The 137153-nt window shown below is 53.1% G+C and overlaps 6 protein-coding genes, 1 long non-coding RNA gene, 1 other non-coding gene and 1 pseudogene across 19 annotated transcripts in view; 4 read left to right on the top strand and 5 right to left on the bottom strand.

Moving 5' to 3' along the window:
- The first annotated feature begins 10796 nt into the window (after positions 1-10796).
- Positions 10797-11232, top strand: LOC132004313 (small ribosomal subunit protein eS19-like; annotated as a pseudogene).
- Positions 11233-43549: 32317 nt separating this feature from the next.
- EPOP (elongin BC and polycomb repressive complex 2 associated protein) lies at positions 43550-46797 on the bottom strand. Its single transcript, XM_059379355.1, has one exon. It carries the CDS (start codon positions 46343-46345, stop codon positions 45206-45208), a length of 1140 nt encoding a protein of 379 aa, XP_059235338.1. The 5' UTR covers positions 46346-46797; the 3' UTR covers positions 43550-45205.
- A 7026-nt stretch (positions 46798-53823) lies between these two features.
- Positions 53824-62756, bottom strand: LOC132003665 (uncharacterized). The gene is made up of 3 exons (XR_009400264.1): positions 62626-62756; positions 57408-60207; positions 53824-55316 (listed from the first exon to the last, which is right to left on the bottom strand). It is a non-coding gene; the product is annotated as an uncharacterized LOC132003665 (long non-coding RNA).
- A 5868-nt stretch (positions 62757-68624) lies between these two features.
- Positions 68625-88982, top strand: MLLT6 (MLLT6, PHD finger containing). Of its 5 annotated transcripts, none has more exons than XM_059379873.1 (20): positions 68625-68947; positions 70151-70230; positions 70693-70747; positions 70981-71090; positions 71971-72074; positions 72295-72388; positions 74850-75008; positions 75973-76071; positions 78417-78645; positions 79159-79773; positions 80216-80403; positions 80638-80746; positions 81944-82010; positions 82209-82354; positions 82867-83064; positions 83170-83258; positions 84372-84721; positions 85158-85248; positions 86439-86786; positions 87339-88982. In XM_059379873.1, the coding sequence occupies exons 1-20, from the start codon at positions 68839-68841 to the stop codon at positions 87378-87380; spliced, it is 3282 nt and encodes a 1093-aa protein (XP_059235856.1). In that variant the 5' UTR covers positions 68625-68838; the 3' UTR covers positions 87381-88982. The 5 variants fall into 5 exon arrangements, with proteins under 5 accessions (XP_059235856.1, XP_059235858.1, XP_059235855.1 ...); XM_059379875.1 differs by having other exon boundaries at positions 74847-75008; positions 78417-78555; XM_059379872.1 differs by having other exon boundaries at positions 74847-75008.
- Positions 88983-91563: 2581 nt separating this feature from the next.
- Positions 91564-94813, top strand: CISD3 (CDGSH iron sulfur domain 3). 5 transcript variants are annotated; one of them, XM_059380964.1, is made up of 6 exons: positions 91564-91663; positions 92247-92282; positions 92830-92949; positions 93303-93328; positions 93768-93858; positions 94423-94813. In XM_059380964.1, exons 1-6 carry the CDS (start codon positions 91592-91594, stop codon positions 94600-94602), a joined length of 525 nt encoding a protein of 174 aa, XP_059236947.1. In that variant the 5' UTR covers positions 91564-91591; the 3' UTR covers positions 94603-94813. The 5 variants fall into 5 exon arrangements, 4 of the variants coding, with proteins under 4 accessions (XP_059236947.1, XP_059236950.1, XP_059236949.1 ...); XM_059380966.1 differs by lacking the exon at positions 91564-91663 and adding an exon at positions 91710-91922; XM_059380965.1 differs by lacking the exon at positions 91564-91663 and adding an exon at positions 91795-91922 and having other exon boundaries at positions 92226-92282.
- Positions 94814-95041: 228 nt separating this feature from the next.
- PCGF2 (polycomb group ring finger 2) lies at positions 95042-106769 on the bottom strand. Its single transcript, XM_059380298.1, has 10 exons — positions 106631-106769; positions 100149-100298; positions 99524-99620; positions 99177-99232; positions 99042-99092; positions 98715-98823; positions 98516-98570; positions 98324-98419; positions 97236-97316; positions 95042-96719 (listed from the first exon to the last, which is right to left on the bottom strand). The coding sequence occupies exons 2-10, from the start codon at positions 100258-100260 to the stop codon at positions 96342-96344; spliced, it is 1035 nt and encodes a 344-aa protein (XP_059236281.1). The 5' UTR covers positions 100261-100298; positions 106631-106769; the 3' UTR covers positions 95042-96341.
- Positions 106770-110236: 3467 nt separating this feature from the next.
- TRNAN-GUU (transfer RNA asparagine (anticodon GUU)) lies at positions 110237-110310 on the bottom strand. Its single transcript has one exon. It is a non-coding gene; the product is annotated as a tRNA-Asn (tRNA).
- An 847-nt stretch (positions 110311-111157) lies between these two features.
- On the top strand, positions 111158-121542 carry PSMB3 (proteasome 20S subunit beta 3). The gene is made up of 6 exons (XM_059380299.1): positions 111158-111269; positions 111586-111770; positions 115073-115180; positions 118677-118854; positions 120432-120526; positions 121453-121542. The coding sequence occupies exons 1-6, from the start codon at positions 111267-111269 to the stop codon at positions 121499-121501; spliced, it is 618 nt and encodes a 205-aa protein (XP_059236282.1). The 5' UTR covers positions 111158-111266; the 3' UTR covers positions 121502-121542.
- Positions 121543-122590: 1048 nt separating this feature from the next.
- PIP4K2B (phosphatidylinositol-5-phosphate 4-kinase type 2 beta) overlaps positions 122591-137153 on the bottom strand; it is a 27482-nt gene continuing 12919 nt past the window's right edge. For all 4 annotated transcript variants that reach the window (XM_059379550.1, XM_059379553.1, XM_059379552.1 and 1 more), the window contains 8 exons: positions 136269-136365; positions 133795-133947; positions 132863-133009; positions 131863-131901; positions 131260-131373; positions 127738-127996; positions 127172-127275; positions 122591-126646 (listed from right to left, as the gene is read on the bottom strand). In XM_059379550.1, the coding sequence (XP_059235533.1) occupies positions 126566-126646; positions 127172-127275; positions 127738-127996; positions 131260-131373; positions 131863-131901; positions 132863-133009; positions 133795-133947; positions 136269-136365 (994 nt within the window). In that variant the 3' untranslated portion in view covers positions 122591-126565. The remainder of the gene's footprint in view (positions 126647-127171; positions 127276-127737; positions 127997-131259; positions 131374-131862; positions 131902-132862; positions 133010-133794; positions 133948-136268; positions 136366-137153) is intronic.

Raw genomic sequence — 137153 nt, 5'->3', positions numbered from 1 at the left:
AGGAGGGGGCGCTGCGCCTCGCGCCCTCCAGCTGCACGGCGGGATCCCGCGGCGCGCGGCCGGGCCAGGGGTGCGGGGCGCGCTCACGCTCCCCTCCACTCCACCTGCTTCTCCCACCCCAAGCCATCCTCGCACCACCACCACGGAGACAAATGCCTCAGGCCGGGGACCAGCCTCGGAGGAGAGGGGTGCACCTCGAGGGTGGGGGACTTCTCGGTCTCCGAGCCCTGGCTCGCCAGGGGATTAGGAGGCATTCGGGGAGGAACAGGGCAGGGAGGCAAGCGGAGCTGAGGGACCGGGTAACCACTTTTCAGCCAAGGTGACCTCCGAAGGCCACAGCCGCCCTTTGCAGGGAGAGGCTGGACCCTCTTCGGCCTCTGCCGGGGTCGCCCCCCTCCACCCCACTGCTTAGACTCCGCTCAGCCTCAGGGATCCCGTCCCCCGGCGCCCCCTGCTGGGCTGTGTCCTTGCCCCAGCTCCGGTTGCGGCCCCTCCTGCAGGCGTCTGCTGGAACTGCAGAGGCCAGTGCTAGGATTGAGGGGAGCCAGCTCCTCTGTCAAGCAGCACCCCAAAGGAGCGCGCTCCAGACCCTTCTCACACCTCGCTCGGCTCTGCCACGGCCACCTCCAAGGCAGCATGCGGAGCGCTAGCTCTGCCCCGCCCCCGCTTTATTCCCACCCCTCCCTGTCCCACCTTGGCCTACCTGTTGGCTCAGCAGACTCCGGCTCTGACCGGCACTGACCCTGACCTGCCCTCCAGAGCTGGTTGCTTGCTTCCTCTCTCCCGCCCGCTCTCTGTCCTGTCCCTCCTCTCGCAAACTGCTCTTGGAGAGGAGAAAGTGGACTGAGTCCCCTGCCCCTTTTCGTTACCTTCCCAAAGCCACTTTAGATGGAGCAAGAAAGGGGCACAGGAACTCTCTTCAATATAGGGCGCCAGGCAGGCAGCAAGACAGGAGAGAAGACCCCACCCCAAGTGGTGCAAATGACAAACCGGTTTCCCCACTTCCTGGTCTACCCAGGTTGCAAGCTTAATCTAGGCTCTCCCATTTTCCTGCCCACTCCCAGGCCTGCCCCTGGACCAGCCACATGCCTGGCTAGGGGCAAGTCCCAGATGCCCCTCAAGATTAATCTCCAGGTGCAGTAGCTTAGCCGGCAGGGCCAGGGCCGGACAGGGAAGGGGCCCTTCCCAGCTCCAGCAGAGCTAGCTCGGGAGGACAGCCAAGAGCCGTGTCTCAGACACACCGTCTGGGCACACGACCCCAGCAGTCGGCACCCTGACTTCTCCCATTCCCGGCCAGCTGCTCTCCCTCTGCCAACTGGACAGTGCCCATCTTTTGGCCTCAACGCACAGCGGGCACTCTTCCAGCTCCCTGCCTGGCTGTCTGCCCAGGATGGGCATGGGAGGCAGCGGGCCCTGTGTAGGGGAGGGGGTGATGTAGGGAGGGGTGGCTTTCCCCCCGACTGCTCGGACACCACCTCCCACGCCTCTCAGAGCCTCCAGGCTGGGGACTCAAGCTTCTGTGCCTCCATTCAGAAGTCTGACTCAACTGCCCAGACTCCATCCCTTCCTCTCCCTTCAGGTTTCCCCTAAGATGGGGTCTCTTCCCTCCCTCACTTTGTGCACAGCTAAGGAGAAAGGAATCAGCAAGTGCTTTACTCAGATTCTCTCATTTAACCCCCTCAACAATCCTGCAGAATGGGCACCTTTGGCCCCATTTCAGAGATAAAGAGTTGAGGCTCAGACAGGAATAGCCATGTGTGTCCACTCTAAGAGTAGCACAGCTGAAATTCAAACCCAGATCTGCCTGACTTCAAAGCTCTCAGCATCTTTCCCATCACCAGCAGCACCTTCTGTGTGCACTGCCAAAAGCCGGGGCCAGCCTCGGTGGATGGAAGAGAGCTGGGCTCAGGAACGTTCAGTTATGTCAAGGTTAAGGAACTGAGCATTAGCCCTGGATGATGACAGGAAAGACGCTTGCCCAGTCCCATGGAGATTTTTCTGCCCTTAGGATAAATGCCAAGAAGCCACTGGTTTGGAGACTGGATGGAGAGGCTCTATGAATCAGCCCCCAGAAACTGGGAAGAGTTCCAAAGGTGTCAGCAGGACAGTGCATCCATCTTTCCCCACCCTGACGTGACCTCCTGCATCAGGAGGGCTCCAGGATCCTGACGTGAGCCCAAGGCGGACACTTAGCCACTGAGCTAAGGAGCTCCAGGCACACAGGAGCTCACTTAAAAAGGAACACTTAACGTTTTTTTTTAAAGATTTTATTTATTTATTTGACAGACAGAGATCAAAGTATGCAGAGAGCCAGGCAGAGGCAGGCAGAGAGGAGGAAGCAGACCCCCTGCTGAGCTCGATGCAGGACTCTATCCCAGGACCCTGAGATCACGACCTGAGCCAAAGGCAGGGGCTTAACCCCTGAGCCACCCAGGCTCCCTGACCCTTAACATTTCTCATCGTCTGCTTAGCCTTGATTTCATTTGACCCCCTATTCCCCTGAACTACTTCATCCACACCCACACAACCCAGGACAGCTGGGTCCCATAGAGGGGTGAGAGGAGATACAGCTTCAGAACCGAAACAAAGGCCCTGAGACCCCACAGTGAGACAGAGGATGGGTGGATGGCATTGACCCTCACCCCCCCCAGGTCCTCTGGCCCAGCCCCCCAGGGAAGATCAGTTCCTGGCCCCCATCATATCTCCAAAGCAGAGTCTCCTGGGGTAGGGAAAAGGTTGGGAAGCCATTGCCACTGATCAACAGTAGAGCAACTCAGGTAGTATTTCTCCAGCCCAGAGATGAGAGAATTGCTCCTGGAAGCTGGCTTGGTGCCCGGGCACAACCCGTGTGCCAGCTGCCTCCACCTGAGATGCCGCAGGTGCCACCCCACCCCCACTCGCAGTCCTCAACAGGTAACTTCCCTCTTGCCCTCCTCCCAGCCGGTGTCTCTGGGCACTGCTCTTGGTCGGGAGGAGGCAGCTGGCTCATATGAGGGATCACTAGGGCCAAGTTTAATGGAGCTTCTTACACTGTCCCTGCCCCCTCCCTGGCCTGTTCCTGGGAACCTGTGGGAGGGAGGTTATGGGGGAGCATGCTAGAGGTGAGAATTTTCGGCCACTCCTTCCCCAAGTTACAGTGAGAACAGGGAGCACACCTGGACAAACATCTGGGCAGGAAGAGAGACATGGGACCAGGGGTGGGCAGAGAGAGGCACTGGGGCCTCTGGGGAAAGGCACAGGGAAAAGGATGATGTGGAAATGGTGGCTGGGATATGCTGAACTGCTCACTCTGCCATGGTGGGAACCCCCTCCTCCCCCCGCCCCCCCCAGATCCTAGAGAAAGCCCCCTGCCAGTCCCCTGCATTTCATGAGCCCCTTGGACCATCCACCCTCCAACAAGAGTGGCCCGCAGGCAGTGAGGGGACTGCGCTATGGCCCTGTACCTGAGAGAAAGTGACCAGGGGGGTGACCTGGCATTTGGAGCAGAAAATGGCAGGGGTGGGGGAGGTGAGGAGGAGGAGGAGGGTTTTAGCTCTGCCCCAAGCCTTCAAACCGTAGACTAGTGCCCCAGAGCCCCTTCCAGGTCTCTTCTTGCATTCCTGGCCCTCCCATTCCCCCTCCCACCCTACAGGAGAGGAGTGAATAGCAGTAAGTTTCAAAGGACCGTCCCTTATTCCCTGCGGTCCTCCCTCTCCAGCTTCTTATTGTAATGAATGCTAACGATGCTCCATAATTGATGCTCTCATTAGCACATCAAACCCACTTTCTGAAGAATGGAGAGAGAATGTGGGATGGGGGTTTCTCTGGGCTCCTGACTCTAGCCACCTCCAGCCAGAGAAATTCATCTTGGTGTTTCTAGCAGAGAGGGAGCCCGGGCTAAAGGACTTTCGGCGAGAAGCCTAGATGTCCCTCTGATGGGCAGTTTTCTGAGCCCAAGTCTCTGTCTTCCTGTCAGATGGCAGGCAAGGGTCCTACCTCCACCATCACACTGGGAGTGCCGAGTCTCCCTCATTAACTAAGGCTCCCCCTCAGGGTCGTGCAATGGTTCTTACACTAGAGTGAGGATCAGAATCACTGGAGGGCCTGTCAAAACAGGAGTTGCTGGGGCCCACTCCTGAACTTGCTGATTTAGTAAGTTTGAAGAAGGGCCTGGGAATTTGCATTTCTAACAAGCTTCCAAATACTGCTGCTGCTCTGGGCCCCACTTTGAGAACCAATGTGGGCCAGAGGGGACTTCTTGTTTTCCCAGTCCGCTGATGCAGCTTGCCTGGCAGCTCGACACAGGGCCTGACCCAGGGGGAGTGTCCAGGAGAACTTTGTGGCATGGATGATGGCTCTTCCCCTCCCAAAGCACCTCCCTGCAAACCAAGGCCAATTCCTGCCCCGATAGCTCCCCTGGAGACTCCTTTCTTCCCAGACTTTGACCTTTGATACTGAGGGGCAGAGACAACCGGAACTGGATCTCTTGATCCCCAGCTGCGGGCCACCATGCTCTGTGCCACTGATGTCAGTGCGTCTCCTGGGAGAAAGAAGGAATAAAGATGAAAGAGAGGCTTCTCAGCACCCCATCTCGCTTTGGGGAGACTTACTAGGGCCTCAATGGGGAGAAGGGCTCATGGATATAGTCCGTGAACATGAACGTGCATGCCGCTCCCCACCCCCTTCCTTCCCACTCAGTCCCTGAGGCATAAGAACGGCAGGCTAGGGTGGAGGGGAGTGGACATTAGAGCAGGAATGTAACAATGAAAGAGGAAGGCAGATGGAAGCAGGGTGAAGAGAAAATGATAGACAAAAAACAGAGGGGAGGAGGGGCGTGAGCAGAAGGGGGAGGTAGAAGAGAGAGAGTGAGGGAGGTGAGAAGCTCAGGAAAGGCAAAGGGAAGAGAGAAGAAAGATGTGGAGGGACCAGAGTAGGGAGAAGGAGGAACAGAGTCTGTATCTATCCCTGAGAGGACATATTTTGAGCCACAGGGTCCAAGTGGACCACAAGCCCAACTCCTGAAAGACCACACCTACCTTGGCTTTGAGGCTTTAGATTTCACCACCTTGACCTACATGCCTTGGTGAAAAAGGGAAAGGCAACCTCCCACACCCACATGCCAGCCAGCAGCCTCCCAGTCCTTCCAAGTAGCCTAGAAGCCTATGGTGGGCAGTAGGGCAAAAGAGCAGGGATCATCCTGACCTATTTTCCCCATGCTAGCTCCTGATAACCATTGCCTTGCCTTCCCAGGTGACAACAATCACCTGTTGAATAAAGAAAGCAGGTGGAACCCTCTCACACTTTGCTGGTGGGAATGAAAAATGGCTCAGCAACTTTGGAAGACAGTTTGGCAATGCCTCAAAAAGCTAAACATGGAAATAGCACGTGACCCAACAGCCTAAATGTTCTTCAGCGGATGAACGTGATCTATGCTTATAATGCAACATGATCTGTCCCTAGAAAGGACCCAAGTACTAATACTCGCTCCAACTCGGATGAATCTTGAAACACGTGCTAAGTGAAAGAAGCCAGACACAGAAGGTCACACACTGTACGACTCCGTGTATGTGACATATTCAGAAGAGGCAAATCTGTCGAGATCTGCCTTGGAGGAGGAGGAAGAAAATGGAGACCAACCCCTTCAGGAGTATGAGGTTTCCTTCCGGGGTGACAACGTGTTTCGGCACTTCGTGGAGGTGGGGATTTGCACAATATGGGGAGTGCCGAAATGCTACCGAGTTGTTTATTTTAATTTTATGTTACATGAATCTCACCCCCAAAAAAGAAAAAGTAGTCATGAAAGCAGGTGTTTTCTAGGGAGTTCAAGAAATCCATCCAACTGCAGAGCCTACCTGCGTGAGCCTTTCTGGAGTCACAGCCTTTCTGGGGCCCTGGCGCCCCAGGCATCTGCTTGAAAGACTCAGAAAATGCTTGTGGGACCCCCAGGATGCTGTTTTCTGGCCCCATGCTGCATCCCTGAAGCCTCCGCCCTGCCTGGCTTGCACCCCAAGAGAAGCTCCCTTTCCCCTTCTCACTTCCCCAGCAGGCAGCAAGCACAGAATAGCTGGGTTGGGGCCAAGGCGCCCCTTTGAGGCTCCTGACAAAGGTTCTGCATCCTCTCCCTAGATAAATGGGCATCCATGCCCACCACACACACACACACACACAAAAACACAAACAAAGAAACAAACACAAAAACAAAAACCTGTGGCCCTCCCTGACCTCTGCAGCCCCTCCAAGGACCCCTGGGGCAGGGGTACTCAAAGCATGGTCCCCACACAAGTGTGGCCACTGGTTCACGAGATGAGTACAGAAATAGAGAGAAAGCGTTAGGCAACCTTTCCGGGGATGTGACATTGCCACAGTGTCCAAGCACGTGATAGTTTTTAAAAAGTAGGTTCATAGTCAATTGGAAATTTAACAACAACAATAAAAATGTGTCTCACCCAGAGAGTTTGAGAAGGTACGCCCCTAAGCATCCATTCACTTCCCATTCATTCTCTGCCTGAGAATTTCAATACATTTCTTAGCATTTCTTAGCATGGAGGGCATTCAAGGCCCTCCATGATCTGTCCGCTAAATCTTTCCTGCCTTATCTCTGGCTACCTCCTGCAGTATCACACACTACACACACGCACACACACACACCCCTACTTGTGTGCATGCGTGCCCTGTATCTCCCTCTCGCACTTTCGCCTTTGTCCATACCGTTTCCCCACCATAGGGATATTCTTTCCTTCTGCCCCTGTTGACACCTGACTCCCAATTCTAGGCGCAGCTCAAATAAATAAATAAAGCCTTCCCAAACTCTACCCCCCACCCCCGCCCTCCTCACATGCAAACAATCTAGCTGCAATTCCCTCTCCCCTGGGCTTTCCTAACACCCACTTAGCTTTATTTGCGGCTGTCCATCTCCCCCTCACAGGGCAGAGCTCTGGTCCCCCTGGTCCTCTCTGTCTTCTCCACCTTCCCGAGTGTCCACGCTGTGTGGATTCTGGAAAGTCTGCTGTCCTGATTCTCCCCGGTCTCTCCCGTGGCTGCTCTTGGCTGTCCGCTTGTTCCATGAGCAGCCTTCTGAGCCTCAAGCTCCTTCCCAAGATAGGACCCAGGACTCCATTCCACTCCCTGCCCCACCCCTGGCTTCACTCTCCTCCCCGCCGGGGTCGGCCCACAGCAATAACCACTAGTATATGATGGGGGCCAAAAATCAGTGGCCTCCAAGATTTCCAGGACTGGAAAAAAGTTAATTTGACTTATTTTTTGAATAGGAAATCCTATTTGCAAGTGATACAAAATTCAAAAGGGGCAAAAGGGAAGTACAGTGGAAAGTCAGTTCCCCCACCACTGCCTCTGCCCAGGGCCTCTGGGGTCCAGCACCAGAAGCAAACACCATCCCCAGTTTCTTTGGCCTTTCGGGACTTTAGCCCAGGTGTTCACAAGCATCTCCTCTGCGTTCTCTTACCCAAACGGCAGCCTAGGTTACACACTCAACAATTATAAACTGGACATTGTTCTACACCAGCACATATAAAGCTACCCTGTTGGGGCACCTGGCTGGCTCGGTCAGTAGAATGTGCACTCTTGACCTCGGGGCTGTAAGTTCAAGCCCTGTGTTGGGTGCAGAGATCATTTAAAAATAAAGTGTTTTAGGGGCGCCTGGGTGGCTCAGTGGGTTGAGGCCTCTGCCTTCGGCTCAGGTCATGGTCCCAGGGTCCTGGGATCGAGCCCCACATGGGGCTCTCTGCTCAGCGGGGAGCCTGCTTCCTCCTCTCTCTGACTGCCTCTCTGCCTACTTGTGGTCTCTGTCTGTCAAATAAATAAATAAAAATTTAAAAAAAAAGTCTTTAAAAAAAATAATATAAAATAAAGGTGTCCTGTGGATGACTATTTAGGCCATGTCTAGGGCAAAAGATATCCTGGTAATGACTTCAGTTCACAAAATGCAAGCTTATCTGTAGAATAAATTCCTAGAAGTGGAATAGCTAGATAAAGGGGATGGGTATAATAAGAATTTTAGATACGAACCATTATTTCTTCTTTGGCCCTGATGTATGAATCCATACATAGCAGTCCATCTTTCCCAATTTGGCCACTTACTTGTGTGCCTGCTGGGGAAACTGAGGCAGCTACTCTCCCATACACACACCCATAGAACCCCAAGTTGGACTAGAACCTGAAAGCAGAAGGAAATCCAGCTTCATCAGAGTTAGGAGATGTCCCAAGGGTCCTGGGCACCTTGAGAAGCAGAGGGAAGAAGGACGTGTCTTGCTTGAAAAGGGAGAAACTAGATAATGATCACTTTCTGGGTGAGGGAGGAGCTAAGTCAAAACACTGAAGGGGCTCCATGTCAGCAAGAGAGACTGAGATCAGCTCCCAGGGTAAACTTCCCGCCAGTGCAGGAGGGGTGCTGAGGGCCAGACACCAGCAAGAAGTGCAGTGTCTCCTTCCTCAAGAGAGCCTTATGCCAGGATGAAAGGGGTGGTGGCCCAGCCAGGTCTGCTGGGAGGGAGAGGGCTGGAGCAGGGGATCATTTAAGCTGCCGTGCAAGGGCACGGCCTGGCCAAGGTGAAGAGCGTGGGAACTGGATTAGTACCACAGGGCCCAGAGCTTGACAGTTTTCACAGCAATCCTGCGGTGGGCAAGCAAGTGTGATGAGGGGCCCCCCTTTGTTGATGAGACAACCAAAGCCCAGAGAGGTTAAGACACTTGCTCAAGGCTTCACAGCTGCACCAGAACTTAAACCCAAGCCCCCACATGCAAGGATATGGCCTCCACTGCCTTGGCCCCCACTGCCTTCTGGGGCTGGAAGCTTCCCAAGATAGGTCCCAGGTCTCCAACCTGGGTCCCCGCACCAACTTCTCCAGGCCCTTTACACCCTCATTCCTCCCTGCCCCCCTCCCCACCAACCCCAACCATGCAGCAGAACAGCAGAACAGGGTGGGGACTGCTGGGCCAGGCTTGCAAATCCCTCTCCTGCCCAACAACAACAATACAGCAGGAGAGGAAGACAGAGGTGGGAACAGGTCCCAGACTCCCCTCTCACGTGTCCTCGCCCGTCTCAGTCCCAGACTCTCTCGTGATAGGAAAGTAGGCCAGTTTGGAATATGTCACAGATATTTTCGACATCCCCATCTGTACTATTGCTTTGCATACAGCCAAGTGGGGCAGAGCCAGAATCTCCGTGCTGGATGAGGGGTACGCCTGCTACCTCTGGGGCCCGGAACCCAAACACGGGGCTGCAAACATGCACAGGGAACCCTGAAGGGCATTGGGCACTGGGCACTTGTCCAGCTGCCTGAACAGGGTGGGACAAAAGACTAGTCGTATCTGCCTTCTTCCCAGAGGAACAGAAGCAGAACAGCTGTGCGATTTATGGAAAGGATCCCTCTGCCCTGTGAGCCTGGGGATGGAGCACTGAGGAGGGAGCAATTAGTCCTGCAGGGAAAAGGGGTCTGGGAAAGCTTTAGGGCAGATGTGACTGATACTTGAGCTGGGCCTTGAAAGGGGAGCAGAACTTTGCTGAGGGAAGATGTGGGGGGCTGGGGCACGCGGGTGGCTCCGTGGGTTAAGTGTCTGTCTTTGGCTCAGGTCATGATCTCAGCGTCCTGAGATCCAGCCCACATCCAGCCCTGCATCATCGAACCCCTCATCAAGCCTGCTATTCCCTCTCCTTTTGTCCCTCCCCCCATGCTTTCTCTTGCTCTGCAATAAATAAATAAAATCTTAAAAAAAAAAAAAAGAAGGCTACCTTAGCACAAATGTTTACCACTCCATCCTCCAAAATCCCTTTAAAATGACAGAGAAAAAAAAAATACACTGGAGTTTTAAAGCAGATTAGATTAGAATAATGGCAAAACCAAACAGAGAATAGGAATGCATGATCCCATAAAGGAACTCACTAAAAGTGTGAATCTTCCGTAAAAGAACCATAGATTTCCTGCTGATGTCAGGAACGAGGCAAGTATATCACTCTCATCATCCTTGTTCAATATTGTGCTGAGGCTCTAACTAGTGTTCTAAGGCAAGGGCCCAAGGGCATCCAGAATTGAAAGGAAGAAGTAAAATTGCCCAAGATGGCATGGATTTCTAAGTGGAAAATCTGGTGGAATCTAAAACATAGCTATTAGAACTAATTATGTGTGTTTAGCAAGATTGTAAGTATAAAGTCAACATATAAAATCAATTGTTTTTCTATATAGCAATGAACAACTGGAAATTGAAATTTAAGAAATAATACCATGTACAATAACATCAAAAAATATTAAGTACTTAGGAAAAAGACTGGTAAAAATATTCAAAACCTATACACTTGAAACTACAAAACTTTGCTCAGAGACCTCAGTAGATGAGGAGGTATACTATGCTCATGGATCAGAAGACTTATACTGTCAAGATGTCAGTTCTCCCCAAACTGATGTATAAATTTAACACAATCCCAGTCAAATTCATAGCAGTCTTTTTTTGTAGAAATTGAAAAGTTGATTCTAAAATTCTTATGGAGGGGTGCCTGGGTGGCTCGGTGGGTTAAAGCCTCTGCCTTCAGCTTGGGTCATGATCCTGGGGTCCCAGGATGGAGCCCTGTCTCGGGCTTTCTGCTCTGCAGGGAGCCTGCTTCCTCCTCTCTCTCTCTCTCTCTCTCTGCCTGCCTCTCTGCCTACTTGTGATCTCTGTCTGCCAGATAAATAAATAAAATCTTCAAAAAAAATTCTTATGGAAATGCAATGGACTTAGGATAGCCAAAACAATCTCAAAAAAGAAGGTGGGGGTGGGGGGAGTTGAAGGACACTTTCCCCTGGCTGGCGGCACAGAGGCCTCCCATGGCTGGAGTTACTGTAAGAGACCTGAACCTGCAGGAGTTCATCAGAGCTCTGGCAGCCTTCCTCAAAAAGTTTGGAAAGCTGAAGTTTCCTAAATGGGTGGACTTGGTCAAGCTGCCTGAGTGTATAGATCTTGTTCTCTGTGATGAGAACTGGTTCCACAGATAAGCCACTTCCACAGAGCAATGCCTGTATCTCTCGGGCTGCACCAGGTTGGCTCCATGACCAAGATCTATGGGGGACATCAGAGAAACAGCATCGCACCCAGCTCCTCAGTCGATGCTCCAAGAATGTGGCCCACAGGGTCCTCCAAGCCCTGGAGGGGCTGAAAGTTACAGACAAGAACCAAGATAGGGGCCACAAACTGACACCTCAGGGACAGAGAGTTCTGGACAGAATCTCTGGACAGATGGTGACTGCCAACAAGAAGCATTAGAACAAACGCTGGGTGGGGGTGCCTGGGTGGCTCAGTCGTTAAGCGTCTGCCTTTGGCTCTGATCATGATCCCAGGGTCTTGGGACTGACCCCCACATCCAGCTCCCTGCTCAGCAGGAAGCCTCCCTCTCCCACTCCCCCTGCTTGTGTTCCCTCTCTCAATCTCTCTCTCGATCTCTGTCAAATAAATAAATAAAAACCTTAAAAAAAAAAAAAAAAAAAAAAGAACAGGGGCGCCTGGGTGGCTCAGTGGTTAAGCCTCTGCCTTCAGCTTAGGTCATGATCTCAGGGTCCTGGGATCTAGCCCCGCATTGGGCTCTGCTCAGCGGGGAGCCTGCTTCCCCCTCTCTCTGCCTGCCTCTCTGCCTACTTGTGATCTCTCTCTCTCTGGCAAATAAATAAGTAAATAATGAATGGATGAATGGATAGGAGCACTAGGCTGGCTCAGTTGGAAGAATGTGACTTTTGATCTAGGTGTCATGAGTTCCAGCCCCAGGTTGGGCGTAGAGATTATAAATAAATAGATAGATAGATAGATGAGTTTTATTTTTTTAAGAGAATGAATAAACAAATCAGAACATGTTCATACAAAGGAACAGTACCCAGCAATAAAAGCAATGAACAATTGAGTCACATAATAACAGAGAATTCCAAAATGATTATGCTAAGTCAAAGGAGGGAGAGAAAATAGAGTACATTTATAGCGTTTGATTCCATAGAGATACCGAATCTAGAAAATACAAACTAATTAATCTGTAGTGACAGATAAACACATCAGTGGTTGCCTAGAGATGAGGGGAGAGGTTGGGGAAGGGCGGGAGTAATAGATTAAAAAGGGACAAAGGGAAATTTGGGGGGGTGATGGGTATGTTCATTATCAAGATTTAGTGATGGTTTCACAGGTGTCCTCATATGTGAAAACTTAAACAGTACATTCTAAATATGCATAGTTTACTTTATTATCAATTGTTCTTCAATAGAGCTACAGAAAGGTAAATAAAAAGAAGCCATAATCAGATAAAACAAAAGAGTTAATCTGGGGGGGAAAAGTGAAATTAGATATAGATTTTGGGAAAAAGCAAAATCATCTCTACATGAAGATTATATTATTATCTACTTAGAAAAGTCAAAGATTCCACTGAAACCTTATAAATCTTATCAGCAAGTTCGGTAAAATGGCCAGTTAAAAGAAAAATACAGAAAGATCAATTGTTTTCTTTTTAACCATGAAAAACCAATTTAAAAATGTTTAAAAATGATTTTATTCATAACAGCAATTACAACTATGAAATACATAGGAATACATTTTACCAGAGACATAGCAGAAGACTTGAGTAAATAGAGAGAGACATGTCATTTTCTCACAACAGAACACTTTGGTAAGGCTGTCAATTTCCTCAAAATTACTCTATACGTCCAATGCAACTTGAGTTTGAAATTCCAATCGAATTTTTTAACTGAAACTAGAAAAGATAATTCTAAAATTCATCTAGAAGGGTAAATGAGTACCAAGAGAAAAAACAATGACAAATAAGGAAAATGGGCTGAGTTGGAATTGCTTGCATTATCACTAATACATAATCACTAATACCACAAAAAAGAGGGTATTATAGTAAGACTAGGACTTGTCTTCACACAAAGTAGGTGCTTCACAAACATTTGTAAAATGATCAAGAAAATCAATAAGCTAACAGATAACAAATATCCCAGAAACAGTATAAAACCCTTTTTCATATAGTTAATGTTGTAATAAAAATGTTTATCATATATCTCTATTAAATATGTCCTTGATGTCCAGGAACTCCTCAAAGTCAACATGCCCTAGACTGACCTACCCCTACTTCCTCCCTCTCCAAGCTCCCCATCCCTATTCCTGCTCCTCCTCCTGCTTCACAGTTCTGCCAAACCGCTCAAACAGAAAAAGTGGTCACCCTGGATCCCCTTCTCCCCCTCACGCTCTCATTCAGTTTTACTTTCTAAGATATCGGTCTCCACCTCCCACCACAGAGGAATTTAGCACACGATAAAAACAGCAAGGAAGGGACACAGTGCTGGAACAAGTGGCTATCTATGGAAAAGAAATACTTAAGTTAAATCCATATATAAAAGTGAATTCGAGATGGGTTAAATATCTTGGTACAAAGAGTTAAACTATAAAACACATGAAAGAAAGGGGTGCCTGGCTGGTTCAGTTGGTGGAGCCTGAGACTCTGGACCTCAGGGTTGTGAGTTCAAGCTCCACGTTGTGTGTAGAGTTTACTTAAAAAGAAAAAGAAAAGGAGCCACTGGCTCAGTCAGTTAAGCGTCTGCCTTCGGCTCGGGTCATGATCCTGGGGTCCTGGGATCGAGCCCTGCATCGGGCTCTCTGCTCAGTGAGGAGCCTGCTTCCCCCTCTCTCCCTCCGCCTGCCACTCTGCCTGCTTGTGATCTCTCTCTCTGTCAAGTAAATTTAAAAAAAAGAAAAAAGAAAAGAAACCATTCGAAAGAAATATACAAGGACACTCTTTATAATTTAGGGATGGGAAGGACTTTTTATAAGACATGAAAGTCATAAACCACAAGGAAAAAATAGCAACAGATTTGGTTATAGTGAAAGCACCACAGAGTTAAAAACTGAATGCAAGATGGGGAGTATTTGCAAAATTGAAGACATAGCTGAGGTTAATTGCTATCCCCGTTATCCATTATCCTTTCTTCTAGCAACCATTGTCCCCCAACCCATATCCCCTGGAGAACCACTCCTCGCCTACTTCTAGGGCATGTGGTTTGATGGGTCTGGTCTGCCTCCCAGTTCCAGGATGAGGCACGAGACCTAAGCTTGACCATTCGGGGTATTCTATCCTCCCTCAAGCAAACGGATTTGTTTAAGGCAGGGTGTGTGATCTAAATGAGGGTCAAATTAGAGACCACACTGTGACTTTTCCAGTCCCTAGGAAGAGTTTGTGGAGAGTTCTGGAATTACTATGGCTATCTTGACTTCACATGGATGAGCTGATCTGAGAATAAAGCCAAAACAAAGGAAATCAAAGTCATGTACTGGTGAAAGATTTATGAAGACAAAGTCTGGACACTGGGACCTAGCTAGGCCTAAGGTCAACTGCCTCTAGGAATTTAGTTATGTGAGACAATAAAGACGTCCTGCCTTTTTTCTTCACTAAAGCTGGTTTGAGTTTTATTTCTGTCCTTTGCAAACCAGAGCAACTGTAATATTTAATCTATCCTTAAAAATATTTACTCAACTGTTGTTGAAGTGAAAAAAATTTCAGAACTATATATAAATGTTAGTTTGTTTTGTTTTGTTTTTAATTTTAAGTAGGGCCAATGTGGGTTTTGAACTCACGACCCTGAGGTTAAGAGTCCTATATTCTACCAACTGAACCAGCCAGGTGCCCCTTTTCTATTTTGAATTTTAAAATATATGTCTCCCTAGACATAGGGAGACATATATTTTATCTGTGGGGCATATATTTTATATGCCTGGGTGGCTCAGTGGGTTAAAGCCTCTGCCTTCGGCTCAGGTCATGATCCCATGATCCCAGGCGCTGGGATCAAGCCCCACATTGGGTTTTCTGCTCAGCAGGGAGCCTGCTTCCCTTCCTCTCTCTCTGCCCCTCTCTGCCTACTTGTGATCTCTGTCTGTCAAATAAATAAATAAAAATCTTTAAAAAAAATATATATGTCTGTGCACATAAATAGGTTTGGAAGGACACATATGCACATACTATTAGTCTTAATCCCTAAGGGAGTAACGATGGAGGCCAAGGGAATGCAATTTTAAAATTATCGTCGGTTTTTTTTTTTAACACTTTTTTTTTAAAGATTTTATTTATTTATTTGACAGAGAGAGATCACAAGCAGGCAGAGAGGCAGGCAGAGAGGAGGAAGCAGGCTCCCCGCAGAGCAGAGAGCCCCATGCGGGACTCGATCCCAGGACCCTGAGATCACGACCCCAGCCGAAGGCAGCGGCCCAACCCACTGAGCCACCCAGGCGCCCCAATCGTTGGTTTTTTGTTTTTTTTTTTTAAGATTTCATTTATTTATTTGACAGAGAGAGAGTGAGAATAGGCAGGGGGAGCGGCAGAGGGAGAGAGAAAAGCAGGCCTCCCTCTGAACAAGGAGCCAGACGTGGGGTTCCATCCCAAGACTCTGAGATCATGATTTGAACCGAAGGCAGATGCTTAACGACTAAGCCACCTAGGGGCCCTAGGAATGCAATTTTTACCCTACACATGAGCTTTATGATTTGAATTTTTCCAAAGAGCATTGAATCATTCAATCAACAAATATTTATTAAGTTCCTATCCTGACTAATCACTGTTCTAGGCTGGGGGCATAGCATTAAATAAAACAAAATGAAACCTTTGCTTTTGTGGTAAGGAGAGGTATTGTTATATTTTTTAAGATTTTATTTATTTATTTGACAGAGAGAGAGCACAGCAGGGGGAGCAGCAGAGGGAGAGGGAGAAACAGAGTCCCTGCTGAGCAGGGAGTCTGGTGTTGGACTCAATCCCAGGACCCTTGGATCATGACCTGAGCAGATGCTTAACTGACTGAGTCAGCCAGGCACCCAAGGCATAATTATTTTTTAAATAATATCTTAAAAATTAATTAATCCACGAGTGCCTGGGTGGTTCAGTTGGTTAAGCATCTGCCTTTCAGTTCAAGTCCTGATCTCTGGGTCCTGGGATGGAGCACCTCATACAGCTCCTGCTTATCAGGGAGTCTATTTCTCTTTCTCCCTCTGCTCGTCCTCCTGTTCATCCTCTTTCTCTCTACCTCTCAAATAAATAAATAAATAAAATCTTTTAAAAAATTAATTAATCCAACTCTTTCAGTGTGCCTGCATCCAGGCTTCTGAGTGTCACTAGACAAAAGCACACAACTGAGAAGATGAGGACCAAAGATGTTCAATAAATGTTCAACAACAAATGTTCAACAAATGTTCAATAAAATCCACAAAGCCAAAAATTGGTTCTTTGCAAAGACCACTAAAATTGATTTAAAAATGTAGCAAGAGGGGCACCTGGGTGGCTCAGTGGGTTAGGCCTCTGCCTTCGACTCAGGTCATGGTCTCGGGGTCATGGTCTCGGGGTCCTGGGATCGAACCCCATATCGGGCTCTCTGCTTGGCAGGCAGCCTGCTTCCCTCTCTCTCTCTGCCTGCCTCTCTGCCTACTTGTGATCTCTGTCAAATAAATAAATAAAATCTTTTTTTAAAAAATGTAGCAAGAAAGATGAGAGAGAGAAAACATATAACTACTATTAGGAATACAAATGGAAGCATTACTACAGATCCTATAGATGCTAAAAAAGATAATAAGAGTGTATTACAAAGAACTTCATGTCAACATTTGAAGATTTAGATAACAAGAAATTCCTCTAAAAAACACAACTCACCAAAAATGTCACAGGAACATCCAAAAATGCCATAAAAATATTCTGATTTTTTGAGATCACAATAGGCCTACATATCTGTTAAAAGAAATTGAATCTTTAAAATCTTCTACAAAGAAAACTCCAGGCCCAGACGGCTTCATTGGGGAATTCTTCCAAACGTTTAAGGAAGAAATAATACCATCTTACACAAATTCAGCAAATAGAGAAAAAAAAAGAACATTTTCCAACTCATTTTATGAGACTTGACTAACCTTGATACCAAAACCTGGCAAGGATATCACAAGAAAGGAGAATTACAGCCAGTATCTCTCATGAACATAGATGCAAAATCCAACAAAAAAATGCCAAATCATATTTAGTAATTTTTTAAAAGGCAATTCATAGTAAAGACCAGATGCAGTTTTGTCCAGCAATGAAGGTTGACTTAATGTTCCAAAATCAACCAATGTAACTATGCACATTAACAAAATTAAGTAGACAAACTATCTGACCATTTTAATAGATACAGGAAAAGCTTTTGATAAGATTAAATACCTACTCATGATTTTTAAGACAGAAAACTAGAATAAAAAGGAATTTCCTCAATTTGATAAAGGACCTCTCAAAGAAACTTTACAGTTGGGATGCCTGGATGGCTCAGTCGGTTAATTGTTGGACTCTTTATTTCAGCTCAGGTCATGATTTCGGGGTCATGAGATCCAGTCCCACACTGGGCTCCATGCCCAGCATAAGATTCTCTCTCTCCCTCTGTCCCTTCCCCCCATCTCTCTCTCTTAAAAAATAAAAACTTGTAAGTTGACCTCATATTTAGCACTGCAATATCAAGTGTTTTCCCCCTATATTAGGCACAAATATCCTTGCAGCCTTGGGGTAGGCAAAAATATCTTAGGATAAAAAAAGTACTAGCCATAAAAGAAAAAAAAATTATAAAGTGGGCCTAATTAAAATAAAAAAAATTCTGCACATCAAATAATACCCTTACAAAATGAAAAAGTAAACTACCAAATGAGAGAAAATAATCGTAATACATGTACCTGATACAGAACTTATATAAAGAATGAGTAAATAACTTATAATCCAGTAATAGAACCACAAGCAATCCAATTTTTTTAAAAGGCAAAAGACTTGAAGAGGGTCGCCTGGGTGGCTCAGTGGGTTAAAGCCTCTACTTTCAACTCAGGTCATGATCCCAGAGTCCTGGGATCGAGCCCCGCATGGGGCTCTCTGCTCAGCGAGGAACCTGCTTCCTCCTCTCTCTCTGCCTGCCTCTCTGCCTACTTGTGATATCTGTCTGTCAAATAAATAAATAAAATCTTAAAAAAAAAAAAAAAGACTTGAAGAGACACAAAAGATATAGGAATGAAGGGGCCCCGGGTGGTTCTGTGGGTTAAGCCTCTGCCCCTGCATCCCATCTCTGCTCCGTGGGGAGCCTGTCTCTCCTCTGCCTGCTGCTCCCCATGTTTGTGTGCACTTGCTCTTATCTCAAATATACCTCCAAAATCCATTTGACATGGATCGTAGACTTAAGTGGGAAAAATAAAAGCAATAAAGCTTACAGAAAAAAAAAATCATGGGTATTTTCATGGCCTTGGAGTAGACGAAGATGTCTTTTTTTTTTTTTTTTTTAAAGATTTTATTTATTTATTTGACAGAGAGAAATCACAAGCAGATGGAGAGGCAGGCAGAGAGAGAGGGAAGCAGGCTCCCTGCTGAGCAGAGAGCCCGATGTGGGACTCGATCCCAGGACCCTGAGATCATGACCTGAGCCGAAGGCAGCGGCCTAACCCACTGAGCCACCCAGGCGCCCGTAGATGTCTTAATCAGGATACAGTAAGCGCTAAACATAAAAGATTAATGTATCTGACTTATCAAAATTATGAAACTCTGTTCATCCAAAGACACTATAAAGTTGATAAAGGGGCACCTGGGTGGCTCAGTGGGTTAAGCCTCTGGCTCCGGCTCAGGTCATGATCTCAGGGTCCTGGGATCGAGTCCTGTATCAGGGTCTCTGCTCGGCAGAGAACCTGCTTCCCCCCTCCTCTCTCTGCCTGCTGCTCTGCCTACTTGTGATCTCTCTCTCTCTGTCCAATAAATAAATAAAATCTTTTTAAAAAGAGAAACAAAACTATAGAGAACAAACTGAAGGTTACCGGAGGGGAGAGGAATGGGGGATGATAAAACAGATGAGGATTAAGGAATACATTTGTCAACGATGAGTACGGGTGGTGTATGGAAGTGTTGAATCACTCACTGTATTGCACACCTGAAACTAATATAACACGGTGCATTAACTAACAGGAATTAAAATTTGAAAACTTAACTAAAAAAAAAGAAAGTTGAAAAAGCAAACCACAGAATACATTAAAAAAAAACTCCTACTTATTAATTTTAAAAAATCATGCAACCCAAGTTTTTTAAAATAAGCAAAACATTGGAAACGACTTCCCAAAAGAGGATTCCAAACATCCAGCAATTACAAATGGGTGAATACAAAGGAATACACTTACGAGAAAGTGTTTGAATCACTAAGCATCAGGACGATGAAAATTATAACCACAAAGAGATACCACGGCGCATCTACAAGTATGGCTTACATTTTAAAAACGGAGAATTTATGAAGTGTGTAAATCGGCATAATCGCTCTGGAGAACTATTCAGCAGTGTCTATGCAAGATAGACAGTCTATCTTATGATCTAGCACAACTCTTAGGTACCTAGACAAGAAATATGAATGTTTATTCTCAGCAAAAAAAAAAAAAAAAAAAAGTACAGTCAAAAACAGGAACAACCATCAATAGTGGAAGAGCTAAATTGTGTTAGAGTCATACAATGGCATTCTATGCATAAAAATGAATGAATTACTGCTACTATGACAATGTGGTTGCATCTCACAGAGATAACGTTGAGTGAAACCAGACACAAAAGAGTATGGACCAGGGGTGCCTGGCTGGCTCAGTGGGAAAAGCATGCACCTCTTGATCTCAGGGTTGTGAGTTCGAGCCCCACGTTGGGTAGAGAGATTACCAAAACACCACCACTACCACCACCGCCATCACCACCACCACCACCACCTACTGACCATATAATTCCATTAATATGAAGTTTAATAATAGGCCCCCCCAAAAGAGACGAATCTATAGTAATAAAAATCAGAAACATGGTTGGGGCTTCTGGGTGGCTCAGTGAGTTAAAGCCTCTGCCTTCGGCTCCAGTCATGATCCCAGGGTCCTGGGATCGAGTTCCGCATCAGGCTCTCTCCTCTGCGGGAAGCCTGCTTTCTCTTCTCTCTCTCTGCCTGCCTCTCTGCCTACTTGCGATCTCTGTCTGTCCAATAAATAAATAAATCTTTTTTAAAAAATCAGAAACATGGCTATACGTGAAGAGGGCCCCTGGGGATTTGAAATGTTTTCTATCTGGGTATAGGAGTGGTTACACCACATATCTATGGAAAAAAAAACATCAATTACTGATTAAATTATTGTCTCCACTTCACTTTGTGCATGTTATACCTCCATTTAAAAGTTTTTAGGGACACCTGGGTGGCTCAGCCCATTAAGGTTAAGCGTCTGCCTTTGGCTCAGGTCATGATCCCAGGGTCCTGGGATCGAGCCCCTCATCGGGCTCTCTACTCAGAGGGAGCCTGCTTCCTCCTCTCTCTGTCTGCTTCTCTGCCTACTTGTGATCTCTGTCTGTCAAATAAATAAATAAATAAATGCTTTTAAAAATTAATTAATTAATTAAAAAAGAAGTTTTTATTTATTTTTATTTTTTTAAAGATTTTATTTATTTATTTGACAGAGAGACACAGCAAGAAAGGGAACACAAGCAGGGGGAGTGGGAGAGGAAGAAGCAGGCTTCCAGCTGAGCAGAGAGCTCAATGAGGGCTTGATCCCAGGACCCCAGGATCATGACCTGAGCCAAAGGCAGAAGCCCAAGCAACTAAGCCACCCAAGCATCCCTAAATAAAAGTTTCTGAAAGATAATAGTAAGGGCTGTCTCTCTCTTAAATCAATAAATAAAATCTTTTTTAAAAAGTAATAGTAGGACGCCTGGGTGGCTCAGTTGGTTAGGCAGCTGCCTTCAGCTCAGGTCATCATCCCAGCGTCATGGGATCGAGTCCCACATCGGGCTCCTTGCTCTGCAGGGAGCCTGCTTCTCCCTCTGACTCTGCCTGCCACTCTGTCTGCCTGTGCTTGCTCTCACTCTCTCTCTCTCGGACAAATAAATAAATAAAATCTTTAAAAAAAATAAAAATAAAAAAAATAAAGTAATAGTAAAATGTTATTAATTACTATATGCTACTAATTTTGAAAATTTAGAAGTGGGTAACTTTTTTAAAAAGCACAGCTTATGGGGCGCCTGGGTGGCTCAGTGGGTTAAGCCGCTGCCTTCGGCTCAGGTCATGATCTCAGGGTCCTGGGATCGAGTCCCACATCGGGCTCTCTGCTCAGCAGGGAGCCTGTTTCCTCCTCTCTCTCTCTCTGCCTGCCTCTCTGCCTACTTGTGATCTCTCTCTGTCAAATAAATAAATAAAATCTTTAAAAAAAAAAAAAAAAAATAACAAAAAAAAAAAGCACAGCTTATGAAAACTGAAACAAGAACAAATAAAAAATCCGACTAGTCCCATAGCCATTAAGAAAATTTAATCAGTAATTGAAAGCCTAGTCACAAATTAAGCTCCAGGCCCAGATGGCTTCGCCAGCGAATTCTTCTAAATGTTTAAGGAAGCGAAATAAAACTTACAACTACAAACTCTTCCACGATTAGAAAGAGAAGAAGAACTTCTCAATTCACCTACAAGGGCAGTGTAACCTTGACTTTGTTTTCTTTGTTGGTTTTTTTTTTAATATTTTATTTATTTGACAGCACAAGCAGAGGGAGAAGCAGGCAGAGGGAGAGGGAGAAGCAGACTCCCCGTTGAGCAAGGGAGCCCAATGTGGGGTTCGATCCCAGGACCCCAGGACCATGACCTGAGCCAAAGGCAGATACCTAACGACTGAGCCACCCAGGTGCCCCTGTAACCTTGACTTTGACATGTCATACGGAGGGGTACCTGGTGGCTCAGTCGTTAAGCGTCTGCCTTCAGCTCAGGTCCTGGGATCAAGCCCTGCATCAGGCTCCCTGCTCAGTAGAAAGCCTGCTTCTCCCTCTCCCACGCCCCCTGCTTGTGTTCCTTCTCTTGCTGAGTCTCTCTCTGTCAAATAAATAAATAAAATACTTAAAAAAAAAAAAAAAAAGGAAATGTCATAGAGATATTACAAAGAAAAGAAAATTCTAGGTCCGTCTTTCTCATGAGCAGAAATGGGAAAAAATCTAAACAAAATATTAGCACATCTAATACAGTAAAATATAAAAAGAATAATACGTAACTACCAGTTGGGTTTATTCTAGGAATGCAAGATTGATTTATTATTAGAAACCAATGTTGTTCATCTCCTTACCAGAATAACATGCAAAACCCATATGATTATCTCAACAGAGGCAGAAGAAGAATTTGAAAAAATTCAACACCCAGTCATGATTTTTTTAAAAAAGAAAACTCTTAGCAAAGTAAGAAGAGAAGAAAATTTCCTTAATCTGATAAATGCCAAAATATCAGAAGCATTCCTCTGAGATAGGAAACAAGACAAGGATGTCTCTATCCCCCTTTTGTAACATTGTACTAGAAAATTCTACAAGAATTAAAAAGGAAGGTATTATCACTGCTATTCACACAATATACCAATGTATGTGGAAAAATACATATAATACAAATATGAATTCTAAATCAGGGCACCTGGGTGGCTCAGTGGGTTAAGCCGCTGCCTTCGGCTCAGGTCATGATCTCAGGGTCCTAGGATCGAGTCCCACATTAGGCTCTCTGCTCAGCATGGGGCCTGCTTCCCTTCCTCTCTCTCTGCCTGCTTCTCTGCCTACTTGTGATCTCTATCTGTCAAATAAATAAATAAAATATATTTTTAAAATATTCTAAATCAGTTAATAGTATTGGTGAAATCTTCTATATTCTTACTGATTTTCTGTCTGCTTATTTTATCAGTTATTGGGGGGAGCATTAAAATCTCTGACTATACTTGAGAAAATGTCTATTTCTCCTTACAGTTTTATCTGTTTTACGTAGTTTGAAGCTTTGTTGCTAGATGAATAAACCTTTAGAATTATGGCCTCTTGTGGAAATGACCCTCTTATAATGAAATGGCCCTCTTCATCCTTTGGTTGCAATCTTCGCTCTATCACCAATTTTGTCGAATATTATCATAGATTTTACTTACTGTTTTTCAAAGATTTTATTTATTCAAGAGAGACAGCACGAGTGGGAGGGAGGGGCAGAGGGAGAAGGGGAGGGAGGAGCAGGCTCCCTACTGAGCACAGAGCCCAGAACTCCGAGATCATGACCTGAGCTGAAGGCAGACACTTAACCCACTGAGCCACCCTGGCACGGCCCAACATAGACTTTTCTATTAGCGTCCGTGGGGCATATCTTGTGTTAATGTAGCCACTCCAGCTTCCTTTTGATTAGTGTTAGCACAGTGTATTTTTTACTTTCACCTACTTGTATCTTTGTTCTTGCAGTGGGTTCCCAGGTGGGCGGGGGATGGGCATCAAGGAGGGCACATGATATGGTGAGCACTGGATGTTATGGGCACTGATAAATTATTGAACACTACATCTGAAACTAAGCATGCACTATACATTGGCTAATTGCGTTTAAATTAAATAAATAAGTAAATAATAAAGTGGGCTTCCTGTAAACAGTATATAGTTGGGTCATCCTTTTTTATCTGCCTTTTTTTTTTTTAAGATTATTTATTTATTTATTTGACAAAGAGAGATCACAAGTAGGCAGAGAGGCAGGCAGAGAGAGAGGAGGAAGCAGGCTTCCTGCTGAGCAGAGAGCCCAATGTGGGGCTCGATCCCACGATCCTGAGATCATAACCTGAGCCGAAGGCAGAGGCTTAATCCACTGATCAGGCCACCCAGGCGCCCATTTATCTACCTTTTAATTGAGTTGTCTAGACCATGTAGATGGATTGTGATTATTGATGGTGTTGGGTTTAAGTCTACCATCTTGGTTGTACAACTGTATAAATTCCCTAAAACTCCAGTTGAAACACCAGACTCTGCTGAATTATAGCTCCTTGTACAATGGCCTGGAAACTCTTTCCAGGCAGTAGGCGGGGACAACTGTAGAATTTTCAGCTGTGTTTCTCTTCTCTCAGGGATCGGAGTCCTTGGCAGCCTGATTGCCGAAGTCCAAACCTCACTGCTGCCTGTTTGGTTTGTCAGTTGTCTCAGGTAGGAGGGTAAATCCATTCCCCATTACTCCATCTTGGGCCGAAGTTCAGATAATTTATTTTGGAGATGCGTGCCCCTCAACCCAGTAAAATTTCTTGTATTAATTTTTTGTCAATTTTCTGTCCTTTCGTTGCTGTCTTGTCTTTCTGGAGCTCCTTTTAGTCAAATGTTGTGCCTCCCAGACTGGTCCACCCACATATTTCTCTTCTTGGGAAACCCTTAAGAGCGAGGGCTTTGTCAATTTTGTCTGAAGCTTTTCATCAGAATTAGAACAATGTATAATCGGTGCTCAACAAATTTCATCTTTTTGTCTTTTTGTGCTACTCTCTGAATGACTATTTTTGTTTTACCTTTCCCACGCTCTACTATATATTTAATTTCCAAGAAGACTTTCTTATTTTCTATGGCTTTTTTTAAACTGCATTCTATTCTTTTCTTTTCTTTTCTTTTATTTATTTATTTGACACAGAGACAGAAACTGCAAGAGAGGGAACACAAGCAGAGGGAGTGGGAGAGGGAGAAGCAGGCTTCCCTGCCGAGCAGGGAGCCCGATGTGGGGCTTAATCCCAGGACCCTGGAATCATGACTAGAGCCAAAGGCAGACACTTAATGACTGAGCCACCCTGGCATCTCCTATTCTTTTTTTTTTTTTAAGATTTTATTTATTTATTTGACAGACAGAGATCACAAGTAGGCAGAGAGGCAGGCAGAGAGAGAGAGAGGGAAGCAGGCTCCCTGCAGAGCAGAGAGCCCGATGCGGGGCTCGATCCCAGGACCCTGAGATCATGACCTGAGCCGAAGGCAGCGGCTTAACCCACTGAGCCACCCAGGCGCCCCTCCTATTCTTTTTTTTAATAACTACTAGAAGATATTAATTATTGGGGGGTATGTTTAAACTGGTTTGGGTTTTCTTTTCAATGTTTTTTTAAACTTACTTAAGTAATCTCTATACCCAATGTGGGGCTTGAACTCACAACCTTAAGATCAAGAGTCACATGCTCTTCTCACTGAGCCAGCCAGGAGCCCCTTGGTTGATTGGTTGGTTGGTTGGTTGGTTTCATTTTTTTCTTTCTTCAGCTTTCCTTTTTCTTTTTCACTTTGTCTTTCTCTTTCATGGCGGAGAGGAGCACCATGGAAACGCACCCCACTGCTCTCACTCCAAGGGAGCATCTGCCACGAGGAGTGCTGTCAACTGACGAACTTTGGCTGCAAAGACTTCAGGATGAAATGCAGCGTTGAACTGAAGTGAGGACCCACTTTCCTCAGGCAACTCCAGCCAATTACTGAGCACGATGGAGGGATGAGCCCCGAGGGGGCTCTGCCCAGCAGGCTCCTCCAGTGGGCAGTCTCCGTTCTGAAGCTCTGGCTGGGACGCCTCCGTACCACGTGCTGAAACCCCCTCGCCCCAGTCCTCCTTCCTTCCCTCTCTTCTTTCTGCATGCCAGTCCCGCATGGCCATCTGAGAACTTTCCCTGTTGACTCCTGCTCCCTCTTCTGTGTGTTCTCCACAAGCACTGTGTCCGGAAAATCTGGGGAAATCTCATGCACTTTCTAAACACTTGGTGTCTGCTTCCCGGAGGAGTTTTCTTCATTTGCCAGATGACCCTTGCTCAGCCATGTGTATTTAAGGCCAAGAGCACTAAAAAACAAACTGGAAATTGCATCGGCACGAGTGAGACCCCTTTTTTTTTTTTTTTTAAACTGGTTATTTTGCTTTTTAGCGATTGGGCAAAGAACCAGCTGTTTCCCCAGGAACACTCCAAATGTTAGTATAGGGAATTTTTCTTTGAAGCCTAGTGTTTCTCCAGATAAGAAACTTCTGGTGTTCTGTGTGGATGTGGGAACCTTGTTTCTGCCTTTCTGTGCAGGGCAGAGGTGGAGGGAGCCAACGGTTCTTCCACCTCTGCCCTTCTGTGCAACCTGGGGCCTCCGGATTCCCTTTCCCCTCTCATCTTCTGTCTCCTTCTGTCCTGGTCGCTACATCTGTGACTCTTCCTCAACCCTTTTCAAAGCAACCATGATTTTGCTGAAATTCTCTGTCAGCTAAGATATCCTTTACCCTGTCCTTGTGGATTTATGCCTTCCCTCCTTCACTACCGTTTGAGTGAGCCCTGAAAAGGGAAAGGGGATACAATTCGTCCCCGTTAACAAGGGACCCCCACATCTGACTTACACTGTCCCACTGCCCACCTGGCTGCTTTGCGGAGAAGGGACTGTGGATGGGCCGGGAGCAAGAGCGTCAGTCAGGAGGCCATTGCCACAGCAGAGGCGGGCGATGAGTGTGAGTAGGCCTGGGATGGGGTCCTGTGGAGATGAAGAGAAGTAGATAATTCAAGACATATTTCAATGGTGGTTTTAAAAGACATCCATAAATTCTTAGGCTGGCCTTAGTGACTCATTCTAACAAAGAGACTACAGCGGAATTAACAGTGTGTGACTTTGGACACAAGATCAGAAAAGACATTGTGGCTTCCTCTTTGCTCTCTCTCTCTCTCTCAGATCACTCACTCCAGAGGAAGCCAGCCGCCATGTTATAAGGACACTCAGGAGCTCTATAACATCCACATGACAAGGAACGTGGGCTTCCTGCCAACCGTCAGCACGAACTCCACAGCCTTGTGAATGAGCCCCTCTGGAAGCAGATCTTCCAGCTCAGGCAAGCCTTCTAAATGTCTACACCCCCACTGGCATCTTGACGGCAGCCTCATGAGAGACTCGGAAGCCCTGCTAAGTCACTTCCGGATCCCTGGCCCCAAAAAAGCATATATTGTATGAGATAATTAAATGCTTATTATTTTAAGCCTCTACGTTTTGGGAAGTCATCTGTTACACAGCAGTACATAACTAACCAACACAGGGGTTGAGGGAGGGAGAAATCAAAGGCTTATTTTGGGTTTGGGGCTTGAGCAATTCGGTAGAAGACAATACCATTGACTGGAAGTAGGGAAGCCTGGGAGAGGAGAAGGACGAGAAATCACGATGTGGATCTTGGAATGCCTTTTAGACATTGGGAGGTATCAGGTAGATGTTGACTATTAGTCTCCAGGCTAAAGAGATCACTGAGGGTCCCTGGCGTGGGGCTTATGGGTAAAACCAGGGACACTCAGGGAGAAAAGTTGAGGGGTCCTGGACCAGGCTCTGGGGCCCTCTGAACTTTAGAGGTAGGACGGAAGAGAAGGAATCAGACAAAGGAGAGGCCAGCAGGGTGGAAATCTGGAAGCCAGTGGCAACTCAAAGCCAAGAGAAGAGAGAGTTGCAAGAAGGCAAGAGATCAGAGAGGGGACTGGCTGCAGAGCCAGAAGTTCAGAGGAGAAACTCCTCCTTGATGACAGCGACTTCAAAGAAACCAGACTTTGCCAGATCTGAGTGTCTACCAAATGCCTGGCACTTTGATGGGTTTTCCTGTTGAATCGTTACCATGAATCTATGAGGTGAATATTATTGGCCCCATTTCACAGATGGAGGAATGGAGGGGCAGAGAGATTAAATAATCTTGCTCAAGATCACACAGTTTGTGAAATGGCAGCAGCCAGGTTGAAATCCAAGCACGGGGAACACCAAAGGCCACAACCTTGACCATAAGGTTGGGGCAGAATGCAAGGGGCCTGACCTTTTTTTTTTTTTTTTTTTTTTTTTGCATCTCACATTGCAAATTTCCTAAGTTTTTTTGTGCTGGGCCCCAGAGGGAACCTAAGCCAATGTGCGCCCAACAGGTAGCTGTTCCCCAGAGAGTGTGCAAAGAAAGTGAGGCGGGGCAGACAGAGGCCTCTGCGAAGCTGGAAAGGCAGGACAGGGCGGGAGATCTGTGCCTTTTTGACTTTAAAGGAGCAACATGCAAATGATATTCAAAGTGATATGCAAATGATATGCAAATTTCATTTTCGAATGAGCATCTGTTCTTTTTGAGTCAACAGCTCAAGCACTTTTGGGTGAGCCCTCCCCAGCTTTCTCCCAGGGTTGCCCAGGGTCAGGATCCCTTGCAGGGTCTATGAACTAAACTGAAGAAGTAGCAGGCACCTTCTGCAGGACAAACTGGGCTCTGGACTCAAAGGATAGGGCTGCCCACCCCATCCAGGTGAGCTGTTCATTCATGCATTCATCTGACAAACACCTGTAAAGTACCTACTGGGTGCAGAGGCAGATGCTGTAGGCATGTAGAAGACTCATTATTTCTAACTTACGGGAACATATTCTAGTGGGGAAATGAATAGACCCAGCAAAGACCTCGGCATCAACTAACATCTAGACCAAGACTTCTCAATGCAGCATCTGGACATTTGGAGCTGGACTTCCTTGTTGAAGGGGATTTTCCTGTGCCTCCCAAGATGTTCAGCAGCATTCCTGGTCACTCTCAATCTGTTAGAAGCCAGAACCACCCCTACCCCCAGTTGACAATCAAAAGTGTCTCCAGACATTGCCAAATGTCCCCTGGGGTGGGTGGGGGTGACCAAAATCACCCCAGCAGCTGAGAACCACTGCTCAAAACCCTGAGGTCTTGCACCCCTTGGGTGAGTTTACGCATTCAAGGGAGCTTAGAGTTCACCTTCCAGGCCCCAGCTTGTTCCATGTTTTTGTACTTGAACCATCATAGAGGGCAGTCTTTCTCCAATTTTGCATCTCATTCCTTTCCGCCAAACAGGACTCTCCCTTGACACCCCAAGCCCCCACGCTGAGCCAGTGCTGTTACTCAGTCCAGCTCCCTGAGATTCTTGAGGAGCATTCAAGGTCACCCCCAAACTAAATGGCCCTGGCCTTGAGCCCTTCAGGTTTGCATGTCTGCTTTTTAGCATCATTCTGCCTCTTCTCCCCTTGTCATCAAGTTGTCACCTGTGGGACTGTCACACTCCTATCTCTGCCGGCCCCCATGCCTTTTGATTGGCAGCTTCCAAGAGTTAAGCAACTGAGATTTTGCAGATGAGTGTTTTTCTAGCTGTGCTTTGCCAAGCACTGGGAGTCCTACGGGGCCTTTCAGAAGCCCCTAGGGGGCGGCGGGAGGGGCAGGAGAAGCTTCCAAGAGGTAGGAGGTGCAGAGCAGACCGGCCTCCCCAGCTCCCCATGGGTGGTTCCATCACAGCAGTCGGACTCTCCCTGGTTTTGTTTCTCTCTGCTTCTGCATGATATGCTTTGGACAAAAAGTCCCCAGGTATAAAGGGCTTTTGCAAACCACTGACCTGGATTGGGGGCACTGTGAGGAGCAGAGCGCCCCCCAGCATGTACTATGTCTGCGCTTTGATGCATGGCTTCGTAGAGTCCGTTGTGGCTGTTTGGAGGCCCTGAAAGCTTCGTCTCCAGCTCCTTCCTCTCAGGCAGATGGTGGGGTATCACTTGACAGAGAGGCCAAGCCCTCTATGTGTTTGTGTGGGCAGAGCAATGGACCAGAGAAGCAGACCAGGCTTCCAGGCTTCCATATCAAACCATGATGCCTTTTCTTGGGTGGTGGACGCAGCAAACCCCAGGACACAAGGGGCCCTCATTTCCCAAGGTGGCAGAACAGAGAGTCTTTGCACTGAAGCGGCAACAGAAGGAACTGAGGCAAGACACCCAGAAGAACTTCCCAATTTGGTACCTGGGGGCAGAGTAACGGCAACAGTGTGGGGCAGGCAGCTCTAGGGCAGGAGGTTGGCCCAGGGGTAGGCTGAGAGCTCATCACACACACACACCCTCCCCCTCCCACCCCTTCCTGGCCCCTACCAGGGCTAAGTCCTTCATGCACTGATAAACCTCCAGGGCTTTAGAGGAGGGGGATGGGGAGCAGAGCCAGGGCCAGACCCCATCCTGCCCTCTCTAAGAAGGCCTTTCTGTAGGAGCCTTGCCAGACTACAGCAGAATGTGTGGGGATCTTGTTCCCAAGAGTTGGGGGATGGAGCAGGTTCTCCCTTCTCCTCCCGACCTCCAGGCCCCACAGAACTTCTGGACACAGGCACAATCAGGCATTTCATGCCTCTCAAGGGTCAGAATGAAAGGCCTGTGTCTGTCTGTGCTCCCCTCCCCCTGCCTTCCATCTTCAGATTTTTCCATCTGCCCCTGGGGCACAGCCTCATCTTTCCCTGCCTCTCTCCCTTCCTGCCCTCTAAATCCTTTACAAATATCTGGGAACAGGAAAGATTGCCCTCAATACCCTCTACTGCTTTCCACTAACTCAGGTCTCTGACGTGCCCGAGAGCGAGTGAAGATGCTGATGGGCCTCCCCTGTCACTCATAAGAGCCCAGAGAGCTCAATGACGCCAGAAGGTCGCACAGCACTGGCCGGACTCACTGGTGTCCTGCCTGTCTCCTCCCATCCACTCTGTCCACCTCCACAGTTCGCCCTGGCTCTGGGCTGACTCGCCACTTCTCCATGGAACCAAACGACTTCTTCCCACTGGAAAAACCCCAGACGCTGAAATGACCTGGATGAGCCGTGGAACCTAAAACAGCAGGTTCACATCGGAGTTCACCCTTCCAATGGCCGGCTGAGTGCCCCAAGGAAGGAAGGCTCCTGGTGCAGGTGGAGAGGGGGCGCTGATCTCTGAGATGTTCTCCCCACCCCCACCCCCATGCCAAAGCCAGACAAGCAGCCAGGAACTGGCGTCACCATTCTCTAGTCCCCCAGACACTCGTCCCACCACCACCACCCGTGAGCCATCGTTCCGGGGCCTGACATTCTGTCGGCTTCACACCACCTCCCAGGGCCCCAGCCAGGAGCGCTTCCTGGATAAAATATTAAACATGCAAATCTGAGACAGTGCCTTAACGAGCGACAGACTGCACGACCACAGCCTGGCAAACGAGACGCATGCCGTCCGGGGGTGGGGGAGTGAGAAGTATATATAGATAGAGACTTTAGATCTATCTGTGCAACGTGTGTATGAGGCAGAGAACAGCAGGCGTGGAAAACTACCACAGCAGCCTCCAGCTGGGGTGGCCTGAGGTCGGCAGGCGGCTGGTGGGGAGGGAGGGTCGGGAGGGGACCCAAAGCCAAGCTCAGAGTGGGGATGACAAAAGCCCTTTGTGCTTGGGCTCCCCTGGTGCTGAGGGGACCAGAGATGCATGCAGGGCAGGGATGCAGGCATTTCATTTTGGAGAAGGGAACTGGTTAGAGGCGAGGCCTCGGGAAGGAAGAAGAGAAAGGTGGGAGACACAGGAGGCAGAAGTTTCTGGAGTCCCAGGAAGAGCACTTCAATCCTCTGGGGGCCCCTGGGGGCTCTTTAATATGGCAGCCATATTGGTTTGGGCGTCTCAGAGCTCCCATGACATTGGGTCAGTGTGATTCTGCCTTGATCTAAACCAGCCAGAGGCTGACATGCTGCCAGTCAGCACTGGCTCTGCAAATCCTAGTGGTCCGGTGATGCCCAAAGCTTCCCCGTCAGAAGGTCTGGATGGGACCTAAAATGCTGCATTTCCAGCAAGTTCCAGGTGATGCCAAGCCTGCTGGCCCTCAAACCTCCATTGAGCAGCAAGGGTCTGCAAGGAATTAGAATACCATAAAGGTCACTTGGCTGAGAAGGACACAGAACCTGCAGGGGTCCCTAGGGGTCCGGGCTGCTGATGGAGATGGTGTCTATCCACGGTGTCCAGCCGTATACACGGAATTGCAACCATACAGGGCTGACCTGGACCTAAGCTGACATGGGTCTCCCAGCCCAGAGTGTCAGGTTGCCCACGGCAGGCCACACTAAGAAGGACTCCACCGGGCCAAGGGGGACACGGCATCTACAGGCGCTTGAACTAACGAATACAGAGCCCACATGGCTTTGGAGTATCCCGGAGCCCCATGAGGAACTAGACTGAGGTGCAGCCCCCCATGGCTACCCGGGTCTGAACCTACTTAGAGCCCACAAAGGATGAAGCTGACACCGGGATGGGTGCAGAGTAACCCGTAGCGCCTAAGTGTTTGGACTGATGGGGTGCCTGAAACAGAGCCCCTGACTTAAAGGGCCTCAGCGTGGGCCACAGACAGGGCAGGGGCTCTTGGTGGACTCCTGGGATGCAGAAGCCAGAAAGGGAGCCGGAGGGATGCTGTGGAGAGGAGGGGAGGGAAAGGGAGGGAAGGGGAGGGGAGAGGAGGGGGGAGGAGCCAAGGAGCCAGCTCTGGTGCTGCTGTGAGCCTGCTGGCCTCGGGCTGAGTGGTACTTGGCTGGGCCCCAGGGGGAAGGTGTTGAGAGAGAAGGTGCTGCTGCCGCCCCAACAGCTCAGATGGAGGAGGAAGCAGGAAGAAGCAGGAAGGTGGAGGCAGGGCCCAGGCGGCGGCAGGGGGCCCTGGGAAGGGGAGAACATGTCCTACCCAGAAAGACTCGGGCATTGGGGAGGGCCCCCTGCTCTATCCGGGGCCCCTGTCATTCTGATTCCCCACTCCCAGTACACACGGGGACATGCAGGGTTGTGGAGTGAGGGCTTAGAGACGTGGGTTGAAGGGTGTCCAGCACTGAGGGGGAGAAACAAACTCCCTGTCTCCCTGATTGGGGGACTTAGAGCCCAGAGGAGCAAGGATTCTCTCTCGATGGGATAGGAGACACTCTCCCTGCATCAGGGTTCCTGGGCAGAAGGCCCTGACCCTCCTGAGGGAGGTTGTACCCTCCCCCAGGGACAAGAAAAAAAAATAATAGAGGTTTCCCCTCCCTAGATCCCTAGCAAAGACCCCCCCCCCCATCAGTATCTGGACACAGACGCTCTCCATCTTTTTCTTAGTTAAATCTAGCCCTCACTCCCCCCATCTGACCAGACAGCCCCCCAACCTCTTCCCCACCCAGGCAAGACGCTATTCAGGGCCTACTTGCAGCTTCTCTTCGCCCCCAGGTGAAGGAAGAGAAGGGAGGGCTGTCGCCACGGAGTCTTGCTGTGGAAGGTCTGGTGGTATCAGGCAAGAGGGACACCAGCCTTTTCTCCAAGGGATAAAGAGATATTTTTCTTGACCAAAGACCCAGATGTCTGGCTCTCCCATCCCACAAGCCCCAGGCCAGGACACCTGCAACATGTCGGCTTCTGCCTTTCTCCACCCATTCCCAGTCCCTGTGTGGTAAGGCTCTCCCTTACTTCCACTTCATCCTTCGCATCGCCCCCCCCGCCCCCTCCCCCCGCCTTTGCCCAGTGCAGCTGTCAGGAAAAGGCTGCAGGCTCCCAGGATCCCAAGGATAGCTTTCCCTGTGTCCTCTCCCTCCTCGCTGCCTGCCATCTTTCCCCATTCCGCCTGTTACTGCTGGAGAATCGATCCCTAACTTCCCTCCCGCCCACACGCTGACCTAGTTTCTGCCTCCATGCGGAGGGGACACGTCCTCACACGCTCCTCGACACAGAGCCCTGCACAGCCAAGGGACAGATGCACACTCAGTGTGCTTGGGACCAACAGATGCAGGCGTGCCTCCCCAGACACACTCGGGCTCATGCACACGTGTGTGCAGGGCGGGAAACATCTCTCCGATTCAGGAACATGTCAGGGACCACTTCACGGACACATTCACAAGGCTCCCTTGGCCACAGGATCAAGGGACACAAGTGAACAGACTTACAGGCCCTCACAAGCCACAGACACAACTCCCCACAGGGCCTCCCCCGCTCCCTCTCCAGCTCCAGCTTGTAGAACCTCTTCCTCTAGGCCAGTAAAACACCAAAGGAGGCACATGGCTCCCCACGCTGGTCCTGTTGCTCTGCTGTCTCAGCCACCGGATCGGGAATCACCCCAAACCCAGGAGTGGATCCCCAGGATCCCCTCTTCCCTGCAGGTCCCTTACTTCCCCATGACAAGTCCCTGTATCTCCATGAAAGGGGTCAAGGGTCAGGGATACTTCCTTCCTTTTCTATGGCAACAAAATCAAGGTCAAGAGAGACGTGGTCTACAGACATCACAGGATGCGATGTGGGACAAAGCAACCCCCCCCCCCCATGAAGATAGATCCTTGAGCATCTGAATCCCTCATTTGTTCCTCTGCTAAAACAAAAACTAGATTACACAGATAGGGGAAGTGAAAGCCTTTGTAAATGGCGAAGCTTTGCCATACAAACGTGAGAGATCATTATTTATTCTGCCTGTCAGTGTTTGTTTGGGGGCACAAGGGATCTCCCTCATCAGCCTCCCAACAGCCCCGTCCTGTGCTACAGGAAGTCACTCAGCCCAGGAGGAAATGGGGACTGAGGCCCAGGGAAGACAGGCGAGGTGCGGAGGGAAGGCTCCTGCCACCATCTGCCCCGCCCACACCCCACTCTGGCTCTTAACTCCCAGCATGCCTCTCCAGCCCAAGTCCTGCTGTCATCCAGCGTGGCCTTGGGGGTCCTCTGCAAATCTGGAAAAGTAAGCAGCCTCTACTAGCCAACCCCCTTACCCCGGTTCCAAGCCCCCCTCCCTCCACGCAGTGGTCTGCGTCCTCCCCGCCACCTTCCATGCTTCTCCATTTTCTGCTGAATTCTTTACCCCCTCCCCTGGCTCCACTTCCTTTCCTGTCCAGCCCCTGGATCCATCCCTTCAGTCTCTCATTCCCATGCCTAAAATGGGAAAAATTCCCACCCTGAGCCTATCCCCCTGCCTGCTGCACCCTCTAGACACCAGAGGCTAAGGTCAGCTGGAAACAGCCCCCAGCCCCCCAAAATTCGGTGACTTTACCAGCTCTGGGTTTCCAACTGTCTCTGCCTTGTTAGCAGATTCCTTCTCTCAACTGAGCTCTGCCCAAGTCTCTCCCCTCCCTCACAGCACCCCTCAACCTAATCTCCTACTTCTCAGAGAAAATGGAAGCTCTCTAGAAAGTTCTTTTGCCTTCCTGCTCCCACAGCTGTCAACTTGCCAGTTTTCACGCTCATCTGCTCTTCTGTCTCTTGCGTGTGCGCGTGTGTCTGTGTGCATATGTGCATGAGTCAGAACTCGTCTGGGAGCACACATTTCCCTCCCATCCACCTGAGCTCATGGTCTCAGCCCCTGCCCTTCCAGAGAGGCCTCACTCCTGAGTGAGCTCATTCTTTTTCCAGAGTCTTCAACCCCCCAAACTCCCCCGGCTCCTCCGTAACCATGCTTGATATGAGTCCCCTTCTAGAATCTTCTCCATCTCTAGCCTTCACATCCAAGTTCCTCAAGGAGATGGCTGCACTTGCTGTATCTACTCCTTTACCTTCCATTTCACACCAGCATGCCCCTGAAAGGGCTCACTAGTCATCAGTGACCTCCTCATTGCCAAGGCTAGTGGACCTTCCTCATTCCCTATTATCTGATCTTTGTGCAACATTCAACACTGTTCCCCTCTTTTTCTTGATGCACTGTCCTCCCTTGGTTCTTGTATTAGGATAAGTTACACAATATAAAATTAAAATGAAATAAAATATGGGATGCCTCGGTGGTTCAGTTGGTTAAGCGTCTGCCTTTGGCTCAGATCATGATCCCAGGGTCATGGGATCACGTCTGGCATCAGGCTCCTTGCTCAGTGGGGAGCCTGCTTCTCCCTCTGCCTGCCTTTGCTCCCCCTGCTTGTGCTCTCATGTTCTCTCTCTCTGGCAAATAAATAAAATCTTTTAAAAAATAAAATAAGGGACACCTGGGTGGCTCAGTGGATTAAGCTGCTGCCTTCAGCTCAGGTCATGATCTCAGTGTCCTGGGATCGAGCCCCCCATTGGGCTCTCTGCTCTGCGGGGAACCTGCTTCCTCTCTCTCTCTGCCTGCCTCTCTGCCTACTTGTGATCTCTGTCTGTCAAATAAATAAATAAAATCTTAAAAAAATAATAAAATAAATTGAAATATAATAAAACAGTAGCCTAGCTAATTTTTTATTAAGCTAATTAATGATATTAGTTGGGTTATGCTAAATTGTATTAGTTTGGTTAGGCTAAGTCATATTAGTTCAGCTAAACTCCTATAACAAAGAGAACAGTGGCTTAGGGGCACCTGGGTGGCTCAGTTAAGGCTCTGCCTTCCATTCAGGTCATGATCTGAGGGTCCTGGGTTCGAGCCCCACATCAGGTTCCCTGCTCGGCGAGAAGCCTGCTTCTCCTTCTCCTGTTCCCTCTGCTTGTGTTGCCTCTCTTGCTGTGTTTCTGTCAAATAAAAAAAATCTTAAAAAATAAAAAACAGTGGCTTAAAAGTGTAAAGTTTCTACCTTCTCATGTTCAGAGGGAACATCCCAGGGCAGTGGGGAACCGCTGGGCGGGCATTCTGAAACCCAGGCTCCTTCTATGGTGTTGCTGCACTGCCCCCTAGGGTGTCATTGTCATCCTCGGTGACACAAGACTGGAGCGGGGTGGCCACCATGCTGGGCTCCCGGCAGGAAGGGGAAGGGAGTGTAGAAAAGCTATATCCAGGGTCTTCAAGCCCAGGTGGAGAAGCGCCCATGCCACCTCCCCCTGAAACCCCACTGGAGGGAATGAAATCACATGGCCAAGGTCCACATGGCAGACCTTGAGGGAAGCTGGGAGGCGAGTCAGCTGGGCAGCCATTGAGCACAGATTCTGGTGGCCAACCAACCGTGATCCCAGAGCCTCCTTGGCCTCTGTCCTACCTCCCCATCATCCTTCTCACCTTCATTCATGTCCCTCAGGGTTCTCTTCTCTTGACCCACAGTGCCTGGTCCTTCTTGATTCCCAATCAATACGCAGACGACTCCAGATATTTCCATCTCCGGTCCATGTTTCCCTCTTGAGCAGCAGAACCCCCTGGGCACCAAGGCCAAAATCTGGGACCCAACCCAGACTCCCACACTCCTCCCTCTCCCTCACCGCACACTCAGTGCTGGCAATTCTACTCTATAAAGGCCTCTCCACGAGGACTCTGCTCTCCGCCTCCAGCATTTCTCACAGCTTCCAAGCTGGTCTCCCTGCCTCCACCCGCTCCCCCCATACTTCGCACCATCCTCCAGTGAAACGTGGGCATTTGTCAAGGCCCTAAGCCCTCTTTTCTTCTCCCTTTTCGCTCCTTCCCTGAGCCCCACATCCAGCCTCCCAGCTTCCATTCCCACGGACACACACAAGTGTATCTCTAGCCCTCCCCTCTTCCCTGAGCATCAGACCCAAACACCCGCTTGGATGTCTCAAAGGCATCTTGGACTCCACGTGTTCAAACCTCAGCTCAGGATGTGTCCCCAGCCCCCACTCCAGCACAGTGTCCCCTGCCTCATTGTCAACCCAGTGTCTAAGGCCGGAGTCCTGAGACTTGCTATTGTCACTGCCATCTCCCCGACCCCCCACCTGACCTGCCCCACATGTGGTCAATGGTCTGTTCATCTGCTCCACTCTATGCCTGCGTCCCCACCCCTACTACCCTGCCCCCCGCCCTTGCCTGGACTGAGATAGCAGTATCCTCATCAACCTGCCACATTTACCTCTGTTGCCATCGTCCGCTCTGAGGACGTGGTGATCCTCTCCAAACACAAAGTTGATTGCCAAAGCCCTGCTTAGACCCATCTCTGGCTCCCCAGTGCTCCGAGAACAAGCCAAAATCCTTACCTTGGCCCACAAGGCCCTGCAAGATCTGGCCCTTCCCCTGCACAGAGAGGCCTCAGTGCAGCCTCTCCCCCTACTCTAGGCCCTGGCCACACTCCGTTCTTGGATGCACTTAGCTCACCTAGACCTTGATCCAGCTGTCCCAGCCACCTGGAACACCTCCCTCCCCTCTCCCTGCCATGAACTCCTAGTCATCTTTCCAAGTTCATCAGGAGCACTGCTTCCCCAGAGATGTCTCTGCTCTCCCTGACTAGGGCACAGCCCGCAGAACCCACGCACATATCTTTCCCAGCAATTGTCTCAGCTGTGTGATTGTTGACTACGGTCTGTCTGTCTGCCACTTGCCAAGCTCCAGAAACCCAGGACCCGGCCTGTTTTGCTCACACTGTCTCTCAATGCCCGGCACAATGCCCCACACATAGTAGGAGCTTGATTACTATTTGTGGAACAAAACAGTAAATAAAGGAGAGTTTATGGCCACCACAGTCTGATTGGGACATCCTTTAGGGGCTCTTTGTTGCCTTCAGAATAAACTCCTCACCCTGAGACACAGGACCCTTTGTGATCTGACCTCTGTCTACTTCATCTCCTGTCAACTTGCATCCCATTCTGCGGGTAATATGATCTATTTTTAGAGTCCCATTCACTCAAGCTGCCCAGTCTGTGCTCTGACCTCAGCACTTCCCTGGCCTTCCTCATTTCACGAATTCCTATCTACCTTTGAGACACAACTCAGATTTCTCCTCCTCCGGGAAGTCCTCCCTGATCCCCCAGGGCTCCTACAAGCTCCATTGTTCCTCCAGCCTCACTAATCTCTATCTTGTCCTGCTGCACTGTGGCCCTTTGCTCCCTTGGCTCTCTCCCTTACTAAGCTGCGAGCTTTGGGGAAAGAAGTACAGGGTTTTAGAGATTTCTTATCTTATCTCCAACCCTTGGCCCATTGTCCAGTTAAGGCTTGAGTGGCGTTAGTGCCCTTTGCTTCTTTGACGCCCTGCGTCAAAATTCCTTTAAAATTGGGCCACACAGCTTTATACACAAAGCTGAAAACTGGACATGACCCAAAGACCCATGAACAGAATACAGAAATGGTAGACTCTTCACACAATAGAAATCCTACATGGCAATGAAAAGAATAAATGACTGCCACATGAAACAGCAGGACGAATCCCGAACGTTATATAAGAGAAGTTAGGACCCAAACCTTTCACTTTGATGAAGGTTAAAACCATTCCCAGTGAATCTGATAGAGGCCACCAAAGGGGTCATGTCCAGGTCAGGGGAGTGACTGGGAGTGAGCCTAACAGAGTGTCCCAAAGGGCAAGACTAGAAATGGCTGGTGACCATATAAACGTTCATCAGGCCGGATTTTCATGCATTTTAAAGGAGATAACGGTCCCTCTCCTTTTTTAAAAGTGCTATAATTTTGTAATCAATCATGATGGCTAACAAGCCTCCTGTGTCTGAGTCACTTCTCACTGCAGAGTCCCCAGTTTTAGGTGGTGATATGACACACCCCGCTCCTGCAGCCCAGAAAGGGTAAACCCTCAGCTGGAGTAGACAGCATGTGTGTGGAGAGCCCACACCCCAAGGAGGAAGCTGCATGTCCTCCTTTCTCCATGCAGCTTTAGGCTCCTCAGGGTCAAGTTCTGTGTCTTTGTGTCTCTGGCACGGAGCTCTGTGACTTCCAGATGTTGGTGGGAGGCTACTTCTGGTCTGAAGCTGGTTGCAGTGGAGGCGATGAAACCTGGCAGCAGTGTGGTCTTTAAGAGCACAAACTCGGGGGTGCCTGGGTGGCTCAGTCAGTTAAGCGTCCAGCTCTTGTTTTCGACTCAGGTCATGGTCTTGGGGTAGTGAGATCAGGCCCTGCATTGGGCTCCCAGCTCAGGGTGGAGTCTGCTTGAGATTCTCTCTCTCTCACCTTTCTTATGCCCCTCCCCTCACTCACATGTATACTCTCTCTCTCTAAATAAAAATAAATAAAATCTTTAAAAAAAAAAAAAAAAAGAGGGGCTCCTGGGTGGCTCAGAGGGTTAAAGCCTCTGCCTTCGGCTCAGGTCATGATCCCGGAGTCCTGGGATCGAGCCCCATGTCAGGCTCTCTCCTTGGTGGGGAGCCTGCTTCCTCCTCTCTCTGTCTGCCTCTCTGCCTACTTGTGATCTCTCTCTGTTGAATAAATAAATAAAATCTTTAAAAAAAAAAAAAGAAAGAAAGAAAAGAGCACAGGCGTGTCTGGGTGGCTCAGTCAGTTAAATGTCTGCCTTTGGCTCAGGTTGTGATCCCAGAGTCATGGGATCAAAGCCCCTCATTGGATTCCCTGCTCCACGGGGAACCTGCTTCTCCCTCTGCCTCTCTTTCTCTCTTTGTCTCTCATTAATAAATGAATAAAAACCTTTTTAAAATTAATTAATTAATTAAATTTAAAGAAAAAATAGCACAAATTCTAATGGCACAATTCTGTGTCAGCTGAAATGCTCTATACCTCAGTTTCCCCAGCTGCAAAATGGGTATAATAATAGTACGTACCTGTTAGTGTTGTTCTGCAGATTAGAGGAGTGACTAGGCATAAGGCACTTAGAACAGTGCCTGGCTCCAAGCAAGTGCCATGTAAGTGTTTGCTATGACAATTGCCATTAGAGGAAAACCCAGTCAGACGAGAATTAAATGGTTCCTCCACCGGCTGTGTGATCACAGGAAAATTAATTAACCTCTCTGAGCCTCCATTTCCTCACCCACTAAACAGAGAAAATAATACCCATCTATTGTTATGAAAGCAAGATAATGTATGCAAAGCACCTGACTTAGTCCCATGTACGCACATCCCTCTCCCCAGGCCCCAGCCCTGGGAGGCGCTCAGTTGCATGGAAAATTTATTTCCTTCCCCCACCCACCTTTCTCCAGCCTGGCATCACCCTCTGGCGCGAGCAGACAGCAGCATCTAGTGGACGGCTCTAGAACTGCATCCTTGCCAAGTGCCACTCCCACGCTGCTGTACAATCCTTTAAATAAGCCCTTTAAAATACACACTCTGCATTAGGCAAGAACTCATTAGGTGCCTGGAATACAGGACACAGATCCAGGACCTAAAGAAAAATGAAGCGAAAGATACAAGATGACGCTAGCAAGATGAAGGAAAAAAATCACAACTACAACCTTATCATCAACCACCTTAATTTTTTATCCTTAATTAAAGAAATTCCTTGGCACACTGGAGAGTGTCTTCTTGGGAAGTTTCTATGACTACAGGAGTGATTTTGAAGTGTCCGTTTTGTGTTAATAACTCAATTAAGGTCAAAGCAACAAAATGAAAGCTTAAGTCGGAAAGGTGATTCCCCCCTCCCCCTGGTGGCCTGACTTAGCTTCCCAGCCTCTCTGTGGAGAAGGGGAGCAGGAGTGTTTGGCTCCGAAGAAGCCCCTATTCTTCCGCCACACTCCACTATCCCTGTCCCAGACGTAAAAGAGTAACAAGGGTCTAAAGGTGACATGGATGACATCCAGCGGGAGGGATCAAAAAAGGCTTTGTGGGGCGCCTGGGTGGCTCAGTGGGTTAAAGCCTCTGCTTTCGGCTCAGGTCATGATCCCAGGGTCCTGGGATCGAGGCCCGCATCAGGCTCTCTGCTCAGCAGATAGCCTGTTTCCCTTGCTCTCTCTCTCTGCCTACCTCTCTGCCTATTTGTGATCTCTGTCTGTCAAATAAATAAATAAAGTATTTTAAAAATAAAAAAGGCTTTGTGGAGGAGACACCATTTCAAATGGGCTTTGGAGAAGGAAGGCAGAGAAAGAGGTGGGTGGCTGGGGAAGGAAGGCAATCCAATATGATGGGCCACATGGTGTATAAAGTGAAGAAAGAGGGCCATGAGAGTTAGGGTTAAATCCTAGAAGGCCCCAAATGATAAGTCAAGGAGGCTGCATTTAATAAAATCTGGGGACCTGCTGAATAAGGAGGTAATTGGATGTAAGGGGATCAGAGGAAAACCGGAGATACAGAAACTAGTTAGGTGGCTACCGCAACAACCAGACTTGACATGGTGCCCACTGCACCCTGATGGAGAGGAGAAAAGAGGTACTGCAGAAGCCAGTAGGAGGTGGAGGTTCAGAAATAGACAGCAGTGAGTCAAATGAGAGGACCCGGTGAGGGATTCAAGGGGCTGAAGCTTGGGGAGAAAGGCAGAGCTGTATCCAGAACGTGGGCTTGACCAGAGGGGGCTGATGTGGGCCGGGGGTGGAGGCACTGAGCTGGGTTTTCAATAAGGAAAGTATGAGTTGCCAGCAAGCACTCTGAGATCAGCTCAGGAAATGGGGCTGAGCTGGAGGGAGAGGAGGCTGGGACAGAAATTTCGACTCACTTAGATGTGCAAATGCCAAATGAAGCCTTGAGAGGGAGAGATGAAGGGAATCACATGGGGAGATGCGGGGGGCGGAGGGTGGACACCACCCAGACATCACGGGGCTCCCTGTATCTCAAAGCTTCCTGAGGTCAGGGAAAGAAGAGAAGGCACAGAAGACAGAGCAGGCACTTGTTACGGGAGGGAACTGGGAGACTCTGGCAAACATGCAGCCGAGGTCATGGAGGATCCAGAGGTCAGGATGGCCAGGAGGCAACCACTGGATTTGTGGTTGGGGGTCACCATGAGTGACCCTGGAAAAAGCCACTTCAGGGAGCAGAAGTCAAGCTGCAAAGATTTAAGAGGCAAGAAGCAGAGGGTATGGGGGTGGCTCCCAGGAGGAAAGAGGTGATGGTGAGCAGGGCTGGCCTTGGGTGAGGCAGGCATCTGGGGAACAAAATTTAAGGAGGCCCTCTCTCTCAGGGTCCTGCAGGCGGTCCTGATGAGGAAGGGCAGACGACCAGCCCCAGAGCTGTCGGGAGGTAGGGGCCCACAGAGACCAAAGGAAAAGAGGTCAGCTTCTCCCAGGCAGAAGCTAAGAAAACTCCCCATGTTGCCAGAGGGTGACCACTGGGAGAGCCTCAGAGGACGCGAAGTCTGTGTAGGGAAAGGTACAAGGGAAAACACAAGGGACAATCTGAGAGCAGAGGCTGGAGACACCTGAGGAGGCTGAAGGGCAGGCCCGAAGGGTGAGGAAACAGGACAGGGAGGAAGGAAGAGCCTTCCCGGTAGGGGGCTGAATGGTGGCACCCAAGAAGATCTGTCTGTGTCCTAACTCCCCTCCCTCTGGAACCTGTGAATGTGACCTTCTTTGGAACAAGGGTCTTTGCAGGTGTAACTACACTACACTAAGGTTGTCAAGAGGAAATCTTGCCAGATTATCTGAGTGGGCCCTAAATCCTGTAAGCGTCCTTATAAGAGACAGAAGAGGGGAGGGCCACATGTAGACATGCAGATGGGAGTGATGCGACCACAACCAAGGGGGGCAGAGGCAGGGAAGGGAGTCTCCCCTAGAGCCTTCTGAGAGAGCCTGGCCCTCCTGACACCTTAGTTTTGGACTTCTGGCCTCCAGGAGGGTGAGAGGAAAGATTTTTGTTGTTTTCTGGCGCCAAGTGTGTGGCAAATTGTTAGGGCAGCCGCAAGACAACTAATACAGTCCCCTGTTGTGCAGAATGACTGGAAAGCTTCTAGAGCAGCTTCCAGCCTTGAGTTTCTCCAAATTTAAACCATTCAGCAAGCAAGGGCAGTTGCAGGTCTGGCCAAAAGGTGTATTTTTTAACTCACCGCCCAGACTCCTTCCAGACTCAGGTTTAATGCTTCATGCTTTCCTTTCAAGGAGGAAGGAGGGAGGGCGAGCGAACAGCATCACATCCCACCACTCCCAGAAGTAGAGTCTGCCGAGGGTGTTCTGCGACCCACATTCCTCCTCCTTCCAGAGCTCGCACCATCCCAGGCTGGTGCAAAGGGCCAAAGCTGACCCGCACCACATTACGAAAAGCAGGGGGCTTTTTAAAAACAGGAGCCTGCCTTTCCGAATTTTTCCTTGCAAACAAGACCCCCTCTTCACAGCGAGTCTCTTCCCACCCCTCACCTCTGCCTTCTTCCTCTGCCTTCCCCATTCTTGCGGGGGCGGAGGGGGGCAAAATAAGATAGATACCCCTGAAGCACGGGATTGGGAGGCACTCTCCCCCCCTCCCCCCTCCTTCCCGCAACACAGCTGGAGGGGGGAGGGGAGGTCAGCAGGGTTCATAAAGGCCAGATGTTGAGGAGAAAGAGAGCAAAGCCCAACCCACGCCAGCCCACCCCGCCCCCACCCTCGCCCCCCACGCAGAAAAAAAATTAAAAGAGACGGTTTTTAAAACAAACAAAACTTTTGTGGCGCAAAACAGTTTTTCTCAAGAATCTGCTCTATGCAAACAATAACAACTTTTTACAAAGCATTTTCACAGAAAAGGAGACAAGTCCTTCCCCAGTATCATACGTGGGAACTGTTCCTCCCTCACCCCGTTTGGGGGGGGTGGGGGTGCTATTCACTAGTGTGGGCAGAGGGGCTCACTGGGTCCCTCATTTGTCGGGCAGACCTACCACCTCCCAGGTTCCCCTCACACCTCAGCTTGGAGTCTCTCTCAGCGCTAACCTCCCCTGACCTCACCTGGGTGGAGGGGAAAGCGATTCTACCCCTCTCGGACTCTAGGGGATCCTCCCAGCTGCCAGTTGTGGTCCAGGCCTACCTCTCCCCTCCCCCCCCCAAAAAACAGAACCTCTGACCTCAAAACTAATCCCCTGGCCCTGCCCCCATCGGATCCATCAGGTCCTTGACAACTCCCGAAATGCCTGAAGTTAGGGGAGGAAGCTGAAGATGCTACAGCCCAGCTTCCATTCAAACCCAAATGTTGCCCCTTCAAGCCCCACCAGGCCCTGGAGGTTGGGGCAAGAACCCTTTCATTGACCCCCTCTATAAGGAGCAGCTAGCCTCCTCTCTAGCCTTTGAGGGGGCTGTTTGGGTATCCAAAGAATGGACCCAGGCCTGCCCTCTACCTCCACCCCCTCCCATCCATAAATCGGTGGAGAGGACCTCGAAAGGCAACTTGTTTGGTCTGATTTTATTGATTTCTTCCACCTTCCATTACTTTCCCTGGGACAGTCTCTGGCCCTTTCCCCAGGCAAAGACTGCGCTTTGGGAGGCGAGGAGGTCCTTCAGGCTTGCCCGTCCTATAGGAGAAGCAAGCTGGGGAGGGGGGCTGATGGATCCAGGGGGGGGGGGGTCCTCTTTCACCCGTCAGACCTTATAAACTGAAAGCAAACAGGAAAAATTGAAGAGAGAAACTCCAAAACTGGACAAAAGGGAAAGGCTAGTGGCTGAGGCTGAAGATCTGGCCAATTAGGGGTCACCTGCCTTGGTCAGAGGAGAGGGCTTAGGAAAAGAATGGGGAGGGGGTGATCTCCCCCTGGCCCAAGCTGCCCTCTTCCCCACGAAGGCTCCCTTGGGGCTTGGAGTGCTGGGGAAGGCCTGAGGGGAATGAAGGGTTAAAGGCCTGGATGGTGGGGGTGGGGGATGCCCCCAGGGAGCTGCCAATCACCTCCCCACCCCCACCACAGCCCCCTCGTCCCCAGGCTCGCCCACAGAAACAACCGGTTTGTCCATCACCAAGGTCTCTCTCCCTCTTTTTTTTTTTTCCTTGTCTTTGAGCGGTAGCCTCCTTTGCTCCCCCTGGGGTGAAGGCCCTGCCCCCAGAGATCCGAGATGGAAGAAGGGAGGGATTGGAATCTATGTCATTAAGCCTTTTTCCGTTAAGCCTTCTCCTGACTCCAGCCCTTGGTTCGTCTCCAAAGGATGAGGGGGAGGGGGTGTCACCCCAACCGGTTAGGTGCTTGAAGATCACTGTCATTTGAGGTCCCTCTGACCGCAGCCCCTAAAAGGGAATAGGCAAATGTGAGAAACGAGGCCCCGTCCTCGAGCCCAAAGTTTGGCCGCGGCCCTAACCTTTCCCCTTTGGCAGAAGAGGTCTCAGGCTCAAAGTTCCTCCAAGTTGATCCCCCAGAATTTGAGACCTGGGGGCTCAGGGACAGCAGGACCTCCTATCTGCCACCTCCACAGCGGGTGGGCGGGCGGGGGCTTAGAGTCTCCCTGCAGGCGAAGCGAGGATGCCGGCCCTAAGTCTCCATCCTCCCCCACCACCAGGGCCGGGGGGCAGGGGAAGGAGTCGAGCAGGCTGAAGGTGCTCGTGGTAGGGAGCGTCGGTGCCGGGCGGCGGGGCTGTGCGCTGCGATGGGGGGGCGGCGGCCGCCGGCGTTTCTTGGCGGTTCCCCGGGCGGGCGCTTTGGCAGGCGGCCGCTCTGGCCCCCGGCGCAAACTCGGAGTGTCGAGAGCGAAGCCCTTCGCATAACACCAAAGTTTCGACCGGCGGATCAGACGATCGAAATGTTCCTGGCGGAGATCGCCGGGCACGGCCGGAGGTCCGCTGGCCGTCGAGGGGCTAGCGGCTGGTGCCTCGGGGGCGGCCTGCGGGGGGCTTCCATCGCCTGCGGCCGTCTGGCCCGGCGCGGGCGGCTCGGGCGCGGCCTTGGGACCCGCGGGCTCGGTGGAGAGGCCCGCAGGTGGCGGCGGAGGCCGGGAACCGCGCTCCTGATGGGGGCTGGCGGCGGGGCCAAGCTGGAAGTCGAGACCCGAGGCGGGCCGAGGCGGAGTCGAGACGGAGCTGGTCGGAGATTCCCGAGGGCGCAGGGGCGCCGGGCAGCGGCCGGGAGGTAAGCCGGAGCGAGAGCCGAAGTGCGGGAAACTGCCTCCTCCCTCTTCCTCCTCGCCGCGGCCCCGGCACACTGCGGCGTCGGCATCCTGACCGGCGAGGGAGTTCGGATCGCTGGACCGCCCGGCTGGGCCCGTGAGGTGCTTCAGGCCATCCGCGGCCCAGCCGCCGGTGCACAGGGGGGCGCGAGGGCCCAGCAGCACCGGGGGCCGCGGCGCCAGCTCCCCAGGCCCCAGGCCCAAAGAGGACGCCCGAGGTTTGGCAAGGGCGCAGAAGGCAAGGGCACGCAGGCACAGCGGAGAGAACTCCTGGGTCCCCCGACGCGGCTTCCGGGGTGTCGGGGAGCAGGGAGACCCTCGCGGGGACGCCGGCACTGCGAGGCGGGGAGCGGGGCACAGAGTTTCCATGGAACCGTCCGGGGGGGTGCCCACTGCGGGGGCCCTGGCCCCAGCGGCGGTGTGCCCTGGCTGCCCGAAGAGCCCACGGGCGAGGGGAACATCGCCCCCCCTCGACGGGGAGGTCTCTGCTCACGGGCGCCCCCGACCCGCAACCCCGGGCCGCGGAGCTCTGGCTCTCTCCTCGATCTCGTCACGCGGCCCTCCCGGCGGCCGGACTCCTGGGTCCCTGCGAGTCCCGGCGCGGTCGGCCGCCTTTCCTGCCGCCGCGTTCCCTGCGCAGCCCCGGCGGGAGCCCCTCTCGAGTAGCCCAGGGCGAAGAGGCTGGGGAAACAAAGCGGCCGGCGGCCGCGGGAGGCGGGAAGGACCCCGGGCCCGGCACCCGGTGCCCGGGCCCAGGCGGCGGGGAGGGCGCCTTCCGCCCGCTCGGCTTCTTTCTTCCCCGCTGGCTCCCGGAGACCGCGTTATAGAGAACTGCCCCCTCGCTGCCCCAATACCAGCGCCGGGGCCGCGAGCCCGCCGCTGATTGGGCGGCACTACCTGTGACGTTGGCCCGGACCCCACCCCTCCGGCGGCACCGCCCCCGTCCCCATTCCGCACACAGACACACACACGTGGACCCGCCGCGGCGGCGGCTGGGAGGGAGGAAAAGAAGGAGCGTGTGCGGGTGGGATCGCGAGGGGGCAAAACGCGCCGCTGCACGTGGTCTGGTGGCGTCTGGCTATGCAGTTGTCGCAAAACAATTCGTTTTTCCCTTCGCAGTCACGGTTTTCACATCTGTAAAATGGGAATGTTCCTATCTACCCTCTTGGGGTTGCGCGAATAAACACATGAATCACAAAAATGGTGTGGAGGGAAAAGATGACTTGAGGCAATGGTTGTTGCAAGCTTGGCACGGCAGGGACTTCTGCGGGCGGAGAATGTTTCCTACCTCTCCGTTCTGGTGCCCTAGAACAGTGTGCTTGGTACACACGGGGCTCAAAAAAATGTTGAAAAGTAGTTAGGAATTCAGTGTGTGCGAGATGAACAAAGGAAAAAATAAATTCGGGGCGGTGGAGGGGTGGTATTATTAAACCCACGGAAGACGATTGTTTCCATTTCTCTAATGAGCTTCTAATTACCCCTTGACCAAATACCGAGGGGCTGGCTTTTCGGCCCTTCCTAAATACCAAGACGCTGCCCTCTGAAGCTGAGCGACCAAAATGGGCTGAGGAATCCAGAGGAGGGGACCCCCAGACCCTCTTATCTCTCCCAAGGAGAGTAAAGCAAAGAAATATTGACACCCCCCCCAAAAAATCCTGATAATGAAAGACCACCTCCCCACAGCACATGCTGTCCGCCTTAACTTTCTTTAGTTTCTGCATAGCTTACTGCTATATGAAAGTCTGTGAATGTAGTTATTCTTTATTGTCTGTTTCTGATTAGTCTGGAAATGAGCCCATGAGAACTTTGTCTTAATCACAGCTGCATCCCCACGGCCTAAAACAGTACCCAGACATAATAGGTGCTCCATAAATATTTGTGAGTGAATGAATGAATCCCCGGAATATTTTTCTCTTGATAAAAATCAGGTTATTGGAATATGGCTGCTTCCCATCCCCAGAGATATAAAGAGATTGGTATGATAGCTTTGAGTAAGAATGTGGAAGTTGGGGAAGAGTGTCAGAGAGAGAGTATCTCTTTCTGGAGCTGGGGTAAGACAGGTTTTCTGGAAGGGGGCAAATGATGTAGCTTGCATCCCTGCCCTCCTGGCAGTGATAACAGATGAATTGTTTTTCTCCTCATCATCAAATCACATTTGGGAGGAAAGGGATTTAGGAAGGTCTGCCTCCCCATCTCCCTCCTGCAGAGGCCCCAGACAAAGGCCCTGGGGTGGAGCCAGGATTTGAGGAACTAGAGGGCATGGTGTTCTATTGCTCCAAATACTCACGCCTTAGCATCTTCTGTAGAAGTCTTCAGGGCAGTTGTCATGAGGGGAGATCCTGGGGTCCTGCCAGGTCTACACCCCAGGGTTCCTGAGTGCTCCAAAAGCCTCAGCTCCCCTCCCCACCTTCTGCAACCTCCTTCCCCTGCCATACACAGGAGGAAAGTTCTGGAAGGTTGCACCTTCTGCAACCACCTCCCCCCACAACGCCACAAAACACCTACAAGAGGAAAGTTCTGGAAGGATCATGATCCGCGCAGCTGTCTCTTCTGGGAGTCAATGCTGAGAACTCTCAGACTGAGATAGCAGTGATAGATTTCTTTGGCTTGAGGGGCAGAGGGCTTTTGCTTCAACCCCATTGTACTCCAGCCTCTTTGCCACTTAGATGCCTGGGGAGGGAGCTTGGGCCCCACGTATGGGAACCTGAAATGGGAAACTCCTCTTATCTCCCATGGTCTCATTCATATTTGCATTCCTGTGCCTAGCACAGTGTTGACATAAGGAGAGAACACTGAAGATCCTCTTCAGTATGACTACATGACCAGATCTTACCCAGCTGTGCAGTTCAATGGCCTCTTCCTTCTCCCACTCCAAAAGACTTCAGTCCTTCAGATCTGAGTTTAGGGGCTTTACTGGGGATCATTACCGTTGGGAGTCCTTCCCTGGAGAAGGAATTCCCTCCACCTCCACTTTCCCTTCTCCCCATTCCTTGAATCAGACACCCCAGAATACAGCCCAGATGGGAACGCCTCTGTTGTGGGCATGGGAATACTTTACCAACAGTAGGGGTAAGTGTGACTATCTCCAGCTGAAAGGACCTGTAGTCATCAAGCCTCCATTTTCAGAGGGCTGGGACTGGGGGTTCCTGCTGTGCATCCCAGGCAGGTCTCTGAGGTACTCTGAATCTCAGTGTCCCTCCCGGTGTAAAGGGGACAACAGTTGCTTCCTCACAACAGGAGGGTGGAAACGCGATGTGAGCGGCTTGCCCAGCTGTTGCAATACCCACTGCCTACGGTAGAGGACACTCGACCCCGTCCTCAGCTGGCGAAATGAGGAGGCGACACGGTTCTCTGGAACCCCTCTTCTCCATAAGGAGAAAAGGAGGGACCAGGCTGGATGCCGGGTCCTATCTGACACCTCCGCAATAAGGGATAGGAAGGGCCTAGAGAGACCTGGAATCCAGCCCTCCCTGCTCTGTGGTCCATCTGGGTCTCACCCAAAGGCCCCTGTTCAAGGATTTGGGAGCAGCTCCTGCTCAGTTGTCCTTTTCCCTGGAAAGAGGCACTGCCGGGAAGTGGCCCCAGAGTTCCAGCCCAGTACCGTAACTTCTAGAGCACTGACTGCATTCCAGTCTCTGTCTAGGAACTTTATGTTACGTAATCCCCATAACAATTCTAGGAGATAGTCTCTATTTTTTTTTTTAATTTTACATACCATACATAACCCATTTTAAGTATCCAAGTCAATGATTGTTATTAAATTTACAGGGTTACACAACCATCACCAGAAGCCAATTTTAGAACATTTCCTAAGAAATCCCTCATCTCCAATTGCTGGTAACTCCCCATTCCCACCCCCGGGCCTGGGTGACTAATCTGCTTTCTGTCCGTATAGATCTGCCTTTTCTGGACATTTCATAGAAACAGAATCATAGCATATGTGGTCTTTGCATCTGACTGCTTCACAAAAGCATAATGTTTTGGAGATTCGTCCATGCTGTCCCTTGTACTAGTGAGTCTGTTTCCTTTTTCACACCGAGTAGTATCCCGGTATGGACAAAACGTATTTTGTGTAGCCAATCACATTTGGGTTTCCACCTTTCCGTTTTCATGAATAGTACTGTTACAGACCCCGACACACAAGTCTTTGTGTGGACATAGGTTTTCATGTTCAGAGTGGAATTGCCAGGTCATATGGTAAACTTACACTTTTTTTTTTAAAGATTTTTATTTATTTATTTCACAGAGAGAGAGATCACAAGTAGGGAGAGAGGCAGGCAGTGCGGGTGGGGGGGGGGGGAGCAGGCTCCCTGCTGAGCAGAGAGCCTGATGTGGGGCTCAATCCCAGAACCCTAAAACCATGACCTGAGCCGAAGGCAGAGGCTTAACCCACTGAGCCATCCAGGCACCCCTATACTAACTTTTTAAGAAACTGCCAAACTGTTTTCCCCACTGGCCACACCATTTTACACTACTGTTAATATCCATGTTAAAGTAAGGAAAGTAAGGGACAGAGATTTTAAGTGACTTTCCCAAGATCACACTGCTAGCAGGTGTCAGAGCCATGACTCAAAGCCAGGCAGAGAGGTCCCAAGACCACACTCTTAACCACAAGTCTACTCCCAGGACAACGAACCTAAAAGGGGACCCATTTCTTGGCCCACTGCAATGTGGCCACCACCATTTATGCCCATCTTACTTCCCGAATTCCCCAAGTCAAGCTCTGTTCCCACCCAGTGGTGCCGCATCCCCCCCGTAGCCACAAGCACACTTTACTCTACCCCCTCTGGAAATGTGTACCCATGATTAATAGCTGAAATTCTGGATTCAGATGGTCTTTTCGTATTCCTGACTCATCATCTTACCAGCTGTGTAGTTTGGGGGGCAAGTTACTTAACCTCTGCTTTCGTTTCTTCATCTGTAAAATAGAAATAGCATCTTCCTTCGTGCAATTCTTTAAAAATGCTTTTATTATGGAAATTTTCAAACCCCTACAAAATAAACAGAAGGGTACAATAAACCTCCATGTACCCAGCATCCAGCTTCAACACTTATGAACCCATAGCCCATCTTGTTTCATCCTTACCCCTACCCACTTCCTCCCCTACTCCCATTTTTAAAAAATCAACTTTACTGAGGTATGATTTATATAAATTAATGCACATTTTAAGTACATACTTCAAAGAGCTTTCATGAATGAATGTAACCATGAACAATTAAGGTAGAGAACATACTCTATTATCCTGGAGCGAATCCCGGACATCATACAGTTTCTTTCCTAAGTATTTCAATACATATTTCTACAACATAAGGACTCTTTAATTTTTTTTTAATGTTTTATTTATTTAGAAGAGAGAGAGAGAGAGAGTACAAGCAGGGGGAATGAAAGAGGGAGAGGGAGGGGTGCCTGGGTGGCTCAGTGGGTTAAAGCCTCTGCCTTCGGCTCCGGCCATGATCCCAGGGTCCTGGGATCAACACCACATCGGGCTCTCTGCTCAGCGGCAAGCCCGCTTCCCCCCACCCCCGCCGCCTGCCTCTCTGCCTACTTGTGATCTCTGTCAAATAAGTAAATAAAATCTTAAAAAAAAAAGAAAGAAAGAAAGAGGGAGAGGGAGAAGCAGGCTCCCCACAGAACAAGGAACCCCACATGGGACTCGATCCCAGGACCCTGGTATCATGATGCCAGCCAAAGGCAGATGCTTAACCAACTGAGCCACACAGACACCCCCGGACTTTTTAGAAATAAACATAACCCCAGTGCTATTTGATAATAGTGACCTAAAAAGAATTAATGCTCACTCTTTAACATCCTCAAATAGCCAGCCAGCGTTCAAATTTCTGATTATCTTATATTATTTGTTCCTTTATAATTTGGCTTATTTGAATTAGGATCCAAAGATGGATTTTGAGGGGGTGATATGTCTCTTACGTCTCTTTTAATCTAGAAATTCCTCCTTTAACTAATGCTTGTCCTCATCAGTATAGTTGTCAGTGTCCCCGCCTGTCTTTTAACTCTTTTTATTTTCTCTTTATAGTTTATTCATTGAGATACTAGCTTTTCATCCAGAATTCCCACGATCTGGAATTTACTGATTGCATCCCCATTCTGTCATTCAATCAAGCAACGCTTATTCAGAAATATTTACTAAGCATCTGCTACGTACAGGATTGCCAAATATAGCACCAAAAAATACAGAACATACTTAAGACTAGAAAAATTATTGCTTCTCAATAATTCCAATTTAACTGGACATCTGTGTGCCTGTTATCTGTGTGCCTGTCCAGGGTTGGAGGCACAGCGGTGAGCAAGGGAGACAACCCTCTGCCCTCAGAGAGTCTACATTCTAATAGACCAGGGGAAGCCAGGGAACAAATGAGGAGACAGTACTTCTCCTGGAGATTCTGTGAGGGTTAAATGAGAAACACTTAACTTTCCTGCCTGGTCCACTGGAAGCCCTTGATAAATGTGAGTATTCTTGGCAACAATCTAGCCTTTCCCCCGTCTGTGTCTTCCCTTTTCCCACCCCTGCTCCACATCCCCCTGGGAACTATTCCAGGCTTGCCCTCCTCCTGCTCTACTTCCTCCACGTATCTAATGTTAGTTCATTCCTCTCTTCACCCCACAGTCACTGGGCACCACCCCCCCCACCCTTGAAGCAAGCCCCAGACCAGGCCCTGGGTACTCAGAGTTGATGGGGACATAGCTGATGGGGGAGATGGACATTCTAGGCTAATTTGAGAAGAAGCAACAGAGGAATGACCATGGTCCTTGGAACATTAAAGTCAGGGTAACCATACGGAAAGGAAGTCTTCTCAGAGAAGGTGATCTCCCACTTAGTTTCTAAAGGATGAGCAGGAATACCAAAGGAAGCATGAGAGAAGAATTCCAACTGAGGAAACAGTATGGGCAAGGAACAGAAGCAAGCAAGTGCCTGTCCCATGTGCTGCCAACTAGCAGCCATCAACATCTCTTTCTCCCTGTTAAGTAGAGGGGGCATCCTGGCGTTGGTCCCGACGCATCCGCCCTCTGAGTCATCCCTTATCTGTCTCAGGCAGCCCACTCCATCAGTGTGTCCCTCCCATTTAAAAGCCCCATCTTCCCTTGACCCCATAGGCTCTAGCCCCCATCCCTCTCTCCTCCCCTTCACAGCCAAACTTCCCCCAAGAGCTGTCTACACACTGTCTTCCGTTTCTCACTTCCCACTTGCTCCTCAACCCACTTCCATCTGCTTCCACCCCAACCCGCCACCGAAATAGCTGTTGCTGAAGTCCCGGGGCGTCCATCTCATCGAAACTGGCAGGCTCTTGTCAGTCCTCTTGTCTTGACCTCTCAACAGCATCCCACATGATTGGCCACTTCCTCTTTCTAGGAACCGTCTATAGTTCTTCACCTCCTGGGCACTGCTTTCCCGGTGCCCTCCCTCCTCCCTGACTTCTCCCTGGTGGTATGGGCGCAGGCTCGTTCTCCCTGCCTCAGCCCAGACGTCATGGGGTCCTCAAGGCTCTGGCAAGAATTTCTCTCCTCTTTCTATAGACGTTCTTCTTCTGTGCCCACTCCACGATGAGCATCCATCCACCGGGTCAGGGGGGAGCTCAGAAGATACTGCTCCTCTCAGCTCTGACCAAGACACTCGACTGCCCTCCCAGCTCGGGAGTTCCAGAAGTTCAGCAAAATCAACCTGTCCCAGGCCATTAGCAGCTCACCTCCTCTGCCACACTTCCCACTTCCAGGGAATCGTAGCCCGGTGGAAGGCTCCACTCGCCACCCATTTTAACAGCCAGAAACTCAGGGCTCATCCTGGCACCTCCAAGGCAACGTTTTGGCAAGTCACGTAGCCATGTCTATTTCTGCCCACCCCGGCGGTCCCCCCACACCCCACTGTGCCCTCTGTATTGCCACCAGCTATCCTTCTAAGCCACAAACTGGATTGGGTTACTCTTTGCTCCAAACCTTTTAACGGCTTCCCACTGCTTTCCGGATGCAGAGTGAAATCATTCATTTGGCTCACAAGCAGGGTTACCTGGGTCTGACAGCCCTACCCACAGGTCCTCCTGGGGAGAGGGGATGAGTTCCCTCACCTTCCACCCCCATGTCCCCTGTGCCATTGTCTCTCCCTTCAGCTACCCAGGACTCCCTTAGTGCCTAAAGCAACAAGATCCCCCCTCTCCCTCCCTTAGCATATACTGTTCCTTCCAACTGCACACTTTCCCCCCACCTCCCTTCACCTGTACCAGGCCAATGCCCACTCCTCTTCAGAGCCCCACTGAATCATTCCTTCCTCAGAGGACACCTCTCCCACTCCTCCAGATACTAACCAGGTCATCTTCCATCTTTATTCCACCCCCCCCCCAAACCTACGTATCTTCCTTCAAAGCATTTTCATCTGTTTGTCACTATTTAATCATTAGTGTGATGAACTGATTATTCACCTCTCCCCGCCACACTCTAGTTCATGTGGACAAGAAGTATGTTAGATTTTGCCTTAGCCCAGTGCTTAACACATTGTTGGCATGCAAATACATTTTAAAAGTCTTTTCTATCAGGCACATCTGTAACCTAGAGAGAAGCAGAGAATAGTAAAATAAACCCTACATACCCATTACCTAGATGGGTAATTACGTTAATAATTTTTTTTAAAGATTTTATTTATTTATTTGACAGAGAGAGTGAGATCACAAGTTGGCAGAGAGGCAGACAGAGAGAGAAGAGGAAGCAGTTTCCCTGCTAAGCAGAGAGCCTGATGCGGGGCTTGATCCCAGGACCCCGAGACCATGACCTGAGCCGAAGGCAGCGGCTTAACCCACTGAGCCACCAAGGCGCCCCTATGTTAATAATTATTAGCATTTTTGCGTATTTATCATTTTTGCTTAAATATTTTCAAGGGACTTAAGAGTTTGCATGACTGTTCACCCCTAAATAGGAAATTTTTTAAATATACGTTATGACTGGGGCACCTGGGTGGCTCAGTTGGTTAAGCATCTGACTATTGGTATCTGCTCAGGTCAGAGTCTGAGATGGAGTCCTTCATCAGGCTCCACACTCAGCTTAGGGTCTGCTTGAGACTCTCTCCCTCTCCCTCCCCATATGCTCCTCCCCTGCTCTCTCTCTCTCAAATATATAAATTAAATCTCTTAAAAAATACAATATTATGATCACACCTTACAAAATTAACAATAATTCCTTGAGGGGTGTCTGGGTGGCTCAGTAGGTTACGCATCTGCCTTCAGTTCAGGTCATGATCCCAGGGTCCTGGGATCAAGTGCCACATCAGGCTCCCTGCTCGGGGGGAGTCTGTTTCTCCCTCTCCCTGCTACTCCCTTTCGCTGTTCCACTCTGTTTCTGTCAAATAAATAAAATCTTTTAAAAAATAATAATTCCTTAATATTGTCCAATACCCAGCCCATATTCACATTTCCCTGTCCCCCCAAAAATGTTTTACATTTGGTTTGTTCCATCAAAGATCTAAATCAGGTCCACACATTGCAATTGGCTATGTCTCTTAAGTCCCATTTAAATCTAGAATAACTTTTTCCCCCATGCCATTGAGTTGTTGAATTGCTGAAGTATTTTAAGTAAATTACAGACATCATGTCCCACCTTCTAGATTTCTCTGATTGCTTCCTTGTGGTGTTGTTTATCCTGTATTTCCTGCAAACTGGAAATTAGATCTACAGGCTTGATTAGATTTTGGTTGACTAGACTAGCAAAAACACCTCATGAAGAATCCTTCCCTCATATCACACTATGTCTGGTATCCTCAGTGTCTGAGTTCCAGCCTCAGTGATGGACCACTGACTAGCAGGTCTGCATTGGTGAGAGCAGATTTCTTTATTGAGAAGTTGCGTTTTCTTCCTTTAGGGCCAGCAAGTAATCTGTGGGATGATATTTTGGAATGACTGCGGTTTTGTTTATTTATTTTTATTTATTTTTAAAAAGTAAGCTCTGGGGGTGCCTGGGTGGCTCAGTGGGTTGAGCCTCTGCCTTCAGCTCAGGTCATGGTCTCAGGGTCCTGGGATCGAGCCCTGAATCGGGCTCTCTGCTCAGCAGGGAGCCTGCTTCCCCCTCTCTCTGCCTGCCTCTCTGCCTACTTGTGATCTCTCTCTGTGTCAAATAAATAAATAAAATCTTTTTTTTTAAAAGTAAGCTCTGTACCCAATATGGAGCTCAAATTCATGACCCCAAGATTAAGAGTTGCATGCTGTACCAATGGAGTCAGCCAGGCACATCATGAATGACTGTGTTTTTAATAAGTGAATGAAGTAGGTCATTGTGGCTGAACAGTGGTAAAGACCGCAGGCAGGAACTCAAAGGGCTGAATGCCTTGATAAGAAATTCGGATTTTAGGGGTGCCTGGGTGGCTCAATCAGTTGGGTGACTAACTCTTGACTTCACCTCAGGTTGTGATCTTACGGTCTCGAGATCAAGCCCAGCATGGAGCTCTCTGTGCTAAGCGTGGAGTCGGTTTGAGATTTGCACTCTCCCTCTCCCCGACGTTCACACTGTCTCTAAATAAGTAAATAAAATCTTTTTTTAAAAAGATTTCATTTATGGGCGCCTGGGTGGCTCAGTGGGTTAAGCCGCTGCCTTCGGCTCAGGTCATGATCTCAGGGTCCTGGGATCGAGTCCCATGTTGGGCTCTCTGCTCAGCAGGGAGCCTGCTTCCCTCTCTCTCTCTCTCTCTGCCTGCCTCTCCATCTGCTTGTGATATCTCTCTGTCAAATAAATAAATAAAATCTTTAAAAAAAAAAAAAGATTTCATTTATTTATTTGTCAGAGAGAGAGAGTGAGAGAGTGAGCAGGGGCAGACAGAGTGGCAGGCAGAGGCAGAGGGAGAAGCAGGTTCCCTTCCCTGCTGAGAAAGGAGCCCGATGTGGGACTCGATCTCAGGATGCTGGGATTGTGACCTGAGCGGAAGGCAGCTGCTTAAACAACTCAGGCACCCATGCGTCCCTAAATAAATAAAATCTTTAAAAAATAAAACAGATTTGGATTTTATCCTATAGGTTGGGAAATTAAGGACATTTTTTTTTTTTAATTTGACAGAGAGAGAGATCACAAGTAGGCAGAGAGGCAGGCAGAGAGACTGGGGGAAGAAGGCTCCCACTGAGCAGAGAGCCCGGACTCAGGGCTTGATCCCAGAAACCTGAGATCATGACCTGAGCCGTAGGGCGGAGGCTTCACCCACTGAGCCACCCAGGCATCCCAAGGACCACTTTTAAGTGAAAGAAATCATGTGGTCCGACTTGGCAAGGGGAAGGGTGCGGAAGCATGAAGGGAATAGAGAACTAGCATTTCCCAAATGTTCAGCTTGAACTCAACTCCATGCCCTGCATCTGGCATACTTGATTAAAGTGAAACCTTCACTGTGTTTAAAACAAAAATCCTTTTTTGCAGATGAGGAAAGCAGAGGCATCACTCTCTGTCACTCACCCACAGTTCCTGCAAGAGATGGTGAAGACCGGATGGGAGTCGGAGACCACAACCATGGTTATTTGAGGGAGAATGAGCGACTGGCCATGGGGCGGAGGGAAGGCTGAGGCTTCCCGCATATCATGGGTGGGATGCAGGAGGAGACAGAGCAGGTTGGAGGGGAAGATAATGAGCTCAGGCTTCCAGCTGCCCAGATGTCTCCAAGCTGCTCTCTTGAGAAATGGTGTTTATAACATGACAATGCCTATAATTTGGCTTCCGGCATGACTCGATAATTAGCTTAAGTTATCCTTCATTGGCATTTCATTCAAAGCAAGGACACTCTTCCATTCATTCTGATGAGACCTGTTTTCTGTGAGCGGTACAGTGGTGAGTGTGAGCCCAGAGCCATCCAGTCTCTCTCTTGGCTCAGCTGGGTCAGAGACTGAAGTTGGTGCATGGGCTGTCTTTTCTCTTGGCTAGTGCCCTCTGTCTCGGGAGCTTAGGGGTGTGGGCACCCCCCGGGGATAGGGAGCTGTCTGAGGGTGATATTCTGGAACCTGAACATTCAGTGCCCAGCAGAAGCATAGCCCAGAGACTGGTTCCAAGAGCCACATGGAGGGTGTGGTGAGGAGGACGATGGTTAAGAGAAGTCAGCTGGGAGGCACCTGCTGACATTGGCCACAGAGATGTTTAGGACTGAAAGAGGGCCATGTTTCGGGAAAGTGTGATTTAAGAGGTGTTGACAAGGCTGGTTTTAGGAGACTGGCTGGCTGATTCAGAGGAGGAGGGAGAGAGAGAGAGAAAGAATTAAGAAGGACCCTCACGTTTCTTTCTCAGGAGAGAGAGGCTATTAACCAAAGTAGGACAAGAGGAGGGGCGGGTCCAGGGACAAGCTGTCAGTTCAGTTTTGGTCTCGGTTCCCAGACACAAATAAAAGTGGGCATGGCCTGAGGAGCCAGGGGGAAGGCCTGGGACTGGAAAGTATCAGGACTAAGTCATGGGCGCCCGGGTCAGGGTAGAAACCACAGGCATAGCTATGCTCTTCCTGGGAGAGGTCAAGCTGGACCATGATTGAGGAGCTGCTGGCTTTAGTGATCCTGAGATGAACCAGCCAGGGGTCTGGAAAACTGATTCTGGCTTCTTAGGAAAAACAGAGGAATAGAAAGGATCACCTAGAGTTGGAGCCCTGGGGGCCAAGAAGGGAAAAGTACAGCCGTCTCTCAGCAGAAATGGGCCCCGGACACAGTCCCCCTGCCCCCAGGGCACTCTGGGCAAAGCCATCAAGAAGGAACCCCACCAGCCTCTGTTCTGGTCACTTGGATCCTCAGAGCAGATCACGAAGGCATCAGATGGGCGAGGCTTGGTTCCTGGGCCTGCATCTAGTGTCCAGGGCACAAAGACAGATGCTCAGAATTCCTTCCTTCTGTTCTTTCAGTAAATATTCATCAAACAGCAAGGGTGTGCCGGGCACAGTTCTAGTTCCTTGAGAACAGCAGCCAAATCCGAAAAAGGTCCTTGTCTTCATGGCACTTCCATCGGAGGGGAAACACTGACCACCACCAACAGATAGAAACATAGGAATGAGACGGTCAAGGACAAAGGAAAAGGGTAAGGAAGGTTGGGGCGGGGCAGAAAGGGCACAGGTGGTGGGTGTAAGGAAGGGGGCCCATGAGAGCCTAACTGAGAAAGCAGGGGCATGCCCACGGCGCACGGGGGAACAACAAGGAAGCCAGTGTGGCCACAGAACAGAAACGAGGGGAACAGTGCAGATGAAGCCAGAGCGATTGGGGCAGCGGGCTCTGTAAGACTTACACGCCCCTGTTAGGAGCTGGGCTTCCCCCAGAGTATAGTGGGAGCTCTCTGGAGCTCAGGGGCCACGTGATCATCTTACAGCTTCATTGGACCACTCTGGCCACTGTGTAGGGAAGCGATGTCAGGGGGGAGAGGGGAGGCGGAGGAGCAATTAGGAGACCACCACAGTCACCCACGGGAGAGGACGATGGTGCAGATGGTGGGAAGTCATCAGACTCTGTGTGTGTCATGAAGGTGGAGCTGGCAGGATCTGCTGACAGAGCAGAGGCGGGAGCAAAATCAGAAATTCAGGTTTGGGGCCCGAACAGCTAGAAAGATCGAGCTGCGAGCACTGGAGATGGAGAAGGCCGTGGGTGAAGCAGTTGGTGCTGTTGGGGGGTGGGGAGATTAAGGTAGATAGAGAGTTCTAGGGTAGATCACCCAGTGGGACGTTCCCCTGAAACAGGATGGGGGCACGGGACAGATGACAACCTCCAGAAAACACCTGTGACATATGGTGGGCAGATATGGGAGAGGTAGGTCAAGATAAAGAGACCCCCCCCCCCCCACAGAGGGAGGACAGGCAGGTCCCAAGAGAGGCTTAGCCCAGGCAAGCAGAGGCTTAAGCTCAAGGCGCTGAGGGTCAAGGAACAAAGAGAAGGATTCCAGAGACATTTCAACAGAAGTGGCCAGGCCAGTGGTGGAGAGTGGGAAGTCAGGCGTGACCGCAGGATTTTCAGTCCCAACTCCACCATCCAGCTTGAAGGCCTTCAGTGTCTGCTTCTGATTCCAGGCCTCAGTCATGCCAGTGAGCCCCAGGGCCTCACCCTGCCCCTGCCATGAGGGAGGTAAATTGTACCTGAAATGCTTCCACTCCCAGCACACACTCAAACCTGAACCCACACCCACATGGCTGCTTTCTCTGCTTTTGCGGAAGGCCACACTTGGGGAACACTGCTCACTGGAGGTAAGGGGCTCCCTCTCCTGTTCTCCATCTGAGCCCCCTAGACAGCAATGGCTTCATGTCCTGTTTCAGAGAAAAAAACAAAAACAAAAACAAAAACAAAACAAAACATAGTGCCGGGTAAGAGAAGCCAAACACAAAAGAGTACGTATGGTAAGATTCCACTCTGAGGAAGTTCTAGAACCAGCAAAATGAATCCACCATGACCCACTGTGACAGAGATCACATCAGTGTTTGCCTGTGGCCAGAGAATATGAAGGAACTGGATAGGGAGGAACTTTCTGGGGAAATGGAAACGTTCTCTATCTTTATCAGCATGGTGGCTACTTTGCCAAAAGTCATCACTTACACAGTTAAGATGTGTGCATTTTATTACATGGGAATTATTCCATAAAAAGTTGATTTCAGGAAACAGAGCATGGTGGATGTTAGCTAAGCTTATGACGGTGATCATTTCACAATATCTACAGATGTCAAATCATGTTGTACACCTGAAAGTAATACAGTGTGAGCAATTATATCTTGATAAAACTGGGGACAAACCGAGAACTAAAAAATGTTCTACAGAGAGTAGAGGCTAACAAGCAGAAGTGTCTTATACAGGCATTCACCAGTCTCCTCCTTCACTTCCTCCCCCCAAGAATGGGGAAGCAGGGTGCCCTCTGGTCCACCCAAGCCTTGTGTGGGAGACTGTCCCGGAAAACTGTGGGCCACACGTCCCTGACCTTGAATTCTCCTCCCCTGCTGTCATGTCTCCCGTCAGCTCACAGCCCAGCCCCTAGGAAGGTTGTCTAAATTCACACTATGCCCCCTTCTCATGCAAGCCACTGCCACCCCCTCCACCCCGCTGGGCCAGCTGCCCCACTCTGAGACACCTACACCGCACAGGCCCCTCTTACCATCCCTCCTCCCCCCTTTCCATGACCCCATTTTCTGTGGGGTCCTCCTCCATCTCTGGTCACTTTGCATGCTCTTTGCCTGGCTTCTCTCGCTCTGCCCCTTCTTAAATGCCTCTGGCCTTGGCCTTCTGCTCTCTGCACCTGCACAGCCTCCCACGGTGATCTCACGCACACCAGGGCTTCGGTTACCGTCTATTGCTGACAATGCTCAAAGATGTCTGTGATATTTTTTCAGAGTATCAAGGATATGGCAGAAGAGGTTGACAGAATATTACGCAGGCTTCCAAAGCACTTTATAGTCTCTAAAGTGACATATATATCCAACCTTCCTCTGGGACAGACGACCAGACCCCCAGTTCAAGAAGCCCCCATCTGATTTCTTCAACTCTCCCAATTCTGCTCCTCCTCCTCCCTTCCTCAGGAGCTCTGCTGTTTAAGACAGAAAGCTGGGAGTCACCCTCCCAGTCCCTGACTACCACCTGTCCCTCACCCCCTTCTCTCTACTTCACCCTCTACACATCCTGTTTCTCAGTCCCCACACTCCAGTACACAGCCTCTTCCTCACTCCCAGAGGTGGTCAACCGTTCATCCATTCACTCATTCATTCATTCATTCAGCAAATATTAACTGAGCACCCATTATGTGTCAGACGCTGATCCACGGGCTGGGGATACATCAGCAAACACAACACATAAAAATCACTGTTCCGTGGAGCTGACACTGCAGCACTTGTGATCATTTCAGAAGTCACTCCGTCTTCTGCCTTTACCCTCAGACCTCCGACTCGCTACCGCCATTGGACTTCGCAACACCTTCATGTGCTCGGCATCTTCCATGCGATCTCTTGCTCTGGGGAGGGGCCAGGTGAGGTGCCTTCTGCCTCACCGATCCCATCCGCCCTCATGTCCCCTTTCCGCCCACCACCCCCTCCACTTTCCACACCCCCTTCCCTGAACACAATTCCCCCCCCCCCCACCGAACACAGCGGTGCTCTCATGCTAGCATGGACACCTGCTAGTCCTTGCCTTGCCTTAAGTGCTTCTCTCACCTGGTGACCCAGCAAACTCCTGGTCACCTTCAAGTCATAGCTCTGACCCTGTCTTCTTCCAAAGAGCCTTGCCCGACTTCCCCGGGCAGACACTGGAGCTCCTTCTCCGGGGCTCTCTGCAGAGCAGTCCGGCCCCCGCACCTCCAATAACATGTCACACTGTATGGTGTAGTTTGCTGCCCACCAGCCAGCCCTTCCTCTCCACCTTGAATGCCTGCAGGGCTGCAACCTGTTTCAATCCTTTCTGCATCACGGAAGTCTGGCCCATTATCTCACACATCAGTTGCAGCCGTCAACAAATGCTGGCGGGTTAAATAAATGACAGTGAATTAGTGTCACAGATAGGGAGAGATTTGGGGAGAAGGGGATATAAGACCTGAACTAGCTCCAGAACAGTCCTCTTACTGATCATTTTGACCCACCCCACGGTTAAAAGCGGGGTTCAAGTCCTGCTTCTGCGCCTGCTGGCTGTGTGCTCTCTGAGCTCTAAGCTCATTCCCTTCCCTATAAAACAGGAACGAGAACAGAACCTACCTCAGTGGTGTTGCAAGGAGCACATTGGAAATTTGGCACAGTGCCTGGCACACCAGCTCCATCAAAAGCAAGCCGTCATTATCATCATACTCACCATAGGTGTCTATCCTTGTCTCCTGACCCTCCCGTCCCCCTAGCACATTCTCCACTAACCCCTCCCTTCTTGCCTTCCAATCCATGCTTAACCCACACCCCCCAGTGCCTGGAATTTTCCAGGCTGAGGTCACCAGGGACCTCCTCCTTGCAGAACCCTTTCCTCTCTGGACCTCTCAATGGCATGTGACCCTGGCATCACTTCCTCCTTCTTAAAAGTCCCTCTCCGAATTCCATGAACGCTCTAGCTTCTCTGGACAGCCTTCTGACCCTCTCACTCCGGGTCCCTCCAGCCCAGACTCTGCTGATACAGACAGAAACCATCCACTGCCTACTGAGCATCTCGTGTGTGCCACAAACACGCGATGCCAGGGGGTCCAAAGTGGCTCCTTACCAGCTCCACCCCCCGCCCTCACTCCTGGGGTCTATCAGCGAGTGGACAGAAAAGCCCCATCAACCAAATCCCCAAGCTGCCCCTCTGAGAGTTATTTCCCGGGTCTTGCCCTACTCAGCAGTCCCAGTCCTGGTCTTAAGATCCCACCTTCTTGACATCCTCAACCCCAGTGCTCCACTCATCCCCTCCGCTCTGCTGGAGTCAGACCATCTTCTCTCCGCAGGGCCCTTACAAGTCTGCTACCACTTGCTGTTCAAGTGTGCTCTTTGGATCAACAATACAACATCACCTGGGAGCTTGTTAAAAATGATGGATCTCAGACCTGCTGAATCAGAATCTGCATTTTAACAAGACCCCCCAGGGATTCCATGCATTTTAAAGGTTAAGGATTGCTATCCTAACCAATCTCCCACCCTCCAGCCTCCCCCCAACCCTAACCAACTCCAGACTTGACACGCCATGTTTGCACCTCTTAAAAGCCCTTAGTGACTCCCCACTGCCCTTGGGATTAAGTCCAAAGTCCTTAGCAAATATGCAAGGTCCCCTTAATCTAGCGTTTGCCTTAAGGCTATCCCTCTAACCCTCCCTACTGTTTTCCTGCCACACCTACCACCCTGTGGCTGGCACAAGACACAACTTCAGTACACACTTTGCTGGTTCTTACCTCTGTGCCTTTGAACATACTGTCCACCCCGCCTGGAATGTTCTTCTGTCTTTTATCTGCCTGTACCCACTTGGTCCCAGCTGAGACCTTCTCTGACTCCCTAAACACAATTACTTCTTTCCTACCCATGTTAGCACTATTCTGAGCACCAGCACGGCTCTTTTATCCCTTAAGTTATTTCTCTATATGCCTGTCACTCCCACCATCCTTGGTGTTATCTGTGTCTCTCCTGTGGCCCATCCGTGAAGACTCAATGAAGTGTTTGCTAAAAGACTGAAGAATACAACGTTTTCAACTTCTGTTATGACAGCAATTATAACAGGAGGAATGGAGATTAGACTTCAGGAGGAACTGGAGGAAAAGGGGAACATAGCAGGGCAAATATGCTATTCATCTGTCCTCTCTCAGCCTGGAAACTTCCCAGGAGCAAAGTCATCAACCACAAAATGTTAACTGCAATGAGATTTTCAAGATCCGGTCACCCAACCAAATGCCAGAGAGGACAAGTGCTTTGCCCAAGGTCACACAGCTGGCGAGGGGCAGGGCTGGGACTAGATTCCAGGTAGCTCTGAGAAAAGACCGAGTAGATGGCTACTTCATCCCACGAACCTCTTCCTTTCCTATCCATCTTAGCTCCCTAACAGAAGTTCCTTTACAACCTAATGTAATCAAAGGGACCACTTCACTCACAGCTCTTAAAGCATCCTTCGGGATCTTAGCTGGCTGGAGCTGCCAAAGCCCCCACGATTGGAAGAGGGCATCCAACTATCCCCATGTTCCAGATTGGCAAACTGAGGTAGCCAGACTGTGTGTCACACTGCCAGCTAATGGCAGAGGCGGGATTTGACACTAAGTACTGTGCTGTTCCCGTAGAAAGATTTGAAAAGCCAAAAATCCCACCACGCAGAGTCACTATTTACAATAATCGTGACGGCTGGCCGCCTAATGCCTGGGGAATCCCCTAACTCCCACCAGTTCCCCTTTAAATCGAGCTTCTTTCCCTCTTGCACAGGATGTCTGACTTAGGAAAGAACCTGTACACCCGCCCTCGCACCCCAGGCAGGCCTGCTGGAGAGACCACCGCAGGGACATAACCTTTGACGGGGAAAACACCCTTCCCTATGCCCCACACTTGACAGTGTCACTGTTGACATCAGCCATAAGGTTGGAAGTAGCGATCACATTCTGAGATGGGGGTATTGAGGGTCGCGGAGTAGTAATTACTAACCGATGGTCAAAGCCAGTAAGTGGCTAGGCGGAGTCTTGAACCCACGTCTCTCTGGCCCCAGCCTTTCTCCTTCTATTCGGCCTCGCCAGGCTCTCCTACCCGGCAGGAAACCACCTGAAGCCTCTTACAGACTGGGTTACCTCGAGAAAGTAACTTAACCTCTCTGAACGCCCCAAGGTCAGAAGCTTTGCTTTCGGGAGGGAAAGCGAGACGCAAACCCAATGCAAACCCGCGGGCGCCGGCGCAGTTCCTTCCCGGAGCCCGGGGCTTTCTAATCCGGAGGGCGCGCCCCCAGCCCCCGGGACCCGCGAAACCAAGCGCCCGGCGGGCTAGCAGAAGCGAAACCTCAACACTCTTCAGCCTCCCCCGCTCGGTTCTGGGAACCAGAGAGCCAGGCTTCGTGGAAACGCGCGCGGCGGCAGCCGCCTCGGGCCCCGGGACCGCCCCGACCACAGCCCGCGGTCCCTGGCCGGGAGGTGCGGGGGCCGGCGCGGTCGGGCCCGAGCAGCAGCGCGACGCGCGCTTCCGCCCCGCTCGGCTCCGGCGGCGGCCGCGGCGGCCCCACAATCCCCTTCTGGCTCCGGGGACGGGCGGGGCGGGGCGGGGCGGGGCGGGCCGAGCGGGCGGAAATAATTTTCTGTTTGGTCCTCTCTGCCCCAGTCCCTTAGCCGCGGGACGCGCGAGTCGGGCGAGGATGCTGGAGGCGGGAAGCGGGAGCGGGAACGCGCTGCCCTGGCATGCAGAGAGGGGTGGGCGGAGAGCGAGAGAGCAGGGATTGAGTGCCTACTGTGTGCCTTAGCGCTTTCCAAAAGGATTTTCGTTAGATTTTCACTATGACACTTGCCAGAGGGAGTTAACGTCCCATATAGGAAGGACAAGCTGAGCCTGAGAGGTGAAGACAGTCGCTGAAAACTGCACAGCCCAGATCAGTGTGACACCCCCAAATCAGTGCACAGTTACTCCAAGGAGAGCAAGACGGACTTGAACCACTTGTTGGCTGAGTCCCGCTCTTGCTTTTTTTTTGGGGGGGGGGGGTGCATAAGCACATAGTAGGTTCTCAGGGAAATATTGGAAGACCGGGAATAAGCTTTACAGTTCAGCACTCGGAGTGCCCGCCGCGAATCCAGCCCAACCCGCGCGGAACCGGGTTTCTCCAGACCTCAGAAGGGAGCGTTTGTGATGGGCGGACATCAACACAGGCATTTGACCAATGCGTGGTGGCGGAACCCGAGCCCTAGCGGAGGACAGAGTGGGTTCAAGTCCCTGCTCTGCCGTTTTCAAGGCTGTGTGACTTCGGGCAAGTCACTTCATCCGCCAGAACCTCACCTAATTTGTTTATAAAACGGAATATTAACACCCATCCCAAAGGGTTATGGGAAGGATTAAACGAAACAGTTCCTAATACACTTACTAAACGCACAAGTATCATCGCGCGTTCACCTCACAATCTTCGGGCGGTCACCCGCATGGGATGAGAACCGGAGACAAAGGCTCGGCCGCCCCACGTTGCCCACCCCTGGATGCAGGGACCGATGGGCCTTCGAGTGACCCTCATCTTGCGAAACCCGAAACTTCGGCCACTTCGGCCGCGGTCGGTCCCGAAAGCAAATATTCAAATATTCCGAAACTGGTGCATGGTTAGGGCTGACATTTTTTGCGTTTGATTTTCTTGAAGTTTTATTCTTGTCAGGAAAAATAATTCGTTAAAAACTCCTAAGTGACACTTCTCTTCTGTTTCTTAACTTTTCGTATGAGCGAAGTTCACAAAGCCGACCAAGATACCGGCACTTGGCAGTCCTCGCAAGGATCGCGGTCCTCTGGCCCGCTCCGACAAATCTCTAGCTCTCGGACCCCTCCCCCCGTCACGGAAGCCGCAGAGACAGGCCTCCTCCCCGCCGCGCCCGTTTAGACAGAGCTTCTACGTCCTGGCAGCCCTCCGGGATTCTCTGGTCCCTTGCAGGAGCGAGGGGAGGTGGAGGGCTGCAGTCCGGAGTTTAGCTTCCCCGACCTCCCCAAAGCCAGTGTCGCTGGGATTAGGGAGTAAATCCCTGACGCCAAAGACCAGGTCAAGGACAAGTTCTCCCCAGTCCAACTCCCCCCCACTCCTGGGCGGGGATTCACCCCCCTCCTTCCCGGATGAAAGGTACTAAATAGACGCGAAGGGAGGGGTGGCGGCGGGTCCCGGCCCCTTGATGTTCCGGTTGAACAGGTGCTGGTGAAAAGGAGGCGGTCCCGGCGGAAGAGTCGGCCAGGGGGGCAGCGCGCAGAAGGGGGGGCAGCCTCCTCCCACCCTCAAGTCCCCCTGCCGGTCTTCCCCTCTCCTCTCCCTGGGCCCCTCCCCCGCAGGAAGCGTTCCCGGGCGCGAGGTCTTTGAAGTGTCGCTGAAGCCCTCAGGGCTGTCTTCTCCCCTCCGCCACCCCACCTCCCGCAGAGGGAGTGTGACCTTTGGTCCCTGAGGGCGTCCGCCCCCCTTCAGGAAGGAGGGGTCAGATTGCGTCCCCCTGGCCCACTCAGGTCTTGGGATAAAGCCATCGGGCTGACGCCCCTCACTTCTTCCCAGACCCAATTTCAGGGGCTTTAGTCCTTTCGGGGAGCTGTGTGTGAGTGTATGTTCTGTGGTTAAGTACGTGCCTAGAGGTCAAGTGTAACTGGGTTGTTTGCGGACACTTCCGTAAACGTGGGTCTCTAACTGGCGTGGGTCTCTAAGCGTGCCTGCGGGGGCCGGACCTGGGGTTTATGTCTCTCTGGGAGAGTCAGGTGGTGTGGCTGGATGAGGCTGGGGGTCATTTTGTGTCTGTGGGTGCTTCCGTGTGCCTTTAAAGGGTCCCAGTCCCTTTGCACGCCCTCCTGAGTCTATAAGCTGGATCGGAAGCTCCCTGAGGGCAGGAATCAATACCTGTTTTGTTCACTGCTCTATCCCAGCAGCTGCCCATAGTAAGCATTCAATAAATATTTGCGTAATGAACAAATGTCTGCATGGGAGAGTGTCTACCGTCCAGAGGGGCCTCTGAAGACAGAGCCCACGAGCGACCACCCAAACAGCACCCCCCAGACACGGAAGGGCGAGCGGCCCACGTAGTTCTCGATCGTTCTAGCGCCCCTTCCTCTGATTTCCACCTCTTGGGAGTTTCTTCGGAGTTGAAGAGTAGAGAAGACCTGGGCAGAGGGGATGGAGAATTGGAGAACCGGGGCCGAGACGGAAGGGCAAGCGGAAGGAGAGCTCAGGAGTAACAACCGAGGGCCACCGAAAGAAAAAGAAAGAGGGAAAATACGCGCGGAGCGAGAGAGCGAAAAGCTCCCTACCAAGCCAGGCTTTGTTCCCTGAACCTAAGACTTTACCCGGCGGCTGGCGGCGGGCGGGCCGGGAGCGAGCGGAGGCGCGCGGCCATGGCTGCCGCGGCCGGGCAGGGGGGCCGGGGGGGCGGCGCGTGAGCGGGCGGCGCGGGGCGGGCGCGGGGCGGGCGGGCGCCCGCGATGTGCCACTCGGCGCCTCCCCCGCCGGGCCCGGGCTGTGAGGCGGCCGGGCGGCCCTGGTAGCTGGGCGCGCGGCGCGGAGGGGGCGAGCCCGGCGCACTGGTCTCATTGTTGGCGGGGGGGGGGGGGGGGGGGGGGGGGGCGGGGGGGGGGGGGCGGCCAGACAGAGCGAGCGAGGAGGAGGAGGAGGAGGACGCCGAGGAGGAGGAAGGAGGAGGCAAAGAAAAGAAGCGGCGGCGGCGGAGGAGGAGGAGGAGGGAGCGAGGAGGCGCGCGGCCCCCCGCTCCCTCCCTCCCCCCCTGACCCCCGACCCCCGCCGGCCGGCCCCCCGCCCCAGCCCCGGAGGGAGCTCATGGGAGTATGAAGGAGATGGTAGGAGGCTGCTGCGTATGTTCGGACGAGAGGGGCTGGGCCGAGAACCCGCTGGTCTACTGTGATGGGCACGCGTGCAGCGTGGCTGTCCACCAAGGTACGGGGTGGCCCGCGGGGGGCGGCGGGACCCCGGGGGCGGCGCGCGCGGGGAGCCCCGGGCCGCGCCCTCCGGAGACCTCCCGGGGCTCGGGCGCCCCTCCCCCACCCCACCTGAAGGGAAGGGAGGCGTCGGGGGGCTCCCCCCGCCCGGTCCTGGAGGACCGGGTCAGGCATTGTTTTCTTGCCTATTGTTCCAGTCCCGCGCCCCCCACCCCAAGTTGAGGGAGTTTGGGGACAGACTAGGGGGCAGTGAGTGCACTCTCCGCGCCCCACACGGCCGGTGTCGGGGCTGCTGGGGGAATGTTTACCTGCGAGGTGTCCCCTCCCGCTCGGTTATTTTGGTCCCAGCTCCCGGAGGGAGAGGTCAAGGGGGGGTCATCCCCCCCTCCCGCTTCCGGATACTGGGAGGAGCGGAATTGGGAAGGGAGGAGAAGGGTCCCAGGGGAGAGGGGACTCCTAAAATCCTCCGGGAAGAGCTGCGGATAGGAGAGAGGTTGTGCAGGGGGCCGGGAATAGAGAAGAGGGAGGTTTGGAGTTTCCCCCAACAGCACATGGTTCGGGAGTTAACTCCTTGAGGAGTCTTGCCGAGGGCGCAGGCTGGCATCTCCCGCCTGTCTGGCTCAGCCAGCTTCCCCCTAACCCCTTCCTGGGACAACCCTTAATGCTATGGCTGTCCGGGCTTCCCACCGTTCTCCTATTGGTTACCTGCACTGCACCTGCCCTCCAGCCTTGACTTTTGACCTGTACCTATTATAGTCAGAGGCTTGAGATGTGGTCCCTGGACCCCCTTCTTCCCCACCTCTTCCCTGACTGGCCCTTTAAGAAATGCCCCCCCCCCCCCCATAACAACAAAACGTGTTTGACTATAGTAAATGTTGTCCCTCTGGTTTCCTCTATCCCTGATGATGAGAACAGTTTCCAGGCAGGCTTTGGGGAACAGGTCCAGAAAGAGCATGGGGTGGGGGCGGGGGTCTTCTAGAACTTTAAGGTCAAGTACTCAGACTTCTTATCCCGGTTTGGACTACTTGGTTGTGTGGTCAAAGGCTGGCCATGTGCTGTTAGGCATTCCTTGTGATCTTGCTGTCTAGTGAGCAACTCCAAACGGGAACAGCTCCCCTCTCCTTTGGAGTCACCCCCTCCCCCGCTTGCTCTGAGAGGAGCCGCTGCTGACAGATTTCCTTGATGATTTTTCCACCCCCAGCTTGCTATGGCATCGTCCAGGTGCCAACGGGACCCTGGTTCTGCCGGAAATGTGAATCTCAGGAGCGAGCAGCCAGGGTGGTGAGTCTGACTCCCTCCCTGGTCCTGTACACCTGAGCATCTCCTCCCAGTTGAACTCGGGGACTCAGAGAGGTGGAGGCTAGGGTGGGACTGTCACACAGGACTTCCTGTTTCCTGTACATCTCTCACCAACCCCTCTCTCCCTCAGCTGATCCTTTACTCCTCCCCAACCCCCAGCACTGGGCCTTTTATTTTGTTTGTTGTTTGAACTTTTTATTATGGAGAGTTTTCAAAATGTACAGAAGTAGAGGGAATACTATAATGAACCTCGTGTCCCCATCACTCATCTCTGACAATTATCACTCACGGCCAACCCGTGAGTGATGCCCCCACACATCCCCCATAACTGCTCACTTCATCCTGGGGCCCTGTGAATGTGTTCAGGAGGGGCCCAGCTCAGCAGATCCCCCATCCCCTCTTGGAAAGCCCCCCCAAAATCCCTGTGCCTCCTTGCTTTGGCAGAGGTGTGAGTTGTGCCCACACAAAGACGGGGCATTGAAGAGGACTGATAATGGAGGTGAGGGGGGCCCTGAGCCCAAGAGCTCATTGGTCGAGGTCAGCAGGGCCCCCGAGTGGGATCTGGGAAGGAGGAGTGGACTATTATAGGGTGGCCAGGGTGGGGCTGGAGGTTGGGTTTTCCTTCCCTTGCTGGCACTAGAATCTGATGGGAAGGCTGTTGGGGGGGGGGGGCTGTGTGCTGTGTGGGGCGGTGAGGTGCCAGGGTCTCAGGCCGGCCCCCCACTGCCCCAGGCTGGGCCCACGTGGTGTGTGCCCTCTACATCCCGGAGGTGCAGTTCGCCAATGTGCTCACCATGGAGCCCATCGTGCTGCAGTACGTGCCTCATGACCGCTTCAACAAGGTCAGTGGGCCCAGCCTGGCCTGTACCAGCCCCCGCCCCAGCCCCCGCCCCACCCCACCCCCAGCCAGCAGTCCTGGGGTCCCTCCAGCTTTCTCTCCACTAGTGTAATTGGAGTCTGTCCAGCCAAAGGGGGACTCAAGAGGTGGGTCAGTGCTTTCCACTGCCAGACACACGCCTGTGCTCTGGAACTTGTGTGGTTGAGCGTGCCCCATGGCAGTAGTAATGCCAGGTCATGGACCTGAGCAAGCCTGTCACCTACTCATTCACTGAACGTGTTGTATGGAATGCCTACTGTGTGCCAGGCCTGGGCTGAGGTACCAGGCACATGGGGTCACTTATCAAAACAGATGTGCTCCCTGCTCCGTGGAATGCATACTTTTGTGTGGGAAGACTGTAAATGCCAGTAAACAGGCAAATAAAATAAATGCAGTTTGTGGTCAGTGCTGTGAAGAAAAGAAACAAGGTACAAAAAGGGGGGCTTCTGGATCCAGGGAGAAGGAACAGCATGAGCAAAGGCCCAGTGGTGGGAAGAAGCTGACTGTGAGTAAGGCAGACAGAGTCCTCAGCATTATAGGGCTCACCTTCCAAAGACTGCTGTCCTGCCTTGTAGCTACCAGCTCCACGCAGCTGCGTGCATTAATTACAATGAAATACGATTTAAAGTTTAGTTCCTCGGTCACAAGAGCCACATTTCAGGTGTTCAGTAGCCCGTGTGGTTTATGGCTACTGTACTGGACAGCGCAGTATGGAAAATTTCCATCACCGCAGAAGCTTTGATTGGATAGCACTGGCCTAGGATCCTGGGGAGAGGACAGAGCTGAGAAGGCCAAAGATCCCTCGGGTATGAGGGAGGAGGGGACGACTGTACCATGTCCCGCAGACATGCTACATCTGTGAGGAGCAGGGCCGAGAGAGCAAGGCGGCCTCGGGAGCCTGCATGACCTGTAACCGCCACGGATGTCGGCAAGCTTTCCATGTCACCTGGTGAGACCCCTGCCTGTCCCCGCTCCCTCCAGGGTTCCCTGGGATCCCCTGCCAGTTGGCCCTCGGAGTTCTGCCATGGACAGCTGTCTCGTTGGTGGTGATGGCAGCGATTCCCTTGGACGGTCTTGGCCTCCTGCTAGCCGCAGTCCGGGAGGGTGGGAAGAAGGTGGCCCGCTCTGGTCTGCGGCCACACGCTTCTCAGGCTGACTCTTTCGCTTAGCGCCCAAATGGCAGGCCTGCTGTGTGAGGAGGAAGTGCTGGAGGTGGACAACGTCAAGTACTGTGGCTATTGCAAATACCATTTCAGCAAAATGGTGAGTCTTGTCCACCGGGCCGTGAGAGGGTCAGTCAGTCCTGCTTTCGAGAGGGCACAGGCTCTGGGCCAGGCTGGAGCCGGGTGCTGGGAGGACAGAGATGGACGGAGCCCAGGCCCTGCCATGAGGAGCTTTGCTACTGGTTAAGGAATGGGTTGAAGTAGAGCCCATGGGAGGTGAATGAGGGCTGAGTCAGGCGGTCCATTCCAGAAGACAGAGCTCAGACCCTGCCTGTCAGAGTCTGGGAGGCTTCAAGGAAGAGGCAGCATTTAAGTGGAGTAGAAGTGGAAGCCTTAAGAGCCAACATTTGTGGGGATGACTGTGCTCTGGCCTCTGTAGGAAGCTCTTTATGTGTGTCGGTTTATGGTGTCCTCCCCGCAACCCTAAGAACTGGGTATACTGTATTTTCCATGTTACAGATAGTAAACGAAGACCTCCCGAGGTCTTGTACGAGGTCCTGTAACTTATCCCACAGCTGGTGGTGGGATTCAGAACACACAATTTGATCTGAAAGCTCCTTGGGGACGTGCCAAGCAAAGACAGAAAGAAATAAGTCCTACGTAGAGGGACTGGCATGGGCCAAGTCCTGAGGTGAAAAAGAACTTGGGAACAGAACAGGGTGCTCAGGGAGAATGAGGCAGGAGATGACCAGAATACTCAGGCAGGGCCAAAGCAGGGCCTAGGCTTCTGGGGCCCCAGGAGAGGCTGGAGGAGGGGTTCTACTCCATGGTTGTGGGGAGACCCACCTGCTCTGGAAACTCTGGGCTATCCTGGAGAGGGAGGCTGCAGCCTGACTGGGAATGCAGCTTGGACCTCACCCTGCCAGGCCACAGGCTTGTAAGCAAGAGGGTAACCTGATCAGATTTGTTTTTTAGGAAGATTACCCTGGCAGGCACTGTGAGGCTAGATCCGAAGCGCAGAGGCTGGCGGCTGGGAGACAGCTGCGAGGGGGCGGGGGGTTGCTGGAGGGATAAGGTTGGACTCTTGAACGGTTTCTAGGTAGACAGGCCTGCATGTGGGGGTGGCTGAGAAGGAGGATTTAAGGGTGGGACAGAGCATCCGGGCTCTCAGTGCTCGGGCACCTCGGCCTGCTATGAACAGGCGGGTACAGTGGGCTTCTGTAGGGGTGGCCTATGTCCTGTTCTGCCCTGGATAGTTCCAGTTCGAACCTGTCACCCTGGTGTAATTATTAATAGTTCCCCCTTTTGTTTTCAAACGTGTCCTGGTTTGGATCATAAATTATATGGTCACCTTGGTTTCAGGGTTTGATGACAATTTAGGACAAGGTAGGGAGCTTTGTGGGGCTAACAGGAGGGGCCTCGTGGGGATGTTCAGGTTTGGCGGCTGTCAGCTCCCCAGGCGGGGTGGTGGTGGCAGCCCTAAGGAGAGAAGGATGGGCTGGAATCCTCAGATGCCCACCAGGATTCGGTGGGGCAAGGTGTGAGGGGGACCATGAAGGGGAGAGTCTTGTGCTTGGCAAGGTAGGAGCAGTACCCACCACTGGGGAGCAACTGGCTTGGATGGGGCTTGAAATTAGTCCTTGGATGTGGCAACTGGGAGGCAGTGGGTGACCTCAGAGGGGATACCTGCAAGTCTGGGACAGGTGAAGCTACCAGGCAGGGAGCAGTCCTCAGCAGTGAAAGGAAGGAGGGGGAAGGCCCTAGCTGGGAGGAGAGGCAGAACAAGGATCATTTGTGGTTTTGCTGTCATGCATGTTTACTTTCCTCCACTTAAGGGCATCAGGTCCTTTGGGACAGAAGGACCCACTGTGGGTTTGATAGAGGGGGAGGGCCAGGATCAAGAGAGAATGGCTGGAAGGAAGTATCTGGAGGGGAGAATGAGGTGGAGTACAGGGGAGCAGGGCCTGCTCAGGGGTCCCCCATGTAGCCTCTACCCCACTGAAAGGTGGAACTGGGCTGTGGCTCAGGCTGCCTGAGATGGACCAGGAGGCCTTTGTCCTACCTTCAGTGGTTCCTTGCTAGGGCCAAGATGCCTCTAGCTTTTCTGGGCCTCAGTTGCTGAATCTGTGCATTGGATAAGCCAACCGGGGAAACTCCAGGATTTAAGACTAGAGGATGCCTTCTGCCAGGCAGAGCATCACTGAAGACACAAGGTCCTTTTAGTGACAAGCAGGGTGGGAGGGCCTGGCCCCCAGGATCATTTGACTTTCAGGAATCCTTTCTTTCTTTCTTTCTTTTTTTTTTTTTTAAAGATTTTATTCATTTATTTGACAGACAGAGATCACAAGTAGGCAGAGAGGCAAGCAGAGAGAGACAGGGGAAGCAGGCTCTCCGCTGAGCAGAGAGCCCGATGTGGGGCTTGATCCCAGGACTCTGGGATCATGGCCTGAGCCGAAGGCAGAGGCTTTAACCCACTGAGCCACCCAGGCACCCCTCAGGAATTCTTTCTGAACCTAGCGAAAGGATGGTTTGGCAGTTCTTCTCTCTTCTTTCCCCAGAAGACATCCCGGCATACCGGCGGGGGAGGCGGAGGAACAGGAGGAGGAGGGGGCACAGGGGGCGGTGGCAGTGGCTTTATTGCTGGCCGGAGAAGCCGGTCAGCCTCTCCATCCACTCAGCAGGAAAAGCACCCTTCCCACCATGAAAGGGGCCAGAAGAAGGTAAGTGCCTTCTCCCTTTCCTTCTCCTGCCCACACCCACAAACACAGAACTCTTTCTCTCTTTCTTTCTTTCTTCCTTCCATTCCTTCCTTTCTTTCTTCCTTCCTTCTTTCCTTCATTTCTTTCTCTTTTTCTTCCTTCCTTAAGATTTTACTTATTTATTTGAGAGAGAGATTGAGAGAAAGCACAAGCAGCAGGGAGAGGGAGAAGCAGGCCCCCCACTGAGCAGGGAGCTGGGGATGCGGGGCTCCATCCCAGGATCCTGGGATCATGACCTGAGCCAAAGGCAGACATTCAACTGACTGAGCCACCCAGACACCCCAACACATAACTCAAGAAACCACCACAAGGTGCCCCTGAGGCCTTGGGGCCTGCCCCATCCTTCCTCTGAGGCCATTAAGGGCCAGCAGGGGATTGAGGAAGTGACACATGAGGATCAGGGAGGGTAAGATGAGGGTCTGGCTTCCCTGGAGCTCTTGGAGATAGGTTCCTCTGAGTCCTCCTCATGACATGACGTCTCCCAAGCCCTCGACACAGGGCCCTGCACATTTGGAGACACCCCCACTGTCTAGCCACGCAGCAACCTAATTGTCTGCATCCCTCATGCCATACACCCCTGTGTGCCTGGTTCTCAGCCCAGCTCCACACACAGCTCCACGTCCCAGGTGGACACCCTCGCAGGTGTGGGCTCCTGCGTGTGGTACTCTGTGTCCCTGGAGTGCTAATGGGACAGGCTATTTTTAGTGAGCCATGTGGAGGAGGGGGAGGGGCTGTTGGCTCCCAGAGCGCCCTGCCCAAACCATTCTTGTCCAGCCTAAGTCCCCCAGTCTCTTCACGGGAGTTGGGGGGGGATGCCCACAAAGCCCCTCCCTGAGAGGGGCCTACCCCCTGCATGCTTGCAGCATGTGTAGCCTCACCCAGACTGTCCCTCACTATCCAGTCCTGGTCACTTCTTCCTCCCCAGAGTCGAAAGGACAAAGAACGCCTTAAACAGAAGCACAAGAAGCGGCCTGAGTCACCCCCCAGCATCCTTGCCCCGCCTGTGGTCCCCACTGCTGACAAGGTACTGCTGCCCACACCTTGGGGGGGTGCGGGTAAGGCAGGGGAGGGAGGCAAATCCTGAGGGGTCAGAGTGAGCCAGGAACTCTGGGTGCCCCCCAGCAGCTTCAGGTCACTGTGCCTGTGTTCCCTACCCCGCCCTCCACTCCCTGCTTCTACCCTGTGCTCCTCAGATCCACCAATCACTGACCAACCAGGAGGGTTAGGGTGGGGAGGTGCTGCTGCCCTGCCTGCTGGCTGCCAGATGTTTCCATCTGCCTCTGTCCAGACAGAGAGCCTCGGCACCAGGCTCTTGTCCATGGGTATAGCACTCAGGCTGGTTCTCCAAGTTCTGGGGTTCATTGCCCCAGAGATTAGCTCCCACCTCTGCCCCCCACATCTGCCCCTTGGGAAACGACCCTGTTTTCCAAGCAAATGCCGTGGTGGCATGGGGCAGGCCCACAAACAGCACCCTGAAACCCCCACTCATCCCATCCTTCCCAGGCCTGCTATGTCAGGCCTGTCTCCAGAAATGGGCAACATCTGGAGGAGCAACCGGCAGGCCCTCCCCCAGGCCAGGGAGCTGCTAATCCAAGCCAGAGCGGGCCCCTGCCTTCCCCTCCTGCCAGCCTGCCTCCCCACCCCCTTACAGAAGGAGCATGGGGGCCTGGAAAAACTGCTTCTTCCTGTTGCCACCCCACTCACCTCCACTGCCTTCGGAGGCAGGCAGAGCTCTGGGCATCATCTTCGCAGGAGGCTCGGGTATTGGGTTTCCAGGGTGATGTTGTGGCAACCATCCCAGTAACCCTCTTCAGGCCTGCTTCCCAGGGCTCACCTGGAAAAGCTTGTCATTCATGCCCTCTGACCTTTCCCTGGGGCCTGCAGGCAGGTGGAAATAGGGCTGGAGATATGGGAGTTCCTAGCGGCCAGGTGTCCCCTTGGACATGTAGGAGACTTCTACCCATCCCCCTCCACCCACCCCTGCATTTCAGCTACCCCTCCCCCTTGGCCCTTTCCTCCCTTGCTTTCAGAACCACATCTGGCTCCCTTCAGAACTCCAGCTGTTGAAAAGAACAAAGAGGAAGACAGAGACCAGGACTTTGCCCAGGGAAGGGCAGTACAGGGTGATTCTTGTCCCCTGATCCAACCTTCCTCTAGCTTTTATCCGGTTACAGAGTACCTGGTCTTCTCTGAGAGGAAGGGCGCTGTCCCTGGTGGTACCACAAAGCCCTCACTCTCTCCCTCACCACATGCCAGGGTCCCTTCTCGAACAGGAAGATGGAAGGGTTCTGTGGGGATTAGCTCATTTCATCCTTAAAATAATCCATTGAATTAGGTATTATATTAACCTAGTCTAGTAAACGCAGAAGCCCAGGCACAGAGAGGTTAAATAACCTACCTTAGAAGTACACAGCTCGTAGGTAGGTGGGGGAGCGGAGATTTGAACACGGGCAGTCTGGCCTGAAGGCCCATACTTTCACATAGGCCACGGTCTCGGCAGTATATTCACAGCGGCTGCCAAACCTGACTTGGTTGACCCCTTACTCTGTATCTGGCCCTGTGCTTCTCGTGCCATTCCAAAGAGGCCTTGTTGGTCCTCTAAGGACCCTGAAGCTCAGCAAGGCTGAGAGGCCACACAGCATAGCACAGCCGTGGATGGTAGAGCCCCCCAGGCTGCCTGCCTGCTCTGCCTGACCCCAGAGCCCATGCTGCCCTCTGGGGCTCCCTGGAGGCCTCAGATGTGGGGACTGGTATTTCAAGGCAGTGTGGCAACTGTGGACATGGCCTCTGTGAGGACATGGTGCTCTGGATCTAAGAGGACAGAGCGACCAGGTTTGTCCCAGGGATTTAGGTGGCCTCGTGGGTTAAGGCCTCACAGACTTCCAAGCTGGATTTGGAAGGACGAGAAGTTTCCCAGGAAGAGTAAGGAGAGACTGTCCTGACAGAGGCTTGGCACTGCTGAAGAGCCCAGAGTGGCCAGGGGAGGGGGTTTCAGGTGAAGGAGTGGTGACTGGGGGGCTCGAGGATGGGGCCAGGCAGTGGTGCCTCTCCCCTGTGCATGTCATGGTCAGCACATCTGGGCTTCTGGGGCCCACTGAGCGTTTCTTAGGTGGATGACTGGACAGATGGGCACACGTGTACGGGCTCAGGGACTGTTTTCACTCCCCTCTGCCTCAGGTGAAGGACAGACAGACTCCCCTCTCCTCACACCCACCTCCCTGATCTGGGGTCCCCACCCACAGGTCCTTCCCTAAGCAAACTTGGACTCTGTTTGTAGCAGAGACAGCCCCGTTTGCATCTGCCACACGGCCAGGTCAGAGTGAGCCCAGACAGCTGGCCTTGAGCCTTCCCCTCTCCTCCTTCCCTCAGGTCCCCTCCTCAGCTTCCTCGTCCTCCCACCATGAGGCCAGCACTCAGGAGACCTCTGAGAGCAGCAGGGACTCAAAGGGGAAAAAGTCTTCCAGCCATAGCCTGAGTCACAAGGGGAAGAAACTGAGCAGTGGGAAAGGTGTGAGCAGTTTCACCTCGGCCTCCTCCTCCTCCTCCTCCTCCTCCTCCTCCTCTTCCTCCTCCTCTGGGGGGCCCTTCCAGCCTGCAGGTGAGTGTGGGCATCCTGGAGGAAACTGGGGGCGGGACAGCCTTTGGCCCAGAGCTTCTCCAGCCAGAGCCTCTGCACACTGCTTTGCATCTCATTTGCTTCTTAAATTGGTTAAAGATGGGGGCTCCCCACCAAGCGATGCCTCTCCAGCCCCTCCCTCTCAGGCCCCACCCCTCCACTGCCCTGACAGTATTGGCCTGTCCCCTGCACTTGGGCCTTGAGAGGCCATTGTTAAAGTACTAACGCTAATGATAGCTCCTGTAATCTCTACAGTCCCGTGAGGTCAGCTGGGCAGGAGTTCTCTTTCCCCTTTATCACACATGGGAAAGCTGTGTGGGCGGGGGAGACGTTCATCCTAAGACATAGAGGCAGTGGCAGAGCTGGGACAGGAACCCAGTCTTCCCCAGCCCCCGACCAGAGCTCTCTCCAGCTACTGCAATTGCGAGGGCGGGGAGGTAGGGGGGGGGCGCAGATCTGGGGCCCAGCTGTAATTCCATTTCCCCCTCTGTGCAGTCTCGTCCCTGCAGAGCTCCCCTGACTTCTCGACGTTTCCCAAGCTGGAGCAGCCAGAGGAGGACAAGTACTCCAAGCCTGCAGCCCCTACCCCTTCAGCACCCCCCTCTCCCTCAGCCCCCGAGCCCCCCAAGGCTGATCTCTTTGAGCAGAAGGTGGTCTTCTCTGGCTTCGGGCCCATCATGCGCTTCTCCACCACCACCTCCAGCTCAGGCCGCACCCGGGCCCCATCCCCTGGAGACTACAAGTCTCCCCATGTCTCCGGGTCCGGGGCCTCAGCAGGCACCCACAAGCGGATGCCCACACTGAGTGCCGCCCCCGTGCCTGCTGAGGACACCCCTGAGACAGGCCTGAAGGAGAAGAAGCACAAGGCTAGCAAGAGGAGCCGACATGGACCAGGTCGTCCCAAGGGCAGCCGGAACAAGGAGGGGACTGGGGGCCCAGCTGCCCCCTCCCTGCCCAATACCCAGCTGGCTGGCTTTACGGCCACTGCTGCCTCACCCTTCTCTGGAGGTTCCCTGGTCAGCTCTGGCCTGGGGGGTCTGGCCTCCCGCACCTTTGGGCCTTCAGGAAGCCTTCCCAGCCTGAGCCTGGAGTCCCCCCTGCTAGGGGCAGGTTAGTGACCCTTGGGCATCTCAGGCCCCAGCCAGTCTAGTGAGGGAACAGAGGCATAAGCATGCAATCCGAAGGAAATGTGATAGAAACTGCTCCAAAGGACAGAGATAAAGGATGGAAGAACTAGTCCCCTCTAATACACTCCATGATACCCATCTTCTACGGGGTTGTAGTGGGAGAGATTGGAGTAGACTGCCAATAGGAGGACTCACCTATTAGAAAAGCCTGGAATCCTCCTGGCCTGGGCAGGGCAGTCTAATAAACAGGCATGTCAAACAGATGTCACACACAGGCAAGAGGTGACATCTTTGCAGCTAAGAGGGTTAGACTGATCCAGGGGAGCATTCTCTCTGGGGAGGGGCTGCCCCAGCCACCTGACTGAGAGAGCGTTCTGGGGGAAATGGTAACTAAGCATCCCTGTGTGTCCTTCTTGTGCCTGTAGGCATCTACACCAGTAATAAGGACCCCATCTCCCATGGTGGCAGTAGTGGAATGCTGCGTGCTGTCTGCAGCACCCCCCTCTCTTCCAGCCTGCTGGGGCCCCCAGGGACCTCGGCCCTGCCCCGCCTCAGCCGTTCCCCATTCACCAGCACCCTCCCCTCCTCCTCTGCTTCTATCTCCACCACTCAGGTGAGGCCTTACCCTTGGGCTCCTCCATCCCTGGGCAGGTGGGGGACAGACTGCTGGGGATGCCAGCTATCCATGGGAGAGACTGAGAGATTAGGCTTGGTGGCCACCAGAATATCACCCTCTCTATGGCCCTGTCCTCCCCAGCACATCTGATCCCTCCCCCTCTGTGTACACATGGTTGTGCCCTAGATCCCAGAATAACCACCAGGCTGGACTATCCCTCCTTTCCCTCAGGTGTTTTCTCTGGCTGGCTCTACCTTTAGCCTCCCTTCTACCCACATCTTTGGAACCCCCATGGGTGCCGTTAACCCCCTCCTCACCCAGGCCGAGAGCAGCCACACAGGTACGTGTCTCTGAACCCATTTCCCTTTCTTCCCAAAGACCTGAGGGGCACCCATCACCTGCATGTCACCCCAGAAAGATGGGAGGGTTTTCTGGCTGCCCCCTCCCTCTGGCCATTTCCCGCCCTGGGGTAAAAAAAAATCCACGCATAACAAGCCAGGGTACACTTTCACGTTAAAAAAAAAAAATCGTGGAGAGGACAGGACAGGACGCACAGAATTACTACGGCTCCATCTCACAGAAGAAAAAGGCTTAATGATCTGCTCAAAGCAGTTGAGAACCACGGCTCAAATTCTGGTCCTCACTCCAAGCCCAGTTCTCTGGTCACTTGCATAGTTCCCGGCTGGCCTCTTAGTCCTCAGAATGGGGCCTTTCGGTGCACCAGCTAGGACACCTGCGCTCCGGGTATTTCGGGTATTTCGGAGTTAAGGGGGAGGATCACAGGCGCCCCTCCCCCTCCCTAGAGAGCCAACCCAGCCCCAGAGAGCTGATTGGTGCAGAGACACCACCTGGCCGGTTAGGGGGCGGGGCTCACGCCCTGGCCGCCTGTTCAGGTAAACCTCCTTAAAGGGGCGGAATCCGACTCCAAAGTTAATGACCTGACAGCTCAGGGTGACTATCTTTTCCAAAACCCAAATTGGAATTCTGTGGCTCAACAAGGTTTTGCAGTCTAACTCGTGAGTTTATGAGTATGAGAAATTGCACAGGACTAATTACAAAAGCTGCAGTCAATAAGGGCAGGTTGCAGGACAGCTGACAGTCCACATTTATTACCTTGTTTGTAATCCTCCTAACATTCATTTTAGTGAGATTTAGTTTCCAGCCCAGGTCACATAGCAAGTATCAGATCCACATTCAACCGAGAACTGTCTAGACCCTGAATCTCTATAACCCTGAATCGTCCAGGAAAGAGATTGGGAGGTGGTTCTGAAAGAAGCCAGGCAGCGGCCGCCCTTCTGACTAGAGAAATGGAAAGAGACCAGACCCCTCCCATGGCTGTGCCTCCCAAGGGGCCAGGTTTCCAAGCCCGGGCTCCCAGCGCCTTCCAAGCTAGAACTGCCAGTCTGGGGTTGGGGGAGTTCCTGAGGGAAAGGGGTCTGCGATGAGGTCCCAGATCCTGCACCCACTTCCCAGGCGGGGACCGTGAGGCCGACGGCACCCCTTCCCCGCTGATCCCTGCTCCCCTTCTCCTTCCAAGAGCCAGACCTGGAGGACTGCAGCTTCCGGTGTCGGGGGACCTCCCCCCAGGAGAGTCTGTCTTCCATGTGAGGGAGGGGGCAGCGGCTTGGGGGAGGGGCAGGGAGCGGGGCTGGAGGGACTTTAGGGGAGGAGGGGACGGAGAGTCGGGCGCCAGGAGAGGGTGGGGTCCAAGAGGGGACGACTGGAACCCCTAAGGGGGGAGGAGGGACACAGGAATGGGGACGGGAGGTAAGCCTGAGCCCGATTTTTTCTCCCGACTCCAGGTCCCCCATCAGCAGCCTCCCCGCACTCTTTGACCAGACAGCTTCTGCACCCTGTGGGGGTGGCCAGTTAGACCCAGCGGCCCCCGGAACGACTAATATGGAGCAGCTGTTGGAGAAGCAGGGCGACGGCGAGGCCGGTGTCAACAGTGAGGAGGGGTGGGGCCGGGCTGGGAGATGTGCCCCAGGACCCCCAGACTCGGTCACCTTTCTCTCCGAGGTCCCCAAACTTCTTTAAGGTTCCGTCCCTTGGCCTCGCCCCAGCTTCAACTCTTGGCTACCCCAAGCCTTACCTCTAACCTCTGCTAGGCCGGGCTCTTGGACCCGCCACTTGTGCACCCCGCTTTCGGCCTCCGCGGCCTCCTGGCCCTTATATTATTGAGCTCCAACTTCCTCCCGCCTCGGCGCTTCCAGTCAGAGCCTCCACCCCCCAGCCTCAGGCCCCGCCCCTAGTCCTCACACCTCTGCCTCCCCGGGGTCCCGCCTCTCCCAGCTCACCTGAGTCTGGCTAGCAGGCGCCTTCTCTTTTAGGTCAGAGTCTGATTTCCTCCGCCAGGCCCCGCCCTCCAGGCCCCGCCTCCGGCTCTCTCGCCCCGCCCACTGCCCTCGCCCCGCCTCTCCAGGCCTGCGTGGCTCAGGCGCTCTCACCCTATCTCCGCAGTCGTGGAGATGCTGAAGGCCCTGCACGCGCTGCAGAAGGAAAACCAGCGGCTTCAGGAACAGATCCTGAGCCTGACAGCCAAGAAGGAGCGGCTGCAGATTCTCAACGTGCAGCTTTCTGTGCCCTTCCCCGCCCTCCCTGCCGCCCTGCCTGCAGCCAACGGCCCAGTCCCTGGGCCCTATGGCCTGCCTCCCCAAGGTAAGGGGACTGCCGCCCAGTCAGGGAGTGGGAGCCTCTGCCGGGCGGTGCCACTACAGGGCCCCGATTCCAGCCCTTGACCTCCTTCCCTGATCCCCTCCGCAGCCGGCAGCAGCGATTCCTTAAGCACCAGCAAGAGCCCCCCGGGGAAGAACAGTCTTGGCCTGGACAACTCTCTGTCCACGTCTTCCGAGGTGGGCGCCGCGGTGGGGAGGGTGGACAAGGGAGGGGCAGGAAGGGAAGCGCCAGGGCCTCCAGGTCTCATCTTCACCCTGCAGCGAGTGGAGGCTGGGCAGTGAAGTGATTGGCTGAGCAATTGGTTGACCGGTTCATTCCTTCTTTTATTAAATGATAATTATAGGTGTCTACTTAATGCCGGGCATTGGCCAAGCAATCAGTGAGCAAAACGGCCTGCTCCTGAAGCTAGACTAGCCATCCGAGAAAATAATCGTTACAAATCAGGGAAAGTGTGGAAATGGAAATAATTTGAGGTCAGGATAATTTGTGAGGCAGGATGGGGGTGGGATTCTTCTGGAGTTAGGGGATGGTTAGAGAAGGCCACTTTGAGAAGTGTTTGGGAAGGGTTTATTACACCAAACGGCACCTAGTAACCGCACTGTGATTGACGGTGTTACTAGGGAGCAGTCTGTTGTGAGGTCGTGGTTACTGTTGAAATCAAACAAACAACGTGGCTTATACTTGAGCAAAAATAATCGTTGCACTGATGAGCATTAATTGCACACTTGCCCTTCGAGATTGTGTCCTGCACTGACACTTTCAAAGCATCGGTTTGTTTAGTCCTCCAATGAGCTTATGGAATAGGTACCACTATTCCCCCCATGTTATGAGTGAGTAAAGTAAGACCCAGAAGCCAGTGAACTGTGGACACAGAATCTGAACCTGAGCTTTCCCCTCCAGCTGCTTGCTCTTCTCCTGTCTGCAGAGTTACTTAGCCTGTTTAAGAATCAGTGTCTTTATTCAAATTTGGGACTAGATAGTTCGGGGCAAGCGGTACAGCCTGGGTCTAGTCCACTAGCTGGCCACCACCACCATTCCTGTTGGTGATTAACAAGGAGTGCGAGGGGTGCTGGGCCCCCAGGAAGTGATCTGTAAATGTGATTTATGAAGACCATTTGGATTCTTAGCCTTTATCCCTGGGCCTTGCTTCTCCCTCCTGGGTAGCTCTGCCTGAGTGAGGTGGGGGTGGCCGGGCTCTGTAAAGATGCTGGTGGGTGCTGGGCCGGGGGCCAGAAAGGTCACGCTGGCCCCCTGCCCCTCTGACCCCTCCCTTCCCCCTCCCTCCCCAGGACCCACACTCAGGCTGCCCCAGCCGCAGCAGCTCGTCGCTGTCCTTCCACAGCACGCCCCCACCGCTGCCCCTGCTCCAGCAGAGCCCTGCCACTCTGCCCCTGGCCCTGCCTGGGGCCCCTGCCCCGCTCCCGCCCCAGCCACAGAACGGGCTGGGCCGGGCACCGGGGGCGGCGGGGCTGGGGGCCATGCCTATGGCTGAGGGGCTGTTGGGGGGGCTGGCGGGCAGCGGGGCCCTGCCCCTCAATGGGCTCCTGGGGGGGTTGAATGGGGCTGCCGCCCCCAACCCTGCAGGCTTGAGCCAGGCTGGCGGGGCCCCCGCACTGCAGCTGCCGGGTTGTCTGAACAGGTGAGGGAGAGCTCAGCCTGGGGAAGGGGATGGGGAGGCTGGCTCTGGGAGGGGCTCCCCCCAACACCCGCAGTCCCCCCAAAAGGAAGAATGTTCTCCAGTCTTACAGGGTGTAGAATCTAGTCACCTCTTGGCCCCAGGTACTCCCTACATGTGAGATGTGAGTGCCCTCTGGGTGTGCTCTCCTGGGACAAAATCCTTTCTTTCTTGCACCCCCAGTCTTGATTTCCCTTCTGGGAAAGTTCTTCCATCGAACTTGTCTCCTTTCGGGTGGTCTCTGAGCTTGCTCTGTTTCTCCATAGTCCTGCCCTAAAACCGCATAGCCCTCTTTCTCCTCCTGGGACCAGGGAGTCTGGGAACTTGGGAGGGGCCAGGGTGGGGGGAGGAATGTTTCCCTGCCTCTTCCCATGGTCTGTGTCTTGTCGCCCTGCCTCAGCCTCACGGAGCAGCAGAGGCATCTCCTGCAGCAGCAAGAGCAGCAGCTCCAGCAGCTCCAGCAGCTCCTGGCCTCCCCGCAGCTGACTCCGGTAATGCCCTCCCTTCCTGGCAGCTCCAGCTCCTGGGGGGCCAGGGTCCAGCTCAGAAGGGAGGGAGGGCCACCTGAGGCTGGACCCCCCACAGGACTTGTTGGAGCCGGGGGCGTGGAGAGGATCAGGGTTGCTCTCAGGCCCAGGCATTGCAGAAGGGATGCTCACCGCCTAGTGAGATGGTCTGGAGGGTGGTGAGTCCCCAGTTCCGGGTGTTTTCAGTCCCAGCCCCAAGGATCTTCAAGGGGAGCTGCAGGGTCTGTGGCCGAGCAAGTGGACACCCCCTCACCCAGAGCAGCCCCTTTTGGGTCTGTGCTGTATGTTGGGTTCTGTGAAGATTTCCTCTTGGAGAAAAGGAGTTCTACCTTTTTGAAAGGAGGGAATTGGAAAACACAGAAAACATCATCGTCTCCCTAAAAAGAAACACAAGAAACCAATTCAGTTGGTTACCTACAGGGGCCAGATGGGAACTGGGGTAGGAGCAAGATTTCTTAAGGTAAAGCTTGAAATCATTTTGTTGGTGTTTGGAACACTGACAATGCCTTGCCTGTTCAAAGCAAAAATAAATGAATCTTAAAAGCAACAAAACAGAAAGAGGGGGAATTGAATACTATTGACCCAGCCGAGTTGTCTCTCAACTTGGGGTCATACCACCCCTGGGGGCATTTGTGGTTGTCATAGCAACGGAGGAACTGATGCAGCCAGGGGGTGGGGCCAGGGCTGGCAGAGGTCCTCCCTGCAATCGGGCCAGGAGTGCCCTGTCAACCAGGGTTGACTGACACTAAGGGCCACAACTGCTTTCTTTCTTTCTTTCTTTCTTTTTTTTTTTTTAAGATTTTATTTATTTATTTGACACAGAGAGAAAGATCACAAGTAGGCAGAGAGGCAGGCAGAGAGAGAGGGGGAAGCAGGCTCCCTGCTGAGCAGAGAGCCTGATGGGGGATTGATCCCAGGACCCTGAGATCATGACCTAAGCCAAAGGCAGAGGCTTAACCCCGAGCCACCCAAGTACCCCTTTCTTATCCACATGGGGAGACTGAGGCCCCAAGTGGGGAATTGGAGACAGGACCGTGACTGTCCCCCAGGCCTCTTCCTTCAGGGCTCCAGTGGGATGGGCTGGGGCCCCGGGCCGAGCAGGGCATGCTGGCTGTGGGGACCACTGGCCCCTGAGCCGTCTGGCCCCCTTGCAGGAACACCAGACCGTTGTCTACCAGATGATCCAGCAGATCCAGCAGAAGCGGGAGCTGCAGAGGCTGCAGATGGCCGGGGGCTCCCAGCTGCCCATGGCCAGCCTGCTGGCAGGAAGCTCCACCCCGCTGCTGTCCGCGGGTACCCCTGGCCTGCTGCCCGCAGCATCCGCCCCCCCGCTGCTGCCTGCCGGGGCCCTGGTGGCTCCCTCACTGGGCAATACGAGTCTCATGGCCGCAGCGGCGGCTGCTGCAGCAGTAGCAGCAGCAGGCGGACCTCCAGTCCTCACGGCCCAGACCAACCCCTTCCTCAGCCTGGCGGGGGCGGACGGCAGTGGCCCCAAAGGAGGGGTGAGTAGCCCCCACCCCCACCCTGGGCTGTCCTGTCTGCCTTCTCTTCCAGGTTGGGCAGGGAGGGAAGCATCCTAAGGAGGAAGGAAGCAACCCCAACGTCAGCCAGGCACCCTACCCCAGGCCCCAGGGCCTCTGCTTGCTCTGCCAGAGATAAACTCCCAGTGTGGGCTAACAGCAAAAGGGCTCCTCTGGGAAGACCAGTTAGAGAAGTCTGTTTCCTCTCTGAGTGGACCAGTTAGAAGAAGCTGATGCTCTGGGTGGGCCTTTTGGGGAAAGCCCCACCCCCCACTTCCTCTGAGGGCATAAAGTCGTTGCCCAGGGAGCCGGCCTTGCTCAGCTTGCACAGGGCACCTTGCCCTCACCGCCCCCCTCAAACACACACACACACACACACACACACACCCCTAGCCCAAGACCCCAGGGCAGGGGCTTCAGCGGGGCTCCATTGCTATACCCTTCAGCAGTGGCCTTGCCCCTGGCAGCTGATCCCAACCGGGTGTTAGAACCAGACACCTCCTAAAGCCCCAGCCTCCCTTCCTCTCTTTCCAGACCGCTGACAAAGGAACCTCAGCCAACCAGGAAAAAGGCTAAATCCACCCAGCCCCTCCTGACCCCCAAATGGAGGGGGCAGATCTTGGCCTGAGGGGTCCTACCTAGCCTGGAGCGGGCACCTGCACCCAGACACTGGAGAGCCCCAGCTCAGAGATCGTGCTGAGGCCTGGGGAGTGTGGGGTGCTCCTGGTGCCAAGGACTGAGCCGGAGAGGGATGCCCCCACCACTGGCCCCCTCTCCCTCCCCCCAACCCCTTTGTGAGGGGCTCAGAGGGAGGACAGGCTCCAAGTCCACCTAGGAGCCCCCACTCTCAGCAATGTTTTGAGGTCCTCCAAGAACCACATGGGCCATGGCATAAGTGGGGGTTTGGTTGGACCCCCCCCACATAAAATGGATCAGCACTTGAGTGGGGAGAGGTGGGGGGACAGGCCCTGGGCCTGCCCACCCGTGGAAATCCCTTACAAAAGAAAGGGTGGCCCTGCTTTACCTGCAGTTTCTCCCCAACTTGGGCAGAGGGCGGAAGAGATCTCTTGGACTGTATCTCCCCGCTCCCCTGCCCCTGCCCCCCAGCGAGGGTTACAGGCTGAGCTTGTGAATGCCCCGCAGATGAGGGAGCTGAGGAAGGGGCAGGATGGCACCAAACTCAGCCCATGCTTCCCCACCTCTCGGGAGCCCCCCCTGCCCCCCCTCCGACAGGATGGGGGAGGGCAGGGGGGCACGGCCCAGCCCCCTTGGTGCCCTGCCCCTTGTTTGCACTATTGGATTTAGGAGTGCGGAGGGTGGGAAGATGGAGCTGCCTGACTCAGAGAGCGTGTGTGCCTGTGCGTGTGTGCATGTGTGTCTGTGTGTGTGTCTGTCTGTCTGTCTGTCTGACTCCCCCTGGACCTGGGGCAGCCGAGGGCAGGGATAGGAGCAGTGCTCAGATGAGGCAGCACCAGAAGGGGGGTTCCCAGCTTTTGTTTGCACCCTCCCCACCTCACCAACTTTGGTCCCTTTCTGGGCTGTGAATGGTTAGCAAAAACCAGAACAGTACTCCAGGATTGGAGAGTAACTGGGGGCTGGGGGCTTTGAATCAGGGTAATGTCCTGCCTTTCCTCCCCCAGACCTCCACATGGTTTCACTGCCCCCTCAGAGCTCCCTTTCTCCCACTGAGAGTTAGCCCTGCTTCCCTGGCCCAGGGGGAGTCCCAGGGATCTGGGGGGCATGGGGCAAAGGGGGGGTGTAAAGTGCCACTTCTTTGGTGAAAACCTCCCTCCCAGAATTAGCCAGCTTGCTTCCCCGCACCCCACCCCCTACCCCCCCACCAACCAGGGGAGCCTTCAGCTGACCTGACAACTGTCCCCACCCACCAGCTATTTCCCCCGGGGTGGAGGGGGCAATTCTCACCTTAAAGAGCCCCCACCTGCCCAGAGCCTTTGATGGCAAAGGTGGAAGGGCGGGCAGGGCAGCCAGGAGAGGGGCGAGGATGAAGCCTGTTTCAGTTGCACTGGGGTTGGAGCCGGGAGAAGGCGTTGCCAGCTTTCCCTGATGCTCATGCCTCGTCAGTCTTTGCATGTGTGGATTTTTTGTGTGTGTTTCTGTTTGGGTTTTTGTTATTGTTGGTTTTTTTTTTTTTTTTAAATAAAGAAAAGAAGATGTGTATATTTTTGGCAACGACAGAAACGTAGTGCAGATATATTTTTGCCTGTGCTGCTCAACTGGTTTTTTTCTGATACTGAAAATAATATTAATATTCCTGTTGATAATACTTTGTAAGATGTTAGGGAGCTGATAAAGGAGGGGGTGGGCGGGAATCTTTCCAAGGCAATTTCTTAGGCACTTGCAAGGGCTTGGGGGTGGGGGGAAGGCAGTTGTGATGACCTCAGTAATACTCACTTTTTATTAATGCTAAATATCAATTAGAAATGGTAGGACTCAGCATCTTACTCATCTTCATCTATTAAGCTAATTCCCTGCCCCCAAACCACTGAAAAAAATTACCTTCAGAGGTTCTTAGAAGAGCCGCTCATTCACACTCACACCCTTGCCCAAGGCTGTCCCATTAAGAGCCTAAATCAACTTCTGTTTTGGATGCTGAGAGAAGCCGGTCAGCTCCGAGGCTGCTGTGGCAGAGAGAGAGAGGTCCCTAGAATTTAGTGCACTGGAACCAAGACCTCCCCCCTCCTTCCCTCCCAGCATCCCAGAGCCTGGGGTTCTCATCTCCAAGAGCCTATGTTTTTCCAGCTTTCCCCAGGCTGGGGTGCAGGCAGGTGAGGTTCGAAGAAGGGACCCAGGCTGGCTATGGGTTGCTGCTGTCCCTCAATTGGGGCGGGGGTGGGGCATGAGTGAGGCTGTGCATTTCCTTCTTCAGAGAGAGCTTTATAATAGGAAAGTTCTAGAGATCTTCAGGATCCCAGTGCAGGGGGAATGGCATTACCAACCTCACCCTCCTTTCCCAGCCTCTGTCCCTTTTTCCAGGATGAATTTGGATGAGGAGTGGGAAGAGACACAGATTCGTAGATCTCTCTCTGCCTAGCAGAGAGAAGGGATGTGGTTTACAGGGCGGAAATGGAGTCTGAAAATGCATGAGAGGAGCTTCGTGTGTCATCACACTCAGCGTGGAGGTGTGAGGGCTGTGTGTGCAGAACCCCTGTCCAGCTTTAAGGTCACAACTGGTGCATGAGTGTCAGAGCTGGAAGGGACCTATCTTTAGGGATGGTTGGAGCCAGTTGCTTGCTTCACAGGTGATAGCTCCAAGCCTAGGAGGGGCAGGGGCTCGGGGCAGAGCCAGGACCAGCCCTCAGGACCCTGGCCTCCTGGTCCTGGGCTCTCTCGCCCCCCACTGCGGCACCTCCATGTGGCTGTCTGTCTGTCCCTGTGTGTGTGAGTGCTGGGCTGGGCCCCGGGGTGGGAGGGCATCTATGTAGCACTGATTGTCTTAGCTCAGAGCTGATGGATCCTCTCCATAGACAATGACACTTTAAAGATTGCTTTTTTTTTCTTTTTTCTTTTTTTTTTTTTTTTTTTGTTTTTCCTTTTTGTTTGTGTGTCTTTCCCCTCAGGCTCCTGGGTCTACCGCTGCCCTAACCTTGAGGCTGAGAGGTCCCCACCCATTCTTTTAGTGAGTTTTAGGGAAGCGCTCCAGGGAAGGACCTCGGCAAGTGAGGGGAGCCAGAGCCAGGGACCAGCTCTGAGAAAGGGAAACCTCCACATTTCCCTTTCCCTGAACTGGAAATGCAGACAAGCTTTTCAAAGGCACAGGCTCCCCTTGCCCACGTCCAGCATCTTCCTTGGGGTGTGGTGGGCCAAAGTTAGGAGTAGGCAGCTTGCTCCCAATTCTCCCTTATCTTAATTTCTTTTTCTTGGGGAGAGATGCCCAGAGGGATTAAGGTCACTTCAGTGGGGAATGTGGAGGCAATGGGATGCAATTCCCTGGCTCCTTCTGGTCACGTCAATCCAGATTCAAAGTGTGTCTAGCCCCTGACCGCTTTGACTTGATCTACTGAAAAGTTGGGGACTGAGGGGTGCCTTCATTGCCCTCTGTTCACTTCCTTCAGCCCAACTTGGGACTCAGGTGGCAGGACTGGAGACCCAAACCCGGACTCCCAGCCCCAGTCTCCCCCCTATCCATCCCAGCCTGTCTCAATGTAGCAGACCCTTCCTTAGGGGAGAAGGGAGGGGAAGCCGGAGTTTGCAAACCCAGGGGCTCCTTTTACATTCTTTCTAGAACCTCCTTTATATCCTCAGCCCAAAAGGCAATGCCCCCCTCCTTTCACTTCCAAGCCTGGAATTGTGCATAACCCTGATCTTGTATCTTTGTATAACGGATGTTATTTGTACGAAGGGCAGTTCGTAAACAGCACTTGTTCTTTTAATAAAAGAATGTTTTACAAAAAAAAAAAAAAAAAAAAAAATCCAAAGTGCCCTGCTTTGTCTGGCTTTACTGAAGGGAAAGGGAGTGGGGTGCCAACTGTGGAAGCCTGGGAGGGAATGGGGAGGGGGTCTGTTACATTTCCTTAAGCACTTAGAATAGTAGTTCACATACCAGTAAGCCCAAGGCACCCAGGTTCCTCCTGTTGAAAACTCATATACCTGTGCCCACCCGCAAGGAGGTGATGTGGGTGCCCGGTCGGGCAGCAAGCCGTTAAAAAAGCAACCTCCCTGGGCGATGAGCTGGAGCCGCATCGCTCCCCGGTAACCTCTGCCTGAGCCGAGGGCTCCCGGGAGGTCCCCGCCCACACCAGGAGGCGCGGGCCGGGAACGCCGAGGCCATGGTACCGGAGCGGACGCCGGACGGCCCCCTCCGCACCCATCCCCCGGAGGGTCTCCGAGCCGGCTGCAGTGTGTGTGTGGGGGGTGTCCTGGTCGGGCTTCCGCCGGCGGCGGCGGCGGCCGGGTGTGGCAGGGAGAGGACCCGGGCCGCGCAGGTCCCCGCCCCCACCCGCGCCGAGCCCCTCCGCGTCTTCCGGGCGGCCGCGGGTTGGGCCGGCCGGTTGGGCGGGAGCGGGAGGTGACCCGGGCGCGGGGCGGAGCCGGCGCGGCGCAACTGCGGGGACCGGCATGGGCGGCAGCGTGGGGGCGCCCTTGCGGCCTGCGGCCTTGGTGAGTACCCCGACCCCGCGGCGTGTCCGTGCCCGCTGCCCACCGCGGCTGAGCGTCCCCAACTCCCGCTTCGCCTGCCGCCTGGCCGCTCTCCCTCGCTGAGCGCCGGCTATGTGCAGCCAGCGCCTCCCAGCACCTCCATTTCCTATCTTGTGACCCCTTTTTCTTACCCTCCTGTTTCTCCTACACCCCCCTGAATCCCTGGCGTCTCGTCCCTTCCAGAGGGATTCCCTCTGGAAATCCAAAGCTTTCCACTGACTTTTTTTTTTTTTTTGTCCCCTCTGCTTCCAAACCACCGTCTAGTCATGCCTGCATACCTTTCAGAAGCTCAACCAGAGCCGGTACATCTCCTCCTGGCTGGTGAGTACCCCATTTCCACTTCCCTCTGCCAGGCCCAGAGATGCCAAAGGTAGAAACCACAGAATGAACCAGAAGGGTCAGCCCCACTTCCCAGACTCTAACGTCAGAAAGCCCCTGCCTGTAGCCCCCTTCCTGGTGGCTCAGGGAAGGTGGGGGTAAACAGAGGGCACAGGGCAGGGAGCCAGGCATCTCTGCTGGGAATAGTAGTGCCTGATAAACACAGCCCCAGGTGCAGGTGACTTAGGGTGCCACTTAGGGTGGCAGGATCCCGGCCCTCCCCTTTCTAGCCCCGGGAGTGGGAGTCCAGGTGTGAAAGGAAGGCCGCTGGGCCCAGAAACCGGAGTGCCTGTGTGGGCTTGAAATCTTTTCCCTTGTCTAGAGCTCAGAGTCCTGGGGACATGTCCTTGTGGGGTGGCATCAGACCAGCCTCCTGCAGAGGATGCCTGCCATAGGCCAGGGCCACTAGGAACCTGGGAACAAGGCCATAGGCAGGAAAGTGCTTCCAGGGCACGAGCTGACCCCAAGCCCTTCGTCTTCCTTGCCGCAGACCGGATGGTTCCCCAAGACCCCAGCCAAGTCCGTGGTGGCCCAGAAAACGCCCATCAAGGTAGAGTTGGTAGCTGGAAAAACGTACAGATGGTGTGTGTGTGGCCGCAGCAAGAAGCAGGTGAGAGACCCCTACCCACCTCTCGTTGACATGGGACACCCCTGGCTGGGACAGTAGGTCTTTCCTGAGAGGTCCTGGCCAAGACCCTCCTCTTTTCCCACAAGTACCTGAAGGACTACAAAGGAAGGCTGGGGGTGAATGAACACTCAGGCCAGCGCCATCCACAGCCCTGAGCTCCCTGTTCTCAGCATCCACCCTCTGAGATGAGGCCAGGGAGACAAACTCAGTCTCACAGCCAGGCCGCTGGAGTCCCGGGGTTCTGCGCCCCTTCAGGTGCGCCCTCCTTGGAGCCCTCTGCTGGAAGCCCAAAGAGACCAAATTGTTTCTCTCCCCTCTTCTCTCCCTCTTTCCAGGAAGCACCTGAGCAAGAAGTTCCCAGGTCTTGGACCCCAACACTGGGGAGACCGCAGGCTCTCCTGCTCCCAAGTGCCCCTTGCCACTGTCTCTTGCAGACCCTCCCTCTCTGGGCTGCGGGCTTCCTCCTCCCTCTCCCTTCTGCCCCAGGAGCCTTCCTTTCAGCCGTTACCTGACCCTTATTCCCAGCCTCGAGGGTCCCTTTCCTTCCTGAGCTGGGCTGTACTGTGTGCCTCTGAGCAGCGCAGTGTGGTGTCAACAGCCCAGGTCCCAAGTCCTACTTTGCCACTGACTTGGCTGGGAACAGTCCTGGGGGTGGAGCGGCGCTCGGGGAATGCCAGCCACCCTGCGGCCTTAGCTCGGGCTGGCACTCTGCCTTCCTGCCTCTTGCCCTCTGGGGCAGGCTGCTGGGTTTTATTTGTCGACTTCTCTCATCTCTCCTCCCCCCTACCCTGACCTCAAAGGCAAGAGGCCTCCACTCCAGCTCTGCCGCTAACTAGCAAGTCAAGGCAGGCCTCAGTTTCCATGATCCAGTCTCTGCTGGAACAGCTTCCAGTAAGGATGGGGGAATGTTCTCCAGCACTGATTCACCCTTCCTCCCTGCAATATCCACTCCCTGTAACAAGCCCACTTGTTTCCCCGGAGCCAAACAAAATTGATACCCCAATTCGCAAAGCACTGTGAGGCATGTAGGTTCTCTCCCACGCAGAGAAGTTTTTACCCTGAGAGTATGTGGAAGGAAATGAATTGCATGAGCCAGTAGAGACTCAGAGACATTAAGGACAAAAACAAAAACAAAAACTATCAGTGTAAACACAGCTGATACCAAAAGTCCCACTTCACCTTGAAAATTTTATCCCGGTCTTCTGGGGTCCCCAGGGACAAATATTGTAAGGACTCCTACTTACTGAACACTATCTGCGGGCAAAGTGTGTAAGAACCACAATTTATTTCATAAATTCCTCTCATTCTCACACACTCTCACAGATGAGAGTGGTCAACTAGGGACCCAGGCAGTCTCACTTGGGAGCCCAGTCCCTAGACCCAGTGGCCTTCCTTCCAGACCTGCCCCACCCCAGCAGGTGGGGCTGGGTCTCTAACATCTCTTTCCCTCACCAGCCCTTCTGTGACGGCTCTCACTTCTTCCAACGCACTGGTCTATCCCCACTCAAGTTCAAGGCCCAGGAGACCCGCGCAGTGGCCCTCTGCACCTGTAAGGCTACCCAGAAGGCCCCGTACTGTGATGGCACCCACCGGAGTGAGCGGGTGCAGAAGGCAGAAGTGGGTTCCCCACTCTGAGGGACCAGCCCCAGGCCTCTGGTGGGCACCCCTTTTGTGGGGAAGGAAACGGAGTGCTGAGGCCAAAAAGGGACCACCCAGGGACCCCAGTCCCATCTGCTGGTTGTGAAGGGCTTGCTCCCAAGACCTGAGGTCTCTCAGGCAGCTGGGGACCCCACCCCTGGCTTATTACCTGCTGGTGAAAGTGGCATTAAACTCTTTACCCGCCCGGCACAGTGCTCTTGTGGTCACTGGTGGGGGGCACACGGTCTACCCCTGCTTGGGGCCCTAACCTGGGGTGAGACATCCGACTGGCCGCAGTGAGGGGGCAGTTCACATTCATTCCGTATGGGGCTTCTTGAGGCAGGTCGAGCTCAAAGACCAGAGACATGAGGTGGAGGCTGAAGGCTGCGCCCTCCCACTCCCTGTCCCCCATCCCTCAAAGAATTACAGCTTCTGGAGAGTATGCAGCATTTATTACAAAGCCGGGAGATACAAATGTCCCAGGGCGGGAGGAGGGTACAGTCACAGCACCTCAGACACAGGACAAGGTGCAAACACAGACAAACCTGATGGGGAGGGGGGGTCCTGACCCCGAACACCTAGGTTGCAAGGGAGTCTTGCCTCCTCCCCGATCGGATCTATGTACATTGGAGGAAAAACAGGTGGCCAGGGATCTGCTGGGGTCCGCCCTTCGCAGGGGACAGTCCACGGACCTCTCGGAGCCAAGGTCAGAGCTTACAGGTCTCCATCTTCTTGTGCTTTTCGCTGCCTCCATGGCTGCGTCCTGACTCGGCCTCAGCTGGGGGCGGGGAGGGGACTGGAGGGCTGCCAGCGTTCGGCACGATCTGGGGTCTGTGCTTGTGGGAGATGCTCCACTGCACTCCAGGCTCCTAGGTGGGACTTGGACATAAACCAGCGTGGCCGGTCGGGGGCTCCGGGGTGCAGACAGGGGCAGAACCGGGCCAAGCATTCACCTGGCTAAAGCCACAGTGGGAGCCACAGTGGGGTTTCAAGAGCTGAGGCCTCCCGTGGCCCAAAGCTTCTCTTCCACAAGATAAATGATGCAAAGGCCACACGCACGTTGGGGGGGGGGGGGGGGGGCAGAACTATCTACTCTTTGCACAAAGTTTCCACTGCAAGAGGAGGAGATAATGGAGATGACATCTCTACCATGACTCGCTCCTCAGAACCAGGGGATAAACTGTATTTGTAAAAGGCACTGTCTTAGCGATTCTCTGGACATTCAACAGTGGGGGTGGGGGGCACTGGCAGGGGCAGGACAGCAGCCAAGATGGGGGGAGAGAGGCTAGACCCCATACACAGCCAGCTGGAGTTGTGCCTAAAACTTTGGGGGCCAGTAGGGCTCCCGGAACACCCCACCTGCCTTGGGAAACGAAAGGAGGATGGAGCAGAGCTTGACTGCCCCTTGAGTCCACCTCCAGGCACCCCCAAAATGAGAGCAGGGCAAATTACACAAGACCCCCTAAAAAAATGAACACTCCACCCCCCCACACACATACACACACACATAAAGTTTGTTTCCTGTGGCATTTAAATTAATCTGGCTGGCCCATAGAAAATAAGTATGTATATTTGGCTTTTCCTATGTACATATATATATAGATTTATTTATAAAACCTGCCCCCCACCCCTAAGGCGGGAGGAGCTGGGGAAAGTAGAAGAGGTGGAAAAGGGGCCCAGAAAAAGTGGAGGGGTGGAGAGGCATGGCTGGAAAAGGAGGGAGAGGGTCCCTTTCCTCAAGTTAAGGGGGGCACAGGAGCTCCGTTGACAGTCATCTTGCGCCCCCTGCTGGTGGAAGATGGTGTCTGCAGGCAGTTCGAGGTCCCCCCGTTGGCAGCTGTGGTGGCCCCACTGGCTGACGCAGGGGGTGTGGGGGAGGTAGGGTGGGTGGCCGGGGGCCCGTGGGAGCTGGGAGAGCCATGGCAGGGGGTGGCTGGGCTGGGCAGGGAGGAGGAGGTGGCCGGCAGGGTGGCAGGGCTGGGAGCCTTGTCGCTGACTGACTCACACTCAGATGCCCCGCTGGTATTGGTGCCCTCCGAGGGGGTGGGCGCTGTAGGCAAGGTGAGCCGCTTGCAGGCCGGCTGGACCCGATACTTGAGGGGGAGAGGGCCGTTCTGCAGGGAGAGGGGGCAGAGAGAGGCAGGGGAAGGGGAGGGTGTCAGGAGAAAAGGGCTAACCACCCCTCACCCTGCCCAGATAGGAAGAAAGGGGTCCAGGCCTTGGAGAGAAGGGGACAGACTGAACGAGTGAGGCCAGAGGTACAGCAGCCCAGAGACCCACAGACACAGAAAAAATGCGTAAGGCCAGAGGCTGGACAGGAGAGAGGGAAGCCGAAAAATTGAGGGGTGACATTTCCCCCTCCACAGCGACCCGACCCTCCTTCCTGACCCAAATTAGGGCACGTAATCTGCCAAACGACCCTCTTTTTCAGAGAGTGGTAGGTCATCACGAAATATGGCCTGGAGGCTGGTTGGCTGTGGCAGGCCATCCCGGACACGCCCAGCTCACGGGAAGAGGCCCAAATGAGGATTACTGGTCACTGTGCGGCCCCTACAGATGGACAAGACACCAGACCCCACACAGCTCCCCTCCCGCCCTGTACCCACCCAGCCCCGACCCGCTCAGCTCACCCGCCGCCATGGATAGATGTAGGCAATATCCATGAGGGTGTAGTATTCCTTCAGTGGTTCATCCTCGTAGAGAACCTCTACCTGGACGAGGAGACAGAGGACACCATGAACCCCGGTCAGGTTCAAGGCTCCACCCATTTGGCAATGAGGCTCAAAGCTAGGGGTGGGAGGTAGGACACTGGGAAGGAGGGACTAGCAGGTGTTCCCTTATTTCCCTGGGGTTTCATGGTGGGTTTGGCTTCCTTCCCGGACTTGTCCCAACAGAACTCCTGCCCACCAGACGGGAAAGGATCCAGAGAAAGCACCCAGGTCATTAACAGCCCTGGCCAACAGTCCAGCCACACAGCTGTCTGAGGCCCCTTACATCTCCAGCAGGTCCTCCAGAGATCATGGGCGCAAAAAAAAAAAGCCCCAGTGAGAGAGATCTCGCCGAGCACTGGCTCTCACTCAGGCAGTTTTAAAAGAAATACCAATGCTTGGATCTCACCAGAGATTCTGATTCAAAAACGGCAGGACATAAGTTGGGTTTTAAAGCTCCCTGTGTGATTCTGATCTGAGGCAAAGTTTGGGATCTACTGTCCTAGGGCCTTGACCCCCGAAGTGTGGTTCACAGACCAGTAGTACTGGCAGCACTAGGGAGCTGGCTAGACCTGCAGAACCTACCGATCAGAATCTACACTTGAATAAGATCTTTAGAGAATCACTGACAAATTCCAATTTGAGAAGCAACGTCTGAGAGCACCGTTAGAATCTCAGACTGGCCTCTTTCAGCCAGCTCGCCCCAGGTAAGAGCCCGTATTTTTGCACACATACCTCTGCCACAGTTCTGAGCGTGTAAGCACGCAGTGTGCACACGTGCGCGCACGCACCCCCCATCTTGGTCCCATACGCCTCTGCACACGGGCTTCAACGAGGAAGATGGCCCCACCCTAATCTTGGTTTCGACTCCTCTTCTACTCGAACTCAGTCACACAACCACGCAGGCCCTTGACGACACCCAGCCGGCTCAGAGAAACGGCTGGGATGCCCAGACTGTCAGACACGGCCACACACGGCCACTGAGTTTCTGAAAGGTCCTGGGGACTCACCTTGTACTTGCTGGGCACATCCATCTTGTTGCGAAGAAACTTGGCGAGATGCATGACAGTCATGGCCGCTGGGCATTGCAGGAATCGCACCCCCGTCTGCCGGAGGAGAGGCACCCAAGGGCTGGGGTCCATACCAGGCACTCACTCTCTCCCAGCCCACAGCCCACTCCTAAGCAGGTCCCCAGCACTCACCTTCTCCTTGTCCCCATCCCCATTCTCCAGAGGACCCTTCTTCTCCTCCCGGTCCCTGGGGGAGAATGAAGAATGACGCTAGGGAGACCCTGAAACAGGCAGGATCCCCTAGCACACACATCCAGAAGGGGGCCAGGGTGGGAGAGAAGGGGCGACCCAACCTAGGACCCCCAAAAGACCAGGCGTGGGTCTGACTTGCCTGACACCTTCGTAGAACTCGATGGAGAGGCTGACAATCTCATTGTCACTCAGAGCCCCCTTCTCCTGCTCCAGGACCTCACCGCGGTCCTCATTGGAACCGTTGGGGACTGTGGAAGGAGAGGGCTCTGAGGGGTTGGCCTAGGACCGGGAAAGGAGGCCCAGCAAGGACCCCAGGATCTCGGAGCTCAGTGGGGTGATCCCAGCCTACCCGTGGGCTGGGGCGGCCGAGAGCTGGGACATACAGGACAAAAAGCCCAGTGCACCCAGCCCGCGTGCCTGTGGCGGCCCCGTGTACTCCCGTGAACGGACAAGTGAACACACTCACCTTCAGTCAGGGGATATGCTGCATAGAAATCCCGCCGCCGTTTCATCTCATCTGGAAGAGGGAGGAAGTGTGAGGACGGAGCGCCAGGCAGGGGAGTGGGGGGCGCAGGGAGCAGGAAAAAGGCTGCATGGATACCTTTAAAAAGCCCAGGGACCAGTTTATAGACGATGTCTTGAAGGGTTTTGTCAGATCTGGAAAAAAAAACACATATAAAGTCCTATCCACGACCACTTCACCCTAATCTCCCCAGCCAGGAACCCCTCCTACCGCCTCCCTTCCTTGATGCAGGGCTCAGGTATCGGGGTCCCCATGGGCGTGGTCTTTACCCTTCTGGTATTTCTCAGCCTAGACAAGACAGAGGGAGGGGAAGGGCCTTGGCTGACACCCTGTGCTTCTCCTCAACCTGCCACCATGGCTACGGGATGCAAGGAGGGCCGAGGGACAGAGGACCAGTGTGGCAGGAGGGACAGTGCCCGGCCCACCTGATGCTCAGCAGCGGCCTGGTTTTATGGACCTGCACATCGCACATGGGACAGTACTTGTTGGTCTCCAGGTAGCGCACGATGCAGGTTTTGCAGACTTGGGGGGTGGTGCAGAGAGAGAAAGCAGAGTCAGAGCCCCCTTAGTAATCCAGAACCAGCTCCCCGCACCCCAATGGCCTCTGCTCACATTCAAGTCGCCCCTCCTCTCCACCTTGTCCCCACTGCTCAGCCCCTTCTGAGGCTCAGCGTGGTCCTGCTTTGCACAGACAGCAACCGCCCCGTCTCCATCCCCGGGGGAGCATGTGCATGTCTGTGTCAGGCTGGTGTCCTGCACCCAGCAGAAAGGGAGTCCCGAATCTGAGGGAGCACAGCACAGAGCCAGCATGCAGGACACCTCCCAGGGCCCTTGACCCCCCTCGCCACCAAGTCCAGAGTGCACGTCAGGGGCACTGCACCTTCTGGGGTGGCCAGGGGCTCCAGGGGACCCCTGAGCCCACAGGTGAAAACGGAAATGGACCTTTAGGCTGCACCCTCCAAGTCTCCCCACCCCAGGGAGTCTTTCTGCGACCTTGGACCGCTGTCAGCGAACAAAGGGGCTCTTTGGGGCTGTGCCCCCACCACTTACAGGAATGCAGGCACTCCACGATGGTGGTGGCATCGATGAAATACCCCCCGCAGAGGGCACACATGAGGTGAGGGTTCAGCTCCGTGATTTTGATCCGTGTGGCCCGATGCATGATGACGGGGCGGGGGGCGGGGGCCTGGGGGGCGTCACCTTGAGAAAGGAGAATAGAATCAGAAACCCAGAGACCCAACAGCGCCTCCTACATTCCCCCCACGCCACCGACATCTGTCCCTGAGCCCGAGGCGCTTGCTCTGTCTGCCTGGTGACACGCATGGGGGCTGACTCCTCCTGGCCCCAGAGTGTTCACTGGGAGCTCCCTGGGAGCGGAGGGAGAGGGGGGCTGTGGAGAGTTAGGCGACCTTGAACAACAAGGTCAGGCTCCTCCATCTCAAGGGCAGGAGCAAAGACTAAAGTTAGACCAAGTCTCCAGAAAATATAGGGAGCGTGAAAGTGAGAGAGAATGGTTTTTAAAAACATCTCTGGTCCCCGTCCATATTCTCCCAAGCGAGTGCACGGAGCTGAGGAAATCAGGTTCCCCTCTACCCAGATGCCAGCCCCGGCCTGTCGGCCTGTCGCCTCTACTCCAGCCCACCCCCTGCCAGCTCATCACTCTCCCCACAGGAAAGCAGCCCTGGAAACATGGCAGGCACGGGCTGCCCTTAAGTTTAGAGGGAGCACCCCAGTGCCTGTCCTCCTAGCTTGGCATCCAGGCTGGCCCCGGAGCAGCTCCCCGGGGAATCCACCGCACGCTGGCCGTGCAGGTTCTAGGCCTGGTGCTCAGGCAGGAAGTACCGAGGATGGTCTTGCCATGCCCGCAGTGGGGAACACACAGCCCCAGCTGGACCCCAGAGTCCGGCCCCGGCAGGTCATGGCCAAGAGCCTGGGCTAAAAGGACTACCACCTTTCCCAGCCTGACAGCCCCCTGCACATGTCCCCCGGATCCGACACACATTCCAGGACCTCCGTCCCACACACACGCAGGGACCCACATGGGCACCGGCACCGTCTCCATGGGCTGCAGCCTGTCCACAGGCTGTCCAGTGACAGACCCCAGGTTCTCAAACCTCAGGCTCTGAGATGCCTGCCAAGACTGGGCAGAAAGCTCTCTCCATGGCAGCCCTGAGCACGCAGCCAGGCCTTGGCAGGGTCCGGGGAGGTCATTTAAGGCCCAACTCGGAACTGGGTGACATGCTTAAGTTCTTGGTATAGAAATCTAACCTGCACCTAGAAAGGAAGCCCCCCCCCACCAGCCCCTCTTTCCCAGAGGAAAAGCCCAAGAGGTGGGGCTCGGGAGGGTGGCCAAGCCCCAAGGACTCCTTCACAACACACACCCTTCTCTCCTTTCCAGAAAGATTTCTAAAGCCACCACACTGGGTTTTCTAGGACCAGAAATTCACAGCCAGGATCAACAGTTTCTATAGAGACCCCAGGATGAGTTTGGCCAGGACCCAAACAGCCAACAGAGTCTGGCCAGAGACCGAAAGAGATGGAGAGACACAAAGGCCACACGTGGGAGAGACAGCAAGTCTGCAGGGCGGACAGAAGGAAATGAGCGAGCCCACAGAGCCAGGGCAGACACTGCGGCCAGGAAGTGGAGACCTGCCCTAAGGAAGGAAAGCGGTGCCTGTTCCATGGAGGGTGGCCCCTGCCCCCCGCGCAAGGGTTCCCCCTTCACAATCCTGCAGGCTTGCTGGCTACTCCACTGTTTGGTTGTTTCCATAGTAACCCCGTCCTTGGCAAGATGCCCAAATATTATTACAAGCATCCAGAAGAGAGAGCAAACTTCAAGTGTGTAGCAGCGTGTGTGCAATATCCATCGGCTGTGGCCGTGACATCTGGGCGCACAAAGGTCCTGTGTGCTACTGGCTTCCCATGCGTGTCTAGGTTCCACGGAATCTACGTGCTCACACACAGCCAACATTTTGGTTGACGCTGGGTGTCCACACTGCCACTGGTGCATCTCACACCCCCATCTCTCCCTCTCACATGTGCGCACAAGTACCTACACACACACACACACACACACACACACACACACACAGGTGCTTCCCCTGCCTCCGTCACCTCATTCACACACTGGGTGCATTTTCAAAACAAGACACTTCCTCTGAAGAACTCCTATCCAGCTCCCACCAGGCAGACTGTGGCCTCCACACACAGTAGTTCCCAGGCAAGTGGCCGTGACCTTTACCCTCTCACTTCCCTTAGCAAGTGGGAGAACTCAGACCAACATTATCCCTTGGGCTCCTTTCTAGATGCAGGGGTAATGGAAGGAGCTGTGGTGCTTAGGGAGTGAAATTTTCCTCCTCCTCTGGTACAGGAACAGGCACCCTGGCTGTGCTCCCTCTCCCCACACCCTATCCCCAGGGGCCTCAGACTGCTACCTCTGAGGCTGGGGGTGGGGAGAAGCCCTGATTGGTTCTTTACCTGATTGCCATGGTTACCTGCAGGGCCCTGCCAGCAGGTGCCAAGAAGAAGGGTAAACAGGAGCTCAGTTCCCCCACTGCGCACCCCCCACCCCAGGCCTCAGGGCCCTACACCTGACACCCAGGTCCTCCCCAGCTGCAACTGGCCAGGTGTATTGTGGGAAAGACCTCGAAGAGGGGAGAAGGCTGGACCTCCAGCTGTCATCACTTTAGGGAAGAGGTTGGGAGATGGGAAACAGCCAGGGAGAAAGAGACAAAATCCTCGAAGAGGACATGGGCCATTCTGAAGTGACTTCCGTGGAGCTCTGGGGGGGTTTACCGGGTCACTCCCAAGGATATCACCACAGGGACCTGAGCACTGCTGGCAGCCAAGTCCTTTAACACCTTTTGTCCCCAAACCACTATCTTGGCAAGAGCATGATTGCTGGGCAGCCCGTGTTTCTGGTGTCCAGGCTTCCAGGTCTCGGCGACAGTGGCAGCAAGGGACCTTGGGTCAGCACCCATCCCAGCTCCTGCTGGCCTGTCAAGCCTGGCATTTTTCTTTGCCCTGCCTCAAAGCCCCTACTAATTAGAAACCACCACCCATCTCTCTGTTCTAGCTAGTCTTTTTCTGGAAGTTCCCCACAATTTAGGCCTCTCCCACTGTCAGTTGTTTTTTTTTTTTTTTTTTTTTCATTTTCCTCTGCAGAAATAGTCTGTCTCTGATAACCCAGAGGTCTTTGCTCCTTCAGATGCTCTAAGGCAGGGTTCTCTGCTCTGCTTCCCTCCACATGAAATTAGCCCTACTCCCCCATTAGAAAATCACCAGGTCTTGGGAAAAGTCACTCAGGGTCACCTCTGGACACCTAGAACTGAAGTAGAAGGGTTCTTAGAAAGCCCCTTATCTGGGGTGCCTGGGTGGCTCAGTGGGTTAGTCGTCCAAATCTTGATTTCAGCTCAGGACATAATCTTGGGGTAGTGAGATCGAGACCCACATTGGGCTCCATGCTCAGCTTGGAGTCTGCTTGAGATTCTCCCTTCCTTTCCCTCTGCTCCTCCCCCTACCCTCATCCCTGCTCTCTCTAAAATAATAAATACATAAATTTAACAAAAAAAAGAAAAAGAAAAAGGAGGGTACCTGGGTAGCTCAGTTGACTTCATGACTTAAGCATCTGCCTTTGGCTCAGATCACAATCTCAGGTTCCTGGGCTCAAACCCGCATAGAGCTCCCTGCTCAGCAGGGACAAGCATGCTTGTCTCTCTCCCTCTGCCCCTTTCCCTACTTGCTCTGTCTCTCACTCATATAAATAAAAAAAAATCTGAACAAAGCAAGAAAGAACAAAAAGCAAGCATGCATCTTGTCCAGTCTTTTCACTTTCCAGATGAAGAAATTCAGAAAGAAGTGACTTGGCTAAGGTCACCCAGTAACACAGTGGCAGAAACTGCCTTTCTCCCATTCCAGTACTCTACACACTGCCCCCCAGGCCAGACTTCCCACTCACTTAAGAAATTAGTAAGCCTGGCCCAACTCTATCCAGGCAGGTAGAAGGCAGAAGGACTCCAGGGTACCCTAGAAGACCACTCAGTGAGCCTTCTGGGAGTGGTCAGAGTCTGGCCCAAACATGACCTTCAGCACACTTTCTCACTTTGAAGTAGAGAGAGAGGCAGAAACTAATCAGGTAGGAAAACTGAGGCTCTGTGGAATATACTGGGTCCATTCCTCTCCTAGCTGCATGTATCCAACTGCATGAGCAACGCGCATTTGTGTGTGGAAGGGGGAGTAGAGGGGTCTGCCCAGGGACAATGTCAACTTCTCCGTGTTCCCTGATCCTTGAACCTGGGACCTGCCCCTCCTGCCAGCAGCATCGACACATCCTCTAGTCTCCTGAAACTGGGCTTATTGTCCCCTCTCTGTCTTTCCCCGCTCAGCTTCCTAAGACCAAACAAAGACAAAACCCCAAAATATACACACAGAGCTACACACTGCCGAATACACACAGATGCACACAAAGCCAGACACACCCCCTCCATCTCTCACACAACACACAAGGCCAGACAGACACTTGGACAGACACACACACACCCATATACACACCAGGCTCACACACACACAGCCAGACCAGAGCCAGGCCCACACTGGCCAGATGCACAAGCCATCCCCACCCACCCCAGAACCACACAGTCTGACATGCCTGCCTGAAACCAGAGCTGCAAATCCACACTAACCTTCTGTGCATCCCTAGTCCACCCAGGGTAAATGATAACATAAGTCCTCCAGCAACAAAGGCAGTGCAGCTCCAACCTCCACTCTGGGGGCCAGAGGCTGAAGGCGCAGGTTGGGCATCTGCCCTGAACGGAAGATGTAGCCTCTTCCTGCTCAGGCTCTCTCCATTCCCATGGCAACAGCTCCATCAACCAAGATCTCTCTGGCAAGGCCAGGGGCAGCAGAGAGCACCGCCCCCCTTCCTGCCCACCCCCCAAAGACTTCAACTTGAACCCCACCCTTGACCCAGACACCAGAAAAGAGAATAGTTACACAGGGTCTTGATCCTGGGTCCCAGGGGTCACCTGGGGTCTGTTTCTGGCCTCCTTCCAAAGACAACTGAAAGACCTCAACCCCCAACTCCCAAACAAGGAACCCCTGGGAAAACCCCCCTACCCAAAAGCTGCAACAGAACTGGCTTTATGCTCCTTCTCCAAGTACTAACACCTTGGAACAGAGTGGAGACGGGAGGAAGAGAAATTAGAGTTTCAGGAACAGATACAAACTGCAAGAGGCCCAGAGAAGGAGGCATCAGAACAGAGCAGGAGACAACCCGGAGACCAACCCCCTTCTTCCCCTCCCCAAGCGGCAGGGAGCCCAGGAGAGACTGAGGCATGTGTATATACGGGGAGAGGGGTTACTCTAAGAGACAAAGACCAAGGAGAAGCGCGGAGTAACACTTCCACAATATTTACAGGCAAATTCACCACCCCCAGGCCTCTTCCTTCCCCACCTCAAGCCATCCGGGGCAACTCTGGGCAGATGGGGGCAGTGGGGGAGGGGGAGACGCATGCCTGGGCCCACTGTGGTGACTGGAGCGGCAGGGGTGTCTGCCGGACGAGAGGTCCGACCCTCTCAGAGCCAGAGACAGGAGAGCCAGGCACCGAGGGGGCGGCCCGGCTATCCAGCAGAAGAAGGGGCCAATCGGTCAGACCCCTCCGGCCTCTGCCGGCGATGGAAAATATCGCGATAACTCTCCCCCCCAGCCCCGACAATCTCCATTCTACTCCCTCCTCCCGGGCTTCCCCCGGAACCTGGGTCAAAGGATCAGGGACCCCAGTTACCCGGTGGCCGCTCCTACCTTCCCTAGAGTCAAACTTTCGGCGGGGCCCAAGGAGGGGTGTTCCAGAGAAAGAGGCTCTGCCGAGGTGGTTCGGGGAGGGGGCGGGGCGCCCGGTCCTGGGCCGGGGCGGGGGGGACCCGCTGGGGGGAGGTGCCCGGGAGGCCCGGGACCCGGGCGAGGAGGAGCGCCCTCCCCCGGCCCCGGAGCAATCAGAAAGGCACGCCGCCTTGCTCCCGGCCTCAAGTCCCTGCGCGTCCACGACGCCCCGGAGCCCACGGAAGAAGCGGAGAGCGACCCCTCCCCAAACCGAAGGGGGTAGTGGGGCAGGTCCAGGGGCCGCTCTGGCCCGTGGGGTGGACGAAGGGGGCAGAGATACGGCCCAGCGCGCAGCCCACAGCCCCCGTGGCTGCCTCGGACCCTCCCCCTCGCTACCTCGGGAGCAGGTCTGCGAGGGGGCTGCAGCACAAAGAGGTGGTGGTCGAGGGAGACGCCAAATCTCTAAAAGGGGGAATCCGTTTCGGCCATCTTGGAAGGGAGGAAAGGGAAAAGGGGAGAGAAAAGGGAGAAAGAAAAGGCGGACGGGGCGAGCTAGGACAGGGGTTGGCGGGGTGGGGCGGGGACGCGAGCTGCAGGCCCGGCTCAGAGTCTCCCCCTCCCACAGGGGTGTGTAAAGAGGGATGGACCGGCCCCCCCACCCCATTCTGGTGGCGGGGTAGGAGAGGGAAAGGACAGGGAGTCTGCCTCCACTTACCTGGGTTCGGGGTCCGGTGGGTCTCGGGGAGGGGGGGATGGGAGGGAGGGAGGGAAGGGAGGGGAGGGGGGCCGCAGCCGTGTCGCTCGCTCCGGCGGCGGGAGGGGAGAAACCTACGGTAAGAAAGGAGTTTGTGAAAGCGGCTTGGGGTGGGAGGGAGAGAGGGGAGGGGAGGGGACGACGGGGGGAGGGGAGGGACCGGGGCTGGGGGGGTACAAAATGGCTTTTTTCCTCCAGACAAGAGTAGGTCCCGCCCACTACTCACCCACGTGACCTCATTCCTTCAGGGTGTTTGCGGAGCGGGGAAGAGGAGGAGGGGGGAGAGGCTAACTCGGCTACCCCCACACCGGGTGCCGGGCCCCCTAAACTGGGACGCGACCTCACTCTTCCCAAACAGCCCCTGACCCTGGAAGATGTATCCTCTTCTCGGTTAACCTCCGCAATGAACCCTACCGCCCCACAAAAAAAATGTGCGCGCCCCCCACCCCCTGACCCTGCGATCCCCGCCCCTAAGCTGGGGCGTCTGGAAAATGGTGAAATGAGGACTAGGCTGAAATGTGGTTCGTTCTGCAGTCCTACCCGCCGCGGCCTGGACCGAACGACGATGGGCTTGGGTGGGGGACACGACGCCTCCGGCCACGCGTTCAGGGTATTTTCATTCACTCTAAATGACACTCCCTTAAAATTAATAACTGCAACCGTGGGAGAAATCGTGTCCTCCCCACTCCCCTCGGCCCCGCTCAGCGGCCAGATCACCGGCTCTAAAAGGCAGTCCCCTGGGACCCAGTCGGTAGAGGCGAGAGGTCCCACGCCTCCGGGAGGCGTGGGAGGATGTCGGTTTGCTGGGGTGGAGGCTGGCGCCCCTCGCGTGCTCGCGCAGAGAAGAATGCAATGCAACCCGGGCCGGGGGACAAGCTGAAGACGGGGACTCAGGTTCCGGGTCCGGGACACAATAACCCAGTCGAATGCGAGAGGTCCTGCTGGACTAGTAAATCAGGCGCCAGGGCTCGGAAGTGGGCCCGCGCTTTTCCTCCTGCCTTGCGCTGGTTCCCGCATTTTTCTCGGCCGCGCCGGTGCGCCGGGAGCTCTGCGCGGTTGGTGCGCCTCCCTCGCCCCGGCGGCGGGAGGAGCCGGGCGAGCGCAGAGGCGGCTGGTGCCAGTCCGCCTCCGACAGTCGCTCGCGACTCCTCCCAGCGCTCGGGCTCCCGTCCCTAGTGGCTCCCGCCGGGAGGGGAAAACGGGGAGGGAGGCTTGGGAAGGCGGGGAGGAGCGGCCGAGGCTGGCGCCGGGGGAGCCAATCGATACTACGTTACGGCGACGACCGGGCCCTGCCTCATTAGGACGGTCGATTCGCTTATTCGTTATTTAAGATTTATTAGAGATGGTCACTGGCTCTGTCCCTCCAGAGAGCTCGATTATCCGGCCAGACGGGCCATTAAGCGCACTGACGGTGGGTGGCTCGAGAGGAAATTAGGAGACAAATCTGCAAGCTTCGGAGTGCCTGCCTCTTCCTCTTCCCTCCGCACTCGCAGCTCAGGCAGACCCGAAGCTGGGCCCCCCAGACTGAATGCTTTCACCCTTTGGCCAGCGACCAGGAGACCTGAGGACACTGGCCGCCAAGTGACCCCAGCTGCAGCCTTCAGCCCACACCGGGCGAATGGGGGCAGGGAGGAAGAGGATGGGCGGGAGAGATACCCTCCGGGGGTGGGTGTGTCTGAGAACGCGCGGGAGAAGGTCGGGGTGGAAACTGGTTACCTACACCTCTGTCTTTGCACGCGAAGACTAGGATTTTGCCCCCCCCCCCCCCCGGAAAGAGGGCTCTTGGGGTGGACACACCAACTGTCCCTAGGGCAAACCTGTTGCCAGCATCCCGAACTCTTCCAGGGAAGACTTGTGCATCCTCTACTGTCCCCCAATTGCCCTGCGGAGAGGCAGCGCAGCAGGGACTCCTGGTCTGTCGCCCCTGTCCAACTAGATGATCCTGGGGCAAGGCAAACCTGTAGGGGCTTCCTGAAGATCTCTGATGCACAATCCATATGGGCACCCAGGGTGTGTGTGTGGGGGGGTGCATATCAGCTACTTGGAAGAAGGTTGATGAGTCCCCACTTTGGTCCTTTATCCTGGAGTGTTGCAGCAAGGGGGCCCACAGTGCTGCCCAGGCATCCATTCACTCGTTTCTCAATTACTAGCGCTAGTCACTAGCAAACCACAAGGCAGAGGGATGAAGACCCCATTACCCACTAAAACTTAATTTAATCATTTCCATCCTGGGCCGCAGGTCTCCACATCCCTGGCCTTTCTGCCTTGTCAGGAGAACTTCTAAGACTCAACCTTTCACACATCAGAAGTTCTTTGGTTTCCCTGCAAAAAAAAAAAAAAAGCACCTGTCCTGTACCAATGTGGAATACTGCACTAGCACCAGGGACCTAAAGCTGATGAGCTGGGTTTTTGGCTACAAGGAGCTCACAGGCCAGTGGGGGCTATCTAGCATGTCTCATTAGCTCCCATGGCACTGTGTATCCCCCTGGTTTGTCCCCACTAGCCCTGTGAGTGCCTGGTAAGTGGGTGGGGGTGGTGAGCCCTGGGAAAGGTTTTCAGAACAGGTGTCTTCTGAACCCAATCTTGAGGAGAAGCCAGGTAGCCTGAGAGTCCTTTGCTTAGCTCCTGGTGCTGGGATGTGCCCTGACTGCATTAGACACCAATGCTTCCCCTGCATTCTGCGCTAGTTGTAGTGTCTCACATAGTCCTCTAGCTGAAGAATCACCGTGTCTGTCACAGACTGGAAGCTTCCAGAGGGTAGGAACTTGGTAAATCTAATCAGTGATTTCTGGCACATGCCAAGAGCTACTGTGAAGATAAGATGTCCTTGAAGATGGTGACGATGGTAGGAGAGGGCAGTCCCTCTAGTGATTTTTTGGCCATCTTTCCCCATGTCCCTGGCTCCTCTCTCCCCAAGATGATGTCCTTTGTCAGTTTCTGTTTGTACTTCTCCATCCTCTGCCCTACTTCTCCGCCTGTACATCTAGAAAAAAATAGTTTTGTTGTTGTTTTCCTTTTTTGGAAGCTTCTCATATTAACTGCATCTCCTTTCCCTCCATTTTCTTCCTTCAGCTCACCCCGCCTACTTTTCTATCGTGTCCCTTTTCCGTCTCTGTATATCACAGCTGTGTTCTCCCTTTTTCACCTTTTCGCTTCATCCCCCAGTTTCTCCCTGCCTTTGTCTCGCTACTTTCTTCCCTTCCAAACGCAGTATTTCGACACTGTAACATCGATTGAGGCAGACAATGGAAAAACTGTCCAACCTCCACTGTAAATTCATTCTTAATCTTACGAAAAATACAACCTGAAACGTACACACGGTGAGACAAAACCCTGTCTTCGCCTTTCCTGAAATCCAGCCTGGGGGCGGGGTGGGAAGTAGGCGATGGAGGAAAGTGCTGGAGAAATTATCCCATCATTGACCGAACAAAAACGAATTTTCAATCACAATGATCCGCTGATTTGCTATAGAAAAGGAATCTCTGCCATTTCAAAGCGAAATTTAGCATTTTGCAGGTTGGGAGAATAACGCTTAGGTGGTTTTTTTTTTTTTACAGAAAAGGATCGCGTCCCTGGGTGGGCTCGAACCACCAACCTTTCGGTTAACAGCCGAACGCGCTAACCGATTGCGCCACAGAGACTACGACAGCCGCCAGCGTGGCGGCGAGCTGAGTCAATGGGAGAGAGCCTACGACGGCGCAAGAATGCAACCGAAAGCCTGCAATCAGGCGAGAGAAGTCAGGACCCGGGGAGAAAGGGAAGGGTCCCGATCGAGGGAGGGAAGGAGGGGGGACCTTCACGTCTCTCCTCCACTGGTTTTGGGAGGGGTAGTCGCCGGCTTCCTCTGGATCTCTCTTAGAAGAAGATAAGATGGGGACGCCCGAAACGTCCTTTTTAGGGTGACCTGAGTCTTGGGGATACACGAAGTCGACCTCCTGAGAGTCCCAAAAAGCGTAACTACCTTTGGTCTCCAAACCTCCCCCTTTATAGCCGAGGCCCTGCAGCCCTGCAGTACAACCGCGACGCCCTTCTCCTGCTCCTCCTCCTCAAAACATTAAATAAGTGTTGAATGCGCACCTCCCAAATACCAGGCACCGTTCTAGGCCAGTGAATGTCCAGAGCCTAGCCTAGTACCTGGCACGTAAGAGATGTAGGGATTTCTGGTGTGAATACGTGAAAGAAGCTAGCATGAGTCATACGCCCCATGCACACGTTCATAAGCTACACCACAGCCCTTCAGCAGGGATCGCGGCCCCTATTTTGGGCTTCACCCGCCCACGTGCACACAGGTCCCGGCCCCGGGATTTGGCGTCCGGGAGTCCGGGTCCGCCGCGATCCCAGTTTGCACCGCGGCGCCAGGCCCTTCCGCACTCACAGTGACTTTTCACTTTCCGCTTTCCCAGCCTCGGTTTTGGCTTCTCAACCAAACTCCGGGGCTGATGACTGACAGAGAGGCACAGCCAATAGGAAGTCAAAGTGTCCCGGAAGGGTCGGCCTTTCGGCGCACGCAGAGGAAGCAGCTGGAGTGGCTGCGCGGTGCGGGCTGTAGCCGGTTGAGTGGGGTTGTGGTGGTCGTAGGTCTCACAACACCGCAGTCATGGTGAGATGGGGAGAGGGGGGGGGGGCAGGGGGGGGGGATGGGGGGGGGGGGGGGGCGGCATGGGACGCTTGGGAAGCGGAGAGGGCCTGGTGGTCGTTCGAAGTTTGAAGGGAAGCTGACTACCGTGGGGCCCAAGGGGTTGTAGGCGGCTCCCCGCAGCTACACTGCGCTAATGTCAGAGCTGGAGTTCGGAGTATGCAGGCGCCTCGGGAGTGGAGGACGGTGAGGGCAGGAGCCTCGGGAATCGGGGGCCGCGCCGGGGGCTCTGGCCGCATTTGGCCCCTGGCGCTGAGCCCCTCCGCTCTGTCTACCGCAGTCTATTATGTCCTATAACGGAGGGGCCGTCATGGCCATGAAGGGGAAGAACTGTGTGGCCATCGCTGCCGACAGGCGCTTCGGGATCCAGGCCCAGATGGTGACCACGGACTTCCAGAAGATCTTTCCCATGGGCGATCGGCTGTACATAGGCCTGGCTGGGCTCGCCACCGATGTGCAGACTGTGTAAGTGTCGTGAGTCCCCGCCCACGCGCAGGCCTCTTCTTGGGCTAGCCTGGCGTCTTGAGTGGCCCAGATATCAGTCATCTACCAAGCAGCCCCAGTGAATCAGAGATCGGACACCGTAAGCCATACAGAACTGTATCCTAACCAACTTACACCGGCATTTACCCAGTGTCAGACTCGTAAACTACCTTACATGCGCAGCCTCCATTAATCCTCTTAGCTACATTACCAAGTTGCTGTCCCGTTTTGCAGACCAGGATACAGAGAGTCTTAAGAGTTTCTTGCTCAGTGTGCAACTTACGAATGTCATCCAGGATCTCAGTGCTGGTCTCTCTCAGGCTTGTGTTCAGTTCCTAAATAACTCCAGGTTTAGTTGGGAAAGGCATTCAGAAAGATAACTAACCCATGAGGAGCTGGTGCATAATAGCTGCTAGATTTGTCATCTAGTGGAAAGAGGCTTTGTAATTTGAGAGGAGGGGGAATCTGGGAAATGAAATAGGTCGCTCTTGTTTTGGTCCAGGTATGAGGGTTATTATTGTCCTGATGGGGTGGTAGTGGTGGGAAAGGAAAGGAAGGCATTTCTGGGAGTTGTTGCTGACCTGCTTTAGTGGCTACTTGGATATTGCCAGACTAAAATTAGTCATGCATTGAGGCTGAATCTGTGTCTTTTTTTATCTGCTACTAGGATCTAGATCGGTAGATGGCATGTGGGTAATCCAGAAATGTTTTAAGGATTTTATTTATTTACTTGACAGAGATCACAAGTAGGCAGAGAGGCAGGCAGAGAGAGGAGGAAGCAGGCTCCCCGCTGAGCAGAGATCCCGATGTGGGGCTTGATCCCAGGACCCTACGATCATGACCTGAGCCGAAGGCAGAGGCTTAACCCACTGAGCCACCCAGGTGCCCTCCAGAAATGTTTTAAAGATGATTTCTGTTTTGAGCATGTTGACTGAAATACAGAAATTGGGAGGGCTAGTTTTAGGGGAAAGGTGATGGCCTAATTTTAAAGGGACGGGGCAAGCCAAGTAAAAATGTCTTTCAAGGGGTGCCTGGGTGGCTCAGTGGGTTAAAGCCTCTGCCTTCGGCTCAGGTCATGATCCCAGGGTCCTTGGGATCGAGCCATCCTCTCTCCAGTCCAAGCTGGTCCCCTCACACATCGGGCTCTCTGCTCATCAGGGAGCCTGCTTCCTCCTCTCTCTCTCTCTGCCTGCCACTCCACCTACTTGAGATCTCTGTCAAATAAAATCTTTTTTAAAAAATTTTAAAAAAGAAACATCTTTCAAGCAGTTGGGATCTTGAAATTACATATCTCAGGGCTGACGAAGCACTGGTGATCTTTTAAACCTATAGGAACAGATTTTGGAGAGACAGAATATGTAGAGGAGAAAAATTAGCTGCTGTCAACAGCCGAACTGTGTATTTAGCGGTGGGGGGAAGAAGAGAGGCCAGAGGGAAAGAATTAGGATAGGGTTTTAAGAGGGATGCTGTGGGGCGCCTGGGTGGCTCAGTGGGTTGGGCCGCTGCCTTCGGCTCAGGTCATGATCTCAGGGTCCTGGGATCGAGCCTGCTTCCCTCTCTCTCTGCCTGCCTCTCTGCCTACTTGTGATCTTTCTCTCTGTCAAATAAATAAATAAAATCTTTAAAAAAAGAAAAAAAAAAAAGAGGGATGCTGTGGTCACAGGTGGCAGGTCCTGCAGGAAGCTGGTGGCCCAACGAACAACAGTTCCTAAACTTAGTTCTTAGAAGATCAAGAGAGTAGTTCACTGTTGAGGGTGAAAAGCTTGTCAGAGAATTTTCTCTCTCATTTCCCTCGAAGCTCCCTCAGTCTCAAGAGCACATAACTTGGAAATTCTTCCTAGGTCTAACCCAGCCACATCCTGGTGGAATCAAGGTGACAGCCTTGAGTCCCCTTCCCTGCAAAGGTCCCCATCAGCCATCCTCTCTCCAATCCAAGCTGGTCCCCTCACACCATTTCCTTTTCTGCAGGAGTGTTTCTCACCAAGTATGTATGTTGGGGGCAGTGATAGCTAATTTTGTTAGGCTTCAGTTTCTTCACCTGTAAGAGGAAGCTCAGTCTGAGGCTTTGTTCTGTGTCCTTTGAGTCACTGCTTTGCTTCTGGCAGCTGTGGCATTGGTCTGCCCCCTGCAGGGCCCTGTCCTGGGCTCTGAGTTGTGGCGCTGGGGGAGGTGTGGCCTTTTTGCTTAGGCACCTTCCAGGCCATTAGTACAGCAGCTGCTGCTTCTTAACTTGAAGAAGACTTTGTAGTTTTCCAAGCACCTAGTTGTCTAATACGTTGTCTTACTGCCTGGTGATTTGTTGTGTACCTCATCGTATGGGTGGAAAAATTAATTGGGAGGATGAAGGCTTAGGTCAGCCCTCGCAGTCCATTGCTCTTTCTTTTCTGTTTTTTTCTTTCCTTCCTTTCTTCCTTCCTTCCTTTCTTTCTTTCCTTCCTTTTTCTTTTTTCTTTTTTTCTTTCATTCTTTTTCTTTTTTTTTCCCCCACTGCTCTTTCTGCTGTCCACTCCTGTCATTGTGTGTGCAAGTGGACTTCCGCGGGGAGTGCCAAGAAGCTGTGCATTTTATGGTACATAAATTGTTCCTCAAGAAAGAGAGGCAAGGGGCGCCTGGGTGGCTCAGTGGGTTAAGCCGCTGCCTTCGGCTCAGGTCATGATCTCAGGGTCCTGGGATCGAGTCCCGCATCGGGCTCTCTGCTCGGCAGGGAGCCTGCTTCCTCCTCTCTCTCTCTCTCTGCCTGGCTCTCTGCCTACTTGTGATTTCTCTCTGTCAAATAAATAAATAAAATCTTTAAAAAAAAAAAAAGAAAGAGAGGCAAAATCCAGGGCGCCTGGGTGGCTCAGTCGGTTAAAGCCTCTGCCTTCGGCTCAGGTCAAGATCCCAGAGTCCTGGGATCAAGCCCCGCATCGGGCTCTCTGCTTAGCCGGGAGCCTGCTTCCTCCTCTCTCTTTGTCTGCCTCTCTGCTTACTTCTGATCTCTCTCTGTCAAATAAATAAATAAAATCTTTAAAAAAAAAAAAAACAAAACTTCTTAGTTCCCCTGTTTTCAACCTCAAGAGGAGTATGAGAAAAGCAGTGTTCACAGAGCGGCATGTTTATAGGTGGTCGGTGTTGGACAAGTCTGAAACGTGAATGTGAGTCCGGACTTCCGGCAAGAAAATCACTAGGAGGGGAAGACAGGAGTCTTGGCAGGGGTGGGGATTATGTCTCTCCCTCCACACCTCCTGACCTCTGCAGAGTGGACACCAGGGGACATTCACTCCTGCATTTTTCTTCTGTCACAGGGCCCAGCGCCTCAAGTTCCGGCTGAACCTGTATGAGCTGAAGGAAGGCCGGCAGATCAAGCCCTACACGCTCATGAGCATGGTGGCCAACCTCCTGTATGAGAAGCGGTGAGTGGCAGTGTAGCCTGGGACTAGCAACTTGGGACCTTGGGACGGGCAGAAGCCTCTGAAGTATGGAGGGATGCCCATTCCTCCTCCTTCTGCCATTGCTTATTTGCAGGATGATAACCTCTTTGCATCTGTTTTCTGTGGGCCTGTCTGACAACCAAATAGGACAGAAAGGGCTGCTTCAGGAGGCAGGGAAAGCAAATAGCAGACAGATGTGCTTCCGGGCAACAGAATTAACCCCTCCAGGGGCACCTGGGTGCCTAGTGGGTTAAGCCTCTGCCTTCAGCTCAGGTCATGATCTCAGGGTCCTGGGAACGAGGCCTGCATCTGGCTCTCTGCTCAGCAGGGAGCCTGCTTCCTCCTCTCTCTCTGCCTGCCTCTCTGCCTACTTGTAATCTCTGTCAAATAAATGAATAACATCTTAAAAAAAAAAAAAAAAGAATTAACCCCTCCAAAGGTGCCTGGAGTCTCACAACCAGGAGCCACCCGTAGTCAGAGCAAATTCTGCTGGCACTAAATTCTCGGGACCTAGGAATTGGGTGTGTGAATTTTTGTCTGTTTTACTTGAAGACTTCATGACGAGGAAGGTAGATGCCCAGTTGCAGAATTCATTGCAGAAGCTGGGATTGAAGGAGAGCCCCACGGGAACTTCCGCTCAGCTCTGGGCTAACCTGGTGCCAGAAAGACAAGTGGAGTTCTTGGTTTCCTCTTTTTCTTTTTAAACTTTTTTTTTTTTTTTTAAGATTTTATTTATTTATTTGACAGAGACAGAGATCACAAGTAGGCAGAGGGGCAGACAGAGAGGCTCGATCCCAGGACCCTGAGATCATGACCTGAGCCAAAGGCAGAGGCTTTACCTGAGCCACCCAGGCACCCCCTCTTCTTAAACTTTTTATTTTGAAATCATTTCAAACCTTGTGGAAAAGTTACATACTTTTTAGTTCTCAAAACTAAAAATCTTTTGACATTTCCATGTCTGGAGCAATACTGTTACCTTTTTAGTATTATAATCTAAAAACCATAAAAGGGTTGCCTTTTTCTAGGTGTATGTTAATATCCTCAGCTGTGAACTGTCTGTCATGTGTGGTAACCATGTTTATGAAAATCCTGAATTGAGAAAGGCTTAAATGATTTTTTTAACTGGTTTATAGAAGGAGAGAAATGTCTTACACACTTGTAAAAATTAACTCATATTTAGATATATGTGTAATGGTTACTATTTCTATTTTTGTTTTTGTTTTAAGTAAACTCCAAACCCAGTGTGTGGCTTGAGCTTACAAGTCGGTGCAGAGATTCAGTAAACAAACTTCAGACAGAGTTGCATGTTCTACGACTCAGCCAGCACTCCGTCATGTCTACTAAAAATAAGAAAATACAGAATGGGGTCCCTATGTGGCTCAGTGAGTCTGCCTTTGGCTCAGGTCATGATCCCAGGGTCCTGGAATCAAGCCTGGCATCAGGCTCCCTGCTCAACTGGGAGTCTGTTTCTCCTCCTCCTTCCCGATCGTGCTCTCTCTCACTATCTCTGTCTCTCTTAAATAAATAAATAAAATATTAAAAGAAAAATACAGAACACTGAGGCTGATTTGGAAAATTCTAAGTTCTTACCTACGCAGGAGCTTTCTCTACAAGACCAAATGAATTCAGTGATTTTCCAGTAGGATATCATGGGCTAATGCTATGATTTCAAACTTGAGCAATGTACAAAACCTTTTTATTTTATTTTTTTAAGATTTTATTTAGGGCGCCTGGGTGGTTCAGTGGGTTAAGCCGCTGTCTTTGGCTCAAGTCGTGATCTCACGGTCCTGGGATCAAATTCTGCATCGGGCTCTCTGTTCAGCAGGGAGCCTGCTTCCCTCCCTCTCTCTGCCTGCCTCTTTGTCTACTTGTGATCTCTCTCTCTCTCTCTCTCTCTCTCTCTGTCAAATAAATAAATAAATAAATAATCTTTTTAAAAAGATTTTATTTATTATTTGAGAGAGAACCAGTGCAGAGAGGGACAGAGAAAGAGGCAGGAGCAGGTTCCCCCTGAGCAGAGAGTCAGACATGGGACTCAGTCCCAGGACCCTGGGATCATGACCCGAGCTGAAGGCAGACGCTTAACCAACTGAGCCACTCAGGTGCCCCCGTAGGAACCTTTTTAAAAGAAAAAGCTTCTCATGAATTCCAGAGAATCCATCCAGGTGCCTTTCTTTGTGAAACACTGCTAGTAAAAGTTACAGCCTTCATGTGGGATCTTGGCATCAGTGTGGCTGGAGACACAAATGCAGATCTTTTTTTTTTTTTTTTTTAATGGTATTATTTATATATTTGACAGATCCCAGGATCCTGGGATCATGACCTGAGCTGAAGGCAGAGGCTTAACCCACTGAGCCACCCAGGCGCCCCATAAATGCAGATCTTGAACTGTGTTGTTGTATTTAGTTTTAAGGTTGTTACCCAGATAATCTAGAATATTCTTATTTTTATTCCTAGTTATTGAGAGCCAGTATAAGACATGGATAAGTAAAGGCAAGACATCTTACTCGTTGTTTGTTTTTTCAAGATTCTGGGTTTTTTTATTTATTTGAGAGAGAGAGAGAGAGAGAGAGAGAGAGAGCCTGCGCATGCACAATTGTGGCAGAAAGAGAGGGGGAAGCAGACCCCTGCTGAGCACAGAGCCTGATGTGGGACTTGTTCCCAGGACCCCGGGATCATGACGTGAACTGAAGGCAGATGCTTAACCAACTGAACCACCCAGGCGCCCCACATCTTACTTACTGTTTCTGTTGAGAATAGTGGTCGTTAGTTTTTGAGTATTTAATATATAGAGATTCCTGAGATTAATTATTCTTAATTCTTAGGCTAGACCCTCAAGCTCAGGGTCTAAAATAGGTTGGAGAATCTCCTGTTTCTTGGAGACAGACATGAGAATAGCCGCGTCACTGAGTATCCTTTTCTGCCTTGACTGCTGGGAGACTCACAACAAAACTTTGTGTTCAGTCTGAGTGTCTTGTGTTCTGTTTTAATGGTTTCGTTTTATTTTTCAGTATTTTTCTTATAAACTCCTTCAAAGCAGTTATCAAAAGGAGTGGAAGTATAGCTAGGTATATGAATAGAGAATGGAATGGTGGTAGGACTTTGGTTAGGATAGGGAAGATTAGAAGAAATCAGAATTCCCAATAAAAAGGAAGTGGAAGAGAGGGTCAGGGTGAGGGGCATAGGAAGGCAAGTGACAGAGAAAAGAAGTCTTCAGTATTGTCAGATGCCAGGAGGTGGGGAAGGGTGAATCAAAGCTGGCTTGGTCTGTAGAGTACGTGACTCCTAATATTAGGGCCATTGAGGTCGAGCCCTAGGGCATAGGGCCTCAGAATAGCTGGCCTTGGGGAAGCGGGTCTTCCCAAACAGGCCCTCTGTGCTCCTCCCCGGCTCTGAGCCAGGGCCTTGTCTGAGTAGGCCTGAGCAGGAAAGTGGACTTTCTTGAGTTGTGGTTTCTTTCTGCTCCTGGTCTGCACAGGTTTGGCCCCTACTACACGGAGCCTGTCATCGCCGGGTTGGACCCGAAGACCTTTAAGCCCTTCATTTGCTCTCTAGACCTCATCGGCTGCCCCATGGTGACTGATGACTTTGTGGTCAGCGGCACCTGCTCCGAACAAATGTACGGCATGTGCGAGTCCCTCTGGGAGCCCAACATGGTGAGTCGGCAGCCTGGAGCAGGACTGGGCTCTGAGGTGTCCCCCCGCCTTGGCTATCAGGGAGAAATGTGTTTCCGTGGTGTGTAAGGAGAGTGAGGACTCAGGTAGGAGAGAAAGCCACAGCTGCTGGGCCCAGGAGGGTGTGCAGAAACCGCCTGCCAGGCCTTGGTGCGGGCCTCGGTGTCGCTGCTGGTTAGTGGAGGAAGTTCAGAGCTTGACTTCTTTACTTCCCCTTACACACCCCGCTTCCTTCGGAGGAGCTGAGGGGGCTTCCCACATCCAGGGAACCACCCCTCACTTCACCTTCTGTTAGGAGACCCCACCAGATACTTGGCTAACGACAGAGAGTTCTCCCCTTGGCTTTACGGGGTTCTCGCCTCCGTTCAGGGAGCGAACTTTGAACAAGGCATAGGGTTAGAGGCAGCTCCACAGAATGGGCTCTGGCGCCGGCTGTCTGGGTCGGAAACCTGGATCCACCTGTCACCTAGTTCTGTTCTTAGGTCAGACATTTTACCTTTTTGTGCCCCAACTGGTCCAGCTGGAAGTGGGGGATAATAATGTGACCCAGCTCGGGAGGGGCAGTGGGAGGAAAACGCGTGAAGACCGATCGGTGCCCCACAGTGGGGACTGGCCGTTCTGCCAGCTCCGCTGGGTCCTGGGAGACCAGGCAATCTGTCGTCACTGGCTTAGTGCAGTCTCACAAAGCAGGACAGACTCCTGATGCGTGTTAGAATGCAGTTTGTCAGGAAGCGAGGAAGCGGAAGGCCTGGCTGGCAGAAGCAGCAGCCTCTGCGAAGGTGTGTGAGGAGTCAGGTGTGTTCAGTGGTGAGAGAGCGTTTGCGTGGCTGCTGGAAGGTCGCCGAGTGTGGGTGAGATCATGGTGGAGAGCACGAGTGGGCTGAGATTTCAAAGGCCTTGAATGCTGTGCCAGGGAGCTTGAACTTCTCCCTGGTACCCAAAGTCAAAGGCAGTCAGGATGCAGAGCCGCAGGTAGATGCCGCAGGCTGATTGTGGTCACTTGTAGGAGGCACTGAGTGAGGCCTGAGCGAAGATGGTTGCGGGGTAGCTGGTCTGGAGGATTGGGTTGCTTCAAACAGAAGTGAGGGAGGTGGAGACAACGTGGATGTGAGTTTTCTGGCCAAGCCAGCTAAGATGGAGGATGTAGGAGCAACAGGTTTGGAAGGAGTGGGCCCATGGTTGGACAGGTAAGTTTTGATGTACCTGGTGAGGCCCGGGAGGAGAGCCCGTAGACAGCTCGTAAAGCATGTGGAAGTCGAACAGGGATTTGCCTCATTTTACAGAAGAAGGGATTGAGCTTAGTAAAGGCATGTGTAACTTGCCCAAGGTCACTGCTGGTTAGTGAAGGAAGCTCAGGGCTTACGTTCTTCTTCCCTTTGCCTTACACACCCTGCTTCCTCTGGGGGAGCCGAGGGGGCTTCCCACATCCTGGGAACCACCGCTCACTTCAAGCATGGGTATAATCAGAGTTGGGGACCTTGAGCCCAGAAAAAGAGTTAAGGGGTCAAGCCAAGTTAGGGTCCAAGGCTCTGGAGCCAAGGCTTCTGTTTTGTGGGCAGGATCCGGAACACCTGTTTGAAACCATCTCGCAAGCCATGCTGAATGCCGTGGACCGGGACGCAGTGTCGGGCATGGGTGTCATCGTCCACATCATGTGAGTAGAGTTGGAAAGAGCAGAGAAGCTTTGCAGACCCCTGCCTTTCCCTTCCCAGACAAATACCTCTTCCTTCCATCCCCCTGAGCAGGTGTGAGGGAGGGAGGGCACTTGTGGCAGCCTTGGGATAGCAGAAATCCACCCTGGTTCCCTTGGCCTCAGTCAGGTGAGGCTTTATGACCCTGAGTCCTCCGTCCTCCCCCCAACCTGCTCACAGTGGACACTGCTTTCTTAAGTATCCCCAAAATCTCAGGGGCCTGTGTGGGGGTGAGCCACAGCAGAGCGACTGCATTGTTGGGAGCTCCAGGCGACTCCCTCCCCTCCCAGCTCCTGTTTCTGGGTGACATCCTGAGTCCCAACAGGGTGATACTCTGAGCTTCCGGAACAGAGTTTCCAACCCCAGCCAGTTCCCTCCCTGCCATCCCCCATAGTCCCTCACTTGTCTGGAGCTGCCTCCAGGAACCTGATCCAATGAAGTGGAAGTCCTCCCAACAGCTCTTCTGGGGCACATCCCAAAATAAGCTTTTGGACCCTTTTGTCGTGGGAGAGCTTGCTTAATTATGACAAACAGACTGCGGCTGATACGGAGAATTGACCACTGGGCTCCTTTGTGTTCCTTGGGATGAAACGCAGCACACCTCCTTCCTGTGACTTGTTCTCTGAGCTTGGGGGGCAGGGGCTCCTGCCCTTCCCTGGAGGGCTGTGCAGTCAAGCCCTGAGTCACCTAGGCTCTGGTTGGGTCCCGCTGTGGGGGTCCTTCACTCGACTCCCTGTTTCCCCTTCCTCTCCTTCCTCCCCTTTCTCATCCCAGGCTTAGCAGACAGGCTATTAATCAGGAGCAAAACAGTTAAACCTAGAGTTGGCAGCACAGGTCTTTGTTCTGCATTCTAGTCATGTAGATGTTTTGTGACTTTCTCCCCCTGCAGTGAGAAGGACAAAATCACCACCAGGACACTGAAGGCCCGCATGGACTAACCCTCTTTTTTTTTTTTTTTAAATAAATAGTTTTTCTTTCACTTCTGCTTCTTTGTGTTTGGGTCTCCTACCAGAGATCTTTGTCCCCAGCTGGGGAGTTACAAAGAGCTCCTCAGGGCCCCGCGCAGCCCTTGGGTTTTCTCACGGACTTGCAGCGCCCTCTGCTGGTAGACCTAGCCTGCTGGGTGCTAGGCCTGGCAGTGCTTCCTCTAGAATTTAATCATGGTGGTGACTTAAGGCAGTTAATTTGCTCAAGGCCACTTTAGGAGCAACGATGGAAACCCATATTCCATTTGACCCCAAAGCCTAGAATCCTTTCCACTGTACTCTGCTCGAAAACTTAAATCTTTCATTGTTTCAGGAAAAAACTGGGCCAAGTAGCCACAAGTAATACCCTTGTGGTTAAGCGTTTCTTAACGTTGGCTGCATGTTAGTCACAGATACTTTGATTCCTTCCCTCAAGATTCTGACCTAACTAGCTTTTAAAGGCCTGGGCACCTGTCTCTCCTAAGAGCTTTTCAAATGATTCCAGCTTGCAAGCTGGGGTGGTAGCTCCCGAACTTGAGCCTCCGTCAGAACCACCTGGAGGGCCTGTTAGAACCGTTTCTGTTAGAACCTGCAGAGGGTCTGGGGAGTTTCTATTTCTGATTCACAGCTGCTGCTGATACTATACTGCTGGTCGAGGACCACACTGGGAGAACCCCTGGCTTCTAAGCTAAGCGTTTATCTAGAGAACAGGAGATACACAGAGGTGACTTAGGGGAGAGCTGGGATAGGTGTCGTAGGCATGTAGCTCCTCACCACTGCTGGTCTTACCCAGCTGGAGAAGTGAGGGGCAGGCGGTTTGTCCGCTTCTCGATAGGCACAGTAAGATCTTGATGGCGGACCCGCTCTGCTCTGGTGCCTGTGCTCCTTGCTCACCAGGCTGATCTGAAAGTAGGAGGCCAGTGTCCTAGCCTATAAGCTTTTTCCAAACTCAAGTCACACAGATTTTGTCCAAGCAACCTATGAAACTGGAACCCAAACCTTTTAACTCTGGGGAAAAAAAAAATTAAGGCTCATTTCTAAAGGACTCACCCATGACAGATATATACACAAAGCCTTTTGAGTTTTATTTGTTCCTTGGGCTGGAGATTCATCTTAACATGCATGCATTTTAAAACAGTAACAGGGTCTCGAACTGTTCCGAGCAGACATTAGACAAGCACAAGGGGCTGAAAATTCCTATTTTTAAAAAACGGAGGTCGCAGTGAGGAAACCGAGAAGTCACATAATTATGACGGGTGCTAGTGTATCCCGCTCCCCCACGAGGTCAGTCTAAGCTTTGTTCACACTTTCTGATGACAGTAATCTGACCTGATGTTCGGGTGTGCTGAGCAGCTCCGGCCCCCCGCTAAAGGCTGCTGGTTCACAACTCAAGAAACAGCTCTGTGCAGGGGAAGGGGGGTCCTCTGGAAGTTTCCTCCCCTGCCTCCCAAGCATCTCAGCATGACCCACTGGGGACAGCTGAGTCTCCTCTTCCCTTTGGAGGCACTATTCCTCCATGGCATGTCTCTTGAGGGAAGGTGGGCCACGTCCCTGCCCCCTGCAGACAGCTGGTGGATTTGGGGGCAGTTGTTCCAATGGGTTTTCCCTATGATTCCTGTGCTCAGGCTGGACCCACCCTCCCCACATTTCTGTCAAAAGGAAGTGAGGTCCCTAGACTCGGAGGAGCCACAGCTCTAAGGCCAGAGCTGTAAAGGCTGTTGAAACACACGGTCCCTTCTGGTCCCTAACACTTGAGTAGCTCAAATGCTAGGGAGTGCTGAAGTTTTTTCCCTCCCAACCTGAATTAGTAAAAAGACAACGGGGGGGGGGGGGGGGGTGGGATTGGCTGCTGAGAAAAGTCCCGGGTCTTTGGTCCACCTCCCCGGGGCAGGTCCTGGCAGACTGAAGAGGGGAACGTCATTAGGGTAGGAGTCTGTAGTCCCCAGCCCTGAGCATGACCAGGGGACCAGTTTGAGGCCTAAAGCACAGGCAAGAGCAAGGAAGAGGAGGAAGGGAGAGGGAAGGAAGAGCTGCCTGTGGTGGAAACTTAGGGGGTGTCACTGAGAACAGCCACAGGGGCGACTCGTGGCACCCGCCACAGACCAGTAACCCCTGAGCTAGATAAGGAGAGACGGAGTGCTGCTTCAGCTGCTCCTGGAACTGCTGGCTTCTGCCCGGGACCCCCAAAACGCAGGGCACAGGGAAGGAGCTTGCACTGGGGGACAAAGACTCAGTGGTTCACTAAAAGGAACAAGGGCCAGAGGCCTTCATCAAGTGGTCTAAGTGGAGTTTCCAGAGAACCCTCGCTTGGGCTGGGAGGCCTGGGAAATGGATTTCTCAGCCATAGGCTTCAGGACGGGAGAAGCTGTGAGCGGCTAGGCGGTCAGAGTGGGGAACGGAGAGGAACTGCACACGGGCTTCCCCATCCAGGCTCCACCCCGGCAGTCCTGTCCTATTCTTACACCCTTGTTCTTGGGAGACCCCAAACTATTCCGGGGTGCTGGGAGACTGCTGGAGCTTTTCCTTGGGGCTCCAGAGAGAAAGGCTGAGCCTAGTCCCTTGCCCTCGGATGCTTTCTACAGCCTACAGAGGGAAAGGTGGGGCTCAGAGAAAGGAATGGGGGCAGACGAAAGCTTGGGGACCAGTTCACTTTCTCCACGTTCAGACCACAACCCAAATATACCTGCATCATTACAAAAAGAGAAAGAAAACTGGTATAAAACAAAATAAACAGTTTTTGAACACCTGAATGCCAAAGGAATTAGAGGGCCAAACCCAAGGTTTTGAAGATAGCACAGAGAATGACCTTAAAAACCAAAAACAAAAAAACAAAAAAACCCCACCTCAAATCCACCCAACCACAGCTCAGGTTTTTGACCCAAACAACAATACTGTCAGAAAAACAAAAAGAGCATTTGAAACAGAATGCTATTCTCAAAATGTAAACAATATACCAGGAAAAAAAAAAAAGAAACCCACGAAAACACAAAAACTCAATGTTAAAGAAGTTAGATACCTGGTAGCTCATCTTTAACTGAAGGATCGTGTTACATTTTTCATACACATGATGGCAACATGATCAGCAGACCCAGCGCAGGAAGCTGCTGGGAGCCCAAGGCTGTGGCCGCGGCGGGGGGACAGCCCACCAGGCTCTGAAGACGTTGGGCCTCCTGAGGGGCAGATCCAAATTTTCATTCTTGATTAGGAGGTGGGGAAATCAAGTCCAGACGTTATTCCTACATAATCTCTTCCTAAGTCTGACTGGTTTTCTCCATGAGCCACTTTGTTCCAAGTTCTTCCCCAAGTCACTTGGTGGTCTCGCCCCTTCGTGGGGCCGGGGCTGTCTGATCTGTCTGCCTCTTCCAGAAAGGTTCCAGCAGTCCCAGTGGGCTCCAAGAATGTGGCCTCCCTTCCTCCCTGACCTGAAAGCTGTGGGTAGGGCCCAGACACGGTGCTGGTTCCTGCTCCAGGAGCTGAGCCTGGCCAGGTTTAGAAGGAGCCACAGGAAACCAATCCATTTGTTCCAAATGTTTCCACAGACTTGCTTCGCATGTGTGGGGTTATGTACAAGTTCCATCATATCTCATCCTAAGTCCCCAGTTCCGACACAGGGCTGTTTCCTTCCTAGCCAGACCAGACTGCTCTGACGGCGTCACAGGAGGACACGTGGCTCAGTCCTGAGTCCTGGGTCACTCAGCAGCTGGGCAGAGGCCCTGAAGGACGCTCAGGACGCCACTCCTGAGGAAGGCCGGGGGAGGCCGGTCTGCGAAGGAAAACACCCCCAAAGCCCGGGGCAGGCGATCCCAAAATCAAGCCTCCAGACTGGACTTCGTGGGTCCCCTCCTCAAGTGACTCGGAAATAACTTCAGGCTTGGATGCCACCCTCCAAGGTGGTGGTGGGGTGCACCCCCTGCAGGCCACGACTGTCCGGGCGACAGACCCACAGGCACGGGGCCTCAGGGGCGTCAGATCGTCTACACCATGGCCCTGGTGTTTGAAGAGGCTTCTCTGAAGGGAGGGGCCCGGGCAGGCAGAGATGTGGCCCAGCGAGAAGCTCAGCTATGAGGGAGGGTGCCCGGGGCCAAGGTCAGAGGGAAGTAAATGGATGGAGGACACCAGGTCTCATCTGACACCCAGTGGTGACTGGGGGTCCTGTTATCCGTAAAGATGTTTCCTAGTTCCTCTTGACCCAACAGGAGGCGGGCTTTATGGACAGGACATGTGAAGGCCAGGGGCCAGGGGCATGGATGATGTTCACGGGGTTCTGTGAGAACCTGCCGTCCGACAGCCCGGCCGCGACCCCCACCCCCGACCATCCCAGAGGATGAACTCACGCCCCTGGGAGATCTCTCCTCATCCAAGATGCCTGGTGCTAATCTGGAGCCTTCCTTCGGGAGGACAGCATTTACATGGAGGAATCCGGTAACATTTCACTTGGATCCGAGGCAAAAAGGAGGACATTGTGCACAATACTCCATAACATTCAAAAGTTAATCCAGACAAGATCCAAAGCAGCAGGGCTGAGGTGTCTGACCTCCTGTCCTCTGGCAACGGAGCATGTGGACCCTTGGCCGGGCCAGTGGGGTGCCCCTTTAACGGAAGGGAACCCAGAGCAGGGCAGGGATGGGGAGGGTGACGGGGTGATAACACACATCATTATAAACACCAAACCTGGAGCAATGAGATCGCAGAGACGGAACCCACAGAAACCCACAAAGTCCTCTCTAGCCCCAAGGTACTGTAAAAGGTTACAAGGGAACAAAAAGGAAACCCCTCTTCGACCTGGGTCAGAAGGGGGGAAAATCAAGGAGCGGAAGGTGAGGTGCACCGCGAGAGCACGTGTCCACGCAGCACCTCCCCTCCCCACCCCCACTGGTCTTTCTGTCCTGGGTGCCGGCTCCTCACCAAAGCCCTCCCCTCTGCTCCCCACCCTCCCCTCTGCTCCCCACCCTCCCATCCAGCCCAAATACGCCCTCTCCCTTTTCCGACCCCGACCCCACATCCGGCTCTCTGGCTCTGGCTGAAGGTAGAAGGTAACTACGTGAGGATGTTGGACATGAACTCGTTGAAGCGTTTGGAGTACTGCTCAGGGTTCACGGTCGAGATCTCCGCCCCTGCCTGTAACACATAGAGGCTGACTCAGGTCGAGCTCCCCACCCTAACTGGGAGGCTACTGGGAGGCTCTAGCAGGGAGGGGCCTGGGGATTCAGGAGCCTCTGGCTTGGAGTGAGAACGAGGCTACAGCCCAGCCTGGCAGGCTGCCCGGAGGAGCGGGTCCGTCTCAGAGAGGCCGTGGCCTGACTCCTGATTCACAACTCCAAGCCTGTGCCCACTGAAGGAGCAGCAAGGTGGTGGGGAGGTGGTGGACAGACTCGGGATCTCTGGGCAGGGTCCCTGTTTGGAGACAGGAGCTTCAAGTCCAAGGGGGAAAAGGATTCTTTGGGGAGCAGCGTGGGCACTTGAACCAAGCTGCTAGCTGCAGTGACACCCAGCAGCCCTGGGGAGAGGAGCCAGCGTGCTCAGCCCCTGTGGCCTGCAGACCAGTGGGGAATGGACGGGGCGGACCAGCTGGCAGGGAGAGCAGCAGGGGTGCCCAGGGGTGCCCAGGAGGTGGGGGGTGTGGGGCAGCAGAGGGGGACTCACCCCGTGTTTCACTGTCTTGGCGGCGTGGGCAGCTTTCTTCTTCGCGTCGTACGGCGTGAGGATATCAATGATGGCCATGAAATAGACCTCCTTCTTGGGGGCGCCTGCAGGAGAGGGGAAGCAGGGTAGGAGGAGGAGGGGGGGGGGGAACAACAGAAAGAAGACAGCTTCGGAAGCCTGCACACCTGAGACCCAGACCCATCCCGAGCATTCCAGACCTGAGGAGAGGAATGCTACTGCAGCCCTTCTCAGAGCCTTCAGAGCTCTTCTCTTGTTTGTGGACCGTCTTCCTACAGGTTTAGAACTGTGAACCAGGGCCGAACTCAGCCTCAGACATCCAGGACAAGCAGAGAGGGGAAGGAAAACCTGACAGGGAAGGACCCCAGGACCCCAGGAGCCAGAGTGACTGGCGGTGGCTCAGGAGGAGAGCCTGCGGGCAGGAAAAGGCCAAAGTCAGCAGAGAACGAGGCAGGGGTCCAGACACCCCGGGAGGCAGCTAAACAACGGGCCTGAAGGGATTGCAAGGGGGCCAGGGCTAGGCAGGGCAGACGCGGGCCCCTACTTACTTTCATGGCTTTTCATGGCATAGACATCAACAGAGGGGTCGAACTCCCCGGGGCCGAAGAAGCGGGGGAAGCTGAGGAGGTTGCCCGGGCTGTCGGGAGGCGTGCCGTAGGAGCAGAGCAGATTGCCCCCCAGCCCGTCGTTCTCACACTCCTCGTCCTCGGCCCGCTCCTCCACCTCCATCTCCTCCTGCTCCGCCCGGTCCACGTCGTGGATGCCCACCAGTAGGCTGTAGTCCATGATCTTCAGTTGGGCCAGGAACTAGGGGAGGTGCGGAAGGAGAGATGGGAGGAGAGGTTACACTGGGCATCCCTGGGGCTCCTGGAAAGGGGAGAAAAGGCACTCCCTTCAAGTCCATTCTCCAATTCTGAAACACAGGCGAGAACAAGCCATCAGAGTCTCTGCCTTGCGTGGGCTCGGTGTCTGGTGGGGCGGACGGCCACTCCCGAGGGCAAGGAGCTGTGGGAGCCCAGGGCAGCAGGGGGAGGGGTCTCCCTGGGGAGAGGAGGTGAGCCCGCCTGATGGATGAGGAGCGGTCCGGCAGGCAGGAGCTGCAGGAGGAAAGGCAGCAGGAAGGCCAAGAGAAGAGGCCCACGGGGTCTGGGATTGAGGGAGGCTGGGGCGAGTCTGAGTGAGGAACGGGAGGCTGCAGTGCACAGAGGCCCGTGGCCTTCAGGCCATAAATCACACCCACTGGGGGCCCGAGATCTGGTCTAGCAGGCTGGAGCCGGGATATTTTTTTATGATGAAGTGGGAAATAGAACAGAATATGTGAGAGGTCGCCGCGTGAAGTAGGTGGGACAGTGGTTCAGTTGTGTGTGTGTGCTAGGCTGGGAGGTAACACGTACTTCTCACTGAGGGCCACAGGCACAGTCCGAAATGCCACTAACTCAGCTTCCTTTACCAGTCAGGATAAGAACAGGGAGAAAAACAAAAAGGAAAGGGAACAGCCCTGAGATGAGCCAAGCAACACTCGAACCTTTTCCCGAGGGTCCGAAACGGCTGTGGCGCAGGGTTCACACCTGCATGAGGGTCAGTGTCTTGTGATTCCCAGGCTAGGACTCTGTGACTTGAAGAACGAGAAAGTATGGGGCTGATCAGACGGAGCCAGCCAGCCAGAAATCCAGCTCAGCGATTACTGAGGCCGCAGTCACTGGTCAAATCCTCATTGAAGCGGCCTGTGACCATCATGCAGCACATGCTGGGCACTCTGCCATGGTCACCGGGAAACTGTCAGACAGACCACGGTGACCAGCACAGCCCCACACATAGGCCCCTGGGGTTCTAAAAGCAAAAGCAGCCCTGATGGGAGAAGATCTGCAGCCTCTCCTCTAGAGAGAAAGTTGGGGAGCACCATGCCAAGCACCTCCAGATGAGCCCTTCTCAAGATCCAAGGAGAGGGGTCTGAGGTCCCAGAAGAGAGAAAGGCTATGACCCACACCCGCTCCTATCCATCTGAGAAGACTCAGGAAGAAACAGGCAAGGGAAAACAAATGAAATGTGTAAACTGCCTTAACTTCCTCTCAGGAGAGTAGGGAGAAAGGGAGGACAGGGAGGAGAAAGACTCTGAACAAACTGAGAGGCAGAATAAAGGCACAGACAGAGCAGGCAGTGACGAAGGAAAAGCTTCCTAGAAAAGAAAGCCGTTTGCAAAATCTACACACAGCAACAGCATTCGCAGTGAATGAGTCCAAGAGCGGCGGTTAAATTTTGGTGCGCATTTGGTCAGATATTAATCTGGGTGCATCTGTGACGGTGTCTGTAGATGAGATTAACATGTGACTCAGCAAACTAAGTAAAGCAGATTGCTCTCCCCAGTGTGGGTGGGCCTCACCCAATCAGTCGAAGGCCTGAGTGGAAAGAAAAGGGTGACCTTCCTATGAGTGAAAGGGACTCCTCCTGCCTGAGTCCCTTGGAGCTGGAACATTAGTTTTCTCCTGCCTTCAGATACAGACTAAACATTGGCCCGTCTAAGATCTTGAGCCTGCTGGTCTCTAGACCGAAACCACACTGTCTGCTCTCCTGGGTCTCTCCAGCCTGCCAACTGCAGCTCTGGGGGACTATCAGCCTCCATAACTGTGGGGGCCAATTCCTTATACTAAACATGGGGCTACCTGTCTAACTATTTACCCATCCATCCACTGGCACCATCTACTGGTCCTGTTTCTTTAGAAAATCTTACCTATTACACCAGTTGCCCTTTGATGGATGAACGGGTACACATATGATGCAATATTATTCAGCCTTAAAGGGACAGCCATTCTGAAAGGTGCTACAACACGCATGAACCTTGCAGACATTATGGTAAGTGCAAAAGCCTGACACAAGAGATAAGTACTGTGTGATTCCACTTACATATAAAATACTAGAATAGTCCGGTTCACAGAGATGAAAAGTAGCATGGTTCTTGGCAGGGGCTTAGGGAGAAGGAGAAGTGGGGAATCAGTGTGTAATGGGGACAGAGGTTCAGTCTGGGAAGACAAAAGTTTCTGGAGAGGGATGGCTGTCACAACTGCGCAACACGGTGACTGTACTCCATGCCACTGAGCTGTGCGTTTACAAATGGTTAAGATGGGAAATTTTATGTTATGTGTATTTTACCCCAATAAGAATAAATAAGAAAACACTTCCAAAAGTTTGTAGGATTTGGCCTTAATGAACAGCCTCCCAACTTATGGAAACAGGAGACACCGAGTTATCAAGTGGTCAGGTAACACATCTGCTATCTAGCACCTGTCCTCCCCAGAAGAACTTCTCTGCCTCGAGTCCCGCTCCAGCAGGAGGCCGCCGGGTGAGGGAAGAACCGGAGCCAGAGAAAGGCCTGGTTGGTGGCGCTCATGGCTGGCTTCCCTTTGCTCTGATGGCCAACACCCCCAGCCCCCAACGATGGGAACACCTGCAGAAAGGAAGTTTAGGGGTGTTTGAAAAAGGCGTTGGAATAGAACAGTGAGGGATCAAGGAAAACGTTCCAACTTGAGCTACAAAGACTACTGTTATGAACATGCTGCTGGTGATGGAACCCTCACTGGCACCCACACCAGCCTTCAAATCACCAGCCTTCCTTTCCAGGAGTGTGGAAAGTAGTGAATTCAGTTTTTCTTTTCTTTTTTTTAAAGATCTCATTTTTAAGTAATCTCTATACCCAACACAGGGCTCGAACTCACAACCCCCAAGATCAAGAGTCACATGCTCCGCCTTCTGAGCCAGCCAGTCTCCCCATGAATTCAATTTTTCTTAAGGTTTAAGAGGCTCCTGCTCTGGGGACAATAGGGGGCCCTCCTCAACCAAGGTGAAAATGAGGGTTAGTGGGGCGCCTGGGTGGCTCAGTGGGTTAAGCCGCTGCCTTCGGCTCAGGTCATGATCTCAGGGTTCTGGGATCGAGTCCCACATCGGGCTCTCTGCTCAGCAGGGAGCCTGCTTCCCTCTCTCTCTCTCTCTCTGCCAGCCTCTCTACCTACCTGTGATCTCTCTCTGTCAAATAAATAAAATCTTTAAAAAAAAAAAAAATGAGGGTTAGTAAGTACCTCTACGTCCCGTTTCAGTTTTTCCAGGAAGTTCTTTTTACTTTCCTCTCCCACATGCAGCTTCTGCCCTTCATTAAGGAAGTCGTTGTCTTTGAACGTTGGCAAGTCCTTGGCCTGGGAGAGCAATAGCAGTGTGAGGCCGGGTGGCCGAAGACACTCACCCCATGAGGTAAGAGGAAGGGTCCTCACAGCACAGAGGGGCAGCCTGTCCCATCAATGGGTCAGCGCAGGAAGCCGCAGTCCCAGGCCTCAGGCAGGCAGGGATGGCAACTAGGTGGCAAACGTCAGGCAGGGAGGACAGACCAAAGCAGGTCTTCCTGCTGAGCCTGGACTACCTCGGGACCCAGGCAGCCACACCCCAAGTGAGGCTGGCCAATGAGACAGAAACCGCCAGGCCTGCAGGACTGTGGACACACGGCAAGGCTGGAGCTCGAGGCCGAGGCCAAGGCCAGGCGGGTGCCCAGTGACACAGCCCCGACCGAGGGCGCGTGTGGGAACCAGGCTAGGGGCTGTGATGGAGGAAGGGCCAAGAAGACTGACAGAAGGTATTTCTGATTCCAAGCGACCCAGGCCACACTTGGATCAGTACCGGTCCCAGCATACCTTCTCTTTGTCGCTGGCTTCTCTGGCAACAGTGGAGCCCTGCAAGGACAAGAGCCGTCAGGAGAGATCCAGCTGAGGCAAACTCCGCTGGGCGGAAAACACGCACCCATCTTTGGGGAGAGGCAGCACGTGAACTGAAGGAGGCTGGTTAGAACCCTGGAGGGGCCAGGAGGCAGCAGCTTGTTCACGTCCTCTGCCACAGACCGCTGACAGAGCTCTGATTAGGCCTGAGCTCGAGCTCTGCAAACAGGACTGTACCAAGACTCAGTCCCTGCCCTTAGGGACCTCCCTTCCAACAAGGGAGACTGGCATTAACAAGTGGTTACATGATTAACTAATCCATTAATCACACTGGTGCGAGGTGGAAAACGGTTGGACACACGAGAGCAGGTGGCACAGGGGTGGGTCTGGGCTGGGGGCGGGCAGCGGTCCAGGCTGGCTTCCGGCAGGAAGTGACATCTGAGCCGAGCAGGAAGAAATCAGGTGGCGGAAGGCAGAGACGGACAAAAGAACAGGGAGGGGAAGAGGCCAGGCGGCCGTGAGAGGGGCTGGGGAGGCGCAGAGCACAGACCGGGCAGGAATGGAAAGGACAGCACTGCGGCTGCAGTGGGGGGAGAGACAGGGGTGTGAGGTGACAAGTCAGGAAGCCGGCTTCCAGAACAGTGGAGCGCCGTGGCTCCCAGGTACAGGTGTGTTCCTTTCCGTGTCTAGAAATGTGCGTGTGCTATCAGTCCGCAGGGCCTGTCCCCCGGCAGCTGCCCTCGGAGAGCACACACCCCCACAGGAGCTGAAGAACATCGACGGTGACATAAATAAGGCATGTTAAATAACCTCTTGTCCCTGTCACTTGGACTTCCAACAGCCTCTGACCCAGAGGAACTGGGCACATCAACTCCAGGGTCACCTGCCTGTGCTGAAACCCCTGCTCTCAGGCTTTCCCGTCATGGGGAAGCCTGCGGGGGGCGGGGGGGACAAAGCGCAGGAGGGCAGAGCCCGTTACCTTGAGGTCGTACTTGCGGTGTACAGTGAGGCGGTGACTGAACACGTTCCTGGTGACCACCATGTAGGTCTCCACGCCGTCCACAGTCAAGCGGTACATGCCCAGGAATTGTGGCAAGAGCGTGTTGCCATGACACTCCACTATGAACTAGAGCAAAGGGAGGAAGGAGCGGCGGCTAAGGAACGATGGAAGGCGCGGGACGGCTGGGGCTCTGCCCAGGCTCAAATCCCCCTGGGGAGGTCCAGCCTCTGGGCCAGTCGTTTTCAGAGGGGTCCTGTGAAGTCATGGGGGCTCCTCGGACTTAACGAGGCCACAGCCATCCCCACCCCCAGCCAGCCCTGCCAAGTGAGAGCTTTGGGTCTCCTATTCCTGGGCCGCCACTGAAACTTCCATGTGAAACCAGATTCTACTGCCGGAGATAAAGTGAGGCAGGCCTGTGAGCGGGCTACAGGGGAAAGAGGAGCGGCTTCCCCTCTGCCAGAGTTCTTAGCCATGCGGCACCCCAGAGGTTCCGCTCTAGCCCCGAAGACCAGAAGTCCCTTTTACCACCTCCTGGTGCCCCAGAGAGAAGGCAGCATTCCCAGGCACTAGGACCAGGGCTTTCGGAGAGCCGGCCGGAGAAAGGAAGCGACCCTGCCCAGCCCCTGGGGACCTCTTTTAGAAGAAATGCGGCAGGTGCTACGGGAAGCCACTTTCCTACTCTGACAAGAAACAGCTGTTCCGCGGGATCTGAGTGAGTGAAGAATGTGCCTTCACTCTTGCTTTTTCTCCTGTTGCAAGCAGGCATTTCAGCTCCACACCCAGCCCCGGGGAAGGCCAAGTGCTTGATTCTCAGGAGGCAGGGACCACAGCAAGGGGCCCGATCCTTCCCCAGGGCCTCTGTCCTCCCCAGCCACCCGTCCTCTCCCACCCAGGCTCGGGACTCACCATACCTGGTGGTATTTCTTTAGGATGTTGTGCATCTCGGCCACATCCTCACTTGACACGGTCTTGATGACAAAGCGTCGGTCGTAGGTGGTGAGGAAGCGCGTGCCACAGCGGCCCTGGCTGTCACTGTTGATGGGGGCGCTGCGCGTCACTGAGTTCTGAGGGATGGAGACAAAAGCGGGCTGATCTTGGGAGAGGAATGAGGGCTCTGACCTTTACTTGGGCCAACCACGTTGAGACAGGCGGGCCCTGACCCTCCCCTGGTGTCACGGGAAGTTCACTTCTCTCCCACAGGTCTTCCTGAAGGGTGACAAGAGTTGCTCCGGACCACCTGTTCCTGATCCCTGATCGGAGGGGCAGCGGGCTGGCTGCATCAACACTTCCTTCCTTCGGACCCGAGAATGACCCTGTCCACAAGATCCCTGCCTCAGGGATCCCTGCCCTGACCTGATGCCCACAGGTAACCTGACCTTGCATGAGCCATTTCACTTCTCCACTCCTGAATTTCCTGACCTGGAACACAAGGAGGCAGTCCAAGATGGTTTTCCCAGTTTCCTGGGGTGACAAAGACAAAGCTTAGGGACTAGTCAAGATGTCCAGCATAAAGCAGCAATGGACAGTAGTCTCTTTTTCCTGGACGTACCCCGGTCCTGGGAAACCCTTCCCACAGCAGACAGGTGCTGCTCTCCTCTCTGCCCAGCCCCTCTCCCCTCACCTCATGCTCTTGCTTGTCTGTGCAGAGCTATGAGGCAGTTCTGGGGAGCTTTTCTGGCTCTGCCACTGCTCCTCCTCGAGGCCCCATTCCCACTGGGCTCAGAGAGCAGTAGAAGCCTCTAGAGGGGGTGGAGGGGGAGGTGTGAGTCAACCAAAGGGATGTGTTCACCAAGCAGACGCTGGGAGAAGACCTTTGAAAGGCAAGGCAGAGAGGAAGCCCCAGCTGTCCCTGTTCCCAAGCAGACACATGTGGGAATCTGCTCGCAGAAAGGCCTCCTCTCTGAGCCCTTCCCTCGGCTCTTACCTAGGGTCGGACTCTCTGCCCTCCCCCGGTGCCTCCTCAGGAGACCCTGGGGGAAAAGAGGGAGTGCCACCCTCACAGGGAAGACTCAAGTCTGAAGTCTAAAAGGGCACCCCCAAAACTGAGTGTCCCCCATCCAGAAAGATCGAGTAGGCGCTACAGCGGAGGGCCTCACTCCCCCAGCCTGGTCCTCCTTCCACAAAGCCGAGCAGGCCCCCAGCCTCGCTGGGAAGCATGCTCCCATCCCTGCCTCGTTTCCAGGCAGCGGGCTCTGGCACTCCACGTGGTCAGAATCCCCTGCCTGAACACCGCCCGCCCTGCCTCTTTTAGTCGGGAGCACAGTCACTTGCCCACAAGGTTATTAGAGAAAAAAATGCGGACACGGAGAGGATGTGGTGAGAGCGCGGAGGGAAGGAGCCACAGCAGAAGACGGCTGAGCAGCCTCGGGTTGCAACAGTGACAGGTTATCAGAAAACCTCCAGCTCCAATCAGGTCATGGTTTAGCTCCGGGTTCGGTCCCAACAGAGGGGACTGGAGGCACCTCCCAGTACCTCTCAGGCACAGCTGTTCTTGAGCTTTCCGGCCTCCGCATCCCTGTGCCCTCCTCTTGGGGAGAGCATCTTTGCGGGCCCCCCTCCAGAGTGGACGGGAGAGGAGAGGGGTCTCACCCAGGTGCCTCCTGCTCCTCGGGACCTACTCCGTGAAAGGCTTGCTAGGACCCGGCCGGGATGCTTTACAGTACTGCAGATTTGGATACCCGTTTTAGACCGCACTAGGCCGTGTGGTCCTTCCCCCGCACCCCCTTTCCCAGACCACCGCAGGTCAGCCGAACTTTGCACTGCTAGCAAGGTGAAGTGGAGAATTCTCCCACCGTCACCAGCAGGCTGCCTGCCAGTGGAAGAAGGTCCGCAGAAGGTGCTAGGTGGGGCAGTGACAGAAACCACAGCCTAGGAGTCAGACGGTAATGTCCCCAAGACTGGGTGGGAGGAGCGCTCCAAGCAGGCCAAAGGCTGCATCATCAGCCCTGAGAGGGGGCAGTCGCTGGCCACAGGGGCCCCAGGGGAGGCAGCATGCACACCTGCCAAGGTCACACTCCCCTCCAAGTCTTCCTTTTCTACTCTGTCTTAACTGCTTTAAGAGGCCTCATCATCTGCTGGCAACAATACTCTCTTTTAAGAAGAAGAAGAGTTCCTGGGCTTAGACGGGGAACGTCAGACTGAGATGAGGCAGCTTCCACAGCCCATTCCCCTCCCTCTGCTCTGCCTCCCGGGGAGAGGAGACAGAGCACTTCTGGGCCCCAACCCCCCTCCCGGAGCCCGCTGGTACCGGGGAGAGACCCCCAGGATGGAGCAGGACAGGACAGGAAGACAGAGCACAAGAACGGGAGTCTTCCCTCTCCTTGTCCTGTGGCCTCCAGACCCCACTGCACTCCCTGACCCCTCCGACTACAAAGACACCCCATACCTGGTAATCCTGATCATCAATCCCAAACCTCTCCCGGAGATTCCGGAACACCATGGGGCAGTACTCCTTGAACTTAAAGCGGCTGGGGAGGTTCTCCCTAGGGCAGAGCGGAGAAATGTCTTTGTAACCCCTCCTCGTCCGCCTGATTCTTCATCCGAACTTTTCTGGGTTTGGGCCATAGGTCACCAGGATTGGAACAGTCTGTGGCGCTCAGAATGTAGGTTTCTAGGCCCCAGAAATTCTGGAGAGGAATCTGGAAATCGGTACTTTTAACAAACATTCCTGGTGATGCTGAGTGTGTTAAGAGTTTTAAATTTGGGGGCGCCTGGATGGCTCAGTGGGTTAAAGCCTCTGCCTTCGGCTCAGGTCATGATCCTAGGGTCCTGGGATCGAGCCCCGCATCGGGCTCTCTGCTCAGCAGGGAGCCTGCTTCCTCCTCTCTCTCTGCCTGCCTCTCTGCCTACTTGTGATCTCTGTCTATCAAATAAATAAATAAATAAAATCTTTAAAAAAAATTTTTTTTTCAATTTTTACGTCCCTGTGTTCATTTTGTAAAAATGAGTTGAGCTGTATCCTTAGGATTTGTGTACTTTTTCTGAGTGTACGTTCTCTTCTGACAAAATTTACACGAAAGGGGAAAAACCTCATCTGCTGAGAAGTGAGACGGAGCGTGGACCCCACTGCCCAAGGGCCGAGCTTACGCACGGGAGTGGCTGCGTGTGCACAGCTGCTGTGAGGCAGCTGGCAGTCTGATGGCTAAAAGGAGTGCCTTTTCTCAACCAGTTTTCTCCTCTGAGGAAGATTCTACCAACATGGCCTGAAGATGGTTACACCCACGAAGCCCCAGGCTTCCCTCCGGATGGAGGACGAGAGAGCTTTGGATTG

This window comes from Mustela nigripes, chromosome 16, assembly GCF_022355385.1.
Source record: "Mustela nigripes isolate SB6536 chromosome 16, MUSNIG.SB6536, whole genome shotgun sequence".
NCBI classification, from domain to species: Eukaryota; Metazoa; Chordata; class Mammalia; order Carnivora; family Mustelidae; genus Mustela; species Mustela nigripes.
This window is presented reverse-complemented; position numbering and strand designations above follow the sequence as displayed.

Coding starts and splice junctions, on each gene's coding strand:
- CISD3 (XM_059380964.1), top strand. CDS start 91,592: ATGGTACCGGAGCGGACGCCGGACGGCCCCCTCCGCACCCATCCCCCG. Junction 92,283..92,829: donor GGTACATCTCCTCCTGGCTG/GTGAGTACCCCA, acceptor TCCTTGCCGCAG/ACCGGATGGTTCCCCAAGAC. Junction 93,859..94,422: donor CTCTGCTGGAACAGCTTCCA/GTAAGGATGGGG, acceptor TTCCCTCACCAG/CCCTTCTGTGACGGCTCTCA.
- MLLT6 (XM_059379872.1), top strand. CDS start 68,839: ATGAAGGAGATGGTAGGAGGCTGCTGCGTATGTTCGGACGAGAGGGGC. Junction 80,747..81,943: donor GGCCGAGAGCAGCCACACAG/GTACGTGTCTCT, acceptor TCTCCTTCCAAG/AGCCAGACCTGGAGGACTGC. Junction 86,787..87,338: donor GCAGTGGCCCCAAAGGAGGG/GTGAGTAGCCCC, acceptor CTCTCTTTCCAG/ACCGCTGACAAAGGAACCTC.
- PSMB3 (XM_059380299.1), top strand. Junction 115,181..118,676: donor AACCTCCTGTATGAGAAGCG/GTGAGTGGCAGT, acceptor TGGTCTGCACAG/GTTTGGCCCCTACTACACGG. Junction 120,527..121,452: donor GGTGTCATCGTCCACATCAT/GTGAGTAGAGTT, acceptor CTCCCCCTGCAG/TGAGAAGGACAAAATCACCA.
- PCGF2 (XM_059380298.1), bottom strand. CDS start 100,260: ATGCATCGGGCCACACGGATCAAAATCACGGAGCTGAACCCTCACCTC. Junction 97,317..98,323: donor ATGTGCCCAGCAAGTACAAG/GTGAGTCCCCAG, acceptor CTCCTCGTCCAG/GTAGAGGTTCTCTACGAGGA. Junction 96,720..97,235: donor ACATCTATCCATGGCGGCGG/GTGAGCTGAGCG, acceptor CTCTCCCTGCAG/AACGGCCCTCTCCCCCTCAA.
- EPOP (XM_059379355.1), bottom strand. CDS start 46,345: ATGGAAACTCTGTGCCCCGCTCCCCGCCTCGCAGTGCCGGCGTCCCCG.